General features: G+C 35.3%; 1 protein-coding gene across 1 annotated transcript; it reads left to right on the top strand.

Annotated features, from left to right (window-relative positions):
• Window positions 1-2,580: 2,580 nt before the first annotated feature.
• On the top strand, window positions 2,581-86,849 carry LOC138708059 (RNA exonuclease 1 homolog). Its single transcript, XM_069838187.1, has 14 exons — window positions 2,581-2,784; window positions 11,750-13,321; window positions 20,318-20,511; window positions 24,813-24,956; window positions 29,797-29,965; window positions 31,996-32,219; window positions 33,956-34,090; window positions 38,778-38,913; window positions 47,231-47,356; window positions 52,097-52,384; window positions 55,977-56,283; window positions 62,160-62,298; window positions 64,287-64,407; window positions 71,369-86,849. The coding sequence occupies exons 1-14, from the start codon at window positions 2,685-2,687 to the stop codon at window positions 71,440-71,442; spliced, it is 3,729 nt and encodes a 1,242-aa protein (XP_069694288.1). The 5' UTR covers window positions 2,581-2,684; the 3' UTR covers window positions 71,443-86,849.
• Window positions 86,850-123,422: the final 36,573 nt, after the last annotated feature.

Genomic DNA, 123,422 nt, shown 5'->3' with positions numbered 1-123,422 from the left:
ATATTGATGTAATGAAGTGAAATTAAAGGGTCGTCCGTTACCCGAATTAAATCTTACTTAAGCTTCATCCAGCCGAAATAGTGCATATATGTAATGAAGTATAACAATGAAATTTAGGCTAAGCATTTGTGGTTACGTGGATGTGAACAAAAAAATTTGTATTTTGTTTTCCTCGCCTCCTCTTCGGTGGTGATGCTGCATGGACTAGGAGTGGTGTGACAAATTTAGGACATTTGCCCCTAAAAAGCAAAATGCACGAATCTTCGCAGTCTCACCTGAAAAATGTTGTTTCATTGGCTATGTTACGCAACTCATACTGCTGTGCAATTAAGTGAAACGAACAGAACAAACATTCTCAAACATAATCAAGAAGTGAGAAAAAATCCTGAAATTATTTTTAAAAGAATATTGATTGTATCAAATTTTGTGACCAATATGAACTTCCCTTTAGGGGACATGATGAAAAAACGATTCGAAGAACCCTGATGTGTTTCGTGGGTTGCTACAGTTCGTGAGTAATCTAAACGAGCCTCTCAAAAATCATTTGGAACATGCCACTGTTTAAGGTTATTCTAAGACAATTCAGAATGAACTGGTAGATTGTAAGTTGAGTGTCTGCCGATCTGAAATTCAGACTGAAATCGATGGTATTAGTTTTTATTAGGGATTAGGAAATGGTCCCACAGACATCTCCCAACTATGTCAGGAAGTTTTGGTTTTTCGATATGTAGTGCATTTATTTTTGTCGTATACTTATTAGTAATGGTATCAAGAAGTGAAATTTGTATGTACCGAAATCTACTGCAGCTCTCCCAATCCACAAGTTCACGAGCCGTCACTGTTCTTATTAATTTTGTTTTAGAAACCTACAAGACTTTTGCACTCAGTATGGGGATGCCAAGTAACGTAGGTGTAACATTCCACAGGAGTTTCTTGCGTTCAGCATCCATTAAGACAGGCCTACACTCTTCAAAATTAAGTGAACACACTGTGATATTATTGTAGACCTACAAATAAAAATAATCGAAAATTTTGTTCATTGAATCTAAATTTTGTTCTTCTAAAACTTATCACTATATTCTATTCCTGAAAAAAAAAAAACACAATTACAAGACGTAAGGTGGACAAGTAGGCCTAAAGGCAAATAACCAGTATTACTTTAAAAATAATAATATACCTATTTACGTCTTTTTTCCACATGTATTTAAACTAATCTTTCTGACATACGAGTAGGTAACTGATAATCAATAAGTGTTTTATACGCGGCGCGTCCATAAAGTAACTTTCCCACTCGCCCCACAGCTAGCAAACCATATGTTGCGCAAAGCGACTGCGTGTACGTGATAGAGTAATGTCCTGGCATGGCGCATTCGCTAGCGGAACTTCCCGCGTGCTCTCAGTAGCTTCGTTGCATTGGTTGAAGATGAACGCTCCTATTCCAGCTCCCGCCGCGTGTGAACTGCTATCAGTGATAAAGTTTTTGAATGCACAGGGCATAGCCCCGATTTAAATTTATCGTCAGCTGTGCCAGGTTTATGGGCTTAACGTCATGAGCAAGCAGATGGTGCATTGCTGCTATAGACTTTGATGTGTAAAAGTAATAGAATAGGATATGTATGTATGTATGTATGTATGTATGTATGTATGTATGTATGTATGTATGTATGTATGTATGTATGTATGTATGTATGTATGTATGTATGTATGTATGTATGTATGTATGTATGTATGGTATGTATGGTATGTATGTATGTATGTATGTATGTATGGTATGTATGTATGTATGTATATATGTATGTATGTTGGTTGTGTGTGTATTTATGTAACTTAATATCGTTTTATTGGACCACCCCCAAGAGAAATTCCTGAGTGCACCAGTGAGTAACATTAGATAATAATACAAGCACATTTTAATCTGTAGTGTGTGATTTCAGAGAGAAGTATAAATAAAGCTACTTGTTTTCAGACGTGTCTGTATAAAATAAATATGTTTTAATAAAATAATATGACTGGACCCTACTTATGTCTGTTAACAAAACACTAGTCTTTATTTAAATTGAGACATTCGTGAATAGATAAGAAATAAAAATTAATACTGTATAATATATTAATTCACAGCTTTGACTTTCAAACAATATAAATTATGTCAGAAAGCATGAAAAACTTTTTTTATGATCCCTTAATATAGTTATTTGTTGTTGTTTAGTCAACTGTCCGAAACAGGTTCTGAACCTCAGAAGTGGCATCTATTATGAGGCAACTAGGACAGGAGATAATGGAGTAGGGTGGCCAGTTTCTTTATTTCTGTATATGTATTCAGTGCGGACAACCGTAGCGGAATGTAGTGGATTTTGGCTTCTCTGTATTTCTGGGGTTGGGCACACTGCTAATTGCTCAGCGCTGAGATTCGGAATAAACCGATACGCTGATACGTTTAGTGTTTAGCTCAACGAGCTAAAATCGTTGGTTTAGCTAGAAACTTAGCGGAATGTAGTGACATTTTAGCGGCGTTGTAGAGGATTCCATGTTTCTGTAGTTGGCACACTGGTATTTATAAGCGCACAGCGTTACAAATGGATGTAACTGTTTGGTATTATGTTGTGAGCTTAAACATTTTTTACAATGTTATGTATTACCGTTGTTATTATGATTAAAATTATGGGCGAGAATAATTTATAGCAAAAATGTTGCCGTCAACAGGATATTTTAAGACTATAAATTGCCCGTTTTACGACAGCGGACTATGCGAAAGACCGTACTGCCACTTCAGACATGTGAAAAGAGGTGGGTTTGGTTATATTACATTGGTAGTTTTTGGTTAAGTAATAATAGATGTACAATTGACACTTTGCTAACTTTCCGCAAGCACGTAGAAGTGGTAAATGGCCGGTACTTTTTGTTGTTGAGTCTGTAGCTGATAGGTTTGGTTAGTTTTATTTACAAAAGAAGTGATTCATTTTGAAGCACAACTTTTCCTTGATTTCACTCTATTATATAATTATGTTTGTATTTCGACGATTGTATGCTTTGAATTAACTCTTTGAGAGCCAGGTGGGGTATTTTGATGCCCCATTGCACATTTTTCAGTTGAAAGTATAGTAATGTTTATTGTTGTGTTATGGTTCTTCTGCAATGTGTTGCATGTACTTTCTGGTTTCATATTCCCCATGAAAGGAAGCCCCTGTCTCTGTTTTTCTTTATAAAATGAATTATTATTGATGGGGGTTGTCAAAATACTCCACATGGTCTTCTATGTTACCTATTATTATTTTCTTCTTTGCTACAAAAATATATAGGCCTATCATTATTGGTAGCATGTTTTATTTAAATTTAAATATTCGTTACATTCTCACACTGGTTTTGCATCTTAAGTCCATTGTTGAATCCAGTCAACTGTATTTGTAGCTCATAGGCAGCAACTAAAATGTAACATATGAGTCAAAATGATTTTGTAAAAATGTCAAAACGTAAAATTGGAAGTCTAAAAGTTCTGAATGTTCACTTACTGAAGAAGCGTCAGAAGTAATGGTGAATGAAAGTTCTTTAATTCTGAAACAGAAGATGTTACAGAAATGGTGGAAGAATTTGTTGATACAATTACCGCCAATGAAGAGCTTCATGATATACAAGTGAAAATGATGTAATGGATCAAGATTCAAGAGACAGCAGTGATGATGAATCATCTATGTTTCCAACAAAATGGAGAAAAATGGAAAAAGTCTCCATACCTACCTGTGCGTAGAAGTTGAGCTAACATAGTGTTAGATATGGTCCTGCTGATCATGTGAGACTAACAGGATTGAAAATATTTTTAAACAACTTTTTGATGCTGAAATTGTGGACACAATAATTATATACACAAATCAGAGAGGAGAAAGTCCTGTGCACAGTGTGTTATTTTTGTGTAGTATTCTGAGATTTGATGATGTCAACATGCGTGAAGAGAGGATAGCTATTGATAAAATAACTGCTTCTAGAGATATTTTCAATATTTTTTGTGAGATCCTGTCAGGAAAATTGCAATTTCCCTTTTGGTTTATATGATTACTGTAGCTTGAATTCTATTTCTAGCGTACAAAAGTTGCTTTCTTAAATTCTTCTAAAATCATTGCATAAATATTTATTACAGTTGTACTGCAAACTTAAAACATTAACAGTCACATTAGTAATTTTTTGTTTTATTGACCTGTAAAATGCTTTCAGAGGACATGAAAATAGATTGGGTAAGGTTTAAAGTATTTAGTTGTGCATCTTAAGCACTTGTAAATTAAATAAAATATTTATATCAATTGCTAGAATCTTTGTGGAGTCCAGTGCTTCAGGGATCAGCGAGTTATGGCTCGCAAGGCCACTGGCGCAAGTATACTAAAACTTGATGCTTATCTAAGCAAGAAATAAGAGAGCAGAAAGCTCACGCGAGTAAATAAAATATGTTTAGATTAAAAACAACCAAATTGTGTAAATAACGAATGGGGTGCCAAAACACCCCACATAGTCTTCAACATATTTTTCTATACCCAGGCCTCAAATGGTTGTGTTACAGTACAAAAAATAGGATAACAGTCAGATTTACGTCTGTTTATTGCAAATATTGCCACAGTGGACCATAAAGTATTCAATTTTGTAGTTAAGGGAGGGGTATGTTATCATGTCTTTTTATTTTTGGGGAAACTAGTGCTGAGGTAATTCCGGTGATTTCGGAAGTGAAAGTCTTTGAATTTATAAGCGATTTTTTTTTGTAGAGATGCAGTTGATTGTTGAATGAAAGCCTAAACTAACTAAACCTAGCCTGTTACAGATTCGTAAATGCAAGATGTATAAGCGGAGTAAAAAGAAACTACCTTAGCATTAGTTTAGCCTTATTTTTAATTATGTTGACAGTGAGTCTTTACGTAGCTGATGACATATTTTGCTATACTCTGTCTTCATGGAACTGGTGGCACAAAACTGACACTGTTCCAGACCTTGCCAGATTTCTGTAGTAGACCAATTTATGACAAAGCATAGCGTTTGAAAGTTTCCTGCTGTAACTTCTCACTGTCTAGAATTTCACAACTATGTTGACATAACTATAGTAGTTACATGTGTGTGCTACTTGAAATTGACATCTAATCTTGGAACAGACATAGTGCACCTGACATGTATATATCACTTTTGCGAGAAGAAATTGTTATTAATCTGTCTCAGCATTGAAACCTACATAACCATATCAGTTTATCACTGAAAATGAGGCTACTTGTCACTAATCAATTTCCTCATCAAACCCTACCTAACTTTATTACAGACAGTAGGGCCGCTTGTCACTAATTTTTCACATCAAACCCTATTAACCTTGTCATTTACAATGGGACTGCTTGTGACAAAGAGTGAGAAGGAGATGGATGTAGTAGAAAATTAAACTGTATTTTGGTGCCCAATTTTTTCCCAGTAAGAACGGCACAAATTAACGTCAGGCTTATTAATCTTGTGCTTGCTATTCCTTAAGAAAAGATTTGTTTCCATAATATTTCAATATTTCGTAATGTGACGGTGCAAATAGCTTCCTATGATAAATTGGTATTCAGTTTTTCTTTTGTCATTACTCATTAGAAGTGGTCTCATTAATAGTAGTCTGATTACATGTTTGTCTTTAATGTTTGGGTTACTAACCAGTAATAAATTTGATTCTGCTTGTACCAGCATTGCTAGATTTTAGAGTTACCAAGGAGGGACATCCTTTTTCCAGCATATACAGTAGAACCTCTATTATCTGAAAAATGTTTAGATAAACTTTATTTTGGAGTTTCAGAATTTTCTTAATATGCCACAGTTAGGATTTACGTTTACATAAGTTGGAACGCTCTTCCATTTGTACTCATAAATCCCAGATTTTACAGATGTGAATGATACCACTGGAATATGTAGTCACAGAGTTTAATCTGAAGATATTTCTTCACATTCCAGTGAAATAAGGAGATATTTGACATATCAGAAATTGTGGCTTGTCCCCTTCTCTGAGTGGATCCCTCAATTTTATTACTGTCCAATCAATTCAATCGATCAGTCAATCAATCAATCAAGTATCATGTACTGTGTTGACTCTGGACCAATTCCAGAATGTGCTTCAATTCTGTTCTGGACAATGTTAGGTTCTCCCAGTTACTAACATCTCGTTCCAGACATTCTTTTGTGATCTCATCTATCCATCTCTTGCATCAGAAGACAAAAGGAAGTAAACACCAAAGTATGGATTTTCAGGTTAGGGTTGATTCATAATAAATAGTATTTTATGCTTGTTTTGATGTTGGTACTTCCGAATTGCAGAGATGGATGCGTCACAGTCTAGTATATACAGTCACGAAGCTCAATATTTAGTAAATATGCATCCATAGATAGTTGCTAATCACTAATATCGCCGCATTACAGACAATGCGAAATAGTACCTGCACATTCTATTGTTCCTAGCACCCTCACAACTCAAGCTTCGTGACTCTATATACTAGACTGTGGTTGCATTTACATTTCGATATTCAAAGGAAATAAGCTCTGTGCAAAGTGGAACATTCATTTCACCATATTTCAAAATGGAGATTTTGGATTTAACGCTACTTCCTTCTGGCTTCTGAGGTGAGATCTACTCTATGCAAAGCGGACATTCATTTCGCCATATCTCAGAATGGAGATTTTGAACTTAGGCTACATCCTTCTGCCTTCTGAGGTAAAACCTACACCTTGGTTTTCTTGAAAGTCTTTTACTTTTAAATATTCTGGATTATACACGATCTTCTTAACACTTCTGCTGTCACCCATGTACACCTTGTTCTGCCCATTGTAACATTTTTGCAGTTATTATGTTTGTGATTGGAGCTTTATTTCATAATTCATGGATGCCACTTTTACTTCTAACTTGTCACTTACTTTCAGCCAGATGAAAGAGGACCAAAAATATTCCTTGATACATTATTCTGAAATACTGTGGATTTACGTTTTTCTAGCTTGGTTAGGCTCCATGTCGTCATTGCCACATATACGGTAATAGCAATAGATGGATTATTGTTGCATATATAATTCATTTGTTGACTTTTTAGAAATTTAATGAAAAATATTTTATGGACAGTATAGAGAAATTTATGTGCATTAGGAAATCTACGAGGTGCCATTTTAAAGCTCGTGACCTGACATATAGATGGAATTGAAAACGTGTCAACAATGCCGCCATTGTTACCAGCCATGTTACATTAGTTCAAGCACGAAAATTCATAATTTTCTGTTGACTACATTTTGTGTATCTAGTTTAAAGTTGCAGTTGGTGCACCGAACAGATTGACAAAAATGAAAAATAACAAAAATGAGTCCAACATAAATTAAAGGGTTCGAATGTGGATGCTACACTGAGGGAATTCGCTCCAGCATTTTCAACTGTGAACAATAGGCGATACTATTTAAACATGGTCAAGGTGGACATCCAGTAACAACAAGTGAAGAAATCTTAGAAAAAACCCATGTTATACTGTTAAATGACCATCAACTGAAAATCTGTGAAATTAGCTAGGTTATGCATATCTCAACTGAATGGGTGCACCACATCTTAGTCAATGTCTTGGGCATATCCAAGGTCTCTGGAAAGTGGATTGTACACCGGAACAAAAGTGTCCGATGTCAAATTTCGAGGGATTGTTGGCTTGTTTGGAGAAAAATACGCGCGAAATTTTAGGCTATTTGTGACCATTGATGAAACCTTTATCCACTACTACATACTAGGGACAAAACTGTAGTCGAAACAATGGAAGCACAGTGATTCTCCACCTCCAAAGAAAGCAAAAGCTGTTCAGTTGGTTGGGAAAGCCATGATATCCGTGTCCTTTGATTCTAAGGGGATAATCGTGGTTGACTATGTAGCGAAGGGGAGAACAATAATCAGAGAATATTATTCAAATCTCCTGTAGCAACTGAAAGGGAAAATTGGCGAGAAGAGGCAGAATATGGCAAAGAAAATAGTGTTTTTTCATCACAACAATGCACTTGTCCACACGTCTCCAATTGTGGTTGCTAAACTACATGAACTACAAGTCACACAGAGATTGTGTGCACTCGATGTGGGTCTCTGGCATTTCGTCAGCCCACGCGAGTTGTGTGGATATAAAGGGAAAAGTTGAGACGGTGTCGGGTGGAGTTCCCGGGTAGCTCAGTTGGTAAGTGCGCTGGTACTTTCAACCAGAGGTCCCGGGATCGATACCCTGCCCCGGAACAATTTTTCCCTTGAAATTATTCAAATCTGCTTTACAGGGAGCTTTACCTGAAAGACTAGATTTGCATAATATATACGTCACTGTGTACGTTAACAGAAAACCACAATTCCAAGTCACACAGAGATTGTGTGCACTCGATGTGGGTCTCTGGCATTTCGTCAGCCCACGTGAGTTCTGTGGATATAAAGGGAAAAGTTGAGACGGTGTCGGGTGGAGTTCCCGGGTAGCTCAGTTGGTAAGAGCGCTGGTACATACAACCAGAGGTCCCGGGATCGATACCCGCCCCCGGAACAATTTTTCCCTTGAAATTATTCAAATCTGCTTTACAGGGAGCTTTACCGGAAAGACTAGATTTGCATAATATATACGTCACTGTGTACGTTAACAGAAAACCACAATTCCAAGTCACACAGAGATTGTGTGCACTCGATGTGGGTCTCTGGCATTTCGTCAGCCCACGCGAGTTGTGTGGATATAAAGGGAAAAGTTGAGACGGTGTCGGGTGGAGTTCCCGGGTAGCTCAGTTGGTAAGTGCGCTGGTACTTTCAACCAGAGGTCCCGGGATCGATACCCTGCCCCGGAACAATTTTTCCCTTGAAATTATTCAAATCTGCTTTACAGGGAGCTTTACCTGAAAGACTACATTTGCATACATGAACTACAGTTCGAATTGTTGTCACAACCCCACTATTCACTAGATCTTGCACCCTATCCACCAGATCTTGCACCCTATTCACCAGATCTTGCGCCCTGAGAATTCTTAATTTTCCCAAAGCCGAAAACTCGCTTGGCTGGGAAGAAATTTTCATCAAATGAATATGTTATTACAGCAGCACAAGGCTTTTTTGCAGACCTTGAGGAATTCTGTGTACAAGGAGGGTATACTGGGTGTTCAGTTCAAAATGTGTAATGGCTCGCTGTATGTCGTCATGTGGCTATCCGATGAGCCTAGAGAATTCAATCTCCCTACACTTCCGCAAAGGTGTATTACCTAAATGCGAGAGAAGTTGCTTAGCAAGTACGGCGTTCATTCTGAAGATTACTTACCGATACGTACGGTAACGCCAGTAGTGGCAAGAATGTGAACTGTTTGGAAACACGTACTGAAGTGAATTTTTTTTTCTTACTGTCGGGATATGGGGGAGAGGGTTAAGACGATTACTTACGTATTTGTTGACATTAACTTGGACGGTCAACATGGACATGGAGCATTTTGATTTGTGTTGTGGAATGTTGCCGTACGCAATCGATGATAACAAATACCTTGCGTACGACTTGCCCTCGCAAAACACAGTTCGAAAGAGGTTATGGTAGCACACAGACTTTACAGACTGCCATCTGTTGCTACGACATTCAAGTTATACCGTACACGTTCTCAAGTTCAGATTGAACGCCTTGATTAATAGGCAACTTCTCTGACATAAAAGCTGAAACTCGCTTCAAATTGCTGACTCACAACAGTGACGTCATGACACACTTTGAAATGAACACCCAGTAGTAGCTTTGCAGTACTGGTGGACCAAGTGTGGGAATCTCAGAGGGAATTATGTTGAGGAATAAAGATTGTTTTAGAATAATGGTAGTTAAATTTTTATATCAAGCTATGAACTTTCCAAACAACCCTCATATTTGAGAAATTTTCTTTCTGTTAAATGTGAATTTTCAATTATATTATATCTTGTCTAATCCCGGACATCGTTTCCTTACAGAAATATTACGTTCTTAAACTTGTAACAACAAGGAGCCCCACCTTGCACATATTTGCACACACGCATACATGGGAGTTCTCCTTAATTTGTACAAGGAAACAGTACAACTCTCTTCCTTATCTAAAACTGAGTCTAAAACTCTTCTTAATATTTAGGTCTGTAGATTATTTCTCTGAAAAATTGACATTTAATTTCAGTAGTGTGAAAACACTGTGCAATGAAATTGCTAGCAAATGTGATGTGCAGAAGCAAGATAAGCTTGCTCTTGAAGAATTAAAAGCAGAAGTCCGAGGTTTATAAACCAAGGTGCACATATTGTTTTGTTTTCTAAATCTTTATTACACGAAGTGTCGTATTTTATCGCGAAATTTGCACCCTCGTATGTTTTGTGCACCCTAATTTCTTACGATTATTCTGGATTATAAGGGGCATTAAGAGCATCAAGGGAAATTCTTGGTTATTTCTTGCTCACGTTGAATTTCGTAGTGTCTGTTTTCACAAGTTAAAATTCTTTGAAATGTATAACAAGTAGAAACAATCTCAAAATGAATCAAGAGGCTACAGACACATGGTAAAGCCATCGAAAGAAAAAATGATCACCTTAAAGGTGTCTTCATACCAGCCATGTGGTACAGCTGTACTGAAATTTTACCACATACTATCTTTATGATGCTGTTTACTGTTTTCTCTCCCACGCCTTTAAAAAGGAACTAACCATGTTCTACCATTATCTGTTTCTAATTTTAAAAATGATAGAACTCACGAAACATACAAATACACTAATTTAACAACAAATAATTTTGCAGGTGCCCATGATGTGGAAAGAACATTGGCAAAGACTTGTCGAAGTGTGTGGCGACTCAGGATTTACGAGGTTTTGTAATTTTGTCAACGATATGATTTAGGAATATGTATTAGATGTCTTTCTCGTGTTAAATATTACTGTACCTGGTTAACATGTTACAGCCTGTTATTGACCTTCTTCAGAACTGGTTGTTGCTGGTCTTGGCGCCTTTTGTTTTGTTTCCTGTGGAGGTGTGTTTGTGTAGTGTAATGTGGAGTCAAAGAGTGTGTGTGTTCTGAAATTGAGTTGTGTGTTGAGAATTTCATTTGGATGTGTTTTTGTGTGTCTGTATATTTCAGAAGACACAGACTCTTTGACTCCACATTACACTACACAAACACACTCCCACAGGAAACAAAACAAAAGGCGCCAAAACCAGCAACAACCAGTTCTGAAGAAGGCCAATAACAGGCCAACACATGTTAATCAGGTACAGTAAAATTTAACACGTGAAAGACATATAATACATATTCCGAAGTGATATAGTGTGTAATCAAGATGTATATATGATATGATTTACTATATTTATATTCTTGTCTGTAAAACTTACTGAGGAAATAATTATTGTGAGTTTTCGTTAATCCATTTAAATCTTGAGTCCTGAATTTTGTAAGAGTTCTACAAAATTTTTTACAAATTGAAAATAAAAATCTTAACAGTGATCTGAATGCAGATCCATACCTTGCAGAGAGAGAGGGATACGATATTTTGTAGTCTTGGCAGTAGGAGGGGATAAGTGTTCAGCATTTATTTGATGACAGTGTTGAAGACCTGTTCTGGGAGTTATGATAAAGAAAATATCTGTTCCATTGTCGAATTCAAGATCAAACCTACATTCTTTCAGTGTGTAAACAGTTGCTTCACAATTGAGCTTCCTGATTGTCACTGAAGTGACTGACATGCTACAATTTCTGTATCTCAGTATTTGATTTGTAGCTTTTCTTACAGTCACTTATGCTGTGTTACAGATTCGTCTTCGGAAGTGGCAACAACTAGTATGACTCAATCTACTGATAGCCCTGTGCAAAAGGGAAGCGATGCTGGCACTAGTGACCCTACAGGCAGTGATATCCTACAAAAGCTAGTTTCTGAAGCTGTTAAAAAAGTGTTGCAGCATTCAGAAATATTAACAGTAGCAACATCTACTGCCTCAGATGTTGCGATTCCTCAGGAGCTTGTGAGCCAGGTTGTGGAGGAACTGAAACCGTCCACATCTGGAATTGGGATTGCATTGCCAGAACCTTCTGCACCTCGACCTCAAAAGGCATATTTGCCACCAACTGGAATTCCATCATACAAACCGACCCCCATATCAGAACTGAAAAAGCGCCACATTCCGGTGCCTTATACACCTTCCCCAGCACCGAGGGGAAGTTCTAAAATACAAGTCAAGAGGTCTAGCCCTTCTGATGATTTGTCGAAAATAAAACGAGTAAAATCTGATGTAGAGTGCAGTCTTAGTAGTCCTAAATCTGAAATTTCCTTGGATTACGGCCTTGACATTGACACCCAAGCAACATACAGTCCCATAGCCCTCCAGTATTCACCATCACATAATGGTTGGAACAATTCGAGTAAAGCACCATCTTACATACCAAGTTCGATAGAAACTCTTCCAAAATGCAGTAATGATTATGTTCCTTCTTCTCTTACTGTGGCAGATTCTGTTGACTACCAGTACTGCCCTACAGACAAGTCGAGATCAAGTGCAGAACCAAATTATGTGCCAGAAGGTTCAGGGGATAGCAGTCACGAATATACCCCTACAGTAAAATGTGACTTAGAAGAGGATGTCGTTGATATTGACCTTACAACCGAATTTGATATCTTAGAAGAGATTCTAAATGAAACCTCAATAGAATCTGATAAATTAAAGGAAAAGAATGAAAAAGAACATGTAACGAATGCTGGAAGTAGCAAGGAAGCTGGAATGAAACTTGATACTGCTAAACCAGACATTGAGATTGTTAAGCAAGTATCAAAAGATTCGAGCCATAGAAGTAAACATAAAGAGAGATCACGTTCATGTTCCCAGCCAGATACGGCAAAGAAGAAAGAGAGCAGTAGTAAACATAGTGAAAAGTTGAAGAGTAAGAAACATTCCAGTGATGAAAAGGACCACAACCCAAAGAAACATGATCGCAATAAACATTCAAGTTCCAGTATATCAGAGCATAGGAAGTCCTATGAAAAAACTAATAAATGTGAAAAAGGCGATCGAAGTGAAAGAAAAGAAAGTAGTGAAATTAGGAGTAAAAAGCATCACAAAGCCAGGGATGAGTCGAAAGGCAAGGAAACTGGCAAAGAACATCATGCTCGTAGTTCTGAGAGGCATTCTGAGAAACACTCTGATTCAAAGTCTCACAGCAAAGGAAAGGGACATACTAGTGAAAGCAGGTCTAAACGTGAAGACAAGGGTCATCGTCAGCATAGCAGTAAATCTTCATCAAAGGGACATCATCACAGCAGTAAATATAGTGAGAAGGAGCTTAAGAAATCATCCAGGCGAACCCAAAGTCAGGAGAGTGGAAAAGTTCCAGGTAAGCATTTTGTACTTTTGAAGAATTTCCACTTACTGTTGAATTTATTTAAAGGTACGGTCACACGTCGCTACTTTTGCAGCGATGCAGTACAAAAAACTGCGCAACTCTCTCGTATTGCGACGTGTGAACAACGGTACAACCTGAAAAGTAGCGGCTGCCGAACCTGCTGCTCGCTACTTTTTCATGCTGCGCACAACTTAAAAGTAGCGACGTGTGAACAGGGTTCTCAGGGTTGCAGCCGCAGCATTTTTGATATCAGTTTTGTTGAAACTTTTGCTGCGGTTGCGACCAGTGTTGCCACCCATATGTGCCAATGGTACTTTTATTGTTTGGATATATTTTAATGTTAGATGTGATGAAAATAAATTATTTGTAACAGTTATTAAATGCACAACACAGTCTGAGCATATTTGCTGACGATATAATTCACTTTTTTAATTTTCTGTAGTTTAGTTTCAAACAGGAGGGTTACCAACATTGATTACGTGAATATGCTGTTGGTTATCATTTAAGTATATAGGCGTTTTTAAAAGCTTTATAGTAAAAATAATGCCGATTTCTGATTACTAGTTAGGACAGAAAAGCAAATAATAGATAAGGAAGGTTTCGCATGAGTTTATTAATAATGCGAACATAACCACAAAATGTATATTGAGAAGTCAACACGGAGATGGAAACCTGCAGCATGACTGCGGCTGCAAAAGTAGCACCCTGTGTGTGAACAGACTCGCAACCTCCAGTTGCAACTTTTTCTGCACTTGGGTTGTGCAGCATGAAAAGTAGTGTGCAGCACGCTACTTTTGGCTTACGTGTGAACACGACACGCAACTTTTGCAGCTGCAGTACAAAAGTTGCGCAGCAAAAATAGTGACGTGTGACCGTAACCTTAAGATTTTTCTGGCTGGTAGATGTATTTATTTATATATTTAGTTATTTATTATTTGGCTAGTAACTTAAATTCATAATAAAATATTACACAATGCATACGAATTCATGAACGAACATATTGTTTGAAAATATGTGGTTATGACTTATTAAGAGGAATGTGCCATATTGTACCTCATTCGTGATAGCCGAGCTCAAACGAAATTTGGGGTTCCGAAATAAAAGGACCAAATTCTGTGTGTTCACCAGTAGAATGGTTTGCAACATGTAGCAGTAGAAAACTGTATATTGTCTAATCTTGTGCTTAAAATCACCTTCTTTGAGTATCAAATTCCTTTCATGAATATCAGGTGTGGCTGTAAAATAACTGGACTGATGCTCCAAAATTACTTACTGAGAAATTTACTCGATAGAGATGTTGTCACCTTCATTGCTCCCCTCCTCAATCCCTACACTGCTCTGTGTGAATTTTCCAATGTTGATAGCAGTGCTGCAGGTACTGCAACGGTGGGCCTCTGTTTACTTTGAATAGTTGGTATAAATAATAAGTAAATAATACTTAAACGATAAAGTTTTGCCCTGCCGTCAGTCGTATGATAGGGTCGGTTGTCTCATGGGTGAGGTGGTACAAAAGAAAACACTCAGCATAAATAATCAACTATCCGTTTACATTTATTAATTAACACTTCCGGTAATTGGAGAATGAACAAAAAGGATGCAGTAGAAATACAGCCACCTATAACTCCACCAATGCATCGAAACTGGCTTGCCACTAATCGTCACTCAACTGGCATTCACCAATACACACAATAGTAACACCATCTATACCCACAGATGATAAATATAAGTAACTTGCTAGACAAGTCCAAACTTGTCGGATGTGGCAGAAAGCACTAATACGAAACCAAACACAACCAATGTAAAATATACACTTGATGAATGCCAGCTTATTCGTTAAACAAACGTGAATTACCGAATACTCTGTATGAAATCAAATATACTTCTACTAATCAAAAGAAACATACAATTACTGATGTAGAAAAACCTGTTATGATCCCTGGCAGGCCAGTCTCGAAACCAAACAACAATGGTCTCTCTTCAACCTTCATGCCTCCGTTATCACACAGCACACCACACCACACCACACCACACTGCAGCTCGGCCACGCTTCTACATGTAGTAAGAGACAATCCCCGATCGAGCCCCGACTGGGTTATCCATGATCCCATGACAGATAGCCGCTAAACAAAAAACCCCTCAGCTCTCCACGGCTGTCACACAACCATACTCTTCGAGCATCCACCCCAGCGTCCCTCTCAGGAGAACTGACACTAATTAATAATTAATGTGAATAGGGCCAATGAAAATCTAAAGCCCATGTCACGTGATAACTTAAATTCGCTCCTTATACGTGAGAAGTAAGGGACCATGAATGGCGGAAAGAAAACAAACTATCTGTAAGGGAAGAAAGAGACCTAAAATGGCGAAATAGAAAGCCATCTATGAGAAGTGAGGGTAACTAACAACAAGAAAAATGACATAAATAAGGAAGAAAAAAGAAAAAGAAAGAAAGAAACACAGAGTGCCGAAACTAAAACGGCACAGTACTTTCTGAGAGCTTGTTCATAAGCTTCATCACTTTTGCCTTTACTCTATCTACAAACTCGAACCAGTGTCCTTTTAATGCAGATTTTATCTTAGGAAATAAAGAAGTCACGCTGGACTAGGTCCAGTGAGTATGATGGATATTCTAGTACTGGAATGTTTCACCACAGAGTCGTGCAGGCTGATCCATAGCTCAGCACTGTGAGTCCTAATGCATCAGCAGCCCAGCCGGTTCTTTGGGTGCCGGATACAAGGGATTTTACTGTATAAGTTCGAATGCTATATTTTTCTTTCATTTTACATGGAATTCGTTATCACCGAAAGTTAATGTTTTTCAGTACCATATTTTGAAGTTAACTCTTGCCAGTGCTAATTTTATATCTGAAATTAATTGTAAGAGGTTGTAGTGAGTTCGTATTTGTGATGACTTGGAAAGATTGCCCTCTTTAGAAGATGTTGAACTCTTTCCATGGTTCATCCTCCTTAAATGACTGCTTTGTCTTTATTAATATGAAGTCGGCTCCTGAAATCCTTATCCAGCAAAGAGTGCTAATTTTGATAGGCACAGTTTTGAGAAATCTGTCACACTCCTTGAAAAAGTCACAAAAAATCATCAGGCATCATTGTGACTACATTAAAAAATTGAACAAGTTTAGCCTTTCTGACCATTGTCGCAACTTCTTCCTTTTCACAATAATGCAGAAGTCCATGTCACACAGCAAATATAAGTGACCAGACAGCAAAAATTTTAAGTCAGTCATATCAAAGTATTTCTTTGCTGTAGCAAAAATCAACACTATCAGAATCATATGTTTTGACCGATGCAGTTATCACACCATATTTGCACTTTCTTCTTTGTTATGATACCAGCTATGTTATGATAGATCACTTTCAAGAGATATGATGCCAGATGCAAATAAAATTTTGTCCGGTGTCCTTAACATGGAGGCACAAGTTGTAGTTTGAGAGTTGCCGGCTGTAGAACATGTTTGAGTCCACACACCTGTGGAGTAACGGTCAACGCGTTTGGCTGCGAAACCAGGTGGCCCGGGTTCGAATCCCGGTCGGGACAAGTTGAGGTTTTTTCCGGGGTTTTCCCTCAACCCAATACGAGCAAATGCTGGGTAACTTTCGGTGCTGGACCCCGGACTCATTTCACCGGCATTATCACCTTCATTTCATTCAGACACTAAATAACCTAGATGTTGATACAGCGTCGTAAAATAATCCAATAAAATAAATAAACAAACATGTTTGATTGAGTCAGTGTAGGAGTGAAAATCACTCGTTGCATATCCTTACACAAAGTGTAAGTTGCACTTGAGGGCTTTCGTGACTCAGCATTGTCCTCTTGTAGTCCTTTCATAGCTCTCTCAACTTTTCTGAGCTGCAATTCCTTTTGTGAAATTACCTTGAATTTTTCGGACTCATATGATATAGTAATTGTGTTTGTAGTAGATCACAGGTCGTGCATGTATCAGCTCATGGACGATGGAATAAAAGTTTAGGAAATGACTTTTTTGAAAACTTTCCAATAAAAGCTTTAGTCAATGTTAGCATCAGCTCTTATAAAAGCACAATACATTCTATTAATGTTTAAATCAGGACTCAAGTATAACTTGGTTGATTTGTGTCGCGAGTAGTGACTTTCTACGATTGAAATGTACTGATGTGAGCCTTCATGAGATCTTTATCCTGTTCAGTGTATTTCATCTTGTGAGTGTGCAATTTTGGGTTTTGTCGTCAGCAATTTTGGAACACAACATCCCCTCTATTCTTCTTCTCGATCAGAGTGTAAACACGCCTAGCATACAGGCCCAACATGTCTTTAAACAATTTACTGCACACCTGGACATCATCTTGATTGGAAGATAAGCAATAGGTGACAGAAATTTGTCTCTTACTCAATGTGGGATCGTCTATTTTTGCATAGTATTCTTTGCTTAATATTGACTATGTTTATTAAACCAAATAGAAAGTTATCTTGATCATCCACTGGCTGCTTCTAAAAGTCTATATGGAGTTCACGGATCTTGGCATCAGTGACATCATGACACCTGTATTGGCATTTGCAAGCAGCCTGTACAAAGAAAATAACGAAATAAATGTCGTACCTATGTACAAAAACGAAGAAGGACTATGAACTTGATATTGTCGAGATGATGATTAAACAAAAGTAATGATACAGTAGAAGCTCATAAGTTCGACAGAAAACAAGTTCGACATCCCAAGTTCGACTGCTTACGTAGGAGAATTAGACACATCCCTATACAGATGCTCAGAAATGAATGGGAATTGGTCCTGTGTCTTGTAGTGATACTTTTGTTAAAGGAAAACAATATTTTATTGATTAGGACATCCATATTTAATCACTGATTTTAAATTAACGAACTCTTCTTTCTCTATTTGAGAATTGTGCCGTTTGGGAGACAGAACTGTCGAAACCCTCTGTGGTACTAGAAGTGCATACTCAAGTCTTGGGGAGGGCAGGAATGCAAGTACAGTACTGTATTCGTTGATGGATAACCAATAAGAATTTGTATTCATTTCACCTGCCACACCCACTACCCTTATTGGACTGAACTTTCAATTCTATTCAGTCGAACTTAGGAGAGTCCACTGTATACCATTCTGATTGGAATAGGTTTCGGAGACATTTAGGACACTTGAATCACGCTGTTTACTGTCACAGTGGAACAGGTTGGACTCGTCAGCGAATGGTGACTTACTACCTTCCCTATGCTGTACCTCGTGGACTTGACACATCTGCCATCTTACATCAAGCATTGGAACGAATCGAGGACATCTACTACTGACTTGGCACTGTTTCCACACTATTGACACGCATGCTAACTATTTTTCCACAAGACGAAAAATCGATTTTTTCTTACTTACAACCTTTCCCATGTCAGCGCCTCAATTATCCTACTTTGGTGACATAAAAGTCGTCCATTGCAGAGCTTCCTCCACCAATGCCCTTATTCCTTGTTGCACCATGCCAGGAGCCACCAAATTCTGTGATCACTGTAATGTGGTCGAGATAATCGTGCTGATAACCTATGTTGTCCTAAATGCTATGTAATAAGGTGACTTGCAATCAATCAATCATGTTTATTTGTCAAAATTACAATATCGTAATTATAGACAATGGTCAATAAAACAAACAGGTTAAAATTCCATGTTCATATGGCTGTCACAAAATTCATTTGTACAATAAAAAGGATTATCTAAAAGCGATTTTTTAAAAACAACTTTAAATCTAAATAAGCTGACTGAGTGGGCATTCTTAGGCAGTCTGTTAAACATATCTAAAGAAATAACACTGAACCATTTCTTGGTCTTTGTCAACCTAACTGTAGGTGTTACAATATAATGATTATTTATAGTACAATATTTGTGTAGCTGGGATTGAGGAGCATGACTAGTTAAATTAATCTTGATATAGACTAAACAGTCATAAATATATTGGTTAATTACAGTAAGAATATTAGCTTTACGAAATGAAGTTCGATAATGAGCATTAAAAGATGAATTAGTAATAATACATAATGCTTTTTTCTGCAAGATTAGAACACTATTGACATTAGCACCGTTACCCACAAACGAATACCATAATGAAATACACTGCAAAAAATGCATAATGTGCCTGTTTCAAATATCTACTAGATACAAGAGCCTTTAATTTACACAAAAGATAAAGTACACGAGATAACCTTTTGCACACAATCGCAATGTAACCCGCCCAAGTAAGTTTTGAATCTAATGTAATGCCAAGAAGTTTAACTTCTAAAATCATTTCATCAGGAACATGATTTAATGAAAATAGTATCCGCTGTAAATTACTGTACAACATTAAAAAATATTTAATATATTAATTTACTGTATAAAAATTCTGTATTTAAAATAATTTCAAGGAAAAATTGTTCCGGGACCGGGTATCGATCCCGGGACTCTTCCCTTAGCGCACGAATGCTCTACCGACTGAGCTACCCCAGGAACCATACACGAAACCGTCACAATTTTTCCTTTGTATCCACACAACTCAAGTGAGCTGACAAGACGCCAGAACTCAACTATGAGTGCACACAATACTCTGTGTGACTTAAATTGTGGCTTTCTGTTAACGTATCACAGTAACGAATGTATTATGCAAATCTGGCTTTCAGGTGGCTTTCAAGGAAAAATTTTTCCTTGGAATTATTCAAACCTGCTTTACAGGGAGCTATCACCTGAAAGCCAGATTTGCATAATCTTTATTTAGAATTAGCATCATTACAAAAACACGTGTGAAAATACAGTAGTTTCATTTTGTCATTTTCCAAATAGTAAACACTTCTCAATACTGGACACTTTTTAATTTCCGGTAGGTGTCTGCTGTTGAGAAGTTTCACTGTAATATATAGGTCTATCTGAATAATGACAATTGAATTATTTTCGTCAGTATACTGCTTTTTTTTTTTTTTTAGTGAAATTAACAAGTTCAGTTTTATGTACAAATTTCAGGTAGTACTCATTCCTCGAATGGTACATCAGAAGAGCAAAACAGCAGCAGTGATGTTGATACAGCAGATGTCTCTATACAGGAATTAGTTACTATTACAGTAACTGATTCAGGATCGGAAACAGATGAAGACACCATTACTAAGGAATGCTACAAAATATTCCAGGAATATGAGCCACAGCAGAGTCAGCATAAGGTATTTATTTAGGGTCATTTTTCATTGAACTTAATATTGTACACCTAGTGATAGTGAATAATTAAGGCTGGTTCACAATAAACCAGAAATGAGAATCGGAACAAAAACGAAAACAGTAAAATTGTTAAAATGTGTACATTTAAATGTGAGCATTCACAATTAACGAAAAGCTTGCCGGAGCCCTGGATCTGGAACGGAGAGTTGGCCAAGTTTCAACTTTGGCGTTCACGTTTCCGATCACAGCCCACTAGATTCATTCTATTGCCACCTAAAAGCTATTTTGTCGTCGTATATTTTGTAGCAAGAAGACCGTGACATAACTATGCATTATTTTGTTCTGTGCTGTGCATCATGGAGCAAGTTTTATTTGATGAGATTCTAATATCGAGTGTTGAGGAAAATCCTCACATTTACGATAAGCGGCGCGCCTCGTATAAAGATGAGAAAATGAAGGAGAATACGTGACTTTCAATAGTTGCATCTTTGAACACTGTTCGTAAGTGAATCATATTTTATTTTCTGTATTGGTTATATTACACACTACATATTCATGCTTCAATTCAATAACTACTGTTGTGTTCATTTTTGTTCTATTACAAATGTTTCTTCTCTAATTATTTTATGTTATGGTAGACTTAAAATAGGTTGTGATAATAAAGATGCATGGGCATATTTATAGCACCGTACCTAATGAAATGTTTCAGTTGAAATTTCGAAGTTGGTTAACCTGTGTTTATGTTGGCTGCCTTGTACTCATGAGAGAACGCCATTAGTCAGTTATACACATATAACATCAGAATGCGTAATATCGACTTTACATATCGTCATTGACATTCACATCGATATGCATAGTCGTCTACATTCTCGGTTTATTGTGAATAAAAAATTTTCATATTCACGTCCTCTGCTTCTCGTTTTCATTCTGGTTCTCGTTCCCGGTTTATTGTGAACCAACCTTTAGTTGCAGGTAGCATTACATGGATTGCATTATAATGAATTGAGTTTCGTATAAAATCAGCTGTATTAGGGTGTGGGAATATACTTGAAAATTCTCAGTGGGTCAGTTCTTATAATGCTTGCCATTAAGTTTGAAGTCCATCATTCCAAATCCTGGTCCTGGATGAGAGAACAAAGGAAAAGTAGATAAGAAATCAGATAGGGGTTGAGTCAGAGTAAATTGTAATGACAGAGCATTATCTCATGCCTCCACATTAATTTTGAATTGTTGCACTAATTAGAACCAGGTATCCAGCTGCTAAAGCCATTAGCCAAGTGAAATTGCAGTTAATTTCCTCTGAGCTTAAATTTACATTTTTTATTAAGAGAATCAAGCATTTTTAATTGGAATGTGGCTAAATTGTGGTATGCATGTACAGAGCAGTCCTAATTTTTAATGTGTTACAAAAGATACTGAGTAGATCATTATACTGTTTATAATTTTGAGTATAATTTGATTTTACATGAGCACACGCAAGAGCCTAGAGAGGGTAGTCTGCTTTGCAGACATCTGATCGACACCGAAGTCAGTGGCTGAAGAAGTGAGAGCCCAATGAAGAACGTGAACGTCAATTATTTAGAAAAATATGCTAAGAAATGAAGGTGGGGGAATTTTGAAGGACGGGATTAGGATTATGTTTCATACTAACATTTGTCTTATTGTCCAGGGGTTAACAGACAGTAAAGCACTGCCATGTGACATCAATTCCATTTCATTCAAATTCAATTCCAAATTTCTATATAATTATATAACTGTAATTATTACATCCAGTGCACAGTAATTTTTGTGCATCAAATATCAGGATTCAGTTCTTGTATATTTGAAAGTAATTTGTGTTTCACTAAAAAGTACAATAATGGCCCTCATCTGGGTTACATTGTCATACGTATTTGCATATTTTTCGCAATTTTTCGGTGGATAAAAATTGTTGAAATAGTTTTGTGTGTGGATGCGTTTTTTTTTTTTCTTCCACTTATGGGGATTCCAGACAATTCCTGTGAATCAGTAAGGATGTATGAGATAAGGTTTCCTAACATAAGAGTGCCAAATCCGATAACGTTCATTGCCATGACGAGTATTAGAGACTGGATGTGTGATTCCGGCCTGTAGAAATCGAGGACCACAGCATTGAGAAGATATTTTAAATGCTGAAGTAGAAATTCTTGATCTCGTTGACAAGGATTCAAGCAGAAGCAACAGTGATGTGGCTCAGATGGTTGTATCTCAGTTGCAACCTGTCCACTTCCAGTCTCTCAATAGAATCTCGATTTTTTCCATAATTATTATACAGGGTGGACCGCTCAAATGTACCTAATTTCAATTGTATGTGACTGGTGAATGGTTGAAGATAGAACCTTACGGTAACTTTTATATGAAAGGAAAACTCAACAAGTTTCGAATGCTGTCGGTAGATGGTGCACAGACAGGGTTTCTTTTCGTAGATTGTATTGATTGTCAAATGGCGACACTGGAGCTGTGAGACTTAAGAATTAGGTGCAATATACAGGAGATCCCAGGAAATACGGAAGTATTGGCAACCCTAGTTGTAGCAAACCTCGTCATATGTGGTGGAGGTCGATATATAGAAGTGTCGACCTTAATGATAAATAAGAGTGTGTGCTGAGTAAGATGATCGCAGTTTCCCACCATAATTGTTCAATTTTGTACTGTTATTTAACACTGCTCAAAATGCGAAAATTATGCAAGGACAAAAAGAAATCCAAAATAGATGTTTAAAAATTGTAGTTAAGATTTGATTTGTTTGACGTTCCCTTATTCTTTGACGTGATTACGTCATTATTGGAAACACAAATGGGAAAAATGTCACATCTATAGTGTAGCATGAATGAATAAGTCTGTGCTATATGCTGCTGATGTCAAAGCGCAATCTCGCAAGTGTTGCATAATGTACTTGTAAGTCAAAAAGCAGCAAATGCAAATCTCAATCATATACTTGATAAACAAAAATTAAATACAATAGAAGTATAAAATTATTAGTAGTGTTGTGGGATTTAATCGATTAATCTAATCGATTAATCGATCAATTTCTGTTATAAGATTAATTGATCAAAATATTTAATTGAATAATCAAATGGATTAAAATTAATCGGTTATAGTTGATATTAATTATTATTTTGTTAATACAAACTCATACTAAAAATTCCGACAATATTTCTCTCTTGGAAATTGCTTACTTAAAAGCACAATAATACTGTTATTTTCTAACTGTAATCCAGGTAGCATAGGAAAAATCTTTGCACAAACACTTCAGAAAGAAATGGAGATATGAGGAGTGACCTAATCTACCTCTATTGAAAGTTGAAACACAATGCGAAACCCTTATTAAGTTTTATGGTTTTCCAAGAAAACTTCCACCTTGTTGTCAGTCAGCTCATCTTCCTAGTATATGAAGTACATACTTTTCTTGGATTCGTCCCCCTCATTCCTTATAAAATAGCCATGTCAACACTGTGTGTAAGTGAGAGCATAACTACCTTCTTCTCTTTCTAAAATCTGGTAATTCGATTACAATAGGGACCAGTCTTCTGTTTTGACCACTGTACTGTTGCAGTTTCTGTACTGAGTTTGTATATGAAGGTTGTGTGTTTAGTTTGGTAAAGAAACAAAATCAGTTTTCTGTGTTTTGTGAAAAGTGTAAACTCCATTATGTCATATGAGAATTTGAGAGGTAAACTCGGTGAAACATTTGGATTTAAATTGAACGATCATGGAGAAGTGCTTGACAGAAAAAGTTTTTTCGTGTTAGTGATGCAGGAAACATTGTTACTAAACGTAGAGCGGCACTTAATTCGGAGCATGTGAATGCACTTACATGTTTAAAATCATGGATGAAGCAATATTAACTAGGTGAGTCTTCATACTTTTTGTTATTTATATTTGTCTTAAAAAATTCCCGGAGAATTTGGCACAATAAATTATAAGCCTCATATTAAATATGTTAGTAAGTAATTAAAATAGTTGTTTTGTAATAATTATAACGATAAAATATGTAGAGATATGCAATATTTAATACTTATGCTTATCACAGAACACAAGTTAAATTTAACAATAATTATGTGTTACAGTATATTAAAACATTTTTTCAACCCGATTAAATTCAAATGGTTAATCGATTAAATATTTTGATCGATCAACAGCACTAATTATATTATTAGAAATAAGAAAACCAAACCCTAATGATAAAAAATAATAATAAAATACAAAACAATGAAACATATACATAGTCATTTGATCAGTAGGATTTAAAAATTCCCTGTCACTTTTTCTTTTTTTTTTCTTTCAGAAAACTGTTAGACCTGAGAAGTCTGAAAAGACAGAAGAACAAGAACCGGTACTGTCTGTCAAAAAACGTATAGCCCGTGAAATGGCACTGAATTATCCTCCACAAACTGCTGTACCAGCAAAACAACCACCTAATCCAATGCAGGTAAGTAATGTTACTTGAATTAAAGAGAAGGAAGATCTTGCGAGAAAATATATGAAGCTCCATTCACAGATAGACTATGATGTGGGAATTTGTAATCTAGGATGCCAGAGAGTGTATGTTTTTTCTTTGAATCCACTTTTGGTTCCTTGCTTTTCTTCGTTCAACAACTTCATTGCATATATTAATGCATTATTGTTCTATTGTTCACAATGAGTTCATCATTGAAAGTTGTCATACGCCGATCTGCATGGTCAATCCTCTCTGACATGTAGTCAAGTTGGGGAGGTGAAACGGGATTGATGTGGCAAGATGGCTGTCACTTTGGGTGGGGTGATGATACGAAACTATGGTGAAGTTCAAGGAGAGACTATTTTTAAAATAACATTTGTTTATTACAGAAATAACAATAAAAGTATAACTGTGGTTCCCTCCTAGTTCTGTGGTAAGGTAAATGGGGGAGTCGTGATAGAAATTGATAATTTAGAAATGCGTCCTGAGGCTTCGATGCTTGGAGAGTTATGATGGGTGATAGTAAAGTAAGATTTGAATGAGAGGGAGGTAGGGGTAACAGGAGTGCCTGGGGAAAATGTGCTTGCTCTCATGTGCGTTATGGGGGGGGGCAGGATAACGAGAGAGATGGAATCGGGTTGACTGTTAGTTCTCTTGGTCGAAGGATCTAACACAGCGCCTCGGACAGTGAAGAATATCACTTCAAAACTATATTGTTTTTGCTGTAAGAAAAATCCTAAAGTAAACATAAGCACGTTGCTGTCATACCCGTGATTGGCTCCCAGTCGAAACACTCACACAACGCAGGAAAATATAGTTCGTATTTGGAAACCACAATCTTGTATTATTTGAAAAAAAAATTGAATTCTAGTTGTTACATATGATGAAACATTTAACTTCACTCATGTGTAAAATGCTATGTAAAAGAAAAGCTACTTTTATATTTTGTAATGTACTATGAACGCGGATGAATACCAACAGTAATACCGAGGTAGTCTGTTCTTGTAACAAGCTGGTGTCACTTGAAATCGTAGTTGTTCACGTAAGCACGTGGTACTGAAGTATGGCTTCTGCAACCTCAACTGTCCATTGTGAAGACGTAAGACTTAAAAATAATTTAATTGCAGTAATTATAAAGTAAATGTTTTCTAAGCAAACGAATGCATAGTAGTGAGGTTAGGCCTACTTGACGAGTAACGGGAAATGTTTAACATGAAACAGAATGTACAACAGTAGGCGGGAACACGTACTGAGAATCTATGGCGCCAAACAGTGGCCAATGAAGCCTCACTTCAGTCACGTGCTATTGTTTACATTAGGATTTTTCTTACAGCGAAAAGATTATAGTCATCCAGGTAAATACCTCATATTAACACAGTAAAGAAGTTACAAAGTTAATCAGTGATTATGTAAGTGTTATGTTAGAACAATAAAGAATCATGAATTTGCATACAATGAAATAAATGGCTGTCATTGTATTCCTCAGACTTCTGTTAACAGATTTATGTGTAAAACAAAGTATTTCGTCCTAACTGTACATTATACCTAGGGATTAAACTAGCAGCTTTTAACTTCTTTGATAGTTTGACAGTTTTGCATCGGTTTTACTGTAGTAAACCAATGTTGTGGCATGAAAGAAATCACTTCTGAGTTCAATTTGTACAGGATTATTATCTGCACAAGTACCGGTATTGTTCTTGTTTTCAGCAGTCTGGGCATGTGTAGGCAATGTTATCATTGTTAAATTCTTCTGCCAGTTGCACATTTTCTTTGTATTTCCATTCTTTCTACGTGCACTAAAGGCTCAAGATCCCGAAGTGACGATAATTTTATTTTCCTATTGTTTCTCTAGCCCTGCAGTCTTCACATTATTGCATGTACAGTGAAACTTCCCAATAGGGGACACTGCTGAGGAAAAATTAAATGTCCGTTATTGAGAAGTGTCCACTATTTAGAAAATCGTTAGCATGTAAACAGTACATTAAAATTTCTCATATATATTCAACATTATATATTACAGTACAGTACAGTAGACGGAGAGATTGTGAGATTGTTTACAGTATTCATACCACTTCACCTTACACAAAGAAATCTAGAATTGCATTCTCAGTGTATGATTTTAAAATAACATCTTTTTTTTTTTTTTTTTTTCAAAATTTCACTGACCAGAGTTTTCACACATTAAACTTTGTGGCCAGCTCAAGAACACTTAATTTCTCCTTCTCACTATGCTTTACAATATCTACTTTCCCTTTTAGTGACAAACGTTTACGTTTTTGTAACATTTTTAATGTGACTGTACTTCCGAACACTCAACTTGACAAACTAAGAAAGTACGGACTGCTCACGTACAGTATCACAACTAACAACTGTGTTGCTTATCTTCAATAAAGTACAAGAACGTTCAAATGCACGATAATGATTGTTGCAAAGAATTCCGTTAGAATTCCGTTACTATTCTGTTTAATTTACAACCGTCTTTTTCTTTTTTTGTTTCACACTGTCCGTTATTTGGAAGTCTTAATTGTTGTTAGGAGATACATTTCAGTGTCCACGTCCGTTATTGAGAATGTCCGCTATTTGGAAGAATTTTATCATAAGGGCCAATGTTATTTTGCAGGGGAATTTTAAAATGTCTGCTATTGAGAGGAGTCCGCTATTGGGAAGTGTCCGTTAAGGGAAGTTTCACTGTACTAAGACAGACAAATGTTTGGTTTCGCAGATTAGATATGATTTCATCAATTTTGGACACAGTGTTTTCAAAATTCATGTCTTTTCATAATACTGTATTATCGGTGTTAGCTGTGTAGATGATCTGGCTGATGATACCACCAATATTCAGCATGAGAAAAAATATGGTCAAGTGCCATCTGAGTACTGTACTGGCTTTTCAGTTCGTCCACCACATCTACGCCTCCCGTTGTGAGATTTTAAAATGTTACGATTTCCAGTTTTTCTAGATCCCCTGTTTCATTGTTAATTTTTTCTTATAGTGTAGACTCGATTTTTAGGGCCATAAGGAAGTAGCATCCCAATTTTCGAAAATGTAAACATGCTGCTCTGTTCTGACTTTTATTTTATTAAAAACATAAAATTATTTAGTCACCCGTTAAAAAGTGTTAAAATTTAAAAAAAAGGACAGACGGCCCATTTCGATGTGATGTTACGTCTTCATCAGTGTCTCCTGAAGTACTGGTGATCTTGAATTCTGCGATGTGCATTTGTCTGTTGTAGGGGTGGGGGTGTGTTGCTCTTATGGTGGGGGCTGGTTGTTTGTGTGTTACAACGTATCATGACATCGAATAATGTGTGGGTATTGAACTGTAATTGTGTATTAAGTATATGTTGTGGGTATGTTCTTGTATGTTTATATATTTCGTATTGTTCTAAGATGTTTAACTGTGAACTTTTTGGTGTGATGTGTAAAATTTCCATATCTGTTTCTATATTATTGTAGTCATGATTATTGTTGATAATGTGTTCTGCGTAATTTGATGTGATGTAGGGTTTGGGTATAGCTTTAGTATGTTCATTATATCTTGTATGAAAGGATCTTCCTGTCTGTCCTATGTAAAAATGTGGGCAACTATTGCATATTAGTTTGTAAACTCCAGTTGAATTATATTTATTTGAATGTTTAATGTGATTATTTAGATATTTCTGTGTTGTGTTATTTGTTTTGTATGCTATCTTGTATTTTAGTTTTCTGAATTTTATCCTGACCTAAATGGGAGGATTCTTATTCTTAGCTAATATTTCAACAATATACATTTTCCTCTGAAGTAACTCCATAGCTAATGGCACAGATCTGAAATAATTATCCATCTTTGATTTCTACCCGTGTTGATTATTGGTTCAACAATTCTCTTTACAATCCTGCTTGAATTGTTAAAATTGCAAAGGTCCATTTCATTGCTTGCCAGCATATATTTTCAGATATCTCTGTAAAATGTACGCGCATAAACCAAAGCATATATTCTACGTACGTACCAGTATAATATTATGCTAACAGATTCCAAACTCTGTAGGAGTATATAATCAAAATGGGACCAAATTCTAGAAAAAATAGTTATCCACTGAAAATACTATGTAAAGACGTACAGTACTTTTTTTTTATAAAATAAGGGGAGTTCATATTCCTTCTCGCTCAATTCACATAAAAAATGAAGTTATCTTGTTATAAAACAAAAAAAAAAAGTAACACTTAAATTTATGTCGACAACTTGTTTTAAAATGTGACTTTAGTATCGGGCAATGAGAGAAATGCTCGCAGTTCACACTCGTTCAGATAAAAATTGCCCACAGACTAAAATACTCAGTCTTTACTCAAACCCTTGGATAGATCGATGAACAATACATAGAAAGTCAGCTAGAATGAAAGACAAAGCATGAGTCATTCCCATTCCATTGTAAACTGGAGTTGAAATTAAGTGTGAGCAAAATGTTCATGCAGCGACTACTGGTGGATTAAAAGACATCAAAGGAACACCTAATAGCCCATAAGAAGGAAACTCCAAAAACCAATATTTTCATGATGTTCATGTTTTACATCTGATATATCAGTCAAAGAGATTTTGGATGATTCTCTAGAACAGGAAGACCTAGAAAACAGCAGTAGTAGTTTAACATCCTTCCCATTTAATTGATTTTCATCTTGTATTGATAAAACATGATTACGTTTGAACTTACGTTATCTTAGATGCAAAGAGTCAAATAGTTCATATATTTTACGTTATTATTATTATTATTATTATTATTATTATTATTATTGTTGTTGTTGTTGTTGTTGTGAATAAAAGTTAATACTGTGTTTACTGTCTGGACTTTTAAGGTAATGAATTTAAGACTAGCAAAAATTCGAGAAATTCAGGAAAAGAAGTCTGCTGAATTATCGAGTACTGTTACAAGTGGTGCAGTCAGCTTACCTCACAGACTGAGCAGCAGTATTACCTCTGGTACCATGATTCCTTCTACATCTGCGCCTTCGAGTAGTACTGGTGGTAAGTTTACAACACAATGTCTCACAAAATGAATTGTCATCCTCAAAAAATAAGGACCAACTATACTGAATACCGTTATTCCACACCAAACTGTCACCCACTGACAGTGCAGTGGTTTTATATGTAGTCCAAGATGATTCTTATCACATTTATTATTCACGGAGCCAGACAATTCAAAATGAGCTTCATCTGGCATCATTAAGTGATGAATAATCTTTGGATGATCGTTCACTAAATCAAGAATTGATTACTTAATTCCATTCTTGATGTGAGAACTCTTGCGCAATTTGAATTTTATAGAGGTAACTCGAAACTGCAGCCAATATGCAATGCTGAATATGTTAAGGGCAACAGTTTGTCTGGAACTGTGATTGACAGCAACAAAAACTCTTTGAATGTTTTCCATTGTCTGCACAGTTTGGCCTATGGCCGCAGGTTTCTTCATTTCCTTGCAGAAACTATGGTTCGAAACTTGTGGACACAGTTATTGATAGTGTTGAGATCTGGAACACTTCCATGTTTTGCAATATTTAATGCCACCTGAATAGTCACTGAGACCCAGTTTATAAGAAATATCATTGTGAAGGCCCACCATGACTAGAATATAAGAGTGTTTGACAATAAAATATTATATCATAACATATGAATCACAATATTGAGGTCCACACCTGTGGAGTAACGGTCAACGTGTCTGGCCGCAAAACCAGGTGGCCTGGGTTCGAATCCCGGTCAGGGCAAGTTACCTGGTTGAGTTTTTTTTCCGGGGTTTTCCCTCAACCCAATACAAGCAAATGCTGGGTAACTTTCGGTGCTGGACCCCGGACTCATTTCACCGGCATTATCACCTTCATTTCATTCAGATGCTAAATAACCTAGATGATGATAAAGCGTCGTAAAATAACCCAGTAAAGAAAAAAAAAGCAATATTGAGAAACTCCACATGTCCATTTTTCAAATGAAATTGAGTTATATATGATTTCGTATTCTAAACATGTAGACTTGTGATATTATGAAGAGATGTTATGTTATGTTTTATTTAACGACGCTCGCAACTGCAGAGTATATATCAGCATCGCCGGATGTGCCGGAATGTTGTCCCGCAGGAGTTCTTTTACATGCCAGTAAATCTACTGACATGAGCCTGTCGCATTTAAGCACACTTAAATGCCATCGACCTGGCCCGGGATCGAACCTGCAACCTTGGGCATAGAAGGCCAGCGCTATACCAACTTGCCAACCAGGTCGACTTATGAAGAGAAACCCCACATATTCCCATTAACATTCATTTTAGCTAAAATGTTTAAAAAAATAATAATAATTTGAGAACAAATCTAGGATCTAAGATGTTTTTTGTATCTCCTGAAAAGTTTAGTTTTGTAACATGTGGGGTTTCTCAATATTCCGGTTCATATATCATATCGTCCACACCTGTGGGGTAACAGTTAGCGTGTCTGGCTGCGAAACCAGGTGGCCCGGGTTAGATTCCCGGTCAGGGCAAGTTACCTGGTTGAGGTTTTTTTCTGGGGTTTTCCCTCAACCCAATATGAGCAAATGCTGGGTAACTTTCGGTGCTGGACCCCGCACTCATTTCACTTGCATTACCGTATCACTTTCATCTCATTCAGATGCTAAATAACCAAAGATGTTGATAAAGCATCGTAAAATAGCCTACTAAAATAAAAAAAAATATATCATATCATGTATCATATTATATATATTCATATCATATATATCATATCATATATCATATCATATCATAAATCATATCATATCATATATCATAGCATATCATACCATATATCATATCATAAATCATATCATATATCATATCATATATCGTATAGAAATATTTTAACAGTGAATGCATGATATTCTGCTGTACAACTGACCATGCTGGCTGAAATAGCATACTGATCACAAGGTACTATGGAAGTCCAAACCATGGGTTCATTTTGCCCCAATTTGTACATTGAACCTGAGATTTATACATTACATTTTACCTTCAGTGTAGGGTTATTATTCTCTTTCAGCTCGTGTACGAATTGCACATGTACCAAATGTGTCACTTCTACTCAGTGCCAAAAATAGGATGAAAGAACAATTTGAGAAGCGAAGACAGAGTAGTGCTGCACCTGTGCCTGTGTCTACCTCAAAGAGTGCCTTACCACCAGCTGAGAGTGCAGCAGAACCTTCACACACAGTTAGTCAGACGGTAGCGAAAGGTGGTCAACGTGTAGCTCACAAGCCATCTGCAGTAAGTAACATTTGTAATAATATATATTCATGCTCTTCGTGAATAACGTACATATTGACATGCAGCAAGCGAAATTAAATCATGTTTGATTTATCTAGAGAAAATCAAAACTCGAGTGAGATTTACACTAGTAGAAGAAAGTATATGAAGATTAGAAGAAATAATAAAATATTAATTGACTTATTAAATTCCATTTCACTAATATGTTGGCTTCACCAAAATGTTTGAATGGAGCCGTCATTTTCAGTTGACTGTGTGGTAAACAGAACGATCGCAAAGCATGTTTTATAGTACCGTAAAGAATTTCCAGTTTTAAATGTTGACAAACAAAGAAACAAATGGTAGGGAGATGATAAAAACAGAAGAAACTGTATAAAGATTAGAATAAATAAAGTACTCTAATACAATAAAGTAAATATTAATTGACTTATTCAAATTCTCTTTCACTAATGTTAGCTTCACCAAAACGTTTGAAGGGAGCCACCATTTTTAGTTGACTATCTATGTGGGAAACAAATGATGATCGCAAAGCATGTTTTATAGTACTGTAAAGAATTTTCAGTTTGAAATGTTGGCAAACAAATAAACAAATGCTAGGGAAGTGATGAAAACGAACAAATGCTAGGGAAGTGATGAAAACGAACAAATGCTAGGGAAGTGATGAAAACGAACAAATGCTAGGGAAGTGATAAAATTGTAGTGATAAACAGCCATGATTGGCTGAAACACGTCCTTTCGTATAGTTTTATTGGTGAAAAGTAGTATGACGTAGTAAAAGTGTAATAGTCAGAGTAATTGCAACCGAATTGTTCACATTGTAGTATTGAGAGCCAGGCACCATTTTAAGGTTTATATTTCTGTGATACTTTTTAGTTACACTTCTCATTCTTGGAGGTAGAGAATATCTTGCTTACCCACACAACATCGGGCTGTGTACTTAACACCAACAAAATAGAAGAGAGAACAGATAATTTTAATTGAGCAGTACAGCTAGAACTTGCAAGGAGAGCACACGTTGAGATTACTGATTTTGGTAATCCTGTTTCAGATGGAAATTAATGATGTAAAAAAGGAATAGGGCAAAACCAAATTATGCAATTCTCAAATACTGCTATGTTTTTGACAGCAAGAGTTGCATTCTACCACCTCTTAGACATTATTTTCTTCTTCTTCTTCTTCTGCAAAGGAGCTTTGGTAGCTCTCAGCTTATATGTCAGACTGTTATTAGAGAGATCGAGAGTTCGAGATGAGTCTGACTTGTCTTCTTTCTTGGGTGGAATGGATTTGAGCCAGAATTTTGTTTACTCGAGATCAACTAAATAATAATGAAAATTATGAGAATGGTTCTGAGCCACTTCTGTTTGACTTCACAACTAGTTACTTTTGTTGTGGAGAATGTTGAAGTTGGTAGTGCCTTTAGTAGTAATTGCACATGATTGCATACCTTATTCGAGTGTTTCTTTGTTCAGTCGTTGTATTTTTGGTTCATTGCAATCTTTCCTGTTCATTGCTTCAATCAACTTCGGTTTATTTACCTGTTATTTCCAAGTAACTATTTCCCGGAAATAATTTTGAATAAGACATAGGTTTAAATAATGTTTTCCCTTTAAAATCGCCCATATTTTCACCCCTCAACATACTGCCCTTTCCTCCTGTATCACCCTGTATACCAGGCATAGTGCCTTCTTAGAGGAATAATTTATTCATTATATTGAGTGTTTGTTTTCTTTTTTCAGACTGTTATCTCTCAACCGAAAGTGTTTGGTGAACTGGGAGGTAAGATCCCTGCTAATGTTCGCCAGAGTTACCTGAATCATTTAGTTTCTGAATACACGAAAATATGTCAAGATTCAAATGATGCTTACTCAAAGGTTGGTACTTTTACTTTGATGCTTTTATTTCTGGATTATTACGAGTAGAGTGTGATTATTGTGGAATCTGACATTCTGTGGTTGAAAATTTACGGTTTTGTAAATTCCCTTCCAACAGGGGAAGCAGTTTAAGTTACTTTGTCTCGCAGTTTTGAGTTAATTCGCCTCTGCATATAGAGGTATTGAAACATTATGCAAATTTTATTAATAATGTATGGGGAAGTTTTGCCAAGAGATGACGCCATTGTACCTAAATAGTTGATATTCATCATAAGTTAAGTCATGACCATACCCATATTTCATGCATTAAACTAATGTTATTGGATTAAATGTGTAAGTGATTATATTATGCAAAATTTTATTGTTATTCTGAAACAGATTTATAAATTTCTTCTGTACAATATGGTGAAAAGTCAATTAATTTTTCTAATACGATCATTTTCCTTTATTGAACTGCTTATTCTTTCAAATGGCCAATTGTGTGTCGTGCTTATGAAAAGAATGACAGCTTTGTTTACCCAGAAGTGTAAAAATGAAGTGGGACGAGTATAGATAAAAGTGCATGTGAAAAACTGGTGGTAATTAAGGAAAATAAGCGATTATGAGGAAAATTAGCTAATGCATTCATATATGTAATTGTCAAATAAACAGTAGTTACTAATAAACAAAAAAAGGTGAACGCCAGAGAATTATTTTCATATTTAGGTGCTGAAATATCATATTTACTCGTGGAATTCTCTCTCAAGGTTTTCAGAATTTTTTTTTTCTCGTCATTTTATCTTCTTACATTAGGCAAAATTGGACACCTCTTTTCCCTTCAAGGACATCTTTATGAAGATATTTTAAAAATACACATTGAATATCATGGTTATTATCAATCCCTTCTACAGCGAAAAATGTCAGTGATTCCTCTGATGACACAGAACCTTCGCTCAGCAGTGCAAGAAGGAAGCAGACAACAAAACCAAGAAGGTTACGACTTTCTGCACTGTTTGCCCAGGAGGACCTAAAATGTGTATTACCTGCTTTAATGAAAAACGTACAAATATAATATTTTGTAAGATGTAACTGTGCAAATGTGTAAAGTTCTGTGTTTCAATAAGGTAAATACACTTTTAAAATTAGTTTATTTTTACTAACTAGTTAATTATGGTGGGATTAAAAAATCCATGACCCTAAAATATCCGATAAACCGACATTTGTTTTCAGGGTCATATCAGAACACATTGAATCACTGCTGCAACACTAGTTGTAAGAGAACGTCCCCTTTTCAGTAAGCAACCCAGCAAACAGTTGTGTATTGCATTGAGGCTATAGGGCTGCTTGATTACACTCCGGACATATAGTACACCGGTGACCCGAACCGATTTTAAATAGTGTCATCAGGTCACTGATGGGCTGAAACGAGGGGGAATCCAGACGTCAAATCTCTTCTCTGCGGGGGATGTGTTAAATCGATATGGAAGAATGAACAGAGAAAGTGTCTAGCATATGTAAGGTTTGACATAACGTATAATATGGGAGTATTTGGCATATTATAGGGAGTTTTTATTTTATTTTAGTACGGGTAGTGTTTCAATGAAGTAAAGGTTGTTCAAGTTTATTATGAAGGGGTGTTGAATTAGTGAAGTGGAAAATATAATTAGGTAGAGAAATGCGTGCTGGTTCGAGTACTCATCGGGGGAGAAATTTTCTCATGAAATTTTGGCCAGTGTATGGGACCGGTTCCCACCTATCGTGATGCACTTGGGGAGCTACAATAGGTAGCGAGAACCGGTTGTGAAAACCAGCTATAATGGCTGGGGGGATCATCGTGCTATCCACACAATATCTGCATTCTGGTTGGATGATCGTCCACCTCTGCTTCGGCATGTAAACGTGAGGCCAATAGCCGGGTGGTTGGTTTGGGCCCTTCAAGGGCTGTGGCACCATGGATTATTTTTATTATTAGAGGAAATAAATTCTTAAAGATTGTGAAGTTTAAAAATAAAAAGAGTGAACATGGTATTTTGCAAAGAGAGAGATGAAGGATTGTGAATGTGGTTATAATTATTTTGGAGTGAACACAATACAAAAGTGAACATTTGCATAGTTAAACTGTGAGAAGAAGTGATATAAGAGAGATATTGAGCTGAAGTTAGTGGGAGAGATAGACATTAAGGGGAATGATTTTACTATGGAAAATGATATCAGGTTGAGTTAATTTTAATAGTAATATCAGTATCAATATAAGTTTATGGTTATTGGGGAATAAGAACTGTACTTACCTTCAGGACAAAAATATAATTAGAGAAAAATGCAAATAGATAGTATGGTGTGACCTAAATGCAGAAATGTGAAAGCATCCCATAATTTGTATTGTGGTTATTGACATTAAATACGAATACACATACAAATATACGTTCTTACATTTCACACAGTTGAACTTGTTTACATGAGAAATGAAGGCATTTCTTCTGTTACTTTGTCAACAGACTTCATTTGATTATTCTATTATATTATAAGTAGAGACATTCTCATGAACTTTCGGCTAATGTATAGGACCGGTGCCCACCTAGCATCGTGATGCACTTTGGGAGCTACGATAGGTAGTGAAATCTGGTTGCAAAAGTCAGCTCTAACGGCTGGGGGGATCATCGTGCTAACCACACAATACCTCCATTCTGGTTGGATGATCGTCCACCTCTGCTTCGGCATGTGGGCATGAGGCCAGCAGCCGGCTGGTCGGTCTGGGCCCTTCACGGGCTGTAGCACCACGTATTATTATTATTATTATTATTATTATTAAAGTAGAGACGAGAATTTCATGCACTATAAAATCCCAAATCCCATGCACTATGAAATTTGCATGATCAAGCGAAAAATACATTAAAATATGCACTTTCATTTTTGTTCCAAATTTCTTATTACACTTCACGTCACGTAATTTTTTTTTTTTTGCACAGTTCACAACTAACAACATTTCTAAATTGGTTTCTGTGAGGTTCCTGATTTTGTCAGTCAGTATGTTTTTGTAGGCAGAGAACGACCTCTTTACATCACAAGAAGTTATAGGTGCAAACTTGAATGAACCTTTTTCTGTTATTTAGTTTTTTTTTTCCTTCCTCAATCCTGATTCCTTAAGCTAAAGTAAGGGACATAAAAATCGAGAAACTGAGATGTCTACTCAAAACCATTAAAATATGCATTTAAACCGAATATAATATATATTACATGCATGATTAAGCTGAAAATTGGTTAAAAATCCATTATGCATGGTTTTATCCCCAAAAAGACCAAAACATGCACATATGCACGGAAAAAGAACACATATTTGGAACCCGAAAGTAATGAAATGGATAAGTACTAAGTTTGAGCTATGTTCTATGTTCCTATAAAGACATGCATTTGCATGGAATTCTCGTCTGTAATTATAAGTAATGATTAGAGCCCGGATGTTTAGGCATTTATAACAGTTAAAATAGGCAGGCAAAAAAAGGCAATAAAAACGTATAGAAAAGGCATAATAAATTTTGAAAAAGGCATTACAAATTTTAAAAAGACATAATCTATTTTAGCAATAAATTTAAATGATATCCATACAACTCACATTTTTACTCCGTAGCTGACACATGTTGACTTATAAAAGAGTTTCTTTTTTTTTTTTTTCGTGATTCACTGTCTTTTCACAAACCTTACATAACAAAACTGTTTCATCGGTTGAAAACATATGGGCACTAAATTCACCAATGTAAGTAAGCATGAAGTTTACTTTTCAATGGTTTACTGAATTTAGGAATTCTAGCTAAGCAATCTTATACCTCCTGTCACCCAACAATAACTGACTGTTACTCACTCAAATTTCTTTTTCCTGGAATAATAAACATGTGCAGCAAAAAAATTGTAACAGTAAGATTTTAAAATAATATGAAAAGCAAACAATTGAAAATGCTACGTGACAACTTCTATGAGAATGAGCTTAATATTTAAAATTATAAAGCTGATTGTTGGTATCGTGAAGACATGACAGTATTATATTTGTGACTGTGGATTGTCGATCATTACTCATATTACACCAATAGTATTAAAGCACGATTATTAGCATATTAAGCACCGAAATAAATTACTTTAATTTATTATTGTTAGTAAAGTGAGTCATTGTTTCATATATTTAAATTTCATACACATTCCATTACAATTAATTAGAAAATTGCAAATAAACAAGAAATATTGCTTTAAAATGACAATAAAGGCATTTGAAGAGTTCGCGGGAAAAACGATGAATGTCACATTTCTGTTAAGGATTAGATAATGATCTAATTGAGTCTATAACTGCAAGATGTAGTGCTGTTTCTATAGAAAATAAAGGCAAGGATTACTGTATTCGTGGTGATAATTCTCCTTTTTACCATTTTTCATAAGAACAACATTAAATTTCGTAGTGATCCATAAATTAGATAATGATATCAACCTTAAGAAAACTGTGACATTCATCGTTTTTCCCACGAACTCTTCATTTATTATTGAATTAGCAAGAAACACCTTAAAAAAGCAAAATAGGCAAAATAAAAATTGGCCCTATCACTTTGATTTACCCCAAATCACATTTATATCTGTGAAAATAATTATTTACTTCTACCTAGTAGAAAAGGCATTTTGGCAAACATCCGGGCTCTAGTAATGAGTATGCATTCTCGGTGCATTTCAGGCAATCGAAGAAGAAGCCACCATCTATAATCGGAGTACAACCAGGTCTGTCTATTCCAGCCATATGTCGAACAAAATTAATCGACTTCGGAAGGAAGCAGCTGCAGGATCAGCACCTTCGACTTCGTCATCAGAAGGTTGGTTTTTACGGGAATGCTTAATTTTTAAGTTTGTACTTTCTGTTTTCTCATTGCACACTCCCATATACTTTCTGTGCTAGAATGTGGTTCCATTTTTAGTTACCTCCACTCACAGAGCATTATAGGAATTGAAGGAAACTTCGCCATACCACTACATGCAGTGGGGTTTCCAAGAAAATTTCAAGATGAAGGCCAAGCAATATACTTCAAAACATTTTATACCATCACAAATTATACAGTGTGGGAACATGATTTTAAAATATTTATGATTAGCAGGAGTGAGGTATCTATTAAAACTTGAATGAAATTGCAATAGATTATGGAATGAGAATAAACACACCCAAAACAAAATCAATGGCCTTTCAAGGAAAAGAAATAAAAATAATCAAAATTGTGGTGAATAATGAAATAATAGAGCAAGTGTCATTATTTAACTGTTTAGGGAATATATCAAATTCAGAAAATGAAGACACGGAACAGAAACTACGTAAATATAATGCAGTAAATTTCTGAGATTAATTTTAGGATTTACAAGATTATACCACCAGAGGAATGAAGATATTAGAGCAAAATTAAAAGTTGAAAATGTAACAGAAATAGTAGAATACAGAGAGAATTGGAAACAACATGTTGAAAGAATCCAGAATTCCCGTTATCAAAGTCAGCTCTATCGTACAGACCAATAGGATAAAGAGATCAGGGAAGACCACAAACAAGATGGTTAGAACAGTGAATGGAAACAGACAAGAGTGTCCAAACTGGAAAGTCAGAAAAAGAAGAAGATGAAGATGTGAGGTTTAAATAGTGAGTAACTTTGACACTTTTCTAAGGTGTATTAGGTTAAATTGACTTACATTACATACAGAGTGTTTGTTCTTTGTAATTTGATGTACAACATTGCAGAGACGTATTCCTTGAGTCATTCTACATATCTCTCATATCATTTTCTCCATAATCATCTTCGTTTTGGAAGTTTTTTCAAGTCCAGCATGGTTGTCGCATTTTTGTACATTTACATTGTAAGGTTGCCGAGTAGCAAAATGCTACAAATGCTACTGTGGCTTATACCTGCTCCATCATAAACTTACCCACGGAGTTCATTTAAACTTAACTCTAATTTTGCAAATCTAGCTTTCAAGTAAAGCTCCCTAAGAAGCAGACTTGAATAATTTCAAGGGAAAAATTGTTCCAAGGACAGGTATTGATCTCGGAACAATTTTTCCCTTGTAATTATTTAACCCTTATTTATTCATGTTCAATATGGAGTAAAACAACTTTTTAACGAATATCTAGAGGACTCGTTTTGTAATTGCGGTTTTACCTTGAAAGAAAGGAAGGAGTGAGTGTTAAAAGTGAAAACATCCTTAGAGAATTTAAATACATTATATTTACATTCTTAATGATCATAAATTTACCACAGTATTAGCGAACACATTAATAGTAAACTTTCGCAAACACAAAATCACAATAATTTATTAATAGGGGAGAGTCGGGTAGTATCGGACATCGGGTAGTATCGGACAGTGCGTTTCTTTCATCTACCACCATATGGTAGTGCCTGAATGACATGGTTACTTTTCTCTATGCGACATCAGAGAAACGTAACATTGTCAATCAGGTACTATCATCGTGTGGTAGATGAAAGAAACTCACTGTCCGATATTACCCGATGTCCGATACTACCCGACTCTCCCCTAAATATTGTAATTAAATTTACAGTTTCCACTTGAAAATATACAGTATTATTTCTGCAAGATTACTTTCAATCGAGATATAGATGAGCACTGTCAATCACAATGTACTACCACTAGTTCCACACTGGTATGACTGTACCTTGTACAGAAATCAATCACAAAGATTTAAAATATATTAGGTGAAATATTTCGCTGAAACGGACTGTGTATTCACAAAACCATTCATTCGAATACTTACTTACTTGCAAATGGCTTTTAAGGAACCTGAAGGTTCATTGCCGCCCTCACATAAGCCTGCCATCGGTTCCTATCCTGTGCAAGATTAATCCACTCTCTATCATCATATCCCACCTCCCTCGAATCCATTTTAATATTATTCTCCCATCTACGTCTCGGCCTCCCCAAAGGTCTATTTCCCTCCGGTCTCCCAACTAACACATATATGCATTTTTGGATTTGCCCATACGTGCTATATGCCTTGCCCATCTCAAACGTCTGGATTTAATGTTCCTAATTAAGTCAGGTGAAGAATACAATGCGTGCAGTTCTGCGTTGTGTAACTTTCTCCATTCGCCTGTAACTTCATCCCTCTTAGCCCCAAATATTTTCCTAAGAACTTTATTCTCAAACACCCTTAATATCTGTTCCTCTCTCAAAGTGAGAGTCCAAGTTTCACAACCGTACAGAACAACCGGTAATATAACTGTTTTATAAATTCTAACTTTCAGATTTTTTGACAGCAGACTAGATGACAAAAGCTTCTCAACCGAATAATAACAGGCATTTCCCATATTTATTCTGTGTTTAATTTTCTCTTGAGTGTCATTTATATTTGTTACTGTTGCTCCAAGATATTTGAATTTTTTCTCCTCTTCGAAGGATAAATCTCCAATTTTTATATTTCCATTTCGTACAATGTTCTGGTCACGAGACATAATCATATACTTTGTCTTTTCGGGATTTACTTCCAAACCTATTGCTTTACTTGCTTCAAGCAAAATTTCCGTGATTTCCCCAATCGTTTTTGGATTTTCTCCTAACATATTCACGTCATCTGCATAGACAAGAAGCTGATGTAACCCGTTCAGTTCCAAACCCTGTCTGTTATCCTGAACTTTCCTAATGGTATATTCTAGAGCAAAGTTAAAAAGTAAAGGTGATAGTGCATCTCCTTGCTTTAGACCACAGTGAATTGGAAAAGCTTCAGATATAAACTGGCCTATACGGACTCTGCCATCTTAAAAGTGGATTTTCCTTAAAACTGGAATAAATTACGTAGCACTTCGCATTACTGCCCCCTAAATGCCTTCATGGCATGTTACGGGGATACCTTTACCTTTTTTACCTTATATTGACATATAGCAAGGAAATGATTTCAGTGTAAAAACTTCACAATGTCGTACTGCATGTAATTAATTGGGAGTATAATATTTTCTTCAACATTTGTGTACCATTGGTCCCAATAAATAATAATGCGTGGCGAACAATGAAAGAGTAGGGTTTATTATTTTAAAATAATTAGTACCCACTACGCGAAATGAAATACTTGTTAGTTTTTTGTTGTTTCGAAATTACTGCAATATTTTTTTCTTCAAGTACTATATACAAGTCATATTAATAAATTATGCCTTACAAACCACTATTTTATGAAGTATAAATGAGTAAGTCTAATGTTTCTTATATTACAATTATAAAATACAGACACTGATAACTGTTTTTTTTTTTCCTTCTGCTAAGTGTGTATAATGTCCAAATGCCTGTTTAATCCAACTCTAGAAGCGCAGAATAGATTATTGTACACTCCTCCAGCTGAGAACTGGAAAGAGCAACGCTTGAATGATGCAGTCTGCACAGACCGGCAATCCACACACATAACTGCACATTTAGTGTCTGATTTCTGGCTTGCCTGCTTTAGACCAATTCCATCCATGTCTGCACATTGTCTTTTATGAAATAACACTGTATTTTTGTCATTCTCCACACACTCATTTACCCAAAGTTTAACAGTTGTCCCATCATTATGACATTAACAACCATCTTTAATGTCAGTATTCAAAGAGTGTTGTGTATTACAGTGGAATTCCACAAATAGACACAGCAATGGTCTGTGTGCGAGATGAGGTACGAACGCTGTCTTTCTACGGAGTACTGCGGACATTGGTAAACATAAGGGCTGTACAATGTTTTTTATGGTGTGCGGACCGAAACATAAATAATTAACGTATATAATTTTAAATAATATATTGTAGTATATGCAGAATATGTAACAAAACAAATCCGTGATTAAGTATAATATATACGTGATACATCTGAAACATAAAACAAACTTCTAGAGGAAAAACTCTCTAAATATATCTTCATTTCAAAACTTCTCACTCTAAATAACTAGTTAATTAAATTGAATTCAATTGAAACCAAAAAAAAAAACACGTAAATTTAGATATCAAGGGGGAAGTCTTAAACAAGGCTTAATTGCATTTTAGATTTCACCTCCCACCCCAGCCACTCCCACTTTGAAATTTCAAATGGCACCCCTATATTTTTATACTTGAATATGAAAGAGTATTCAATTGTTTATACACCACATTAATTTGTTTTCGCATCTTTTCTTTTCTATCGTCGCCTGGTAACCTACATTTTTGTTATTGTTGATTAGAGCCAAAGAGAATAAAGCTATAAAAACTTATTGAGCATTTATTGTAATAGTTGTGTTTGTGTATTAAATTATTTTAAAATGGTGTATACCCTTCAAGAGAGAACATAAATCATCCCTATTGATTAAATTTAGGAAATACACAAAATAAGCTGTGTTTTCATCCTACAATCAACGGATAATAACAAACTTCTTATAATCACTACAGAATGCCTCGTAATTAGATTAATTTTGTTTTATCCTATGCACTGTTCTGATCGAAATGTCAAATTCTTGAGGGATGGTTCTGATTGATTCACCTTTTCTTTAAACCGTTCCAATAGTTGTAACTTCTGCTTCAACATAAGTACACATTTTTTGTTCCCTGCCTTGCTGCCAACGTGTACGAGTATCTGCACACTACTGCACTGGTTCAACTGGTTAGCCCTGTGCAGCACGGGACAGGATGCGTTGACTTACCTTGTATCGTGAAGTATACGAGAGTGAGCGTCTATTTGTGGAGTTCCACTGTATTGATATCTTCCCTCCTTACAAGATTTACTTTCCTCTAGCTAGTATTAATTTTGTCCTGTACAGTGTCAAGTATCCTGTAAATCTTAAAATTATTTATTTATTTATTTATTTACTTATTTATATTTTTATTTGTTTATTTACTTTTTTACTTATTTATTTATTTATTCATTCATTCATTCATTCATTCTAGCAGAGTTAAGGCCGTAAAGCCTTCTCTTACACTCTGCCAGGTCACAAATATACATATGTCGTTTTCAGTAAAACTTCATTACACAATGAAAACAGCACATCCAATTTAAAAATCACTGGAATTTTGCGATGAATTCATTGGTGTTTGGATAAAGGAAGATGTCATAAAAATGAGTTTTGAGATAAATGAAAACTAAACTTAGGACCATTAATGCAGAAATTTTTTCTACACAAGTAAAACACATCAAATTCTGGCATTAATTTTTTTTTTTTTTTTGCACACCCACTGGGAAACGCCTGGAGAACAAAAATTCATTTGCACAAAAAATGACTTAACCCCCTTTACCTGAACACTATCGAATTTACCTGTGATTTCCACATTCATGCTTGTACTTGTAACTTGTCTTCAGGATATTGGCATTGTATGTGAAAAGATTATTTCCTGCAAGATACGGGGTGGATTCCGAATTTCGCGCTTATGACCTGCCATTTGAAGGACAACTGCAATAACTCACGTGCATACATATGTTATGAAATATATTCCTTCATTTAGCCACTTTTCGAAGTTTGGCACAGGTTCAGGTTTGCAGTCTTCTTCTACATCATCTTAGTCCAAATATAATAATGGAAAGCAAATAATTTATTATTTCAAAGTAAAAGAAAACTAGAATAACTCTTCTCGGGTTCTCAGCCAGGTGAGTTGGAGATTAGCTTCCCAGCTTTCGATGGCTAGCTCTGCCATCTTCTTCAGGGACGAAGTGATGTGGGACCACGTCTAGCCGGTATATATGCAAAAGTAGGGCTTCCCCCTGCGGGCCAATCAGGAGCTAGTTCCTAGTCCCGACCGCAGGCGCATTCTGGTTGGTGGACACGGCAGCCAATCAGGAGCTACTTGCTGGTCCCGACTGTCTGCCGTGTGCTGGTGGTCTAAGTGTATTGATGGCAGGTTTCCATGCTGTACTCAGCTGTAGACCCCCGTCTCTGTTGAAATTATTGCCATCTAGCTGGATTTCGATGGCTTCCTTGATAACTAAGTCCCAGTAACCTGATGTCTTGTCCAAGATGGTGGTGGCGCTGAAATCTATCTTGTGACCAGTTTCTAGGCTGTGTTGGGCTACTGCAGACTTATCAGGATAATATAGTCTTATGCTGCATTGATGTTCCTTGCAGCGTTCCATAATAGTTCATCCCGTCTGCCCGATGTAGCATTTCCCACACTCACAAGGTATTCTGTAGACACCAGGTATCCTGAGACCAAGGTCGTCCTTAACTGGTCTCAGCAAGTTCTGGATCTTTGTGGGCGGCTTATGGATGGTTTTAATCCCGTGTTTTCTTAGCATTCTGCTAATTTTGCCCGAGATGGGGCCGTAGAACGGGATGTATGCCATGCCCTTTGTCTCCTCTTGTTCCTTGGCAGGTGGTTTGTCCGAAAAGGCCCTTCTGAGGGCTAAGCCGATTTCCCTGTTGCCGAAGTTGTTCTGTAGGAACGTCTTACGTAGGTGACAGATCTCAGAAGGGAGACTCTCTTTGCCCGAAATCCCTCTCGCCCTGTGTAGAAGAGTCGACAGGACCGTTCGTTTCTGTGCCGGATGGTGGTGGCTGTGTCCATTCAGATATAGATCGGTATGACTCGGTTTCCTGTATACTCTGTGACCCAGTGTACCATCTGACTTCCTGGAGATGAGAATGTCTAAGAAGGGGAGACATCCGTCTTTTTTCACCTCTTTCGTGAACTGGATGTTCCGGTGGATATTGTTCAGGTATTCTTGGAACTTCTGAAGTTTTTCTTCTCCATGAGGCCAGACGACCAAAGTGTCATCTACATAGCGGTAGAAGTGAGCTGGTTTCAGGGGCGCGTTCTCCAGGGCTCTGTGCTCGAAGTCTTCCATGTACAAATTGGCTATGGCAGGTGACAGAGGTGAGCCCATGGCTACACCGTCGGATTGCTCATAGTACTGCCCTTTGTACATGAAGTAGGTGGAGCTGAGCGTATGGTTAAAGAGTCCAATTACCTCGGGCGGGAAGTGAGGTCTCAATAACTCCAACGTTTCCTTGAGTGGGACTCTAGTGAAGAGGGATACAACATCAAAACTCACCAGAATATCAGATGGATTTGTTCTGATGCTCTGTAGAGTCTTGATGAATTCTGCTGAATTCTTCACATGGTGGCTGCATTTTCCCACAAGAGGATTCAGAAGACTGGTGAGGTATTTGGCCAGCCGGTAGGTGGGAGAACCTATGGCGCTGACAATAGGTCTCAGGGGAACCTCCTTCTTGTGAATTTTCGGCAACCCGTAGAGTCTAGGTGGTCTCCTGATTGGCCCGCAGCGGGAAGCCCTACTTTTGCATATATACTGGCTAGACGTGGTCCCACATCACTTCGTCCCTGAAGAAGATGGCAGAGCTAGCCATCGAAAGCTTGGAAGCTAATCTCCAACTCACCTGGCTGAGAACCCGAGAAGAGTTTTTCTACATCAAATGCCGGGAAAGCCTCAAGTCATAAAAGAAAACTATTCATGCAGGAAAAAACATGAATGAGGACTTGAATTTCTCAGTGATCGATGTGATAAAATGATAGTTCCAGGAATGATGGACTGGGAAAAAATAACGTTATTTATGTGTGACTATTTCCAGGACCAAAAAAAGAAAAAAGCAAATAAAGAAGATGGGAAAATGATGGCAGTGGGAACAATGCAGCAAAGTTCCATTGTATCATAAAGGAAAAAGAGAGAGAATGACATTCTTAATTTGCATGACCTTACATCCAGAGCTCTTGTGATTCATCCTGAATTTGTCCCTGGTCATTCACTATTTATCATGAAGTAATATGTACAGTATATGCTTTTTAAAACTATACATACCCCCCTAAATTGTCTTTATGTACCCCCAGGAGTATTCCCGGTCGAAAGCCAATGTTATTTATAACTTGAAGTCTAGCACAAGACAATTAAATGCAGATATAGATAGAAAATTCAATGTAGTATTCATTTTTAAATTTAATCTTCTACATTCAAACCGAATACTAATAGTGTTTTTTCCTACTGTTTCATTATTTCAGTTAATAAAAGTTCATAAATCGGATGCACTGAATTGTTAAGACACTATTTTAATGTTCCTTGTGAACTTTGCATATGTGTGTCACAGGAGAAATAAAGAATTCTTACTAATAGGCAGATATAATATTTTATGTCAATTACATGTTGATTATATTATACTGTGATTGCGTGATAAATACATAATTTGATGTTTGTGTTTATTGTGATAGCACGTGTGGCTTCCCTGCCAGGTACATCTTCACAAACATCCAGAACTGTTTCACACTCGGCAATCTTGGCAGGAAACATTGGTGCCAAGGGCACTTGGAGCGTCAAGAGACAGAATAAGACACAAGGTGAGTGTAGTTTATTATGGAGGTTAAAAAGTCAAAATGTTATATTTTAATATATAGTTCAAGATTAAAATTTGGCTATTGGATTAGGAAATTTTATTGTGTTCATACTTATAGATACAGACTTGTTAAATAAAAAACGTCCACCATGGTACTGTTTTGCCTTTATCTGGAAATTTCCTTTTTGAAGATAGGTGAAATGCCTTATTACATGCTGTTTTTATGCTCGATTGAAATAGTTGTATAACTTCTTCATGATCAGAAAAGCAACTAACCTTCATGCTGATTTCGTTATCTATCTCATTCAGGTCCAGTCCACTATATATTAAATTCTTTAATCAGATTGGGAAGTAGGGTACTGTGGAATATTCCGTATCATTCCCGCTTTGCTGTGTATCTTGTTCCAGTGAAGTTTTCCTTTACTTTGTGGTGTGCCGTTCCAATCTTGAAAGAAATTAGTGTGTAATCTGAACAGCTTTCAACTCCATGGCACTTCCAGTCAGTAATGAAGCACACAAGTTGATGGTTAGAAATTTTTTTAACTTGGTTATTTAACGACGCTGTATCAACTACGAGATTATTTAGCGTCAATGGAATTGGTGATAGCGAGATGATATTTGACGAGATGAGGCCGAGAATTTGCCATAGATTACCTGACATTTGCCTTACGGGTTGGCACCTCGGAAAAAACCCAGTCAGGTAGTCAGCCCAAGCGGGAATCGAACCCACGCCCAAGCGCAACTTCGGATTGGCAGACAAGCGTCTTAACTGACCGAGCTATGCCGGTGGCTTGGTTAGAGATGGTGAGGCCAATACAACTATTATCTCGTGCAGTCCCTGTCTCTTCATTAATTATATAAAGGCTATTAGTAATTATGAAATCTTCAAGATGTTTTCGTCATTGATTAGATCCTTGTCATAGATAACTGTCAACAGCTGTTATTAGTTTGTTTCTTCTAGTAAAATGTATAATGTTTTCCAGTTTCCTTATATCCATTCCAATTGTATCTCTATCAATGTCAAAATATGCTGAAACAACATAGACTTTGTGAAAATGGTTTTTCATTTCTAATACAAAACTGTCTTCGTCTGACAATTGATATAGCATGAAAACGTTTGCCCTTTTAGTATTAGCAACTATTCTTGATCCTTTTCTCCCTTCACCAGATGTGTAGTATATTTTAAAAGCTTTGGGAATGGCTGCAATCTTGTTAATGGTATAAGGTTCTTGTATAAAAGCAAAGTCTGTTGTTTTCGAGCATTATTTCAGTTAGGTTATAGGTTGCAGACCTTGCATGCCGTAAGTCGAATTGTAGGCATTGTATCAAATCATATGTGTTGTTCTGACTACCCATAACTAGTAGTCTGTGATTTATATTTGCTTCTTTAGCATATATTGGTAGCAACTTCATTTTTCATCCAGGGAAGAATAGTTCTCGTTCATCTGTGCTCCTGGATTGTATCTTTTGTAGTTTATGCAGTTGATACATTTAGGTTGTTCTGCTTTACTCTCTCGCAGGGTGTGGTTTTCAGTGCAGTATGAAATGTTTGGTCCCCTTGCAGTCAGCAGCTCGGTAGTTGTATTTACTACATTTAAGGCCCGGTTGCAGAACCGCAAGTCAAATCAATCCCTGATCGCCAATCAGTTGATGTCTGATTTATTTGATTGTTCATTGCGTTGCACAAACGTGAATCTCCAATCATCTTGTCTCGATTTACTAATTGCTGATTTGAGAAAGAAGTACATTTGACAACAGCGTTATTTAGCGACCACAGCAAATTTGATCCCCTTTAAAAGTCGCGAAACGAATGCATCAAGTGGGCGGTGACTAGAAAAACAAGTGAATGCTCTGCTGTTTTGTTGCCTTTTGTAAAAAGGTAACAGGCGGATTCTATTTGTATATAGACTACAATATAATGAAAAAAATGAAGCAAACAAAAAACATCAGGGGCTTCTGTTGTGGGATTTGCTAGAGGAGTCTACAAGAAATTGGAACAAGGATAGCCTCCATAGCCCAAAAGAATTCCATTTCCCATCTCTCTGTTTGCAAATTGAGCTTGTAACACAGTCATTAAAAATATTGTGCTGTCATGTGTAGAACCCTGCCAATGGGCTACAACATTCCAGAATTTCAATAATGGTGTACATATTGCCTGTACATTCACAGAAAATAAACCTTATCTATTTCGATAAAGTTCGGTATCATTTCAACCAGGTGATTGGATGGGGATGTCAGCAGTCTATACAACCAATTACTCTTGGAAATCCTGACATGGCTGAAAATTCTCTCTGGATTTCAAATCGTTCCCTCTCTGAGGCTGGGGGATTTATGAAACCCTGTGATAATAAAGCAATTTCATGTGTAACATTCCTAACTACTCGGCAAATAGTTGATTTGTGGACCCTAACAAGATCACCCAAGACAGCCTGAAAAATTCCAACGGCATAAAATCTCAGCGTTATTAGAACTTGGTTCATAGGAGAAAGTGGTAGGTTTCGATTTGCCTGTCTGCATATATTTGTTTCCATTTTTGAAAGTAACAAAACACACAAATCCTTACTTAACCTAAATCTTTGCTCAAATTCTCTGTCATTATACATAAAAACAATTCATGTCTATCATGGAAATGCCTTCATTCTAAAATTTCTTCATAGAGGAATCCATTATGTCGAAAACAATATTATTACGCTATAACTATTTACTATATAAATTGCAGTAACTGCACTATAAAGAGAACAACATAAATACTTGATCAATGATCAATCACTTAACCAGCAAAAATATGTTGATCAAATCTGATGGAAGACTGATCTCTGATCAAATATTGATTGTTCTTTATGCAACAGAAATAGAACTGATGGCCAATCAAACCCTCCTTGATTGCCAATCATATTTGATCGGTGTTTTGCAACCGGGCCTAAAAGATCTATTAATTTCAATGTAGTCGTCGTTCTTAGACATATTCCATTCAACCTTTAACTTTCTGTCTAACAGAATTTTCCTTGTGTCTGAACTAACCTCTATGATCAAATGCCTGGTTTTTCTTTTGTTCTCGAATATGAATTTGGGAACAATCTTGGTTAAGTTTATATTTAGTTCTGGGTTTTGTGTACTTAATGCCTCTGTGGCATCGTCAGTCATGACCTCCTCTGGAATATTGTATACAATCATCCTAGGTTTTCTGAGTCTTCCCTCATTTGCAGGGAGTTCCTGTCCAAATTTCTTCTTCTTCTTCACCCATCCCTTATGCCTTGCAGCGTTGGGTCCTCCACCCATTTCTTATATCTCTCCCGGTCCAATGCCAATCTTCTTATTTCCCGGATTTCCTTCCCTCTTCTCCTCACCACATCATTAATGTATTGTTCCCATTCTATTCTTGATCTACCCCTCCTCCTTTTACCTTCTACCCTTGATTCGAATACTTCTTTCACTTTCCTCTCATCTCCCATTCTAACCAGATGTCCAAACCAATTCAGTTGTTTCCTTTCAGTTTGTTCTACCACTGATGCCTGCTGTAGTTCATTTCTAATATTTATATTTCTAACTCTATCTCTCTTAGTTTTCCCAACTACTTTTCTCAGATATTTCATTTCTGATGCCGTCACCCTACTTTTATGCTTATCCATCATTGCCCAAGTCTCAGCACCATAAGAGTACAGGTAAATATACTGTTTTATAAATCTGCATTTTTGTTTTCTTGTTTACTTCTCTCTTTCCAGTAATTGTATTATTTAGATTATAATAAACTTGATTTGCTTTTCTAATTCGATTGTTTATTTCTTCGTCTAGTTTGCCATCGTCATTTATTATTGTTCCTAAATACTTATAACTAGTTACTTGTTCTAATGTTTGATCTTTCCATTTTATTTCGAAACTTACATTTTCCCCTCCAATCTTCATTATTTTGCTTTTACTAATATTCACAGCCATACCTCGTTCTTCTAAGGTACTTGCCCATTCTATAACTGCATTTTGAAGGTCTTCAACATCAGAGGCGTATACTGATTAAAGGGTTTGGGCTACCGCTGACCCTATTATTACGCAAAATATATCTAACAATTACTTTAATTTTAATTACTATGGTAAAACTAATAATACAAAATTATTACATTATGTTATATTATAAACTTCTTCTTTTGTAATTTCCTTGGGCTACCACCGGTAGCCCGCAAAATACGCCCCTGTTCAACATTATTATTAATCAAAACAATATCGTCTGCATATATCAGTGATTGCAGGTATATAGGTCTAAGCTGTCCAAATTTTTCATTTATAATTGTGCACACTGCTTCAACTTCTTGTTTGTTTTGGGTTTCAGTTAACAGCTATCTGCTTCTAAGCATCTTGAATGAACTAATTCCTAGTTTTAGTTGAATTGGATTGATCTTAGTTTTGATCAAGTTTTTCGTATACTCTGTGCTGTGAGTACTTTCAGGCTTCAAAAAAAAGCTTGAATTTCTTGTCATCTCTCAGGCAGGATTCCCCCAGAGAACTTGTACATAACTAAGTTTCTTATTCTGAGCATCTCTTGTTGTCATCTGCAAACTGTGTGTGTGTGTTTGTGTGCGTGCGTGCACGCTGTTATTTTAATGGCTATTCTCTTAAATATCTTTTATATAAGTGGAAAAACAGGAGAAGTTCATTTGAATGCGAAGCTTCTGAAAAAGTTAGTTTACAAAATTCAAGTGGATTTTATGACATTATTGAAGTGCATTTGTTTCATTTTTTCTTTTCTTTTCAGGCGGGAAGAAATCTAGTCTTCCAATTTACACACAGCTGTCTCAGTACATTCTTACTGATGAATTGTTATGTTCGAATGGTTTCCCAAGAGCACATCCAGAAGAGAAAGGTGTCGCAATTATCCATTTACCTCCAGGAACAAGTCGGAAAGCACCATCATCTCCAAGTCTTAAACGGACATTACGTGTATGTTGTCGATGCAATCACAGTTACACTGTGAATAAAAATGGCTTTCAAATCAAGGATGAACAGTGTGTCTACCATTGGGGTCGGATGTTCCAGATGAAAGGTAAAGTAATGCTAACTCAGCGGTCATCAGCACCAGCTAGAACGGTATTGAGTACACAGTGTATCGGAGCATGTGCCACCATACTGGAGGAAGAAGGAGAAAGCTGTCTTAGTTAATGTGGGTGGAGAGTAATCATTAGATGCTTATGACTAGCATGGCTGAAAGTTCAGATAGGCCTAGTGGTTTAGGTAGGTCTTCTACCTCTATGTTGTTTAACCCTTCGTGGTGAAACAAAGACACCCGGGTTCAAATCCTGGTTGGGACAAGTTATCTGGTTGAGGTATTTCAGGGGTTTTCTTTCAATTCACTAAGAGCAAATGCTGAGTAACTTTTGGCACTTTCATTTCACTCAGAGATGAGATAACAATCGCAGTTGATATAAAGCCGTAGAATCAATAAAAATCCTTCATGTGAGAAGACATTTTTTACAGAGTTAGAAAATGTCGCGAGATGATTAATTTGCTATAAGATCTTCAATGCATTCAGAAAATATAATCTGTAGCGTCACTATGTCAAGTGTCATGCCAGCAGTTATGACAAATTAATAGATGATGAAGGATTCACAATGGTGGAGCATCACAGCTGAGCCTCAGTAATGCTTTTAATTTTTCAGCCATGATTCTGTTACACTGGCATGGCTTAGCCACCTTCATCGTGAAAAATAACCTCTCACAAACATAATATGTTGAGCCAAACTTGCTCAAAATGCGTCCTGAAAGATGATGCAATTATGACTTTTTCTTGAAGTTTTCTTTCTCTTTTCGATAAATTTTTGTATATTTGGCAGTGATGAAAAATGATGAAGGATGGATAGAACAGAGAAAAATTTTTATCTCTTCTATCCATCCTTCGTCATATGATAACGCAGAATTCCTGCATGGAAATATCATATGTACTTCGGTACATCGTAATAATATGATATGTGTAAATAATTACTTAGTGATCCAAGACGGCACTCATCCTGTCTGATCCCGGCTACTTAGTCACTCGTAATGAGTGCACCTCTGTACATAGTGCGTTGGACATTGTGCCACTGTCACATATTCTGTGACACAGTACATGAAGGTAGGAAACCAAGGGGAAAACTGAGAGATAGAACTTAAACTGAGGGGATTCAATCTGGCATCGGAACTGGAATCTGGTGTGGCTTAGTGGATAAAGTGTCAGCATGTAGAGCTGAAAACCTGGGTTCGAGTCCCGGTGCCGGAGAGAATTTTTCTCTGTTCTATCCATCCTTCATCATATGATAACGCAGAATTCCTGCATGGAAGTATCATATGTACTTCGGTACATCATAATAACTGATGAAAAACCAATCATAAGTACCAACTATTTATTTTCACAATATTCATACTTGTGTTAATTTTAATCCATATGCATCTCTTGCAGTTTTATTTAAGGTGTTTATGTTTCTTTATTCATTTATAATTGCTTTGCATAAAGAATTAACACAATTTTAGAAGAGACATGAATGGTGAATTTGCAAAACGACTTAAGTCCACATTTTTGGGGTTTTGAGTTGAAAGCATGATTTTGTTATTGTGTGCAAGGGGCATCGTTTAGTAGCAGAATGACCTTAATCCACGACTTTTGTATAGTTTTTCTTAGCAGCAGAATGTTTTGTTAAGGAGTAAAACGACTTTAGTCCTGGACTTCAGTTGTTTTGCCTGTCAAGTACTGAAGAAACTTACATAATATGTCATTTTAATCATACAATCAGCTGACAAAATGTTTTTGTCTGTTGTCATTGGTAATTCTTTAGTTGAGAAAATTTAATATGTTTGAAGAACAAAGCATGAAAATGAAAAGCAATATGCTCAATAATAGTGCTAAACTTGTAGCTGAAGTAAAAAGTATTGCAAAATGGAGCCAAGTTAAGCATCGAAAGAGAAGATTTTTTCGCTGTCACATTTGACTACATGAAAAATGTATGCTTGCCTAAACATCAGTTCAGGATATATACTACTATCACCAGCTTACAGTCCAAGCTTTCTCTGTGCACAACATGAAAACTAGTGAAATGTCCTTTTGTGTCTACCATGAGGGACAGGCCAAGAAAAGTCTTAATGAGGTATGTAATTTTCTCCTGCACACTACTTCAATAACTGTGTTCCATCCAGTATATTAAAGAACTATGGTTGTTTGCGACAGTTGTCCGGGACAAAATAAGAACAACACACTTATCAAATTCTTAATGGCAATAAGTGCTCAGAAACATATCTGCAACATCAAAAAATTGTTCAAAATAATGTTGTTCAACAATTGCAATAAGTCATATAAATTAGTTTTTATTTTTCAGTCAATCACTTATCATGTTAAGATGGCAGAAATGGATTCTGTTACATCAAGATACAATGTTAAAATACGTCACGAATATTTTCGACTTACTTTCAAGTCATCATGAGAAGGCCACATCATCTGGAAAGCTTCAATGCACATCTTTCATATAATGCCTCTCACCACGCGAATAGACTGAGATTTTTCATATCCACTTCATACAGTCTTCCAATACATTGAACATCATACAGAACAAGCCTAGTCTTCAGTTTTATATAATAATTTTTAAACGATTTTAATTCCATAATTCAGGCACATTGCATGCGCCTCAATATATTGTACTATAATTATGTTCATTGGAAGATTCTGTATCTGTATGTCAATTTTAGTTTTAAGACTATGTACGCTATTCAACCATTTTATGTAAAGCATGCATGGTCAGACTATTTACTAGTGTTATATAAATGTGTATATTTGTTTGTTAGAAAACTATCACCTGAAGATGACTTGAAAGTAAGTCAAAAATATTCGTGACGTATTTTAACATTGTATTTTGATGTAACAGAATCCATTTCTGCCATCTTAACATGATAAGTGATTGACAGAAAAATAAAAACTAATTTCTATGATATTATTTCACAAACTTATCTGAACTCAACATGACTTTTAAATTTAAAAATTAATTGCAATAACGTTGTTTTATGATTTTGGTATAAATACATTTAGTTAAACATGTTTATGTGTCAGTAACCTAATAGTTATGATGCAGAATTGAAGTTAATTTGCAGAACAACTTAAATTCTGAAGATAATTAAATTTTATACGACCTGAAGAAGAGTACAAAAGTATGAATTTTTATACTAAAACTATTTCTCTTACATATAAAAAATTTTATTGTAACAATGTATGGTTCAGCAAGGCCAAAAACAGTTTTCTTTAACTTTTTCAAAACTACTTCTAGGGACTTAATTTGCAGAACAACTTAAGCCGTTTTGCAAATTCACCATTCATATATTTTTAAGTTATTGGCATTATAGACGAAATGCTAAGTATTTATTAATTATATAAAATATGCTTATTTAAAGATATATGTGAACAAGCTGAACTTCACTAACAAGTTACATAATTTCGGTACAAATGAAATGTCGCCACTGCAATACTGTTTGCCTATCTGCAACCATGAATGCACTAGTGTGCTTTCTTGTAAGAGATGCTAGTACGAGAGTATACTGAGCTGATGACCGCTGTGCTAAATTATTACGTTGTAATTCTTGTACACTATAGGGTAATCAATCTTGCATGTTGCCTGTTTCAGTTCTGGGGGGATGGGAGAGAAGGTATACATGCTGCAACAGTGACGGTGAGTCAGGAGGCTGCTTGGTGGCAGCTTGTCACGTCTGTGATGGATTTGATGCTGATGATCTTAGGGGATTTGTAAGAACACTACCTCGTGATCAGGACCCACCCGATGGTGATTTTGGTGTGTATGCACTGGATTGTGAAATGTGCTACACAACGGTTGGACTGGAACTCTCCAGGGTCACTGTGATTGATCAGGACATGAATACTGTGTATGAAACCCTAGTCAAGCCTGGGAATCCGATCATAGATTACAACACCAGGTAAATACTCTCTTATTGTATTGGATGTCCAGTTTGTGATACTGTACATATTTGTGGAATTTCCCCCTTCTTGCTAAAAAATTAGGGGTGCTATGCATAGACATTTCGCTAGCCCGCGCTACGAGCATGCTAAACTAGCCCCGGCTATTGACTGATTACTTGTACAGAATTCATATCATATCACATCGCTAACGCTGGTTTATGAATACGAAAAACGTTCATTCGCTGATCATTCACCGGAAGCCCGTGCTAAGAATGTCTATGAATATGGCCCTAGGAGACGAAACATATCGGGTGGAGAACTACGCGATTATTAACAAGTATCAGGAATAAATTTTTTACAAATAACATCAAACAATTCATGTATTCGTCAGATTGTTTAATCCAATAAAGATCTTTGCAGGCAAAGATACAGGAAATACTCTGCCTGGTGATGTATTCGATAAATCGCAATATAGCGAATGCCAGTAGGGGAAGTTATCCCCACCCACATGAAATGTGCATCATTCGACACAACACTCGCCTATCACGTAGAGTGTCTGGTGAGCTAGTAGGGGAAAAGTGGAAAGGGGTCATGGGCGGAGCTTAGCATTCGCTGTATTACGATTTTACCGATGTATTTTATGAAAATGACATTAGAAACTTACTATCATATTAATACAGATGGATCAAATTTTTGCAGTACAAGTTACTCAAATTGCATTCCAGGAATTTATATAAATAATATTAATAATTTACGGCTTTCAAGGAACCCAGAGGTTCATTGCCACCCTCACATAAGCCCGCCATCGGTTCCTGTCCTGAGCAAGATTAATCTAGTCTCTAGAATCATATCCCACCTCCCTCAAATCCATTTTAATATAATCCTCCCATCTACTTCTCGGTCTCCCCAAGGGTCCTTTTCCCTCCAGCTCCCCAACTAACTCTATATATATTTCTGGATTCGCCCATACATGCTACATGCCCTGCCCATCTCAAACGTCTGAATTTAATGTTCCTAATTATGTCAGGTGAAGAATACAATGTGTGCAGTTCTACGTTTTGTAACTTTCTCCATTCTCCTGTAACTTCATCCCTCTTAGCCTCAAAACTTTCCTAAGCATCTTATTCTTAAACAACCTTAACCTCTCCTCCTCTCTCAAAGTGAGAGTCCAAGTTTCACAATCATACATAACAACTGGTAATATAACTGATTTATAAATTCTAACTTCCAGCCTTTTTGGCAGCAGACTGGATGACAAAAGCTTCTCAACCGAATAATAACAGACATTTTCAATATTTATTCTGAGTTTAATTTCCTCCTGAGTGTCATTTATATTTGTTACTGTTGCTCCAAGATATTTGAATTTTTCCACCTCTTCAAAGGAGATTTCCAATTTTTATATTTCCATTTCATACAATATTCTGATCACGAGACATAATCATATACTTCGCCTTTTCAGGACTTATTTCCAAACCTATCTCTTTACTTGCTTCAGGTAAAATTTTCATGTTTTCCCTAATAGTTTGTGGATTTTCTCCTAACATATTCACATCATCCGTATAGACAAGCAGCTGATGTAACCCATTCAATTCCAAACCCTCTCTGTTATCCTGGACTTTCCTAATGGCATACTCTAGAGCGAAGTTAAAAAGTAAAGGTGATAGTGCATCGCCTTGCTTTAGCCCACAGTGAATTGGAAAAGCATACAACAGAAACTGACCTATACGGACTTTGCTGTATGTTTCACTGAGACACATTTTAATTAATCAAACTAGTTTCTTGGGAATACTAAATTCAATAAGAATATCACAAAAATCTTCTCTCTTAACTGATGTACTGTACCCTTATACTCCCATTTTTTATCCAATATCTATCGAGTACAAAAAATCTGATCAATAGTCGATCTATTTATTATCCCTAAAACCACATTGATGATCCCCAATAATTTCATCTACATATGGAGGTAATCTTCTCAAAAGAATATTGGACATATTTTGTATGGCACCAACAAAAGTGATATTCCTCGAAAGTTACTAGAGTTAGTCTTGTTCCCCTTCATAAAGATAGGTAGAATAATAGACTCCTTCCATTGTTCTGGTACAATTTTCTTTTCCGAAATAGCAAGTACAAGCTTATAAATTTCGCTAGATAATGTACTTCCATCCTCTTGTATTAATTCTGCTGGAATTTGATCAATACCTGGAGACTTGTATTTTTTTAGATTTTCTTTCGCAGTTTCGACTTCAGAAAGTGTGGGTTTGGGTATAAATGGCTCAGCAGTTTGTATTTGAATTTCGTCCCAGTCATTTCTATTTGGCCTATATACATTTAGTAGTTGCCCAAAATAGTTTTTCCATATGTTCAGGATTGAATGAGAGTCTGCAAACAAGTCATTATTCTCATCCTTGAGCACGTAATAGTAATAACAGTACAGTTAATATACATTATAGTTAACAGTAAATAAAATTTCATTGAAACAATCAATTTGGATGTTTTACTGGTTTTTAAGGTAAAAATTTGTTTTCCAGTTTTTTCATATTGTGAAAAAAAATACAGTTGTCAATAATGACATTCATTTGATGATTAGAGACTGTGAGTAAAATTATATTGAGGTAATGGTGATGAAAAAAGTATTTTTAGCAATAATTTTGTACTATTTGCACTGATTTTGTTTCCCCATCAGATGTCACTAGGCAGCAATTGCAACTGATCAATAAAGCAGTTAGAACTGTGCCAGATCTACTTTTAAAAATGACTGTTTTTGTTAAAGAAACGTACACAAATTAAATAAATTACTTTAACAATTATTTTATTAACTATATTAAGCAGTTAAGAATTAAATATAAATGTGAAAAAATAAAGGACACCTGGGTTTGAATTGGAGACCTCTTGGTCTGCATTCGAGTGTTATACTACTGAGCTATGTTGTCATTTGCTTTTAATCTGACTATTACACTTTTACTACGTCATAATACTTTTGACCAATAAAACAGTAATGAACGACGTGTTTCAACCAATCATGGCTGCTTCTCCTACAATTTTTATCATCTCCCTAGCATTTTTTTTCACCTCCCTAGCTTTTGTTTTTTATCACCTCCCTGGCATTTGTTTTTTATCACTTCCCTAGCATTTCTTTGTTTTTTATCACCTCCCTAGCATTTGTTTCTTTGTTTGCCGACATTGTACTTTCAGTAATTGTATCTTTTAAAATTATTCATGTTTATTTTATTGTCCTTAATTGAGGCGGTTAGAAACAAACATGTGTAAGTGACATTTCTAGAAGAGTGATTTAAGTGCATTTCAGTGGTAGAGGAACATATCTTTTAACCACATCACACAATAACATTTAAAATTAAAACTTCACTGAATGTACGGATGCTTAGTAACTTTTAATCACATTTCATGGAAAATAATGTAAATGCACTTACACCTCTTTGTTTCTGAACACTTCAATTAAAACTTTTCTATCGTTTATCTTGTTTATATTATTGTCCTGCAGTATGTACCTTTTAAAATGATTCATGTTTATTTCATCATCCTTAATTAAAACGTTTCTATCATTTATCTTTTTTATATTATTTAGGTTATGTTATAACTTCTGCTGTATGAGATTATGGATAGTCACATATCACAGATTTAATATATATTGATAATTGAAGTGGAATGCAACTGTTTTAATAAAAATGAAACTAAATCAACACAGCCTTCTTGACTAGCAATCAGTCATAGAGTTCAATGAAGATTGTATAGTTGGCACAACTGGTAACAAGAGAACAACTCATCATAACACACTACTGCCATCTAGCAGAATATTTGTAATGATGAAGTGGTACAATAATTTCATTTGAAGACAGTTTAGTATTTTCGTAAGTCAATATTTTATTGTATTAGAGTACTTTATTTCTTCTAATCTTTATACAGGGTGTTTAAAAAATACGGGGCATAATTTCAGGTATGTATTTCCCACATGTAGACAATCAGAATAGTTCATTACAACATGTGTCCGGAAATGCTTTATTTCCGAGTTATGGCCTTCACAACATTGAAATTCACCGGAATGATTTTCTTTCCACAGGTCATTGCCGTCAAAGGAGACATTAAGAGGGCACTCTGACAGTTCATTCCAAGGCGAAGGTTACATTCAGTGTTGTATAGGCGTTATACTGTGCGACATGTATTCAAATCAAGAGCTGGCAGAGATACACTTCATGTACGGTAAGGCGGACGGCAATGCTGCGCTGGCTCGTCGTTTGTACCAGGAGAGGTACCCACAGCGACAATGTCCAGATCAGAAGACATTTGTACGTCTCCATTACCGTCTGTGCGAGTATGGAAAATTTAACTCTCCTGGTTTGGGAAGGGGACGACCAAGATCTACAACTCCAGAAGTACAGGAGGAGATTCTGGAGGCTGTGAACATGACTCCTCCTATCAGCACACGAAGGGTAGCGTTGCAAGTCAATGTTCCTCATATGACTGTCTGGAGACTGCTGAAAGAGTATCAATTGTATCCTTATCATTTGCAATGTGTATAGCCTGTCACCAGCAGAGTACCCTGCACGAGTTAGGTTCTGTCAGTGGTTCTTGCAGCAGTGTGGTGTAAATCCGAACTTTCCTGCCTTAGTATTATTTACATATGAAGCACAGTTCACACGAGATGGCATAACAAATTTCCACAATCAGCATGTATGGACGTATGAAAACCCATGTGCAACTGTTCCATCTCATCACCAGGTGCGGTTCTCCCTCAACATGTGGGCCGGTATCATTGGTGATCGATTAGTTGGACCCCATGTACTTGTAAACAGACTTACGGGTCAGGCGTACACAAACTTCCTGGAAAACACCATACCTCATGTTTTAGAAGACACTCCACTGCTCAATCGTCAACACATTCACTTCTTGCATGATGGTGCTCCTGCACACTTCAGTCGTACGGCTTGCCGGTACTTGGATCGAAGCTTTCCTGATCGATGGATAGGTAGAGGTGGCCCAATTGCTTGGCCTCCACGCTCACCTGATCTGAACCCTCTCGATTTCTACTTGTGGGGCCATTTAAAATAATTGGTTTATTCATCTCCGATGCCTGATTTGGGATCCCTTCAGAATCGAATTGTGGCATGTTCTGAGGATATACGCATTACTCCTGGAGTTTGGGATTGTGTTCGCAGGTCAATGAGACATCGATGTGAGGTCTGTATTCAAGCAGGAGGTGGACATTTTGAACATCTTCTGTAATGACAATGACCTGCAGAAAGAAAAACGTTCCGGTGAATTTCAATGTTGTGAAGGCCATAACTCGGAAATGAAGCATTTCTGGACACATGTTGTAATGAACTATTTTGATTGTCTACATGTGGGAAATACATACCTGAAATTATGCCCTGTATTTTTGAAACACCCTGTATACTTTCTTCTAATCGTGTAATGGTCAATTATATCCCACTCAAGTTTTGATTTTCTCTAGATAAATCAAAACCTCTAGTGAGATTACTGTTGATTCTCACTATTGTAGTGTGCCAGATTACAGCAGTGGAGATGTGGGGGGGGGGGGATTGTTTCTTTACCAGCATAAATGAATATAATTATATTCTATTCTATAAATTAGTGCACGACATGCATATTAAACTTTATTTTATTTTCCTCGTAGGTTTTGCTCTACTTGGCCTGTGATCTCCTTTAACAAACATCCCTATTCAAAACATAAAAAATAAAATGTTATTTTTAACACTTGGATCGAAAATTATTAATTTGCTTACTTTTTTGTTTTATTCATTTTATTTATTTATTTGTGCTAATTGATCTTTTATTTGTTTTTTTTTATTTTAAATTTACTTTTTTAATTTTGTGTATTTATTTATTTACTTGTTTACTTAATTCTTATTTATTTCAGATTTAGTGGCATAAAAGAGGAAGATATGACAGGTGTTCATACCAGCATCTATGACGTACAGGCCACATTACTATCTTTCATATATGATAAGACCATCCTTATTGGACATAGTTTGGAGAGTGACTTCAAAGCACTAAAGGTAAATAACTATATAATAAGCAGTTATATTCTTACAATTGGTGAACTGTATTTTAAGTTTATGGAAAATATGAATATTTTTTTACGTGTGGATTTCCAAATATCACTACATGTGGTTACACCTTAAATTTTATTACCTTTGTTGTAATAAAGAGGAAATGTGGCAATATTCTCAAGAACGTGATAGAAGTATTTTCTCATTACTTGTTAGTTGTCTGTAGAGTCCGGGTTTGTATGTATTTACATATATTTTTCCTTAGTATGTATCTTCCTGAAGACTCAAAATGTTGCGAATTAGGCTACTAAGACCATTATATTAAATTTTTATATTATGTATTGTTACATATTTCGCACAATACTACATATTTTAAGATAATTATATATTTTTACATAAAATTAGCATCCATGTAAATGTTTAATTAAATGCTTTATAAAGAAAATATGAATATTTCAGTGTAAACTAAAACGAAATTATAAAATATAATTAAACAATTTTAAACTTAAAGCTGTCTTTACATAATGGGATACACATATCAGCATCACATATCAGGACATGACAACCACTCAGGTATAACCTGGTATCTATTTCCCTGCTAATCCTGCCGTCTTGCACCTTGTTGTCAACTCTTGAAAAAAATTTATGTGATTGACATGTCTTGTTACATAATGACCTCATATCACTCCACCACCTAAAGGCAGTTCCCCTTTTATGTTTGTCTTATGTTAGCTGGTGTTTACAGAGAAGTTGAAAATGGAGGGTTTCTAGGGTATTTTCTGCAACTGGAGGAGGTACGTTTTTTTCTACTGGACAGTGGCTTTATGTTTTATTCCAGTATTCACTGGATTGCTTTGCAACATATTTTACAGAATTCTACAATTGTATATGACATGAAGTGGCACATATCGACTGCAAATTCAGCTGGATTTCCGAAAGCATTGAAAAGTTCGAAACTCTCGACCTTTCACTCATGGTATCGATGGACATCATCTGTGACACAAAAATTATCTCAGTGCTGTCTAACTGCAAGTAAGCAAGGCGTGAAAAAATTCGAAGCAGTCCATGAAAGAAAGAAATCCGGGTTACGCCAGTTTATTTACTGTTAGCTAGAGCCTCAGCAGAGAAATGCGGAACACTCCAGAAGACATTGTTGTCAGGCATATCTGTTTGTTTAAATATGCATCAGTAACCACATGCGATGTTGAGAGATCATTTTCGATGTATTAGAACTTGCTGTCTGATAGCCGATGGAACTTAACTCCTTAAATTATGGAGAAATATCTTGTGGCACTTAATCCTTCATACCGTGATTAACTTTAGAATTACATCAAAAGCTATATTGTAACATATAGAAGTGAACCGTAAGTAATGTCATTAATTTCAGGGGGCTTTTTTTTTTTTTTTTTTTTAGATATTTCAAACAAAAAAGTTCATGTTCAATACAATTTTGTTCATTTTTGCTTTCTTTTCGAGATAAAAATTGTTTTATATGAAAATTGCGTGTTTTGGGAAAGCCATTCATTGAATTCCCAATTTGCTCAGTCAGTTTAAGAGAGCAGTATATTATGATAATAAATGACTGAAAGAATTTTTTAGTTTTGTCTTCTAAATATGCAGAAATTGCCAGTGAAATTCACACAAAATGAATTACTATTATAATATTCATTCCATACAAGAAGATTCCACCTGTCAACAAATGTATGTATGTATGTATGTATGTATGTATGTATGTATGTATGTATGTAAATACATGCTTGAAGTTCATATTAACAGTTTCTTTTTCATGGACTTCTTATATAAACATTTTTTTAAAATCGTCGTCTTGCAGTTACATTCCTTGACAAGTGTACTTTCCTCAGAAGGTGTCATAAAAAAAAGTGTACTTTATTCTAATGTACCTAATTGATTCTGAAGCTTTTGTCCCTAAGCAAGCCTTCTGGATACTGACTTTTGTAAAGAATGTAATTGTAATAGTACATCATGTTTTGCAGTTAATACACAGTACAGTTGTGGACACAAGTGTCGTATTCCCACACAAACAAGGACCACCAAAGAAGAGAGCGCTGAAAACTCTATGCCGAGAACATCTAAATAAGATAATACAAGAAAGTGGTGAGTATATTATTGTATTTTATTATCAAAATTGGTACAAAACAATAACTTATCTTCCCTGAAGGATCATGCTCAATGATAAAGTGGCTAGAGAGGAAATGCTTCGAAAGTTGGATTGCTTAGCTCTTCAGATGAACAAAGGGGTAAGATGGCATCATATATTCATTGCAGTTATTTGAAAGTGTTTTTTCTTAGTAGGGCCAGGTTGGTTCTATTTATTATTTTCTTGCAGCTTTTCGCGATATAAGATGCTTTGACTTGTATTTTTTTTTTTAGATCTGCTGAATGAGGAAAACAGTATCACAGGAGGTTTTTGCCAGTAATATATATTTTTTTCTAATTTTTGAAGGTTACATATTCTACTGGGTCTATGCAGATTGTATAATACAGAGGTGCCAACTGTTACGGATTTTCCATAATTACTACGAATTTCTCATCACTACTACAGTATTATTGCCAATACAGAAAAGAAAATTTATCATGGTATTATATATACAGGGTGGAAGGTAAGGTAGTACATTAATTGTAGGATGTGATTCCTTGAAATATAACGAACAAAAAAGTATAATACCATTTTGCTCGTTTTTGCGAGGTTTTTGAAGAAATAATAGTTCTATGCCGACATTTTGATCGCGAATTTTACGAATACAAATAATTGATTAAATGGCGATCTTACTCGTGTTTATGTATGCATGTGTGGCTTACAGCTGTTTCGGTATTACTTGACACCATCCTCAGAGCCTACTAGATCTCAGCGCTATCTCAACTTCGCTGCCTGTTGTGTGGGTGCGTTCGTGTGATGAAGAGTTGTGTCAAATAGTGTGTGTGATCTGACCGCACCCACACAACAGGCAGCGAAGTTGAGATAGCGCCGAGATCCAGTAGGCTCGAGGATGGTGTCAAGTAACACCAAAACAGTTGTAAGCCACACATGCTTACATAATTAACACGAGTAAGATCGCCATTTAATCAATTATTTATATTCAAATGTTAAAAGTAGTGTATGAAAGATTCAACATGGATTTACGAATACTGTTTAAAATACAGTTTAATTTCTTTGTATAACAACAAAGAGAACGTTTATTATGTTCACGTAGCAGCAGTATTTTAATTAGAAAATTAACAGATTTCGAATTAATTGATTGAAAAAACATTGGAAACATTGATTGTCGGGTCACATACAGAAAGTCTAAAAATCTGGCATCGCTGTCCGGACGGCAGACAGTTGCCTAGTACTCGCAACTGATCAGCTGTTGTGATGTTTACATTGCATTAGTGTGCAGTTTTACATACAGCAATACAGTTTAGTTTATTTCAAAACTACGAGATGCCAGAGTTCACAAATCGTGAGTACTTAGACATGATCCAGGCTGCGGAAGAAATTCGGAACAGTGAAGAACTACTGGCCAGAGTTCGTCATAATTGGACTAGAAAATGTGAAAGCTGCACGCATACTGATGGTGGACATTTTGAACAGTACGTGTAAGGTGTGAGTGGAATGTGGTTTACAGAGTTTATTACTCTTTATTTCATTATTAACGCCCAGAATTAGTGATTCGTAAAACAACAAACTGTAATGTTAATTACATCTTGTTCACAAAGTTACATCAGTTTTATTTTTTCATTAATTGTAACTGAAACTTCAATCCTAAGTGTTTTCACTAATTTGGACATAATTTCCTGATTTTCACGTTATTTCTTGTTATTGCTGTATGTATTTCTTGCTTACATTAAAATTATTACGCCATACTTAGTATTGAGTTTTTAGTGTATTGCATTGTAAGTTGATAATTCTGGATTCATTGTTGAACTGCGCCCGGACACGAGCTATTTTGTTCATTCGGGTTATTAATTTACGTTTTCTGACATTAAATTACACAAACTAGACAAATAACAGTTACGTTCCTATCTGGAGTTTACGTAGGTCATTTTTGTGTGAAGATTTATCCCCAGATTAGCTCGCGAAGTATTGCACTGAAGCTTAGTACATTTGTTTGCTGCCATCCTCCCCTCACCTGCTGCAAGATACACGGTGAAAGGTAGTTGAACTTAACCACCCTCCTTCAAGTCGCTGACTGCATGGGGTGTGGGGTACTACTTATGCGGCATTGAGATATCTTGCAATTGCCTTCAGCGCTTTCGAAACACTTGTAATTATCTCACTATCCATAAGTCCTATAATTATTTTTATTTGACAAAACTACTCTAAATAATGAGTTCTATGGCTCCTGTCAATTAATGTATTACCTTACCTTCCAACCTATATGTGGGCAAAACTTCAGGTATGGATTCTTCATAATATGTATAGAAGAAAAATGGTTATATCAGCATGAGTTCGGAAATGTTTGGTCTCTGACTAGGGCTATAATCGTAGTACACTCCAATACATTTGTTTGCTGCAATGATTTTGATGCATTCTATTTACATTTCATTAGATGTTGGACAGTTCACCCTGAATACAGGCTGCAGCTCGTCATCTCATCAAGGTCTGAACATGCCTGATCTCCACGCATAGGCGGAGTTATAGAGGGACACTGCCCCCCCCCCCCCAAACTTGTCTGACTTCTTTCTTTTTTTTCTATTAACATTAGAAAATACTGAATTCAAAAGATCTTTTTTGATTTTATTTATGATTAAGTTTCTGTGCTTAAATTTATGAATTAATATCTTCAGATCATGTGTCTGGACTATAATATTTATTTTAAATTTCTGAATGTATAAGAATTCCTATACCTCATTTGAGGAATGGAAGCACTGTAATTTTCCTTTTGTAACACCCAATACTCATGTGTTAGAAGTCTGCAGATGTTCAGACCGCCACTTCGAGATGTATGAATAACATACTGCAAAACAATGCAGAAAAAAGAAAAGTGATCATGGTATAATGTGTAAACTTAAAGACGAGATTAAATAAAATAATTAGAATTTACATTTCATATAATATCTTCAGGAAGGTAAGCTTCACATAAAAAAGTTTCTGTTAGCACTGTTACATAGTTTTATTGATGTATGCATGTGTTTCTGTACGAGAGAGAAAAAGAGGGAGATTGTTTTAAGTTATGCCCTATTATAATTTATAGTAGACCTACAGTTCAAGTCCTATACAACTCAGTTCGTAACATCGTGGATATTGATGTAACACTGTAAGAAACATGCATCCCAAAAATATCTTTATTAAGTGATCATATTCCAATATACTGTACCATTGTCAAGCTATAATGCGGGAAGAAGTAAATGATGTCCCCCATAACCCTGTTATATCGATGGTGAAGAATGGAAACTTCCTATGTCAAATTTTGCTATTTCTGGGTTATGATACCAAACAATTCATAAAATATTCACGGTTCGGATGCGGTAATTTCCTGTGTCATATCACACTCCCAAAATTATTAATTTTCAAAAAGAATTTAATTATAATTAATTTTATTGATATATGTACATGTTTAGAAAATGTTTTTTCACTCTCCTGAAAACTAACGATTTTTGACATAGGAGGTTTCCATTCTTCACCATCGATATGATGATTCTATGGTTTTGCTTTGCCACCCCAAGGAAACGTTTCTCTCTCCACCTTTGTCTCCACATTCACCAGCTCTCAACCCATTGCATTCCATTTTGTGGGGGCACTTAAAGTTGATGGTGTATTATTCGATTTCAATGGATAATGAAGAAACTCTCCGTCAGTGGATTCTGGAAATCTGTCAGATAATAAGAACTATGCCAAGAATTTGGGAGCATGTTCAGTTCTCAATGAGATGACGAGCTAGGCCTGTATTCAGGCAGGAGGTGAACATTTTGAACAGTACAACAGTATTTACTTACTTACTGGCTTTTAAGGATCCCGGAGGTTCATCCGCCCTCACATAAGTCCGCCATTGGTCCCTATCCTGAGCAAGATTAATCCAGTCTCTACCATCATATCCCACTTCCCTCAAATCCATTTTAATATTATCTTCCCATCTGTCTCGACCTCCCCAAAGGTCTTTTTCCCTCCGGTCTCCCAACTAACACTCTGTATGCATTTCTGGATTAGCCCATACGTGCTACATGCCCTGCCCATCTCAAACGTCTGGATTTAATGTTCCTACTTATGTCAGGTGAAGAATACAATGCATGCAGTTCTGCATTGTGTAACTTTCTCCATTCTCCTGTAACTTCATCCCTGTTAGCCCCAATATTTTCCTAAGCACCATATCCTCAAACACCCTTAACCTCTGTTCCTCTCTCAAAATGAGAGTCCAAGTTTCACAACCATAAAAAAACAACCGGTAATATAACTGTTTTATAAATTCTAACTTTCAGATTTTTTGACAGCAAACTGGATGATAAAAGCTTCTCAATCGAATAATAACAGGCATTTCCCATATCTGAGAAAATGTAAACAGAATGCGTCAAAATAAATCCAGCAAGGAAATGTACTGGATTATACTATGATCATAGTTTCAAGCTCTACTCAGAAACCAAGCACATCCAGATGCATGATTATACTTGGGTCATTCAGTAACGATTTGGACTTGGCCATTAATAATGATTTGGGCACAGGCGAGTAAAGTGAGACACAGTACAAATATTACAGGTAATCCCCACCAAACTGGATACAGTGTTCCCATTTCACAGGAAGTTTGCGGATAACTGTAGCAAACCATTCTTTAGGAGTACTGGAACCCACTCATGGACAGTCTGTTGTAGCTTCTTTTTGCTGACAAATCATCGACCACACAGGTTCTTCTTCAGCTTATCAAAGAGTGCATAGTCTGATGAAACAAAATTAGAGAAATATGGCGGATGCAGCAAAGCTTGGAATCAAGTTGATGTCAAAGTGTCACACGTCTGCCAGCTGGTGTGCTGTCTAGCATTGATGTTGTCAGCGGCCATTTCCCTTTGTGTCTCTGTTGAATTCTGCGTTTCAGTGTAACCAGAATATCACAGTAGATGACACTGATTAATGCCTGCCAGTTTGGAAGCCAGTAGATCAAGAGTATTACAGAAACATCTCATTATGGCCATTTGCTTCTTTGGTGTAAGACTTGACCTTGGCTTTTTTTTTTTTTTTTTTTTTTTTTGGAGGTGGACTATCCATGTGTTTCCACTCCATGGATTATCTTTTCTTATCTGGCGTCTCAAACAGGAATATAGACTCATCATCAGTCACCAGTCACTGGAAGAACATTTCACGATCTTCATTGTACAGATACAACAATTCCTGGCAAAGTCACATGTTGTTTCTGCTGATCAGTGAGCAGTTTCAAATCGTCATGCACTACCATGTGTAGAGTTCTATAATTTTGAGTACTGTCCCTGTGTTCGCCCACGGTCTGAAATTTAGATTGTCTAGATTTAAGATCTCTCCTGGCACTACATAACTTTTATCATCATATTTATCATACTTGGTCATCCTACCATATAATCGCGACAATATAAATCTCAACACTGCTATAAGATGCTCTGTTTGTGATATTGAATTCCTCATTAATGTAATTTTCTTTTGTATTTACATAATTTTTGCCAATAGAAAATCGAAATCATTCCCTGACCTTTCTATAAACATTTTATACAATGCATAGTTTCTCTATATCATTCATGGAGCCTTCATAGCAGACAATCTGACAGTTGACCAAGAATAGTGAAATATGAAATTGCGTGTGTGTAATAGAATGAATGGTGTGTTGTATCAGTAAATGCAACTTTTCCATGCTCTTATTGACTTACATATAACCACAAGGCACAAATTTTGTTGAAGATTTGAAAATTACTTGCAATTTAATTTGCACTGTGGACTAGTACCTTATCATCTGCTTTATGTCATTCCTTCATTGTGATTTTCTTATTTCTGGATATATTTTTCTGAAGAAAGTCATGTTTGGTGCCCTTGAAGCGCATTTAAAATTTTTCATTTGTTTTTTGTCTAAAATTATTTATATGTGTAATGTCCTGAAAGTTACATCAGCTAAGGATGCACATGACGTGAACTTAATAGAATTGTAGAAATTGTAAATAAAAGTATGGATGTTGTGATTGAAATTTAACTTGGGCAGTGTTTCACAACTACTTACATACTACTGTTAGAGCAATAGAACTGTAGGTACAGTCCGCATCACCGTTTCTGGCATGTGAAATACATAATGGGAACATAAAGTGCGAGTGTTTTACATTTGCCGCAGTCAGTCTGACAACTGTGTTTGACAAATGGCTGATGTGGCGTGTATATAAAGTAGTACCATTCTCAGCTGCATTAGCAACATGCTCACAAACTGGGCAGTATATATCTAGGACACACGCCAAAAACACTGGCGCCAGCTGTAGTTCCATTATGTTAGAGAAAAAAAAATTGCAAACCCCAAAATTTTCTTAAATACGCAGTTAAAAACTTATAATTTTTTGTTTTGAAAAATACACAGTGGCCAAAATTCCTGCACCATAGGCAGGTTACAATAACTATAAAGAGGTATATGAGGAGTCCAGTGGTCATATGTATAAGGTCATGTTATCCAATGAAGCTAGTTATTATGTGAACAGTGAGGTAAACCAGCAGAATTTGTGCTACTGGTCTGACCAGAATCTGCATTGGTTTACTAACATTAAGGAACAAAGCTCTGACTGCATCACAACTTAGTGTAGTCCATGAAAAACCGTATCTTGGGTCCTACTTGTTTTAGACACTGTTAACAGTGAGATATACCTGACATTTTTAAGGTCTGATAAGTACGAAATTTCAAATACAGTTGTTTGTAAGTTCAGTCTATTTGTAGAATGACTTAAAAAATAGTCATATTTTAAATGATGTTTTACTTAATTGGACATTCCTGTGTATGGATTAACTGGGCCTCTAAAAGAATCATGTGACAGATGGGAGACTACTAATGATAATGAACTGAGATTCAATAAATATATCCAGGATTGTTTATATATGATTATTCCATCAACTGAACAATTGTAGTGTTCATGTTATGTTTATTTTCAGTGGATGGCCATGACAGTGCTGAGGATGCAAAAGCTTGCATGGAGTTAATGCTGTGGAAGCTCAAGGATGCATAAAATTCATTTTGACATTCCATATTGAGCAGAGTTTTGTGTTTTAAATGGAAAACCGTAATTTTAGTTTATTTTTTATAAATCTGATTTGTTATCTAAAAGGTTTGAGCTAAGAATTATAGGAGTTCTGAGATAAGCCTTGTATGTAATTAAAAATAACATGGTACTACATGATGTATTGTATGTGACTATTCCACGAGGCAAAAAGTCTTCTATGCAAAAATTGAGTTTACATATAGGGCTATACTGTGATAAATAGTTTAGTTTGATCTTAGATATAATATAAGTAAGATATGTTAATACGGTTAATTTTAAATAATTATTTATTATATGTATGAATTCAGAACTGCAGTTTTTTTTTTGTATGAGACAGTAATGTGTTTGAACTCTCGCCTTCTCTGCAGCTCTGTGAAAACAGACAATTTGTTTGTGTCATAACTAGCCTTTCGATTAAAGTACAACATTAACACGCCCAATCTTGGTATCTGTTTCTAGAGCCTGGCTGATTGAAATAAAACAGGGAAAGTCTGATTTTGTTTGTATTCAGTAGGCAATAAAATACATTAAATTACAAAAGAAGAAAACTCTTAATTTGCCAGACTGAGAAAGGCTATTTGTAAATTCCTCCCATTTTTAGTCAACTTATGTATTAAAGTCAATAATTGTGTACACCACAGCTACCCATAGCACTTCATATACATTAGCTTTCAAAATAATTCCATCTCATTCCCTGTTACAATACATTTTGTTCCACTGCTGACACAGTTACTCGAAACAGTCCTCAGAAATGAAGAGCTGTATGCGAGAATACATAGAACACAATTTACATGTGCAAATCCAAGAGAACATATATGTTGTGGCAACAATATAGTTTTATTTTCCAAAAATTATATTTCTACACTCTTCAATGCATTTTGCCATTGATGACAATGAGATAACACTGCTTGTACATACAGTGCATTTTTTTTTTATACAGTGTACAGTAGCACTGTCAGTATGTGAAATTATTTATTGTTCCATGTATTTTAATTTTAGTTTGGGACTTGGTTTGGACATCCATAAACTGAGTTTATTTTTATGAAGTTAAAATAAATTTTATATGGTTCTATATTGAATAGATTACACCTTAATCGAAACTCTTTGGTAACAAATTGAGTACCTCCATCGTATAAGGTTGGATGTAATACTTGGGCAATTTTTCAAGAGAAGAAAAAACCAATTTAGGTATGAAAATGTGTAATATAGTAAAGAAAATTTTGAGATATTATTTATTGCAGTCAAAAAAATATACTTACATTGGAACAAAAGATTTCCTTTATGCTAATATATTGAAAATGTAATATATTGTCAACTTTCCAGTGGAAGAAGTTTCGATGTCATATATAGTCTTATTACAGCTTGTATAAATATAAGGAATGAGTGCCAAATATCGCACACCCAGTTTTCGTTTCTGGTAGTATCTACCATCTTGCGGAAATTAGTGATATTATTTACTTACATAGTAATTGCGCCACTGGCCTTCATTTGTGCTTATGTGGGCGAGAAAAGGTTGTATTAGTGTTTGAAGTTTTGAGAAGCTGGTGATTTACCTGCAAGCTGTAGTTAAGACTCCTGTATCTAAAAGAAAGGTATGTATGAAATGTATTTTGTACTCTTACTATGTTAAATGGGCGGCCGGGTAGCTCAGTTGGTAGCGCAGCTGGCTACGGACCGGAAGGTCCGGGGTTCGATCCCAGTTGGTGACAGGATTTTTTCTCGTTGCCAAACTTTCAGAACGGCCCCGAGGTTCACTCAGCCTCCTATAAAATTGAGTACCGAGTCTTTCCCGGGGGTAAAAGGCGGTCAGAGTGTGGTGCCGACCACACCACTTCTTTCTAGTGCCGAGGTCATGGAAAGAATGGGGCTCTACCTCCATGCCCCCCCCAAGTGCCTTCATGGCATGTTACGGGGATACCTTTACCTTTACTATGCTAAATACAGTCAGTAGTTACGTTTTATGTATCGGATCTTTGAGTTGAGTCCTTTATATTTTTGTTTGTATTTTTTACTTAGTTATTTAATGATGCTGTATCAACTACGAGGCTATTTAGTGTCGATGGGATTGGTGATAGCGAGATGATATTTGACGAGATGAGGCTGAGGATTCGCCATAGATTATCTGATATTTGCTTTACGGTTGGGGAAAACATAAAAAATTCAACCAGGTAATCAGTCCAAGCGGGAATTGAACCCGTTCTTGAGTGCAACTCTGGATCGGCAGGCAAGTGCCTTAACTGACCGAGCTGTGCCAGTGGCTGAGTTCTTTGTTCACGCACACCAGGCCACCATATTGTTTATAGCATATGCACCTAATATGCACATCAACCATGGTTGTAATGGTGCACTGTAAGAAACTCGGTGCCCTTTTAGTGCAGCACGAAAACAGTGATATTAACTTTATCATTACTGATGCCACCCAAGAAATTAAAATCCTGGACTCCAGATGATATGAGAAAGGTCATATTACCTGTAAGAGGAAAAAAATTGAATTGTTGAAGGCATCTAAGACATACAATTTTCCAAAATCAACATTAAAAGATAAAGCCAGAAGTGAAGAAGTAGATATTGACAAGTTATTTAATCCAAATCTAGGAAGAAAGCCTGTCTTACCCAAAGAAATCGAAGATTCACTAATTTCATAGTATTTAGTAATGGAAAAACAGTTCTTAGGTCTCAATGTTAAGAATATAAAGCGGATGGCATTCCTTACTCTTTTGCTTAGAATGATAGACAAGGTGGATGAAAGTGGAGTCGTCGTTTCTTTAAACGGCATCCCAAGCTGTCCCTTCATAAACCTCAGGCTACCTCAGCTGCAAGAGTGAAAGGTTTCACACCCGAGAACGTCGAACATTTTTTCGAGCTGTATGAGTCCTTTTTTGAAGAGATAAATTTTGCTTCATATCGTCTATACAATTGTAATGAAACAGGATTTTCTGTTGTGCAACATAAAATGTCGAACGTTGTTTCCCTGAAAGAAAAAAGACAAGTCGGTGCAGTATCATCTGCTGAAAGAGGGTCTCTTGTTACTGTTGTAATTTGCATGAGCACAGTGTAGCTAATCGGCGATGTATGCAATGGAGGGAGAAAGGAACTGGCCACCCTACCCCATTATCTCCTGGCCTAGTTGCCTCATAAGTGGTGCCTTGTTGATATCACTTGTGAGGTTCAGACCTGTCTTCGGACAGTTGACTAAACAAAAACTATGATTGTGTTTCTGAGAATGCGAATGAAAAAGGATCTGTTAGAGGGCACTCCTCCTAGTATGATTGCTACATGCCATAAGTCAGGCTGGACACAAATTGAGCTATTTACTCAGTGGTTTCATTACTTTCTGAGGCATGTGAAAGCAATGAAGGAAGACCCGGCAATCCTTGTATTAATGGTCATTATTCACATACAAGGAAAGTAGAATTGTTGGACTTGGCATGTCAGAATTGTGTGCATATTTTCTTCTTTCCTTCTAACAAAATGCAACCATTAGACATGCTCCTGTTCAAAACCTACGATGTCCAAGAAATTGAACAACATCTCACAAGAGTGGTCACTCATTACCAGGTAGCCACTCTGCTTACTTGAAAGCCAGCAGTGTTGCAGTGGTTGTTAATGTCTTTCGGAAAAGTGGACTGTTTCCATGTAATAAGGACATTTTCAATACTAATGAATTTGCATCAGTCACAGCAATTGAAGCAGTTCCCAACAACCCTGAACTGTTCAATCATTGCTAATCCCACAACTCCAGGTCCAAATGATTTACAGTCTTCAAATGACACGTCTTTTGTCTTGCTGTATGACATCAGTCCTATCTCAGGTGTGTCTGTCCAAAAGACTGTTGAACAAGAAACGATTCCTTGCCTTTGTCGCCCTTCATGAACTGGAAGTGCAGCAGTGCTAACAAGCTCACCCTATGGGCCCAAATTGCGAAGAAGGCTGTGAAAGAAAATGATGGGAAAAGCAGAACAAATAGATGCAAGAAACAGCTTTACAGAAAGAACCCCTCCAATTCAAATATAACCGAGAAGAAAGCCACTAAATCGAGGAAAAGAAAACTTTCATTCAGTTTTTCTGACTCTGATGATAACCAGCAAGAGCCTCCCTCGAAAACGGATGATGAAGTGTTTTCGTATGACAAAAGTGGGGAGAAATGGGTAAAATGCACGAGATGCCAGAGATGGAGCCACGAAGCTTGTCCAGGAGTAAATGATGGAAGAATTTCACATGTGATTTCTGCATGCAAGACTGAAAATTTAAATTGCACTTAGAATCTCATTTTTAGTTTTTAATTGTACTTGACCTTACTGTATTCATCCACATTTATGTTGTTTTATAAAGTAAAATGTAATTACATATTACATGTTCTCCATGTAGGCCTATAACATGTGTCAAAACTTTCTGGATTGTCACAAGTAACAAGATGTACGATATTAGGAACACTTCCATATTCATAGCATTATAAGCTTTCTTTTTTTCAGGGTTACATTCGTCCATTGTGTAAAATTAAAATAAATATATTGTATAACACATCAAAATAGACAGTTCCTGGAATACATTGAGTTGTGAGCATCCTTTTTCCTGTATTGGTTTTCCCATAATTCCAGGTTGTCCTTAGGTTTGCTATGTTAGACATACTTCCCTTAAGAGTTAAGAACGAATGTAACATATAAGGCATTTGAATCATTCCTGAACCATACATTTTACAGTTTGACTATACATTAGAAAACATCACAAAATTGAAGGATTGAAGATTTGTAATACACGTATAAGGCACAGAACTTAACAATGGGTATGAGACACAACAGTGAAATATATTTCAGTCTTCAGATTCAGTTATGTCTTAATTTGGCTGGCTATGTCTTTGCTGAGTCTGTTCCAGGCAAGGAGTAATAAAAATCTTTGTATTTTGATTCCATTAGTGGACACGTGTTTAGGCCATGCTTTTTTTTTCTTCAGAAATATTAGGAAGAGGAGATTTATAGATTAGTGGGACGTTTTCTGTGAGAGGTGATAACTTCTTTCCCTTTCCAAACTTAGTTATCATAAACTGTGACCATGGTTGAAGAAAATTGTGACTCTTTAAACCCTGATGGTGTGTGGATCATCACTGGAGATCTGAAGCCACATGTGGGTAATTTTAAGATTTGAATCCCTTTTTATTTTTACATCAACATAAAAAATCTTCAAAATCATTCTGTTCCATTTCTTACTTACAATTACTTACTTACAAATGGCTTTTAAGGAACCCGGAGGTTCATTGCTGCCCTCACATAAGCCCACCATCTGTCCCTGTCCTGAGCAAGATTAATTCAGTCCCTTCCATCATATCCCACCTCCTTCAAATCTATTATAATATTATCATCCCATCTTCGTCTTGGCCTTCCCAGAGATCTTTTCCCCCTCAGGTCTTCCAACTAACTAACATTTCTAGATTAACCCATACGTTCTACATGCCCTGACCATCTCAAACGTATGGATTTAATGTTCCTTATTATGCTAGGTGAAGAATACAATGCGTGCAATTCTGCATTGTGTAACTTTCTCCATTCTCCTGTAACTTCATCCCTCTTAACCCCAAATATTTTCCTAAGCATCTTATTCTCGAACACCCTTATCCTCTGTTACTCAAAGTGAGAGTCCAAGTTTCACAACCATACAGAACAACTGGTAACGTAATTGTTTTATAAATTCTAACTTTGAGAGTTTTCGAGAGCAGACTGGATGATAAAAGCTTCTCAACCGAATAATAACAGGCATTTCTCATATTTATGTTGCACTTAATTTCCTCTGTTCCATTTTTAAGAATTCACAAGTTTAGTGCAAATGGTGGGCAGGAATCGGGCATGCCCTGGGTGAAGTGGGCATGTATTGGGCAGATGAGAAGTTCAGTGGCAGCCACTCAGTCGCTAATCTTCTATGAAAGGGTTATTAACCTGGAATCCATGGACCCCTTAGAGGTCTGTGAAAGTCACATAAAAATTAGGATGTATAGGCTATTCAGTATGTTATTTTAACGTCTCTGAAATTGTCCTAATGGGATTGACGAGAATATTTTATCGCTTTATTTCAATATTATGTCTTTTAAAATTAGAGAGTTGTATTTATAATATATTTACATCATCTAAACAACAATACTCTCATCTGTAGTTGTATTTGGTGTTTCAATTTAGCTTGCAAAACTTGTACTCTTCTAAAAGATATCTGATATGTGTTATAATATTTTGTCAGCACACTTGCATTATTTTGGCACTCGAAAGATACGTGGAGAAGACTAAAGAAGTGTATACAGTATTTGTAGACCTAGAAAAGGCGTTTGACATAGTTGATTGGAACAAACTGATGGACATCCTGAAGAAAATAAGTGTGGATTGAAAAAGCAGGAGGCAAAGATAGAAGACTGTTCAGTAACTTATCATATGAAACGAGTCAAAGTCAGGATAGGAGAAGAAATGTCTGAAGGAAGTGAAATAGGGAAAGGAGTAGGATAAGAAAATAATGACTTAGGTGGATGTTGCATCTGTTTTTCCAGATCTCCTCCCACTGGGTTCACTTGTACTCATAAGGTCACTCAGGAATGCAGTTTGCTCATTTTAATCTTTTTTCGTAGAAAGTGTCGAACTCTATCCTATAAGAACAGATGAATGTAAATTACTAATAAATACTGCCATTCTTTAAAGTTTTAAACAGTGCTTTTCTCTGAAATCTCTCTAGAAATTGTAAATAAAAATGGTCAAATTGTTATAAAATATTTTTACATTATTAATAATTTTTTTAATTCTGTGTTTTACTCAGGTTCAAGGCAAATTATGTAATTTCTGCTAAATTTCTCTTAAACCATTTTTAAATTGAGAACCAAACAAGAAATGAAGTAGTTTAATATTTGAAACTTCCATAAATTAGTAATGCAGTCTATATTGATATAAAATTCAACAATGGGTAACAACCAACATTTTCCCCACATATCTCATATGAAGATTTTTCTCTTGGACAACATTTCCTTTCCGATTAGAATATTTTTTTCTCTGTTTCTCTCAATCTTCCTTGCATTGTCTTTGCATTTGTCGAAATTTAGCGTATGTTTGCTACACGAATTCATGTTTTTAACAGCTGATGGTGTCAGCTTAGAACAAAATGCCTCAGCCATCTTTATGACATCCTACATTCTTCTAGGGAAGCCAGCATTGCGATAAAATAAGTGTGTTTAACAACGAAATTCCTCTTAAATCACTTAATATCTTGTAGAGGGACTAACAACCAATGTTATTAACTGAAAACTCACTGTGGTTAAAATTGTTACATCCAACCTTTTTCCGCGGAGGTACCCAATTCATACAATTACTGTGTGTCTTTGTAGTAAAGAGTTATAATTTTTTCATGACAGCAGCTGTGAAATGTGGTCTAGTTGGACGTTTGTTTTCTTCGCATATATGGATTACACTGTAAGTGGGCTAACAAAACTAGTATAAGAACAGAATTTTGTCTGCTATAGTTAGCAAGTGACATTCTTATGTTTTGTAAAAGTGTAACTTTTATTGAACATTATCAGGGTTGCCAGGTGTTCAGGGTGAAAATAAGGGACTAAATTCCAAGTCACATAGAGTTTGTGTGCACTCGATGTGGGTCTCTGGCGTTTTGTCAGCCCAATCGGGTTGTGTGGATATAAAGGGAAAAGTTGAGACTGTGTCGGGTGGAGTTCCCAAGTAGCTCAGTTGGGAGAGCACTGGTATGTTCAACCAGAGGTCCCGGGATCGATACCTGGCCCCGGAACAATTTGTCCCTTGAAATTATTCAAAATTCGAGAAAATAAAAAATTGCAATTGCAATGTGGAAACAAAGGAACAATGGTGAATAATTTCAAGGGAGAAATTATTCTGGGCCGAGTATCGAACACAGGACCTTTGTCTGAGTGCGTCAGTGCTCTCTCAGTAAGTTAGGCAGACACCTATTTCTCCCATCAGTCCACTTCAAGTTCATATATTCTTTCCACAAAATTATTTGAACTAGATATGCTCAAACAAAAGCTAATAAAATTAAGAAAATTTGGTACACCATCTTAATTTTTGAAAACAGAAACACATTTTTAACTAACGCTCAATTGATCATCTTTGCTTATAGTGGCTAATAAATCCATCAGAATTAAAAATTCATCATAGAACTCGTCAATATCAATCTCTGATTCAGTGTTTAGACCTATACTTGACAATAATTCGGTTATAGCATCGAAAGTAGAAGGTCTTTTTAAATCTAAAATTAACATTCTGAAGAAAGGGTTTTCGTCTGAAAATTCAAACCATTTTTCAATATATTTTTACTGCAAAAGTCAGAAAATTCAGGAAACTTTCAGGGAGTTTTGATCTTGATTGTGATTGTATTACAGAAAATGTTTTTAGGGCAAAAGATAAAAAAAAAAAAAAAAATCTTTAACCCTCCACTTAAGCTGTTTTACTAGCCCATCTATTATTCCAAACAACTGAATACCAGTAGTGGAATTGTTTTGTAGCTGTTTACTAAGATTTTCAAAATCTTTACATTTGTTGCTGACAAATTGAAAGGTGATAATTATATCACTATATTCATGGTCTTTTATGTCACTGTCATTGTTGTTACTGATTTGCAAAAGTGTCCGAATTGCTTTTTGACAGTGAGACAAAGAACTGAGGAAATGTGAAATAATAATAGCTCGCCAAGAATTAATCAGTCTATTTATAGCTGACCTGAAGTTAGCCATCTTGTTATTATGTGTTTGATAAGATTCTTGCAACTCTAAAAGTCAACAAATGAAAATACTTCTTTCAACTTTTCTCTGCAAACAGCAGAGTTAGAAAAATATGAATATATATACAAGACAATGCTCTCTACATCTACATCTAAACTATCTAAAGAATGGCGAAAAACATTGTTTACAATATGTGCAGGACAACCTAACTTAATTAATTTTTATTATTTTCTTTCAATAATATGAAAGAATGTAGCCGCTCGAAATTAGCATTTGTTTTGTCAGCACAAAATGCAGAAACTTCACAAAAAAAAAAAACATCATGCTTAGCTAATGATAATTTAACACAATCTGATATAGCTTTGGTATTTTCGCGGGATTCTTCCATGAAATCTAAGATTTTCACATAAACACATTTTTCGTGGGTAAAATACTGTACACCAACAGGGTTAAACTTTCTGTTTCTTTTGTTCGAGGTATCAGTACAAACAGAAAAACTTCACTTTTTTAAGATCACTAACAACAATAGTCACTATAAAAGGTCCTAACATATCCTTCACTATTAAATTTGCTTTGTTCGACCATATGCCATTTTGGATGCTATTTTAGAGTCCTCAAACAGATAGTGTGCAAGCTTGTTTCCACAATCCATGGCATTACAAGACTGGTTATGCTTCCCGCAGTGAAATACTTGAATCAACTCTGCCAGGGCGATCTAAAATCAAATAAAAATTATATTTAGGAATTGGTAACTTCAATTATTTACGCAACAATTAATTAAAGTTTACAAAATTGCCATGATGAAGTAAATTCTCTCACACTTAATAATTTCAGTTAAATTTCTACTGACCTTTTCATCTTCAGAAGTGTTTTTTCTTACGAAAAAACTACTTATTGATGTAGTAGATAAAGTAAGAATAGATGTAGATACTTTATTCTTCCTATGCTCTATCCATCGAGCATGCTGCAGTACATCACTATGACCCCCATGTCTTATCAAAAATTCTTTGTTACAGTATTTGCAACGTGCTTTGTATTTATTTGTACTGCTCTTAAACCATAGGCAAAAGGAAATCTTCCTCTTCTAACCGTGACTCACAAAATATACACAATCTTTTAGAACCTTTATTATCAAAATCTACTAGTTTACATTTAGTACTCATCTTGAATTCAACTTACAACACCACAACCACACTTTACACACCATACTCGTTGAGAAGAAAATGGAAAGGATGCGGAAGATGAAATGAAGCTGTCGAAAGGTGCGGAACTGGAACTGTAATTGGTCCCATAATACACCTGTGAAAAGTTCACTGCTCATTTCTGCTGTGTAGCAGCCACTTTAAAACTTGGATACCATCGAAGGAAAGATGTAGTTTTGAAATACGGAATAATTCACAGCCCAGAAAAGAATGTATAGGATGCAGGACATTTTACTCAAATAAGAGACTGTCCCTTAAAATCCGAGACACCTGGCAACCCTGTACATTATCATATAAGGTAATTCATTTTTATATTTTACAGCCATTAATACCTAAAAACATGAAATTCTTGTACATAATTTTGTATTGTGTTTAGTTTTTATATGTTATAATTTTGTTAATGTATAAAAGATGTATGACAAATTTTGCATGCTTGCCAGATCAAAATGATTGTTTTACAGTTCTGACAGATAAGAGGTCACGACTATATGTTATAAACTTATGCAGTAAACAGTCACACCTCACATTTTTATGATATTGATAAACATAAAATTTTAGCATAATATTAGTTTACGAACTAATTTATAATTAGTTTGTCCAAAGATAATAAATAGTTTTTCCCCATAGGCCTGTCTTCCTTTCTAATATAGTACAAATTGTATTAAAAAAACAGTACCAGAAGAAAGTAATGTGCTGCTTGAATATTCCATACAAAACACTGTGCATGGTCAGAGACATACAGCACAGATACACAGCAAACATTATTGAAATTTGTTCTATTTTGAGTGTTGTCATAACCCATTCTGAAATGCACTTGAAAAGATGGGAAGAAAATTTATTTGCTGTAAATTATATTTATTCGTGCAGTAAAAACGAAATTTGGACATTTGTGAGGATATTGACATACTGTGCAGAAGTGAAACCTTCTGTCTCGCCTCAGTAGCTCAGCTTATGCATCTGTGTCAGGCAGAAGGGAATGGATTTGAGCCTCATTTCAGTGATTTTTTCCCTGAATAATGCTAAAAAAGGAGTTTTACAGTCTTGGGTCCAATTTTCAGTTTGTTTTAATTACTCCCAACTCCTGTTAGTTTTTATTAGACTTGACCTGCACCCCTCCTACCAAAAAACTATTAATCAGAGGATAGTTTGTCTTCCTGAAACAAAATAGCGATAAACACAGTTACATTAATTCAGATATGTCTGACACCTTCCAGAAGAATTTGTGTAGAGGTGCACCAATCTTTACTTCTCATGTAGTTATTTTGATTATCAATAGGATGTTCTAGCATAACTTCCTTCTAAATAGTGTGTATACAATCCGAAAATAGTTTTGAATACCTTTCTGTGAACACCAGAAAACTTGGTTTGCTGAAAATGCATAACCTGAATGATCTACAAGTAGATGGGTGAGTATAATTTCTTTGTGTACATCTTCTTTTGCAAAAATTTCTCTTCATATGTTGTCCTAAAATATGTCTTAAAAGAAATCACTGGTCATAAGAGCATTTCAGTAGTTCACGAATCCTCTGTGCCTGATATTTTATACATATCCTTCCAGAAGGACATTAGCCTTATGCACATACAAAATTAGATATGCTTTTCTGCTTGTTTCTTCCTACAAACATATACATGTTTATACACCAACATTTACATTATTTATTATGCTAGCATAAGTTATTTCAGTAATGAAGCCGAATAGATGTTTTCCTGATGATCCTTCTCTTAGTTGCATACGCTCATCTCAAACAGTATTATTATATGTTTGAGCATGCCTGGTAAAATGTGGCTCAATATATATATTCTTTTTCACTGCAACAGTGTGTCCACATACTAAGCATTCGGTATGTTCGCAAGTTTGAACAGAAAGAAACCATTCCTCTCGTTGGGAACCTTGAATCACTTTTTCTGTTGTCTTTGTAAATAGTTATCTTATTGTAGCATAAAATACTTCAATCTCCAGTAATTTCAATCCAATATAATATTATTCTGTTTTAATTTGTATTTCAGTAACTAATACTATCTTTGTTCTTAAAGTTTACAGTAAATTGTCCAGTCTTTATTAATCCTGGTGGAGGGGAAGAGAAGGCCTGATGACCTTATCTCTACCAGATTAAATAGATAAATAAAGAAGTAAAGACATAAATAAAGAAAGAAAGGAAAAAAAAAGAAGAAACATGAATAAAGAAGGAAATAAAAATAGATAGAAGAAAGAAAGAAAGAAAGAAAGGAAGAAAAAAAAGAAAGACATAAAGAGAGAAAGAAACAAATAAATACCGGTAAATGAAAAAAGAAACAAGAAAGAAATAAATATCTGAGCAATAAATAAGTAAATAAACGAATGAATGAATAAATAAATTAATTAATTAATTAATACCAATACCGTATCAGTGGATCTATACATTTTACAAATTACCAGCAATGTTACTACTTGATTACGCTATGTTTGAGCGGGCGACACTGTTTGTTGTCATGTGGAGCAGGTTTCCAGCACACGCACACCTAATGCCCCAGGCACACAGTGGGCAAAATGCACACTGTGAGCATTTCTATTTTTTTTTTCCGGTACGGTAACAGCGAGTTTTTATTTTAGACGGTATGGCGTACTGGCCCAACTACAGCACCGGTGAACTCTCCAAAAAATTCCATTAATAGTATTTCGAAGACTCTAAACAAGAGTATAATTTATCTTAATAAATTTAATATTGGAGAAATAATATTTTTATTCCTATTATTTTATTGTTAATATTATGTTTAATATATACGAACTTTTCAGATTTTCCAAATGTGTTGGGGTAGGCTTAGCCTACCCTGAGGAGCTGCCCCTGGTCTACTCGTAATTGCTGATAATTTCGTCTCTTACATTTTTTGCTGTTGTCCTTAAACACTTTTCTAGGACGTTTCTCTGGTGGGATCAGGTGTAAATTTAGGACAAGATACTGGTGTTTTACAAGGTCCAATTGCATTTAACACATTTTCCGAGAAAGTTGCAGTATAATTCAACCACTCACTGTTCTTAGCTAAAACTTTCCTGGGAGTTTGATTACTTTTAGTTAATTTTTTTAACACTATATAAATTGCAAGTCTATTTTTTCAGGTAAAACTCCCTGTGAAGCAGACATTATTATAGGTACGTTAACAGAAAACCACAATTCCAAGCCACACAGACTTTGTGCACTCAGTGAGTCTCTGGCATCATGTCAGCTCACTCAAGTTGTGTGGATATAAAGGGAAAAATTGAGATGGGTCGGGTGAAGTTCCTGGGCAGCTCAGTTGGTATGTTCAATTTTATTGAGGTCCCGGAATCGATACCCAGCCCTGTGACAATTTTTCACTTGAAATTATTCGAGACTATATAAATTGTCATTAATATTCCTTACAATGAGATAATGTCATCAGTACAATTGACTAAATGTAGTTTCTTCAGTGCATAGTCAAGAACTTTTTCTTTCCTTTCAGAAAAATCACTTGTCCACACCAGACATGTAATAGCTCCCTTGGTGTAGTCTGCGCTCCTGAACCTGAAAATAAAAAAAAATATATCCGAAATTGGCGAAAAGATGCAGCTGAATTTCCTACTGCTGACCCTTGTAATATTACCTAGTAAATCGTAATAATAACCCATAGGAGTTGGACTGTAATTATTCCTCTTTTTGTTAAAATGAAACATCAGTCCTAAGACTGTAGAAGTCAGTTTTAATGTTTATTCAGAAAATAAAAAGAAATTCACTGGGACAAGTCTCGAACCCACTCCCTTCCCATGACAAGCAGAAAGCTGAGCTGTCTGAGCTATTGAGATAAGATGAAAGGCCACCCTTCTGACCGGTATGTGAATCTGCTTATGAACATTATCATGTGAATCACACCATTAAACGACTTCCAAATATCTGCCCATTTCTTTTTTTCTGGTAATGTAAATACACACATGTAAAATCATCTTTAATGGGGAAATATTTATGGTTTTTGATGAAACATGTATGTGGTATTCTTTTCCCTTTAGTATGAAAACACTGTGCTTTTCAAGCTCACATGTTAAGTTATGTTGCTCTTTTGTACAAAAGTGTGAATGGAATTGTTTCCGTAATAGTAACACTCTTTCCACATCAAATAGAAGAACAGTCATGTCTTTAGATCTTGAGGTCTTCTCATTTGAAATGGATGCTCTGCATGTAAGTACGATATAAGAAAGCATCATAGTGATTTGCAATGATGGAATAAGTTTCGAGATGTTTGTTATTAAAGTTACATATTGAATTTGACACTTAAAAGGTCACTACCATGAAGGTCATCCTTTCCACGTTTTGCTACAAAAGAGTTGTCTTTCTTATCTTTTGAACTGTCTTGTCATCTTCAGAGAGAAAATGGATAGTGTGCATGTTGTTTCTAAAAGGAAATGCGTTTGTTCCTTTCATTGTGGGTGGTTAATCAGTTTGTATATTACTGGGATGATAATTACTCGTATTTTTTTTAAGAATTGCTTCTTCTACAGCAGAATATCTCCTGACAGTTCTTTATAGGTAAAGAATCACTTAAAAATAATTTTAATATTAATGATGCCTCATTAACTAATTATTATTTTTATAAATTAGAAAGTATTACGAAGTTACCAGAAACTGATTATAATTATTTGCTTCTTATTTAAGATAGATTGGATAATTAGTACTTTTTTAATGAAGCCTAAGTATTATACAGGATATAACAAAAAAGTGGACAAAACTACAGGTATGAATTCCACACAATGTATATATAGAAGAAAAAATGGTTGTATCGACATGAGTCCATAAATGCTTGTTTTTTGAGTAGGGCTTGCAAGTATGATTGTAATTGTAATGTTTTTATTGTCATTAAGCTCTATACAATCAATAGACATGTCAAATATACAAATTTACATACTACATAACAATATACTACGTAATTTTAATCTTCATATGTGACCCGTTGCACAAAAAGGGACCTAACGTCGTTAAAGGAAATTTTACAGGAGAACAAAATAACGAATTTGCAGGTAAAAACTGCATATCTATGTTTTGACATCTTGCGCTACCTGTAGGCTTTTTTTTATATAATAAACTAGGACGTAATTTTACACAGTGCTTCTTAAATACCTAAATCTTTCTTATAGTTGCTAAGAAAACAAATGAAAACTTTAATTGCATTTTTCTCGAAAAGTACATAACGTAATATCAATATTCAATAAGTAATATATTAAAAACTATAGCACCTAGAATCATGAATTATTTTTTTAAATGCTCAGTATTTCATCCTCTTTTTGAAACAAAAAAAGAAAAAATCCGACTTTAGGTCCCATTTCCTGCAACTAATCACATATTTAACAATTCATGAGGAAAGAATTCATTAAAATTATAAGTAGCCATTTATACATTTTTGTTTTAAAACATTTAGGGTGCTATTCATAGACATTTCGCTAGCCCACGCTACGAGCATGCTAAACTAGCCCAGCTATCGACTGGTTACTTGTACAGGATTCATATCATATCATATATTATATCATATCATATCATATATCAGATCATATCATATATCGTATCATATATATATCATATCATATTATATATCATATCATATCATATATCATATCATATCATATATCATATCATATCATATCATATCATATCATATCATATCATATCATATCATATCATATCACTAGTTTATGAATACGAAAAATGTTATTTCGCTGACCATCCACCGGAAGCCCACGCTAAGAATGTCTATGAATACGGCCCTAAAAATTCAAGTTTTCAGTGTCATAAAAACGTATTACACTACATTAAAAACTCAGAATTATATATTAGTGTTTTTCAAATCTAAAAACTCGGTAATTGAATATGAAGGATCTAAAACTAGTCATTTATGAATTCTTGATTTAAAAGCAATAGTATTTAATTATAATTTTAAATTATCAGGCAGTTTATTTTATAATATTTGGCCAAGATATAAGTGACTATTCTGAGTTTTACTCAATTTGAAATATGGAAGATGAACTTCATTCCTAAGCCTTGTTTTATAACTTTGTAGGTTATTCCTTAAACTGAAATGATCTAAGGAATTATCCATTGAAATTAAAACATCCAAAATATATAAATTACACACTGTTAAAATACCTGAATCACAAACAATGGTCTACAAGGAGTTGGATCATTGAAATTTTTTAAAATTCGAATTACCTTTTTCTGTAATAAAATTTCCTTCATTCTCTTACTTCCATCCCACACAATAATTCCATATCTAATAATTGCTCCAAAATAGGCGAAGTATAAACTTTTCATGTACTGAAATGATTTTTGTTAAATTCCTAATTAAATGGATGATTTTAGATAACCGTGTTAACAAGATCAATATGATTTCCCCAGGAAAGACAGTCATCAACATATATTCCAAGAAATTTAGCATTTGATCTTACATTCCGAAGTAAATCATCAGGAAGAGATTTCAAACTAAAAATCATAGAGTTAGTTATTTCTTCATTTAAAAAAAATACCTTTCTCTAAACCATTCTGAGGCCTTGTTCATTATATTATCAACGTTCTGTTTTAACCAAATTCTTCCTAGTGTAACATATATGTAACAGATTACACAGATGAGATGATGAGCTGCTGCCTGCATTCAGACTGGAGGACGACATTTTGAATAATTCTTCTAAAGAAATGTAAACAGAAAGCATCATAATAATTTTAGCACAGAAACATACTGGAGTGCACTATGCTATACTTGCAACCCCTACTCGGAAACCAAGCATTTCCGGACTCATGTTGATATAACCATTTTTTCCTATACACATGAGGAATCTGTACCTGAAGTTTAGCCCACTTTTTTCGTTATACCGGTATCCTGTATTTAACTACATATCCTATGATCAGCGTTTTTTTCATCTTCTCTTTCCCCAAACGAAAACAATTGAATCGGTTATTGTTTAAAGGAACCAAGTCCACTTTTTAAAGTTTTGAGATAATCGAAAAAAAAAAAAACTGTTTTGTGAATAATCTATCGAAGATTAAACCAAAATATATTGTATACATAAAATATATATGTATAATATATTGTGGTTTAATCTTCGATAGATTATTCACAAAACAGTTTTTTTTTTTTCGATTATCTCAAAACTTTAAAAAGTGGACTTAGTTCCTTTCAACAATAACCGATTCAATTTTAATCATTGAGCAGTTTCTTCAGAACTGAAGAGTAACTTTCCTTGGAAAAATAAACAGTTTAAAAGTATAACTGTCTGTGACTGTGTAGGACAATATTTAATATATAGTAAATTGTGAAGAATAGCTGTGCTTATCTCTGTTCTCCTCACACAATTAATTTCTTTACAATTCCCTTTAGAGAAATATCGAATATATTGACTGTTAACCGCACTTTACACTCTTCCAGATTGATCACACTTTCCTGCTTTCACAAGTGCAAAGATTATTATTAGTATATCATGCATAATATGTTAAGGTTATTTGGATGTCAGGTTCGCTCATTGTACACTCTTCCTTGTATACATACATACATTGGTTGAAAGCGTTATTTGTGTGAAATAATGTATAGCCTGCAGTATTATTTTTAATACTGGTATGTAATGAACATGTACCTTCATTTATTCTAATTCATACGTTTTATTTTGAATCTTATTCTCCTATACTTGTACCCTCGATCATTTCACATCTTTCCTGTAGGATTGCCAGATCTTATGGAGGCATTTTGAATATTCAGGTTTTGTTTACTTCATTTGGAAGAACATTTTTCCTTTCGTCTTCCATCATGTCTCCTCTTGCTTCAATACCAGTGATAAACACAATTGAAATATTATTCAAACTTCGTATTTTAGCAAGGCTTGTGGATAGCCAAATATCAGTAGCATTTCAGTTCATGTGTTTTTTCAATTATATTTTTGTATGCCTCTCAACAGATATAGGACATTGAGTTGCACTAGCTATATGAGTCATTTCACGTCAAATCGCATACTGACAAAACACGGCCTTTTTGTAAATGATCGAAATTTTTTTATAAATTCTAGGCATCAAATAAGGATACATGTATTATTTTTTATTTCCCCCAATTATTTATTATTTGTGTAGTTATGACTATTTGAAATTATGTATATTATGTGCTCATTGTAACATAAGATCACTTGGTACTCTGAGTCTGTATACAGGTGAACCGTAAGTAATGTCACTAATTTCAGGGGGTTATTCTTTGAGATATATCAAACAAAAAAGTGTAATATGATTTTGCTTCCTTTTTGAGATAAAAATAGTTTTATATGAAACATTTAATAGCATGTTTTGGGAAAACCATTGATTGGATTCCCAATATGCTCTGTCAATTTAAGAAAGTAGTGTGTTCTGATAATAAATGCTTGAAAGAATTTTAGTTTTGTCCTTTAAATGTATAGAAATTTGAAACAAACAATTATAACTTTTCGCCACCGGCATGGCTCAGTCAGTTAAGGCGCTTGCCTGCTGGTCTGAAGTTTCGCTTGGGCACGGGTTCGATCCCCGCTTGGGCTGATTACTTGGTTGGGTTTTTTCCGAGGTTTTCTCCAACCGTAAGGTGAATGCCAGGTAATCTATGGTGAATCCTCGGCTTAATCTCAACAAATACCATCTCACTGTCACCAATCTCATCGACGCTAAATAACCTAGTAGTTGATACAGCGTCGTTAAATAAACAACTAAAAAAATATATAACTTCGTTCTGCATAGGAATTTTTTAATGTTACATTTGTTGGGATCAAATTTCTGCACATTTAAAGGACAAAACTAAAATTCTTTCAATCATTTATTATCAGAACAGACTACGAAATTTTACGAAATTCCGTTGCATATAATAACTGTTAGCACCTCTATAGAAGAAATGGTTTCATTCATCAAGTGGGTAATATACCTTAAGGAAGAGTAAATATTTTTCATTATTGCCAGCTCAGCTCACAAAGCTATATGTTTATACTGAAGTCTAGTCTAAACAATAACGAGGCTAGGTGAAGCCTTAGCACTTCGTGACAGTAAGCAGATAGCAGGGGGCGAAGTACGGAAGAAAAAATATTAATCAGTCATGGTTTGAATTGCATGGGGTGAAGTTTTGTGTCAAATATTAATGCTTTTGACGTGAATTCTACAACATGACAGTAAACATCACGTAATATATGGACAGAGTTATAACTAGACCTCGGACTTTTAGGTCCTAAAAATATTAAATTAGGTACCTAAAATAGGTTCTATCACAAATCAAAATAGGTTCTAAAATTACAAAAATAGGTGAACATAAAATGACATTATTTCATTTCCCATTACAAATTAGCCGAAATATTTGACATTATTTCATTGTACATGTCCATAATTAGAGCCGGAGTAAACAACTAACACCTTTTCTAAGTTTTCCATTGAGAAACTGCATCGTTTCTCAGATAACACCATCTTATATGCCGAAAATGAGCGTTCCACATCAACTGATGACACCAGAGCATATTTAAATGTTGGTATTAGATGCAAGGGAACAGCACATTCATGTTCAAGTGTTTTGCCAGCCAAGATGTCAGCAACTGTGCGGAGAACTGTCAGTCCTGGGTTTTTTTTGAAGCACTGATTTGAGTTTTTCAGAAACTTTTTCACCAACATAACCAGGAACCAAGTTGATTTTTTCTGTCGCCTCTTCTATCAATCCCAGTTGCGTGTAGACCGGTTTGCCTGAAGACTCTAGAGCATTAATAATGGGGACCAGAAATACATAATGTGATTTGATGAATGCAATATTCCGGGCAATTGTTGGGTCCTGCAGAAGTTTTTTAGCTGAAGTAATGTTCACTGCATCCTCCCCCAGTTTCAAAACAAAGTTCTTAATGTCCTCCAAATGCTTGCTGTAATATTCCACGGTCTGTAACCATGTTCCCCATCAGGTAAGAATAGGTTCTGGTGGAAGTGGCACATTGGGAAGTTGCTCTCGAAATAATTGAATCCTTTCAGGTGCTTTAATAAAAACCTTTTTAATTGTGGAAACCAGCTTATTCACTTGTGGATATTCAAGCCGTATCGTCTCAGCTACGCGATTCATGGCATGGGCAAGACAAATAATATGGAGCAAGGCAGGGTAAAATACTTTAAGTAATTTAACGGCAGCAATCATGTACGGGGCTGCATCAGTGTAGATTACTAGCTGCGAGTGTTGTCAAGGCACAACTGGCATACAGAATTACACAGCATTTCCATATTACCAACTGTAGAAATTGGATAATGTAAAATTAGGTAAAAATAGTTTCTAACGTGAAATTAGGTATTTTTAGGTTGTATAGGACCACCATTTTCGAACATATATTTCCATAATTCGTATATATACAGCTTTTCTTTTGTATATATCATGAGGAACAAAATAGGTTTTTACCTAAAATCCGAGGTCTAGTTATAACAAACTAATCAACAAAATCACTTTTTAGGGATATTGTTATATTTAGTTGGAATATTATGAAAATTTTGCAATAAACTATGTTGGTCTGCTGCCACAGAATGCAAAATAGAGGAAAAGCAAGTGAATAAGAACTAAAACTCAATATTGAGAGTGGAAAATAAGAAACCATGGATTCAGGTATTTTAAGACAGGTTCAGCTATTTGTCTGCAGATGACACCAAAATCTGATTTTTAGTTGGTCTGTAGTTGCATAACTCCATCTATATAACAAGCGTTTAAATCCATTTAATTTTCCTAATCACAGTTTCAAACAGAAAGGTACACTGAGATGCGTAAGTCGCGATTTACTGATAAAGCTCAATTTAGTGGGGCCTTTGGATGTGCGAATATGTGATTCATGTCGTAAAAAAAGTATCAATTTCCGGATAGGTAAAATGAAATATGTTAAGCCGATAGTTCTTGTGACATTGTAACTTTCACTTGATCTGCCAACACTAGCACTGCATACAGTAAGTATATGCTGACAAATCGCTCAGCATATGGTCAACTGTTCCCCATTCTGCTAAACATTGTTTTATAAATAATTAAATTTCTGTTAAACTACTACAGATTCTGTTGTGATTTTTTCTGAATTTATTAGGAATACTTAAGTGCACTTTGCAGGCTTTTTAAAATATTTTTAATGTATTTATTTCACATTGATATCTGACTTTTAAAAATTGAATCAGCTAGTAAATATTTCATGATAGTTAAAAAAAAAAATAGCATCAATATACTCCGACATATGAATCTTTAAATGCTGCATTGTGAGTCTTTTAACGAATTTTAACATGCAATATTTTTAAAACACATGGACTTAGGTAGAAATAAAAACATATTAGTTTACTAGTTCCATAGAATTAATAAAAAAATATGTAAACATAATCATATATATGAAATTCAAAATTTATTCCATTTTGTGCAATTTGACATGGAATGACTCATAGGCAAAAACGTTTGTTTGCAATATTATAATAAAAGAATACGTTTTCATACTTGTACATGATAAGTCACGATTTAATAATTAAAACAATTATGTTAAAATTACCTTTATATTTGACTTGTCTGAACCAAACCTCAGTATGAACTTTAATGGAATTGGTTTATATAAACTACTTGACACAAGACATGCGTTATAGCACCAACTAATGCTACATAACTATTGAAATCCAAGGTCACAATGCAATCATTGCAGGCCTGTTTTATTTCCTTCCACAAGTTACACTTCATTGGTGACAACTTAAAACTGATCAATCGAAATTGCATAACTGTATAGTTTTACCCGTTATTTATTTGTATTCAAGTGATATTATGCTCTTGACTTCAATATCGTGATTTAATTTATGCTTGTATGCACTTATAATTAAGAAGATTGCCTCTCCTCTGGAGTGTGTGTTACTGCTACTATTAAACAAATATTAGCTGGGTCCTAAAAGTGAGTTGAAATTGGTAGAAAGTGAATCAAATTATGCCAAGTTGAATATTATTCAATTATCACACACTTTCACGTTTCTCAACTCACTTCCTATAAGGCCCTGCTCAGTTATAAAACATTTATTTTATTAATTGCTAAGAAACTTGACATTGAGAGAACAATGAAAAAAAAAAACAACGCGCTTTTCTATGTTGAATGGAACACTGTTTTGTAATCAGGTTTTTAAATGTAACCATTCACAACGATTTTTGTAAACGTTGACATTAGAAGTGAATGAAAACGTGAATGCAGAAGCTTGCAAACTCCAAGCTTTTCGTTTGCAATAACGTCAGTGGTTGTTGATTATTTGCAGTCACCTGTTTACAGGTATACTGTATTTCATTGTCTTATGGTAACGTTAAGTTTCCATTGTGAATGAAGACTAAACTGCTACTGTTACTGTAACATTTGTGTTTTCGCGTAAATGTTAATGTTAATGTTAATGTTTTCATTGTGAATGGGCCTTTGCAGACAGTGATGTAATAGCAGTCCAGACTGATGCTGTGCGTACAAAGAAAGAAACACTAAGCATTATTGAGCCCATACTTCTGTTGAATGGACTTTACTACTTAACATTTGTCTGAGAGATTGACTATTCACTTCATGTGGACAAAAATATTTCACTAATTAAAATTATATTTACTCAATTAAGGGCATGTTATTTTAAGACTTATGATTAATCATTTAATCATTTGCATCTCTTATAACCTCTCCTTCCATTCACAGCAGCCTTTTCTTTGAATGGCGACTTCTTTAATTTATACTGGTATATAATTATTATGTAATTGAAATATTTCATAATTTTGTTAAGGATAGAATGATACTAAATACAAATATTGTTTGAAACAGTTATTTACTGATAAGCTTCAAGCAACATTATTAAAATTTGTTTTTTGAATAATCTTTTATTATGTATTACACAGGCCTGCAAAATTGAACTTTCTTTTTGCAGCATAGGATTTTAACAGGTCTCTAAACTGCTAAAACCTAATTTTTGTGTGCTGAATTGAAATATACTTACAATTTTTTAGTGTCACGTACGGTTTTCTTGCCATGCGGGAATATATATTTAATTTTTTTAGCAATTTATAATTTTTAAGTACAATGTAAAATGCGCGAAACACTTCAAAACATGATCAACTCTCAATTATACAGATACAACAGCTTAAAATAAATAATGAAATTTCAAACATACCGTAGGAAAACTATTTTCCCCTTCTACTATGTTGAAAACGAACGCTGACATGACAAGCGTTTGTGGTTCTGATTAGTGTTATCCCTTAATAAACACCAACAGTAATCAGCCATCATGAATATGTCCCAACGACCCTGGTACCTCGTTCCCATCTGTTTTAGGTCTTGAAATCTCTTACTCTGCTCTTCGTTTAGTGCTCCTAAGCTTTCTGGGGAAATATTCAAGATGAGAATGCAGACAGTGTATCTTAAAGTTCATATTATATCTAAGTGCCTTTAACTTCCCGAGCATGATTTTCACATTATGCTCATGTTGATCGTCTTTAACTTCTTTTTCACCAATTTATTACTTAACATTTGTCTGAGAGACTGACTGTTCACTTCATGTGGACAAAAATATTTCACTAATTAATTGCCTCACGGTGTCGGGTCTGCCTCGATCAATTTCCATTTCTCTCTATCCCTCGCCATTGTTCTTAGTTCCCCAATTCCTTTCTCTGTTTTCCTTGCCATCATCTCAATATTATCCATACACATCATCGTCCTTGGTCTTCCCTTCCCTTTTCTCCCTTCCGTCATTGCCTCCATTACTTGCTTTGGTTTTCTTTCTTCTCCCATTTGCACCATGTGTCCATACCACTTTAGTTGCTTTCTTCTTAACTTCTCTTCTACTGATTTCTGTTTTAATTCCTCTCTAATTCTCTCATTTCGTACTCTATCCCTCTTTGTTTTTCCAAATATTCTTTGGTAGCACTTCATTTCAATTGCTGTTATATTACTTATTCTCTCAGTTGTCACTGGCCAACTTTCCCCTCCAGACAGCAGGATTGGTTCTATAACGGATGTGTATATCTGTAATTTTGTTTTTGGTAGTATATATTTTTTTCCCAAATATTAAGTTATTTAATTGATAGTAAATTTTACAGTCTTTCGTGGTATCATCTTTAACTAATTTCGACCAGACTCTGATCCGAAATTATTGAAATCAACTTTACAGGGAGTTATACCTGAAAGCTTAATTTGCATAATACACGTCACTGTTCATTAACAGAAAACCACAATTTAAGTCACACAGAGTTAGTGTGCACTCAATGTTGGTTGCTTGACAGTTGTCAGCCCACTTTGATGTCTGTGGAGATAGAGGGAAAAATTGGATCGGTGTCTGGTAGAGTTCCTGGGTAGCCCAGTTGGTAGAGCGTTGGTACGTTTAACCAAAGGTCCTGGGTTCGATACCCAGTCCCGGAACAATTTTCCCTCGAAATTATTGAAATCAACCTTACAGGGAGTTATACTTGAAAGCTTAATTTGCATAATACACGTCACTGTTCGTTAGCAGAAAACCACAATTTAAGTCACACAGAGTTAGTGTGCACTCAATGTTGGTTGCTTGACGGTTGTCAGCCCACTTTGAGGTCTGTGGATATAGAGGGAAAAATTGGATCGGTGTCTGGTAGAGTTCCTGGGTAGCCCTGTTGGTAGAGCATTGGTACATTTAACCAAAGGTCCCGGGTTCGATACCCGGCCCCGGAACAATTTTCCCTCGAAATTATTCAAATCAACTTTACAGGGAGTTATACCTGAAAGCTCGATTTGCATCATCTTTAACACTCCTCAAAAACTTGTTAATCACATTCTTGAATGAGTCCCAAGCCTGAAGCTCAAAATCAGTTATGATTTTTCCAAAATCAGCATCCTTAATGAATTGATGAATAAGTGGGCAGCAGAACTTCCCTTGAGTCAATTAGTAGGTGATTTATAAAATTCCTTCACTGGCACTGAGTGTCTTCTTTTCAGCCAATGTGTAACTCCCCAGTGTCTTTCTCAGGCTCTAGAGTCCCATTCACACAAAAATCATGAAATCTGCTTGTTACGCCAATAAAATACCGCACACCTTCAGATCACAGCACTTGTAGAACTTCTGTTCATTATATTTGATATTTTCTAGAACGGTATGGTATACAGTAGAATGCTGCTAGTCCAAACCCTGTTAATACATGCTACATGTTGGATGTGCAGCAATTCTAATACTATAATGATAAACTCTCAATTTTGTGTTCAATACAGAATTGTGCATAATCTGTACATGATACGCAAAAACTAATTTTTGTTTTCAAAATCAGGCATTCGATTTGACTATTATGACATAAAATATCCTGTGCCGCAAAATCATCAGAGGCCTGTGTGTGTTCTGTTACTCAAACAGATAATAAACCTAATTTATAGTAAAGTTTCAACAACTGTTTCTTGGTCAGTGGAAATTGAGTTGTACATAACCCACTTGCACAATCTTGTTTATGCGTATTTTTCGACAGTTACATTTTCTGTGCTATGTCTCATTTTCATTCTCTGCTTAAAAATATCAGCATTATCATAATATATGCAGTACAATATATATTTCACTGTGTGTTGAATGTAGGTATTGTATTGTTTGTTTCTTGTGTGATGTCTTGTACCGGTATTAGTTTTGCTTACTAGTTTTTTTAAATTTTATTAATACATTATGTGAATTAGATTTTTAGAAAACAGCTTCATCGAGTATTCGAGAAGTGTAAGGTGTGTGAAGTTGAATAGAAAACTGACAGTTAATGAAGAATTTATGGTGGAGCAAATAGCATTAGGAACAGAATTATCTCTGAATCATTTTCTAAGTGGAGACTTCTTGATTGTATAGCACATAAGTCCTTCTATTTGAACAGCGCAAGAACATTATATCGCGTTTTGGGTACTTCAGGCCCAACAAATTTGGTGACTCCAATGCTCATACCTATCTGCCCTGATGATTGAACTTGTATGTATTCCTGATACTTTGAAATTGTTAAGTTCTAGGACACGGAATGTCCAAAAGTCTATTTCTGATCACTAATTTTGAGAATTATTTGCAATAAAACCCTAAAATATGCATACGAATATGCACTTGTTAAAAAATGTTAAAATATGCACTAAAAGCTGAAGAACTGGTAAACCTACCATAGTATAAGATCCCATGAAAAACAAAACACTGACCATATAATGGGAAATATTCAAATTATTGGGCATAAAGAAAAACAGTCACTTCAGTTTCTTAGTTATTGCCTATTGGCTATTGCTAATTTAATTAAAACCAATTTGATACAAACAATTAATTTTCTTTCATGGCTGTATGTAACTTAGTGACACAATAATCTTTTCCATGTTTCTCCTGTCTGTAAAATCAAACTAGTGCATAGAAAAATGTCTTTCCACACCACACGAAGTGAGGTGACAAAACTTGTAATCTGGTAACATGTAAGGATTAACGTTCATATTTGCTATCATATTCTTCAAGCACTTTGTTAAATTCCGCCATTTTCTTTAGACCATCATTTTTTACTCTAGGAGAAGACATATTGTTTTCTCGACAAAATTGGTTCAGAGCTCGTTGATTTGACTTGGTAGATTACATACAGACTACTAAAATTGAGCGCAGTGTTTTTTAATTTGCAAAATGACTGACCAACTCATTAATACATCACAACATTCTCTATACCAGAAACATACAAACATACCAGCTTTAGTGACCCCTGTCATTCTATACCATACACTGACGTCTATCAAAAAATACACACCTTAATATTGCTAAGTACCAATTAACTACATAAATGAAAATTATTGCTTTCTGCTCAATTTTAGTGTTTGTACGTATTCCTCAAGTCAAATCAAGGAGTTCCAATAAATAAATGACTTACCAACCCATTAAAACATCACAATGCCCTCTATACCAGAAACATACAAACATACCAGCTTTAGTGACCCCCTGTCATTCTATACCATACACTAACGTCTATCAAAAAATACACACCTTAATATTGCGAAGTACCAACTAACTAGATAAATGAAAATTATTGCTTTCTGCTCAATTTTAGTGTTTGTACGTATTCCTCAAGTCAAATCAATGAGTTCCGAATGAATTTTTTTCGGGAAAAAGCACTGTCAGCTAAAGTAAATAATTACTACATGTTTGAGGATTGGAACGTGGAATGTAAGGACTCTTCTGCAAAGAGATAAGTTGGAAAACTTGAAGGAAGAAATGAAAAGGAACAGAGTGGATGTGGTGGGAATATCAGAAGTGAGGTGGGAAAATAGTGTGTGTTGGTGAATTATGAATTTAAGTTGTTTTATTCAAATGGTGAGTGCAAAGGAAGTCATGGTGTTGGCGTATTACTGGGACCACGTGTGTAAGATAAAGTGATATCAGTGTGTTATGTAGATGTCCGGGTGATAATGGTAAGCCTATATGGGAAGAAAATGGACTTGGTGCTAGTGCAAGTTTGTATGCCACATAGTGGATTAGCAGATGAGGAAGTGGAAGAAAGCTATGACAAGATGGAAGAGATAGTTGAGAAGGAGAAGAAAGGAGCATGCATAATCCTAATGGGCGGCTGAAACGCAGTTGTAGGAGAAGATCAAGAGGGAAGAACAGTTGGAAATATGGATCGGGAAGAAGAAATGACAGATGAGAATCTTTGGTAAATTTCTGTAAAAGAAATGCAGTGATTGTTGAAAATACATTATTCCAACAACATAAACGAAGAAGATACACATGGACATGCCCAAGGGACGAAAGCAGATACCAAATACATTACATACTGGTACAGAAAAGATTCCGAAATTACTTAAAAAATGCGAAGACTTTACCAGGAGCAGATATTAACTCAGATCATGTCCTCCTGATAGGCGAAGTAGATATTCGTCTGAAGAAGATTAGAGGAAGACACGTGATGAAGAAATTGTACATGGAAAAACTGAGGAATGAAGAGAAAAGAAGAAAATTTGAAGCAAATTAGAATCCACATCTGAGAATAATGAGTATTGAACTCATCTAAAAAGCTGTATACAGATAACAGCAGAAGAAACAATAGGATACACAGAAGGTGTGAGAATTAAGAAACCTTGGGTTACAGGGAAAATGTTGGAGAAGATGGAGGAAAGGAGAAAATGGAAAAACATCAACACAAAAGAAGGTAGAAGAAATTACAGGAAACTTAACAATGAACTAAGAAGAGAAACTGATAAAGTGAAAGAAGACTGGATGAAAGAGAAATGTAAAGAAATAGAGGATCTAGAGAGAAAAGGAAGATATGATTTAATGTACCACGAAGTAAAATGTTTGGACTTCACAAATAAGAAAAGCAAATCCATGTGGTTGATAAAGAACAAAATCGGAAATGAAATAACAGACGGACCAGGAATACTGAACAGATGGACGAAATCATAGAAGAGTTATATGAGAGGGAATTGTCCGGATGACTTGGCTATAGAAGACGAAGCAACCTATCAGAAAACTAAAAAGTATTTTCTATTTTAAGGGTAGAAGTTGAACTAGCGCTTAAGGAAATGAAGAATGGGAAAGCAACAGGAGTTGATGAAATCCCCATTGAATTAGTGAAATGCTTGGGTGAAGACAAGAGGGAAATTCTATCATTATGCAAAGAAATACACCGTGTTCCGCTTATAAGTATAATAAAAGAAATAGTTATAATTTCATAACAATGCATGCAAATGGGTTAAGATTGGTACCATTGTAAAGAGGAAATTGGGAAGTTTTAATCCATTGTTGTTACTTATTTTTAGAAGACTCACGCATGCGCAGATCATTAAATAAGAGAATTCGTATCGTATCTTTAGTCAGTCAGCATGTGGACGCCACAGCAGAAAGCCTTTTGTGTGCTGTCATTAGCAGAACATAGATCCATAATTCGTGTACAGCGCTTGTTTCGCCGTCAGTACAATCTTAGACCGAGGGAAGCTGTACCGACGTACGTCTCAATAATGAAATGGGATAGGCAGCTCAGAGAAACAGGAAGTTTGTTGTCTAATGCAGGTAAACATTCCAAGCGTAAAGTGTCTGACGAAAATGTCGAACGCATTCGCGAGGCATTTCAGAGAAGCCCGCGGAAATCCATTCGACAGGCTAGTGTGCAGTTGAACATCCCACCAACAACAGTGCATACAGTGCTCCATAAAAGATTGCGTTTGCGAGCGTACAAGCTGCAACTTCATCAGATGATTACGCCGAATGATAAACTGGAACGAAAACGCTTTGCAGAAACAATGTTGGATAAAGTGGACGATGACGACACATTTCTAACTCGAGTCTGTTTCTCAGATGAGGCAACCTTCCACGTCAGTGGAAAAGTAAACCGACACAATTGTCGCATCTGGGGGTCGGAAAATCCAAGTGTCGTAATTGAACACCAACGGGATTCCCCTAAATGGAATGTTTGGTGTGGGATCATGCGTGACAGAATCATTGGTCCCTATTTCTTTGCTGAAAAGACAGTCACTGCAAACACGTACCTGGATATGTTGCAACTGTATGCTGTGCCACAACTCCCAGATGGAGCAATTTTCCAGCAAGATGGGGCTCCACCACACTTTGCCAACATGGTTCGCACATTCTTAGACGAACAATTCCCTGCAAGATGGATCGGAAGAGGATCACCGTACATCACATGGCCTGCCAGATCACCAGATCTAACACCACCTGATTTTTTCCTGTGGGGGTTTGTTAAGGACCAGGTCTACAGGACGCCAGTACGTGATTTGGCAGACTTACAAGAAAGAATTTATGCTGCTGTCAACAATGTTACACCACAGATGCTTCATAACACTTGGGTCGAGGTTGAATACCGGTTGGATATTTCCCGTGCCACCAATGGAAGCCATGTTGAGGTTTATGGAACATAAGGTAACAAAAATTCCCAGTTTTCATTCTTTGTAGCAGTTGGTTTCAACTATATACTTGTATTAATTCAGAAGTTATAGCTATTTCTTTTGTTATACTTATAAGCGGAACACTCTGTATATGAGGAATGCGACTGGCCTGAAGATTTTACAGAGACAGTGTTGCTTCCAATACCTAAGAAAAATAATGCCAAGAAATGTAACGAGTTCAGGACTATCAGCCTGATATCACACTCGGCAAAGATTCTTCTGCGAATACTGAATCGACGTTTATATTCCAAGATGGGAGAACAGTTGGAAGAGGAGTAGTTTGGCTTCAGGAAGGGAAAAGGTACGAGAGATGCAATTGGACTGCTATGAACAATCAGCAAAAGATATCTAGAGAAGAATAAAGAGGTGTATGTGGTATTTGTGGACTTAGAAAAGGCGTTTGGCAAAGTGGATTGGAATAAACTGATGGGGATCCTGAAGAAAATTGACGTGGATTGGAAAGAGAGGAGGCTGTTCAGTAACCTTTATATGAAATGAGTCAAAGTCAAGATAGGAGAAGAAATGTCAGAATGAAGTGAAATAGGGAGAGGAGTAGGACAAGGATGCCCTTTATCACCTACTCTGTTCAGTATCTACTTGGAGGATTTAGTGAGGAACTGTTTTCAGAACATGGTAGGAGTGATAGTAGGAGGAAGAAGATTAAAGTGTATAAGATTTGCTGATGATATGGCGTTAGCAGAAGAGGAGGTGATACTAAGGATATGCTACTAGAGCCAAATGACAGCTATGAGCAATATGGAATGAAGATAAATGCCAACAAGACGAAGACCATGGTCATAGGAAGAAAAGTAAAGAAGGTAAACTTGCGAATTCTAAATGAGGCAGTAGACCAAGTGGATAGCTTCAAATACTTGAGGTGTACTATAAGCAGTAACATGAGCTGCTGTCAAGAAGTCAAAAGGAGAATAGCAATGGCAAAGGGAGCTTTTAATAGAAAAAGGAGCATCTTCTGTGGACCTCTGGAAAAAGAACTAAGGAAGAGACTAGTGAAGTGTTTTGTATGGAGTGTAGCATTGTATGGGGGAGAAACATGAATATTGCGACGAAGTGAAGAGAAGCAACTAGAAGCATTTGAAATTTGGATATGGAGAAAGATGGAGCATGTTAAATGGACAGACAGATTAAGAAACAAAACTGTGTTGGAAAGAGTGGGTGAAGAAAGAATGATGCTGAAACTGATCAGAAAGAGGAAAAGGAATTGACTGGTCACTGGTTGAGAAGAAACTGCCTTCTGAAAGATGCACTAGAAGGAATGGTGAACGGAAGAAGATTTCAGGGCAGAAGAAGATACCAAATGATAGATGACATTAAGATATATGAGGAGACAAAGAGGAAGGCAGAAAATAGTAAAGACTGGAGAATGCTGGGTTTGCTGTGAAAGACCTGCCCTTGGGCAGAACACTATGAATGAATGAATTACCAAACTCCAGATAATTATAAAACAGGTTTCATTTAACAAATTAAAATTATGCATGAAATATGCTTTTAATGTAAAAAAAATGAGCGGATATCCAAAATTTGCATATATTTGCACCAACAACTATGCTTTAATCATCTAATTAAACATGAACCATGTAATTAAATAAGTTTCATTAAGATACATAGCTCTGATACAAATACGCATTTACATACATGTCTATACCTCTGATTGAGATTCTGGCTGATATGTACATCTATTATCAGGCAGTACACCTCACTTGATGATACGTGTCAGAGGAAGAACAATTGTTTTTATATATCTGGTATCTGATTAGTAATATGTACAGTATCTACTCAACAATGTATGCAATGGAGGGGGAAAGGAACTGGCCACCCAACCCCATTATCTCCTGACTTAGTTGCCTCATGAATGATGTCTTATTTGTGAGGTTCAAACCTGTCTCTGGATAGTTGATCAACAACAACAAATATTTCTCATCACTAATGATCACATTCATCGCGAAAGCCTTAAATCTCGTACTTCAAATTATTTTTAGAAATTGAAAATTGAACTTAGTTCTAGCAGTTTATCAAATTACTTGAATATATACTCATTACAAAAATTCTTCGACTGTATTGTCCTAATATTGATTTGCTTAAGGAATCCAATATTGTAAAGTAAATTACTTTTGCTTATATAGATATATTTTTTTTATTCTAACAAGGATAACGTAATAATGAATTGCAGTTGTCATAATTTTTTATTGAGCAAGTTAAAAAGTGGTGTAGGCCTACTCTCTGTTTCATTTATTGTATTTCATAGACCTTACATCAGCAATGAAGTTTTAAGATGTGGAACAAGCAAAATCATACAATTATTTTTAAGTTGGTTATTTAATGACACTATATTTATCTTTGATGGAATTGGTGATAATGAAATGAGGCTGAGGATTCACCATAGATTACTTTACATATGTCTTAGAGTTGGAGAAAACCTAGAAAAAAGCCAACCAACTTACTAGCCTAAGCAACAGTCGAGTCCAAGCCCAAGCATGCTTTGTATCACCAGGCAATTGTCTCTGCTGACTGAGCTATACCGGTGGCTCTACAAAAATATAAAATATAAAGCAAGCAGTTTAATTCAATTTAAAAACATAAACAATTCATCAGTTGAGAAGGTATGAGTATGTAGGAATTTGTTTAATTGTGTTCTAAACCTTTCCTCTTGGTCCTTCACCACTTCAAGACAATTGAAGGGTTCAGAGCCATAGTGGGCCAAGCGCCATTTATTAAAAACGGAGAAAGTAAGGGTTAAAGTTAAGTGAATACCATAGTTTAATGAAGATTGACATATCATTTAGTTTGAATGTGTATACTTTATATTACATGCTATATGTTTCCATTGAATTATGGTGATAACTTCATTTTAACCTTTGTTTTCTACAGTTTTAGTAAATGGCGCTTGGCCCACTACGGTTCTGAACCCTTCAATTAAGCAGTTCATTGAAGACTGTAATAAATGAAGGTGAACACCAATTTATAACAGCTGAGGCTAAGAGAGGGTAGATGGAGATCTGATTTGTGTCTTGTATTAGAATTATAAATGTTTTGATTAGTAATACTAAATTTATCTAGATTTTTAATGTAAAACATAATCAGGGAAATAATGTACTCTCAAGGTAAGGTCAGTATTTCTAAATTTTTAGAAGTATTTTTACGTGATCTGTTATGCACTCCTGTCATTATCCTTATAGTTTTCTTTTGTAAAACAAATTAATGTTTAGCGTCAGATGAGTTGCCCCAGAATATTAAATCATATTTCATTATAGAATAAAGGCATGCAAAGTGCATACCGGTATATGACATTTATATGATATTTCATTATAAAAACTGCTGCTGTCATGAACACTGTGAAAGTCCAGTCCTATACTTTAATATATTATGCATGTCTTCTAAGAGAGAAGGGGAGCAGTTTTTTCTGTCACTGGGGAAATGGTTTCTCTAGTAAGTCTGCAATGAAAAATCAAAATTACAGTTTGTCCCAAAATAATGAACACACACACTTTATCATCATTTATTTTAACAAATTAAATGAACAGATTTTTAGTTTATACCGGTATATGACATTTATATGACATTTCATTGTAAAAACTGCTGCTGGCATGAACACTGTGAAAGTCCAGTCCTATACTTTAATATATTATAAATACTTGTCTTCTAAGAGAGAAGGGGAGCAGTTTTTTCTGTCACTGGAGAAATGGTTTCTCTCAAGTAAGTGTGCAATGAAAAATCAAAATTACAGTTTGTCCCAAAATAATGAACACACACACTTTATTATCATTTATTTTAACAAATTAAATGAACAGACGTTTACTTTTTCTCACGTTTTTTAATTTGAAGTCATAAATGTTCAAAATAACTATCATAATTGTTTGGTTTTATACATCTGAAATCTGATTAGTGTAATATCACAGACTAGTATATACAGTCGCGAAGCTCAATACGTAGAAAATATGCAAACATTAGATAGTTGCTCACCACTAGGATCGCTAATATCGCCTCATTACAGACAATGCAAAATAGAACCGTCACAGTCTATTGTTTCTAGCACCCTCAAAACTCAAGCTTCGTGACTGTATATATTAGACTGTGGTAATATGTTACTATTCAGCAATGTATGCAGTGGAGAGTGAAAGGAACTGGCCACTCAACCCCATTATCTCTTGGCTCAGTTGACACTATTGTTGTCGACATTTTCGGTCTTCCGCAACATCCTTTCTGCACATTTTGCTCTCTTCCATCAGCCTCAAACTCGTTACATAATCTTGCAATTTAATGTTCTCCATGTAGATGGTGGTATTCCAAATCCAGTTCTCCAACATTTCCGTTGTTGTAGTGCCTTCTGGCGGAATAGACCCAACTACGAAACAGATGAACGCATATATGGGTTTCGCACTACTATCTGAAATAACTATAATCACTTATCTTAATTTTTATTTGTGTTATTAACATCCAAAGTATGAGTACGTTATATTGGGACACTCCATATAGTTACGTATTCTAGTTCAAAGATTATTAATGTAACAAAATGAAGAAAAATAAAAACTTTATGGTAATGCTGTATTCAAGTAGCTCCTAAACTTTTCCACTTTACTAAGAATTCAGCTCACTGAATTTATTTCTGAGAATTTTGTTTTCTTTATCCATTTTTGTAAATTGTCTCATACACTGTGTTTGGGAACTCCATTTCTAGTGAAATAAGAAGAGCGTAATTTAATAATCAGAATTCTCAGTGTTAAAATTATGGAGTTGAAACTTCTGTTTGAAGAAAACAATTTGTGTTCAGCTTTGATGCTTAAAGTATGGCACTTCTCCTCATCACGCATTTGTGACAAACTTTTTGGTGAGCTATTTTCTTACATTGTCGAAGAGTTGGGAGCCAGACACTTTGATTTGTCTGATTTATTTGAAATGTATGTAGTTCAACTGTTATAATTAAGATAGTTATATTCTATTCAGGAGTTGATATTCCATTGTTAATATAGAAGTATTGAAGCTCCAATGCAGGCATGCTGGAAGTGCACAGTATGAAGGTTGGTATATTATATATATTATACTATGAGACTGCGTGCATTGAAATTTGTGTGTGTTGTGGTCCGTGAAATGAAAGGACGTTTCTTCTGTGACTAGGTGACTACTTTACCCTATAAGAGATGAATGGATATCTTAATTTTTTGCCAAAGAAGGTACGATGAAAATGCATTGTACAGAGAGTTCCTATGCAAATCGGTTCTACTCCAGTCTCTGCCCAAGAAAATTCATTGGTGGGCGGCAAGTTGTTGTATGCTGGTGTATGGACAAATCTGAACACGCTGCCATATGCAGATCAGTCCCACTCCACCCTTCACCTCTTAGCTTCCTTGGGACAGATGCTCCACACTACCGTCAATGAAACTACCTGGAACCGGTCTCCATAGGAACTCTCTGTATAATCACTTAATAGCAAATATTAACCGTGGCAATACTCATTATGTCACAGTTTATGTAAATAAAATAGTTGTAACAATTTTATACTCTGATTAATTTTTATTATGCAGTTTGAAATGATTGCAATAACATAATAAAGAAATATTGATTTTGTAAATATAATATCATATTTATTAAAAAACAAGCCATTATGTAATGTAGTTTGAATTTCATTCATCAAACACCAGTTCATTTTCCTTGCCTCCGTTTAGGCTTAATTTTCAAAACTGTTCTCTTCATAGTTTCATCAGCCTCTGTTATTAGGCACAATGAATCTGACATAAAAAACATCTCTAAATTGAGATGTCTCTTACAATAATTTCCATGTGGCATAAGTTTGAGGTAATTGTTGTTACTTCTCATAAATCACGTGCACCATCACATTGGATCTGATATGTGATGTAGAACATTATTTATTCAGATATCTGGTGTATGTATATTTATCCAATTTATATATGGATCACGTAAAATTTGGTTCTGGCCACTAAACTGGACATATGCCTATCACAGTTATGTTTTCATTATGGTATGTTGAAGTTTCATAGCATAGGACAGAAAGTTCTGTACCTATATGATAATTTGAAAAGGATGTGCCTTGGAGATGTCAATAAAAATTTCGTAAAATATATAAAAATTCCACTATGCCATGCTTTGTTTTCCAGTTTGACACTGGTCCATTTGAAATTTGAGAAGTAGTTGCAAGCAATTCTAAATACAGGGTGGAAGTGAAATAATCCTGCAGATTTTTAGAGCAAATAGATCATGTATGTAATACCATATTGGTGGAAAGTTCATAGTTTTCTTAGAAAAATGTTTTTTCCCAATTGTTTAACACCTTCTTACTCGGTAACTATTGCGAGTTGGATCATGATTTTTGTCCATATCGATAGAACATATAATAAAGAATCATTTACAATGGCGTAGCATGAAAGTTTGAGCAGGGGAAGCTAATTCAAGTTGTCTTTCATGCAATATGAGAAAACTTATTACAAAAATATAGTCTCAAAGTAAATAGTAGTCAATGTGAAGTCAGCAGTCGAAGATTGGTTGGAACCTCGTAAGTAACACAAATAAGGCATGACCTCATATGGTACGTAGTAAAATATGATTTCACGGTTTACACATGTCTCTAACAAATAGACACGTGTACGTATAACATTAGCTCACTCCCTGTCATACTTAGAGAAATCACAATATTAGTATCATTACGTAAGTATGCGTCTGTCTTTTGCTTGTGTCCTTCATTGATAGCAAGGGAGTCGGTCATTTGTTTTATAGATCACACTTTTGTTCGTAAGTCAGTCTTGATAATAGAATTGTTCTAAAAATTCAAGTAAATTGGTGTCAGGAACTGTTATTTCATTCATTATTTATTATATCAGCCACAATGCACACTAACACTTCAACTGAACACAACTGACGAAAAGGGATAACTCGGAAACTACTTATTTTCAATGTCAAAGCTAGCTTCATGCTAGCCTTGCGACCAGGATAGTTTAGCTAGAAAGTGATGGAAAATCTGCGGGGTGGGTTACACAGAAGAATGAGTGTAAGAAACCAGTCTGCTCGGAAGCTGGTGTGTGCAGGCTTCTTGTTTACTACTGCATCACAAATCATCCTGAGCTGCCGCATCACAATAACTAACGCGTAAATATAAATTCTATTAAAATTAATAAATAAATTTGTCCATAGACTGAAGGTTTATTATGAAATTATTATTAACTGGGGAAGCTGAGCTTTTTAGCTTACATTGACGCTACGCCACTGATCATTTATTCCTCTGACGTATTTCAATAATATGGACGGTTTTCGCGTAAATTTAATTTAAAAATCACTCATTTCAAGCCACTGAATGATGCAACCATATGGCAACATTGTAGCTAGAGAAGGAAGCGCGAGGCAGTTCACGTATGCTGAGTTTGTTGACCTCTCACATCTGTATTATGTTACGAAAGGAGACTGTTAGCGGCGAGTTTGCCAGACTGCTGGAACTACCAACTTAATTTTCTAATTAACCGTGCAGTAATGTAGGTTTTCTATTCATTTAAGTGTACCCTATCGTCCCTTTCAATCTGCAGGACTATTTCACTTCCATTCTGTTTGTGCATATAATTGTGGCTATTGTTATAAACGTATTTTTCAAATAAATAAAATTATGCTTACATCACAGTTAAGTTTATAGACTAGCATTCTGGATAAATTACAGAAAAAAAAAACATTTTGAAATGGTTATAGTTGAAATGTAGCCCTGCATATACCGAAATTCACTCATCTTCAAGGTTTCTTTTAAATGAATTAATTATCGACGCTATATCTACTATATGCAGTAAAACTTCATTTATATATTTTATGGAGGTCTGAAAAACAAAACCGCATACATGAGAAAAATGTATAACTGAAAGTATATTTAATAACATCAGTAACAGCATTTGAGGACTATATTGGAAGAATGAGTCAAGTCAATTTAGTGAAATTTTCACAAGAGAAATTTAGAGCTTCATAGTTAAACCATCTTTAAGTCAATGTATTTTTTTAGTTAGTTATTTAACGACGTTGTATCAACTACTAGGTTATTTAACATCGATGGAATTGGTGATAACGAGATGGTATTTGGCGAGATGAGGCCGAGGATTCGCCATAGATCACCTGATATTCGTCTTACTGTTGGTGAAAACCTCGGAAAAAACCCAAGCGGGAATCGAACCCATGCCCGAGCTCAACTCTGGACCAGCAGGCAAGTGCCTCAGCTGACTGAGCTATGCCAGTGGCTGTCTGTATTAGAGTGGTCAAATTTATAACACATGTTCTTGAAGATTATGTAATTACTTGTAGGAAATTTTAGCTGCTTACTGCCATAGCTGGCTGATATATTATATTTTAAACTCTAACCAAGAAATTTTACGATCTTCATTTAATAGCATATAATTACAAAAAAATAAGTTATTTTGCACTCCTTGTTAAAGGAATAAATCATGCACTCAAATTGTGATAACTGTTCTAAAAGTTTCGTAATTTTTTTCAGTTTGGAGGGGTGTTAGGGTAGTTGTATTCAGTGCGATCACAGCTTTGGCATCAGATCCTCATTGTTTAAAGTGTTCCATTTCTTCTCTCTGAGTGATAAGTCATGAGGTGGTAGTTCGCTTACATATTTCTTTCCCCCCAAATGGATTCTCCCACTCACGCATAACCAGTTTAGTGAAGCCAGCAAGTGCTGAGACCAAGCATGAGCAGCTTCAAATTGCCACGAATTCGAACTGGGCCGCATCTTAACTTTGAGCACATACTGTACTTTTGCGTTCTTACATTTTCACAGCAAATGTAATTTCGAGCAAAATTTATTTAGAACTTATAAATGACGTTTCTTATTACCCAAGGTTTAAAATACGTTCATATAAGTGTAAAAAAAAAAAAAGATTAAAATAAAACCGTACGTCTGAAATAAATGAACATGGGAATTACAGAATTTTTTTTCAGAATTTTAAGAAAGAAAGCCTTATAGGTGTGAAAAAAAAAAAACATAAGTGCGAAGCGTATAAAAGAAGTTTTACCGTACTGTAGTTGTCTAGCTTCAGCGGAATTTGTGATAGCGAGGCGAGTACTTTGTGGGATTACCTGATATTTGCCTTACATTTGGAGATAAAGTCAGAAAACATCCAACGAGGTAATCGCCCCAAGTGTGATTCGAACCCACACCTGAGTTCATCCACAGGTCACGAATCCCACTCACTACCTCGAGACAACACCAGTAACCCTATCTGCAAGGTACAGTATTTTAAGTCTTTTTTTTTTTATGTGAAAAAGTAGCTTGATGGACGAATTTTCGAAAGTTTCAGGGATAATTTCCATGATTATACTTGTGGAAATTTCAGACGATGCACAACACCAATGCTGAATGTCACCCTCTTAAATTTGTGGATGGAAGTCTCATTTCCCTATTACAGGAGGATAATAAAACAATGGAAATATGAACTCGTATTTGCAAAGTCTAAAATTGAGCAGCATTGCATATAGTTATGCCAGTTAACGCATTTCTATGTAATTATGTCGTTAATGTGTGTGAAATTTACTGTGCCTGCATTCTGTTGCCAGTATCTAATTTCCCCGATACAAAATGTTATATGGTAAACAAAATTTGGCTTGAATTTAAATAAATGTGATAGTGTATGTAATTTGTAAACAGTGTCAGGGTTTTATATCAGACATGTTTTAAATGAGGTTACTTTCCACATATGTGACTGGAAATGTATCCGTGAGTGGATATTGTAATTAAATACAATTGTTTTTTACATTTCGTACACTGTTCTTTAACTGTTTATTTCACAACCCTAAAAATCTGCATCCTTGTTTCGAAGCGAGTTCACTAAGTCTTGCATCCCTTCCTACAAGGGCCCAATCTATGCTTGCATTATTGTATTTCTTTCCAGAAATCCTGCATCCTGTAGAAAATAGTATGGATGCATGTTTGGTATGTTTCTAGCCAGGTTTGTTTGTATTACAGTATTACCAATCATGCAATGTCTATGAGCTAATATATCAAACGTTGACATCAACATTGATATATTAATTTGGGGAGGAAACCATCTTCACATATTATCTTTAACCAGGTTTAGGAAGGGTTTGTGTGGTATGCTATGAGACACATTAAGGATGGACATGATCGCTACCCACTGCTGATGACTTGAGTATCTTAGTTGCTAATAGCATCATCCTTAAAATGCAAAAAATGATGAAAAATTAGAATTTTCAACATATAACTATTTTAATAGAGAATTTTCTCCCCTTTAATTTGATATAAGAATTTTCGATTTATGCCTTATGGTTTTTCAGATAAGTCCCATTTTCCAAACTGCTGCATCATCAGCCACGGTCACTTACTTTTGGAGTGATCTTTTTAGCAGTCAATCCCCTCGTCCAGCATTGCTTGTAAAATAAACTTCTTTCTAGTCCCGAAATAGATGCATAGATATCTGGGCATGATCATTAGATTAAAAAAAACTTTTTTTACATAATGAAGTAATTTATAATCTTTTACTCTTAGTCATAAAACTGTAAATTTGTGTGTCAGTGATGTTGTGCGTCATTTTAATAAGAGTCGAAAAGTAGAAATTACAATTCTGAGGAGGATGGGCATAAACCCTGGGACAAACACCATCGCAGGATTTGTTGCATCAATGGAAATAGGGACAAAAATGCTAAAAAAAAAAAACAACATTCAACATCTGAAGTTAAAAGAAGGCGGAGGTATTTGAGAGGCAGAAAGAAGCTGAAACTGGACCGACATGAAGCTGCTTAAGGGGTGACATATGATGATGAAGTCTTCTAGGCTCTGAAAGTTTGTGGCTCATTTCCTGTAAATAGTAATTTTAGAATATTTAATTCTTTCAAACATGATATCTCAGCCAAATATGGTGATACCAAGAAGATATTGGTGTCATTTTGAAGCTTGAAATGTCCCCCTGTGCCTGACAATGAGTAAAATAACATTGATATAATTAATAATTATCTATGGATTTTTTACATGATTTATGCTACATAAAATATTATTGTAAGTTACATATATGGTAATATTTAATTAATGTAAATAAAAATAAAAAATAGCTGTATATCAGGCACTAAAGAATAGTTTTAGCTATAAAACAGTGAAAAAAACTGTGGCTCTATCTTAAAAACTGCATGAGCTATCATGTTTCAAGTTGCATGTCAAAATTATAAACAAAATAATTTTTAAAAACAATTTAGACATAATTTCAAGGGATCTGTTCACTTCATTCTCTTTCTGGTACCATTCTCAATTGTATACAAATTTTACAGAGCAAAATTATACAAAACAAAATTTTTTGTATGTAAAGATGTACATATACCTTAATGCTGGATGCTGAATGAACCATGAGGCAAGTCTAGCCTTGTGCACACAGTATAATGGCGTATATTTGTGTTTCGGCATTAGCATGTCTTCTTATGGAAATCAATGATTATTTCAGCTTTTTCTTAATAAATTTCTGCTCCAGTTTCCTTTACAGTCTTTCATTTGTGTATTGTGACTAGAAGAACACAGGTCATCTACAGAGGTAATGCATGCAATACATATCCACAACATATCTTCAATACACAGATTTCAGAATGTACACCTTATTTGACGCAGCACTATCGATTATAAATGCACCCACCACCAAAATACCATAAGAAGAAACTGGAAGCAAGAAAGGACCTTACTAGTAATCTAAAGATTGCCATTATCAGGCCAAAATTAGCCATTAACTAAGGTAAATTACCAGGATAGTTTAAAATTAACATAGGAAAGTTGTTTAAATAAAAAAATTGCCAAGTCTTAACTGATAAAACTGTTAAAAGATTGTAATCAAGATGTAAATTTTAGTTCTGTTAATGTATTTTAAAGCAGTTTCACATGTTTAAATATAATTTTTGGTTGAAATTTTAAAAAAATGAATATGGATAGCAGGACTGACCTTCAAAATACGGATGTGTAGTATTTGTAGTTTTTATTCTACACTCCAGAAAGGGAAAGATGTATAAGACTCAGGAATATTTTGGAAGTAATGACAAGTGGACAATTTCTTCCACTGGATTCAAAACTAAACCGTCTAGTTTATAGTCAGTTGTTATACTCATTGAGCCAACTCAACTGCAAAGATAGGACAACTGACAATATTTTTAAATGCAGAAAAAAATACGAAATGTAAGTGATCATTTCCTGAAGAGTACATCCGGAATAAAAAAGCATTTTAGAGAAATCTGTAAGTGTCGAGATACCCTCCTGTAGACCAGCAAGTTTCAAATTACATATGGTATAAAATCAATTTATTAATAAAACTAAGTACAGGGAAAATTTAGGAGAAGATGGAGTAAAGTAGAAAATGGAAAAACATCAACACACAAGAAGGTCGGAGAAACTACAGGAAACTAAACAACGAAATAAGAAGAGAAACTGATAAGGCAAAGGAAGAATGGATGAAAGCGAAATGTGAAGAAATAGAGGATCTAGAGAGAAAAGGAAGATTTGATTTAATTTACTGCTAAGTAAAAATGTATGGACTTCACAAATAAGAACAGGAAATTCATGTGTTTGATAGAAGAAGACGAAATCGGCAATGAAATAACAGACAAACAAGTAATACTGAACAGATGGACATACAGTATGTATAAGAGCTTTATGAGATAGGAAATTGTCCAGTTGACTTAGTTACAGGAGAGGAAGCAGCCATATCAGAAGACGAAAAAGGATTTTCTATTGTAAGAGAGGAAGTTGAGAAAGGGCTTAGGGAAATGAAGAATGCGAAAACAACAGGAGTTGATGGAATTCGAATTGAATTAGTGAAATGCTTGGGTGAAGATAGGAAGGAAATTCTATATAAACTACAGTGATGTTCGTGAACAAGGATATGATGGAGGGTCGAATATGTCAGGGAAGTTTAATGACTTGCAAGCTGTCATCTTAAGACATCAGCTACTGTCCCTCTACACACACAGGGATGGTGCCAGCAGAGGGGCTTTGGTGGGCTGGAGCCCACCCAAAATTAATTTGAGCCCTCCCCTTCCAACATGAAAATGTTTATCATATGGATGGTAATTATTATGTATTGTTCATCAACTTCACGAAAATTAAATTGTCTGAAATAGTGCATAATAATGTAATAATGACTCCATAATGGTCTTTCCAAGAGAGAGTCTCTATTAAGGACTTCTTTGATTCAATCCAACATAAAGAACGTTATAGTTAAAAGACATTGCATCAGTTTTTAATGCCTCTCTTCCCGTTGAGCTGACTGTTTATTATTGCAACTCGACACTTCATGCCTGTGACAAATATAGTCTCTTTCATTCTCTGATTTCAAATTATGAATTTTATTTAGTGGCTAGCAGCAGTCGGTCCTATATTCTTACAGTTATTGTCAAGCTTATAGTCGCATTTTAACCATACAATGAATAGTATTTCTGTTTATACTATAATTAAAATAAAATTACAAATATGTGAGTGACATTTTAAATTACACATTAACACTGCCATATAGAATGAAATAAAATTTATAGTAGATGCGGTGCGTCATGTCTGGTAAACATTCCAAACCCAATTATTTTTCACAACCGCCAAAAAAAAAAAAAAAAAAAAAAAAAACGAATGAATGAATGAATGAATGAATAGGCTCGCTGTCAAAATGTTATGTATGTTCGGGACCACATTATGTGCGGGCTATTGTTTTCCCTTGTGAAGATTAGTAAATCTCATCACAGAAGCCAACTTACTGACCATAATTTGCAATGTGTCTTTATTGTGTTTTCCATACAAGCAATGACAAACTAGTGTGGGAAAAACGAATTAAAGAATCCTGGAAAACCAATACAAATGATCAGCAAAGTAAATTTTTTATGATTTGCTATTTACATTGTAATAAAATAATTAAATTAGTTTTGTAACAAAAATGATAATATGTTTCATAACTTATAAATAAGAACAAGGAATTGGTTTTGTTTGATATAGTGTCAGATAAGAAATGGATAATTGAGCAGATGATTTGCAAAATTGTCCTTTTCCACAAATTAAAAAAAAAAGTTTCCATTTGATTATGTTAGTGTTGATATACTGTACATACATCTAGAAATTGTGATAATTTGTGTCAAACCATCTTTTTCCTATATTATCTTTGCTGTGAATATGAGCGCTTCTGCAAAACTCTCCCTTTCCAACTCTGTGTACACAGCAGAACTTCCCTTTCCCATATAAGTAATTTTGTAACCAAAGACTCCTTTTCCTATACTTCTTGTAGAACCTGTGTTGTTCATGTAACACTGTGCATATCTGGCCTTTTCCTTCCCCACTGTCAGTGATTGAATTGTTACCATTGTCAAAGAGTCCAGAAATGAATCATTATTCGAAATCACTGCCAAGAATGATGCAATGCGGACACAAAACAATCAAGTGTGAAACTCTAGGGATTCAGGATATTCGGCACTTCTGTCACTATTTTTATGCAAATTCGAGCAAAGTAGATCAAAATTGTATTATTTTGAAGTACACTTCTTAGAGCGTTCCACAGAGAACATCTCGAGCAAAAGTACCAGACAGCTCCCGTAAAACATCAGGAAACAAGTACTACCTACGTTAAAACTAAACAAGAGCCAATACAGGTAGTGTGCATGCCTCACCTCACCTCACCTCATCGCACTACATCTTGCCAAAAAACTGTAAAAATTGTAATTGTAATCTTATAAAATTTTGACTTGTTCCACATCTTAAAGCTTCATTGCTAATGTGAGATCTATGGAATACAATAAATGAAATGAAACCTTGTCTTATTTTGGGAATATTCAGATACCTTGTACGAAACTTTGGCAGAAAACATTCAAGCACTGAACTTTATCCTAAAGAAAATAGGGATGGAGATAGATCTTCTAAAATATATGAGACAAATAGAAACGCAGTTAAAGCATTCTTTAAGAAATTACACCCAGCTGAGGAACATCATACTAATAAACATAATCTGAAATTGAATTTTTTGTTTCAAAGCTGTCCTAATCCGATGAGTTTATTGTCAAAACTGCCCTTTTCCTCAGGTTTGCTACAAAACTGTCCTTTTCCAAAATATTATTTGAAATAATTCTATAACTTCTAGGAAAATATTTATGAAACATGTAGAAGCAATTTATTTCATTGTAATTTTACATCAGAAGAAGGTTCATTTCATTAAACACTTAAATTTCTCGTGTTACAAGATTTTCGTGTTCAGTGGAAAATCATCTATGATCGATAAGAAACTGCAACGTGTTCATAATGCATGTGTTTGTTTCATTTGTAATATCCGCTACTACGATCACATTTCGCCTTCTTTCGATAAATTATTGTGGCTCAGGTTAAATGAGAGGAGAAAGTTACATTCCCTTTCTCTCTTATACCGAATTTTGCTCACCTCTACTCCCTCCTACTTATCTGTCCGATTCCACAGTCTTTCTCGGTATCATAACTTAAATACTCGGTCACAATATGATAACATGCTAGAAATACCACTCCATACATCATCTCTTTATTCTTCATCTTTCACTGTTGCTACTTCTCGTCACTGGAATTCTCTGCCACCTGAAGTCAAGGGCTGCCGAACTTTAATTTCCTTTAAATGTAAATTAGAAAAATATCTTATGATGAGTTGCCAGACCTAACACATTTAATGGAATGTATTCCACTGTAATTATTTTTATTCTGTTTTGTTTCTTATTTTTATTATCTAAATCGTGTTTATTTATCACTTAACGCCAATATGTATCCCACTGTATTGTTTTTTTATTATTAATCTATTTTTTGTGTACATTTTATTCAATTGTCGGTTTCTGGCTTAATTGTGTAAATCCTACTTAATTGTAATCTAATACTAATATGTATACTAATGTGTTTATTTTTATTATTACTGTGTACATTTTTTTTTATTGAATTATCGGCTTCTGTTTTTATGTGATTCGTATTTGATTCTAATAACATTAATATGTATTCCACTATGTTTATTTTTATTTTATGAGGTAAATTTTCATGTAACTACCTCTTTTGATCTCATTATGTACCTAAATTGTATCAATATGTAATTACTTAATTCCGATCCAATTTTATGTTCAACTATGTAAGCAAGTTTTAATCCTGGTTGAGTGTAAGAGAAGGCCTTATGGCCTTAACTCTGCCAGGTTGAATAAAGCCATTATTATTATTATTATTATTATTATTATTATTATTATTATTATTATTATTTTTGCAAATCACCTGCTCAATTTATTTTATTTTATTGACGAGACTAGAACAAAGGAATAGTATGACATGACTTAAATATTACTAATGGGATCGAGTTCAATATTTTGTCACATCTATGATATATTATAGGCCTGTATGTTGTCAATCGATTAAAATATATATATATATATATATATATATATATATATATATATATATATATATATATATATATACACACTTTGAAAACTGTTGCAATACATAATGGAAAGGTAAAATTTGTTTGTTGTTTTGAATTGAAAAATTATTTATTTATTACACAGTTCATCTAAAATTAAATAAAATGCATGTTTCTCAAGTGTTTATTTTGATTAATTATGAGAAACTCTGTAAAATGGTTGAACAAGTGAGAGGACGCCACTGTCTTCACTTGATTCCTTCCCTCCAACTCCCACTGCACATTTTTTGGTGTCTAAGGGAGAGAACTGAGCTAGTGAGCAAACTGTGCCTGCACATAGTGCAGTGAGTTGATGACTCCTGATGTAGTCCATAAAATTCAGCAAAATCGTACCATATCTTATTTCCATTAGTGTTTACCGAGCTATTCCATAAACATCTTACCTTAATTTATTCACATAATATGTTCTTACATCATCATGAAATTAGCATTTGTGACGTTCTTACACAGCAGTGGCGTGCCATACATAGAAGGCAAGAGAAGCATTGCTTCTCCTGTTGACAAAGTATAAAAGAAGAAGTTTATTGTAGAAATTATAATTCAATCATGAGAACTATGAATTCTCTAACCTTAAAATGTCACAAAATTCTTTCTCTGAGCAGTTGTCCTGATCGAGGTGGATTCGTTATTCATATTCTTAGCTTGAGGTGCCTATACTGGCCAATACAGATTCGTTTATTTCCGCTCAATGATTTTGCTGCTAAAGAGAGGAGAATTGCTTTGGTTTTCAAATATATTTAGGTGAGTTGGCTGCTATCAGTTTTGTACTGTACATATAAAAATTTGTATTATTGCTTCCATCACATAAAATTGCACCTCATGCCACTGTTAGAGAGTAGTTTGTCTAAAACTATGGTAGTTGATTTCATTATAAACGCTATATAACTCAAGATATTTTCAAAATCAGATTGGTATGAGGTAAATGAGCATTAATTTAAGTACCTATTCATCGATTGCACCCAGATTTCTTATTCATCTGAGTAATGAGACATTTGTTGTTTTATTTTTTAAGTTCAAAATAATTCTACACTCAAAAAAAAAAAAATCACTGACATGAGGAAAAATGCTGAAAAAATTCTGCAGGTTACAGTTAGGTCACAATGTAAGTATATTGTACTATACTTCGGATCTCTGCACATATATTTTATATCATAATCATGTATGAAGTATCGTATAGTACATAATCGTTACCTCAGAACAACAGTGGGATATCTTCCAAAAATCATTTTTTAAATAATGAGGATAAAAATTGCTATTGAACATCGAGTGCAATGTGTAAACAAAGTTTCTTGTTGTTTTAGCTTCATATTAAATCAAAAGTTTGTTTACAATACAAGTTTTTTAAAAGTTTGTTCATTTCAATATGGAAATTTCAACTGACAAATCTAAAGTAATGGCTTTTTTAGGAAAGGAACCAGTCCATAGCAAGATCTGCATCAATAATAAGATCATCGAACAAATTCAAAATTTTAGTTATCTCGGTTACCAAATTTCATATGAAGAAGAAAAAGATTTGAATGAGAAAATTATTAAATTCAACAGAGCAGTGGGGATAATTAATCAGATATTCAAACCAACCTTAGTACAAAAACATACGCACACCAGAATTTATAAAACATTGGCCAGACCTATGCTCTGTTTTGGTAGTGAAGCTTGGACGATTCGTAATATTGATTCACAAAGATTAACGGCGGCAGAAATGAGATTTATGCATCGTACAGCGGGATAAACGAGAATGGATCACATTAGAAATTTTGACATTATGAAAGAACTTCAGATTGAACTGATTACGGAATACCTACAGAAATACAGACAAAACTGCCTCATGAGAATGCCTTGTTCTAGAATTCCACGCCAAATTTTAAATTACCATCCTGTTGGCAAGAGATCCTTGGGCAGACCATTCAAGCGTTGGCAAGAGACCGTAAGGGACCACTAGGCCCAATACATGCAAGGATGATGATGATGATGATGATGATGATGATGATTATTATTATTATTATTATTACCGGTATTATTATTATTATTATTATTATTATTATTATTATTATTATTATTATTATTATTATTATTATTATTATTATTATTGTACGAATAAAAACTCAAAAGACGTGATCTTGACTCAAAATTTATATATTCGTGCACACAACAAAAAGGAAGAAAATTCGTAGTGAAATTGATTCTACGCGAATATTGGTGTGCCTTTTACATATGATTTTTTTTTATTGTTAACGTTCTGTATGTCTTTGTTCATAAATTAAGGAAAATATAGGTAGATTATAGTTACCATACATATGTTAGAATTACACAACACAGAACTGTACGCATTGTATTCTTCACCTGACATAATTGAAGACCTCCCTCGAATAATGGTGTAACATCAAATTTTGCTTAAGTGGGATTATAGGTGAAACAGTACGCAACATCGATGTGTTATGTGATGCTGCGATCTGCAGATCATACTCGTAATATTAAATGAGCTAGAGACAGTTGAAAATAGCTGCCCATGGAATAAAGATGTAACATTGGTCGAGATGGCAGCCAACTACTCTGTTGTGGTAACTCCAATGTATAAAAAAACAATAAATAAAGGATGTAAACGTAAGATTAACATTGACGAATGGAAGGATGTCACAAGGAAATCATTAAAGGAGCATGGGAAGGAGTATACATCAAGAAATGGTATAGTGAAACGTGCAAAACAACCTCCAAATTGTTTAAGTGGAATAAAGATGTAACATCATTACAAAGTCTTCATTTATGTTTAATACCCGCATTGTATACAAAAGTTTCCGATGTCATTCCTAACATACAGACAAATGCATAATGTAGTAATTATTCTACTCATTATTATTACAATACAAAAAATTAGTTCTATAAGTTAGACGTAATGTTGGTGAGATTGAAATGTTAATGCATTACATTGTATAAATTTAAGTGAAAATGAAATAAATTTGTCTTAATTTATACATATATTGAAAAGTTTAAGTTTGTATGGTATATTTGATATTTCAGGAAACTGTTTGCAAATGTAAATATGCAGGATGCAAAATTCTCAACCATGACACAAAACTACGCTTGTTTACGGATTATTATAATAAGACACACGATGAGCAGTCATCATTTCTTGTTCACCAGTGCACTGAATTGTGTGACATTGGAAGACGTAACAGAGAAGAAAATCTCTCACATAGGCAATGTAGTTTCAAGTATTTTCTGTTCATTCGAAGTAAGAGAGTGCAAGTGTGTTTAAAGACTCTTCTTCAGGTATATGCTATCAGCTCGAAACATATACAAATATTGTAAGCCAAAATGAAAAACAATGGACCATTAACGGATCAAAGAGGTAAGGATATGAATCGCCCTCATCGTACCACAAATTAAACTATAGTCTTGATTGTTCAACATATTCAGTCATTTCCTACTCAGGAAAGTCACTATAGCAGAAAAAACTATATGCAGTTACTTTCCACCAGGTTTAAATGTATCGACTATGCATTCAATGTTTGAGGAAAAGTATCCAGACACCCATGTATCACTTCACCAATATAGAGATGTGTTTAGATCTAGATTCAATTTAAAATTTGGGCTTCCACGATCAGACACATGTCAAAAATGTGACAGATATTTTGTACAACTTTCTAATGCTACAAGTGCTGAAGAGACGAGAAGGATTGAATTTGAAACAAACTTACACCATAGGAAAGCAGAACAAGCCTACGCTGTGTTGAGGGAGGACATGGAAATAGCTAGGCAAAATAATAGTGTCATAGTCTTATGCGCAGACATGCAGCAGGTTTCGTTTTCACCTCTGTTAACACACTCTAATGTATTTTATCAGAGACAGTTCTCAACTTACATCTACTGTGTTAGTAATGCTGGCTCTGGTCAAGTAACTATGCATTTATGGCATGAGGGAGTTGCAGATCGAGGAGCCTCTGAAGTTGCTTCTTGTTCATTTTCCTATATCATGCAAAATTTCAAACCTTTATCTGCTAGGGAAACAAGAAGTCTTATTGTGTGGTCGGATAGATGTATGTCACTTCTGAGGCATTTTGTTTTGTGGGGATATTTTTCTACCGTAGAGCAAAAATTCCTGTGCAGTGGACACAGTTTTCTGCCCTGCGACACATTTCGCACTAATAGAAAAACAAAAAAGAATTGCAAAAGTTAATGTACCATTCCAATGGGTTGAAGTGATAGTGGCCGCAAGACCAACAAATCCATTCCAGGTTACTTACATGCAATCAGAGGACTTCAAAAATTTTGATACGTTGGACAAGAATGTCACTTATCCCAAAGAATTTAAAATAACAGACGCAATGTGGCTTAAATGTTCACAAAATGATCCCTTTTCCGTTTATGTGCGAAAATCTCATGGGACTTTACAGTCATGGGTTGTGTATCCATTTCACAAGAAACAGCGTATCAAGGTCCCTTACCCATCAAAAAAGAGAAGAAACGAGATCTTACACACATGTGTGAGTTCATTACTGATATTGAGCACCGCAAGTTCTACATGGATTTACCTGTTTCCAACTAGAGCAGGGGTCGTCAGCACAGAGCACGCTGGGGCTAGCCTCTCTTACCCGCTGAAAACGCAGTGCACTATAGTGCTCTCGTAGCTGCTAGCGGGTATGCTCTCTATCTCTCCCTGTTGCACGACAGTGCACACGGGACAGCACCACGTACCCATTGCACATTTCAGCGAGTGCTAACGACCACTGAACTACAGTATAAGGAGTAGTGTCATAACATGTGCTGTACTTTGATAACTTTTTTCTTACATTTTACTTTTTTTTTTCTACTTTGCAATGATTTTGAGCATGTGATGGCCTATGTTCTATGAACATTACATTGTTCTGCCCTTAAAAATAAAGAATCTTTAATTTTTGTTCATAACTTTTCTCTTACATTTTTTTTCCTCCTTTGTAGAACATGTGATGCCTATGTTGTCTGAACATTAGATTGAACTGCCATTAGAAATAAAGAATCTTTCATTTTCGTTCATAACTTTTCTCAATATTTTAGTTTTTTTCCTACTATGCAGTGATTTTGAGCATGTGATACCTATGTTGTATGAGCATGAGATTGTACAGTCCTTAGAAATAATGAATCTTTCATTTTGTTCATTTTCATACGTTTAATCTGTTTTTTAATTGATGATACACCCTTATTCCATTGTAATCTCAAAACAATTTCTGTTATTTCAAAACTATGAACTTGAAATGTTACTATTTATTATCTAATAATTGAATGAACCCTCAAACAAGATTATACTGGTAGCTGTAATGTTACATGACTTAAGAAGAGCCTATCAGACGTTTTTCGTTCATAACATAAAAGTAGTATTTTGTTGGTTACACCGTTATTCGAGGGAGGTCTTCAATTGTTGTTTGTTGTTTACTGAACTGTCAGAAGACAGGTTTGGACACCACAAGTGACACCAGCAAGGCATCACTCATGAGACAACTAAGCCAGGAGATAATGGGGTAGGGTGGCCAGTGCCTTTCCCCCTCCTAACATAATTAGGAACATTAAATCCAGACGTATGAGATGGACAGGGCATGTAGCATGTATGAGCGAATAAAGAAATGCATATAGAGTGTTAGTTGAGAGGTCGGAGGGAAAAAAAACCTTTGGGGAGGCCGAGACGTAGATGGGTGGATAATTTTAAAATGGATTTGAGGGAGGTGGGATACAATGGTAGGGACTGGATTAATCTTGCTCAGGTTGGAGACTGATGGTGGGCTATT

This window comes from Periplaneta americana, chromosome 10 (assembly GCF_040183065.1).
Source record: "Periplaneta americana isolate PAMFEO1 chromosome 10, P.americana_PAMFEO1_priV1, whole genome shotgun sequence".
Taxonomy (NCBI): domain Eukaryota; kingdom Metazoa; phylum Arthropoda; class Insecta; order Blattodea; family Blattidae; genus Periplaneta; species Periplaneta americana.
Note: the sequence above shows the minus strand (reverse complement) of the source record. Positions and strands in the feature narration are given on the sequence as shown.

Coding starts and splice junctions, on each gene's coding strand:
- LOC138708059 (XM_069838187.1), top strand. CDS start 2,685: ATGTTGCCGTCAACAGGATATTTTAAGACTATAAATTGCCCGTTTTAC. Junction 13,322..20,317: donor GGAGAGTGGAAAAGTTCCAG/GTAAGCATTTTG, acceptor TACAAATTTCAG/GTAGTACTCATTCCTCGAAT. Junction 24,957..29,796: donor AACCACCTAATCCAATGCAG/GTAAGTAATGTT, acceptor TGGACTTTTAAG/GTAATGAATTTAAGACTAGC.